This window comes from Astatotilapia calliptera, chromosome 13 (assembly GCF_900246225.1).
Source record: "Astatotilapia calliptera chromosome 13, fAstCal1.2, whole genome shotgun sequence".
Taxonomy (NCBI): domain Eukaryota; kingdom Metazoa; phylum Chordata; class Actinopteri; order Cichliformes; family Cichlidae; genus Astatotilapia; species Astatotilapia calliptera.
Window position 1 is genome coordinate 20,002,871 of NC_039314.1, and position 118,959 is coordinate 20,121,829.

The 118,959-nt window shown below is 39.7% G+C and overlaps 4 protein-coding genes across 24 annotated transcripts in view; 1 reads left to right on the plus strand and 3 right to left on the minus strand.

Annotated features, from left to right (window-relative positions):
• Positions 1-10,100, minus strand: part of wapla (WAPL cohesin release factor a) — a 25,769-nt gene extending 15,669 nt beyond the window's left edge. For 8 of the 9 annotated variants that reach the window (XM_026189887.1, XM_026189886.1, XM_026189885.1 and 5 more), the window contains exons 1-10: positions 9,698-10,100; positions 8,667-9,080; positions 7,796-8,504; positions 6,415-6,713; positions 6,079-6,212; positions 4,829-4,924; positions 3,436-3,597; positions 2,746-2,882; positions 1,237-1,348; positions 267-497 (exon numbers count right to left, since the gene is read on the minus strand). In XM_026189887.1, coding sequence (XP_026045672.1) covers positions 267-497; positions 1,237-1,348; positions 2,746-2,882; positions 3,436-3,597; positions 4,829-4,924; positions 6,079-6,212; positions 6,415-6,713; positions 7,796-8,504; positions 8,667-9,054 — 2,268 coding nt within the window. In that variant the 5' untranslated portion in view covers positions 9,055-9,080; positions 9,698-10,100. The remainder of the gene's footprint in view (positions 1-266; positions 498-1,236; positions 1,349-2,745; positions 2,883-3,435; positions 3,598-4,828; positions 4,925-6,078; positions 6,213-6,414; positions 6,714-7,795; positions 8,505-8,666; positions 9,081-9,697) is intronic. The other variant, XM_026189880.1, reaches the window with a different exon arrangement.
• A 3,126-nt stretch (positions 10,101-13,226) lies between these two features.
• On the minus strand, positions 13,227-41,757 carry LOC113034943 (serine protease HTRA1A-like). The gene is made up of 9 exons (XM_026190126.1): positions 40,519-41,757; positions 31,147-31,246; positions 30,373-30,577; positions 17,832-18,026; positions 17,711-17,743; positions 17,516-17,630; positions 15,767-15,830; positions 15,532-15,627; positions 13,227-13,900 (listed from the first exon to the last, which is right to left on the minus strand). Exons 1-9 carry the CDS (start codon positions 40,976-40,978, stop codon positions 13,732-13,734), a joined length of 1,437 nt encoding a protein of 478 aa, XP_026045911.1. The 5' UTR covers positions 40,979-41,757; the 3' UTR covers positions 13,227-13,731.
• A 3,089-nt stretch (positions 41,758-44,846) lies between these two features.
• LOC113034854 (pleckstrin homology domain-containing family A member 1-like) lies at positions 44,847-64,872 on the minus strand. 9 transcript variants are annotated; one of them, XR_003274245.1, is made up of 15 exons: positions 64,726-64,872; positions 57,612-57,843; positions 56,478-56,534; positions 56,325-56,370; positions 53,251-53,348; positions 52,754-52,885; positions 51,019-51,159; positions 50,644-50,712; positions 50,003-50,067; positions 49,808-49,871; positions 49,515-49,604; positions 48,326-48,399; positions 47,469-47,543; positions 46,102-46,344; positions 45,907-45,973 (listed from the first exon to the last, which is right to left on the minus strand). XR_003274245.1 is itself a non-coding variant. In XM_026189966.1 (14 exons), the coding sequence occupies exons 2-14, from the start codon at positions 57,750-57,752 to the stop codon at positions 45,742-45,744; spliced, it is 1,284 nt and encodes a 427-aa protein (XP_026045751.1). In that variant the 5' UTR covers positions 57,753-57,843; positions 64,726-64,872; the 3' UTR covers positions 45,677-45,741. The 9 variants fall into 9 exon arrangements, 6 of the variants coding, with proteins under 6 accessions (XP_026045747.1, XP_026045746.1, XP_026045748.1 ...); XM_026189966.1 differs by lacking the exon at positions 46,102-46,344 and having other exon boundaries at positions 45,677-45,973; XR_003274246.1 differs by lacking the exon at positions 47,469-47,543 and having other exon boundaries at positions 64,726-64,871.
• Positions 64,873-66,258: 1,386 nt separating this feature from the next.
• phactr2 (phosphatase and actin regulator 2) lies at positions 66,259-108,089 on the plus strand. Of its 5 annotated transcripts, none has more exons than XM_026190329.1 (13): positions 66,259-66,647; positions 94,404-94,589; positions 95,429-95,503; positions 95,746-95,886; positions 96,845-97,093; positions 98,427-98,964; positions 99,182-99,360; positions 100,098-100,254; positions 100,620-100,675; positions 102,111-102,172; positions 102,479-102,616; positions 104,067-104,143; positions 106,858-108,089. In XM_026190329.1, the coding sequence occupies exons 1-13, from the start codon at positions 66,506-66,508 to the stop codon at positions 106,871-106,873; spliced, it is 2,016 nt and encodes a 671-aa protein (XP_026046114.1). In that variant the 5' UTR covers positions 66,259-66,505; the 3' UTR covers positions 106,874-108,089. The 5 variants fall into 5 exon arrangements, with proteins under 5 accessions (XP_026046114.1, XP_026046117.1, XP_026046116.1 ...); XM_026190331.1 differs by lacking the exon at positions 66,259-66,647 and adding an exon at positions 74,985-75,047; XM_026190330.1 differs by lacking the exon at positions 66,259-66,647 and adding an exon at positions 84,708-84,932.
• Positions 108,090-118,959: the final 10,870 nt, after the last annotated feature.

Below are 118,959 nucleotides of genomic sequence, written 5' to 3' on the forward strand. Positions count from 1 at the left end.
TATTGTCGATCAGTTGTGACAGGTCAAAACTGACAGCTGAGCTGCAGTAAGATTAGTGTATTTGCATGCAGAAGGGGGTGCATACAAAGAGGTCAGACTGACAGATTATATTTTTATGAAAAACCTTTCCATTAAAGTAGTTTAAAAATGTACATAGTGTTGCTTATTCAATAAATATATGAACAAGAGACTGTGGTTACTGATTAAATCCAAGATTCACCAGTTATGTGATGATGTTATGATCTCTTTATTGATGGACAACCTACCGTGATGTTTTCTAAGTCAAGGTGCTTGTTGTGCACAGTCTCGCACAGTTTCCTGATCTTCTCTTTGACCTTTGCCATCTCCTTTGCTGTGAGCTGATCCTGGTGACCCGAGTAGTCCTGGTCTAGTTCCAGCAGCTTGATCATTAGCTCCAGACATGCCCTGTCCAGATCCATGTTAAGACGATCCCGGCTCAAAATGTACATCAGTGCAGCCGTGCACAGAGCGAGGTTCTGATAAAATGACAGATCAGGTTTTACAAAGGGGTGCAGGCAGTGTAGATCATATGGAGAAAGCTCTGGATCAGTAAGAAAAAGCTTATTGTGTGTCACTTTCACTACATAGTTCTCAAAATTACAAAATTTATACTTAGATATATATAAAAACAACATGAGTTGATTCAAAGTGCTATTCAGTCAAGGATTACAACCAGAATACAAAGAATATGTTAAAAACAGCACCAAGAGAAAAACAGAAAATACACACAAAAGAAATAAATAAAATAAAGATTAAGACAAACTGACATCAAAAAAGGTCCATCCGGTCACAAATACTGCCATATCATAAAAACATAATACCCACCACAAGCTCTTCGCTTATTTAAAGGAAAGACTAATATATTTTAAGACACTACATTAACAACAGAAAACCTACTTGTTGAGCAAAAAATAAAATCACAAACCTATTTATACGTGTGCATATCTAACCCTGGGATGTCATTTGAATAACTACTGAGGTCTCCTTGCACTCTTCTTGCATTTTGATAATTTAATACCGAAGAAACAGGGCTCGTGATTCAACACTTCATCTTAGATGGAAAAGTAATGGTTCATGTCACAAAATAAATTGTGAAAGCACAAGTTATTCAAACATTGTATTACCATCTGTCAAAACTTCAAGGGAGATGATAGAAAGAGATTGTGGCAGGAGGTGACAAAAAAATAATTAATTAAAAACAAAACTTTGACTGACCGGGTGTTGTGGAGCATCGTTGAGCATTTTGAAGACCTGTGCGACTTTCCCTCTTGCCCTCAGGTGCATCCTGAAACTGGGCATGGCACACCGTGTGGCCAGGCTGATTATACTGGAGAAATGAGGGAGGAAAGTGGAGAATAGAGGGAATGTTAAAGATAGATTTATGACAATGAAATCAGCCTACTTTTAAATTAAAATGTCACAAATGGCAAACTAAAGAAATATAGGGAAAGATTTAAAGACTAAAGCTTCAATGTTGCCCATGCTATGCATCAATCCAATGTTCTAATGGTATAAAACAACAACAGCCTGACTTTGGCTTTCTGCTGATGCACAGCATGGATCCAATGCAAGCATTAAATTATTAAGCTGTTTTTCTCAGTGTGAGAAAGAGACTGGGAATGATTCTTTTATGTGTAAGGAAATGTCAGTGTTGACTTAAACATCACCTTTCCAATTCTGTAACTTCATATATCACAAATAAAAAAAAATGTCCAATTTATTCAATAGGTAGCAATAAGTAAAAACAAATAAATACAAAAAAAAGACTATAGGACGAAAAAAAAAAATACAATGTAAAACTAATTTAGTTTATTATTATAGTTAATTATAATTTTATTATCATCATCATCATCTCAACTCATTATGACAGTTATTTGAAGCTCTTCAGTCATTACTTGACCAGTTTGATGTACAACATTGTAAACATACAGTGAAAACTTGTTGGTGTCCCAGGTGTGAGACACCTTCAGAAGTGCTAATGTTTTACATATATTAGCCCAGACATAATGTAAATATCGGATTGGGTGTGGTGTATGGCCACACATTAACTACCTGTACTGCATTTCTAGTTTAAATTATGAATAAAATCACTTAAATCCTATGAAAACATTGGATAAGAAGTGTGATTTACATCATAGTTTCAATGTTTTAACTAAATGTGATTTTGTTATCACATTTAGTTAATCAGTGACACATGATCAATAATTATTTTTTCATGGTTTCAATGAGAGAGCAATGCTGTGAAAATGAACGCAGAACAATATTAGTTTAATCTTGGATATTTTTTTTTTATTATTCATAAACGCTGCAAGTGAAAAATCACAATTGGAAGTAAAATGTGATTAACAGGCTGAGGCACAACGGTGGAAGGGAGGCGAGCATATGCAAAGGGACATAAATGATTGAGAACTTTAGCTACACATGAAGTCTCTGGGCTGGAGTGCAATTCAATTAAAATTGATCATCTGTGCTTGTTTTTAAAGTATTAACTCTGCGTTTTCTACCTCCTACTACTTTGTTGCAAGAATAATAACTTACTTTATGAATTTTGGTTTTAGGTACTTTTATGAAATATTAACTGGCATATGCTTGTACCAGTCACTGAACTTTGTAAACTAAGTAACATTTAGCAAGTCACAACAAAGAAATTAAAATCAGACCAAATATAGAAATGTTCCTCTACAACACAACAAAGAAAAATTCCCAGCTGGTTATTAAACTTACCTAAGGCATCTTGTGTTGAGCGGCTGACTACTCTTGAGCCCCGTCTCCAGGTACTCAAAATCATCTGTGAACTCTTGATTCTCTCCAAACTCCACCACATCGTTGAAGTGTTTCACATGCTGCACCACAGTATACAGCTGGTAGTAAGGGAAATGGGGTTAATTGTAGCTAATTGAGAAGCACTGCATCTGTCCAGACCCTCAAATTGCTCACACACACACACAGCAAATTGCTCACATTTCTAAATTCCTCTATTGGTTTCACAGCCAGCAAAAGCTTCAGGTCAGTATGATCAGCAGTTGACACTGTATGTATATCTATATCAGCAGTCACACTGTGAGGGGGCTCAGCACGACACAGGATGGAGGACCTGGGTTTATAACAGAATCAGTGTGTGGTGACAGCTTAGTGTAGCTGAAGCCATTTAACCTCAGGGGATCTGTGGCTAACAGCCTGATCTGGGGCCAGAAGGCCCATCTGTAAATGACACAAGCTGTATGGGAGTAGCACTGGCACACATCAAATGAATGCCAACCCTTCACTGGCTGAGTGTTTAAAAAGGAAGGGGGGGAAAGGGGGGGCTAGGGGTAATTCATACTGGCAAGCAAACAAAATGTGAAGTAAAAACTGATCAGAAAGATTTATCTAACAACTGCTGTTACTCAGCAAATCTGTGTAACCTGGACTCACCTCCTTGTCTTCTTTTCTGCATTTGAGTGCTGTGACAATATCCTGGTTGAGTCGTGTGGGGATGGTCTCTGACTTAATGACTTTGGGTGGCGGTGGAGGAGCTTTGAACAAGCCGTCATCTTTATGGGAGTTGCTGTCCTTGCTGCTGCTCGATAAAATAGCCTAAGGACAAAAAAGAAGCTGAGAAACGGGGCTCATACCAAAGCAACAAAATCTGTTTAATGACATGTCCACAAGATTTACCACAGCTGAACAGTCTGTTAACCACACAAGTCTTTAATAAGTGCTGTTAACAGATGTCAGACGAGGTAGTGCAAAGTTAACAATAACTTTTAAATCCCAGTCGCCAGAGTCTGATTAGCTAGTCTCTAAACAAACATTATTTCCATTGGGGTAATTCAATACAAAACATACAAGCAAACTTCACTTGCCTGGAAAAGTAATTTCACTTGAACAGCAATACTAATTAGAGCAATTAATACAGAAATTGTTGACTACTAAGAGACCAGTAAACAGTATCCTAATATGTGGACATTAAGAACACAAACACAAATAAATGGCGCTAGTTAATAGCATTTTCTTTACATAATAACCCAGTAATAGTGTTTACCCTCTCTGTGCAAAATGAATGTATACACCCTAATGAGAACTTTAAACATACAAATACACTCTTTACTCACAATGACAGATTTACATTTTTGTTCCAGTTCCTGACAAGTAAACCAAGCAGTAACCTTGCTGAAAAATTAAGACGAGGGAAAAAAAACTGTGGCTTCTCTTATAGCAATTTGAGTTTGGCTCCAAAATTAATCAATGTGTGATTGACTTGTGGTATTTTAAAATGCCTAGCTTCAGCCATGAAAAGAACACCTGGCACAAAGAACAGATTTAGTCTACATAGCCAACTTCCTCCCCCATAATATCTGATTTTTTAATAGCTCACATTGACATTTTATTATAGCTTAAAACTGAAAGGCGTGCTAACATTAGCTACAGTGGATTTTGTGCAATACTTTACCTTCAGTACTCAACTGGACTAGACTGAACTTTTGAAGCATTTTTAATGTACTTATCTGATGAGTAATATGGCTTGCCAGGTGGCACAGCCCATCCGAAAAGTTTGATATTCAGTTTCAGTGACTGAAATTCAAGTATTATAATTCTGTTAATAAGCAGATACCCGTGTTTGTGCTTTGCTAGGATCAGCTGATGATTTAGCACCCCACCAACTGGCCTAAATATGGTCTCTACATCAACAAAGTCAACATACCAGCAGCTAAAACACAAATATTATGGCTTCAAAATGCAGGTTTAAGAAGCTAATAGATGATGCCACATTCTGTCCATCTTTTACTAACAGTCTACAGTCTACAGGCAAAATACAGTATCTTACCGGAGCAGTCTGAGATCGAGAGACTGGAGGCACAGGCATTTCTTCAGGTTCGGGCTGGTTCCAGTGGCGAGCATTGTACACAGCTTTAGCAGGAGACTGAAACACAGCAAGAACTTAAAAATTTGTCAGTTAACTAAACGGATACACATATTTAGTGATTACTAACAGCTGGCATAAGAAAATACTGATGGTGCTTTCAGATTGGTGCATTTCAGTGATGACAGTTTAAAAAAAATTAATTAAAAAAATTACAACAACAACCTATATGCCAATATTTTATTCTCTAAAGAATACCACGTTCCAGCTGTAAATGAGCAGAACTGAACCCATAAACACTGCATGCTGAATTCATGTTGATAGACTAAGACAACAGCAGCCTCAGTGTAGAACACAACAGTCCCCAAGCAGCACAAAACATTTCCTGAAAATGACAGATTGTGAAACTCAATTATATCGTACAAAGACAATGTAGGAAGTTTTGCTGAGGAAGTAGAAAGAATAACTACACAGAATTAGTAAGACAGACTACAAATAACCCAAAGCCACTTCAAAACATGATCTAGATAAAGAGAGAAAATGTGGGCATTACACAAAACAGCACAGCATTACAAATCAAAGCAGAGTTATGAGAAAATATGTGCCTGATGAAGAGGTAATATCCAAATCCCCTTCAAAGTGGAAACCCATGCATGCTACTGAACGCACATTTATGGGATTCAAATGAGACTGCTGTCAAAAGTTATTCCCTGGGCATCACAGTTCAATGCCTTAAGTCTCTGACTGTAGTTCTAACCTGCATCACTGCTGAATCACAGAATTGGATTACATAAAATGACAACCATATAAATTTAGTTTTCAGTCGAGCCTCTTACCCGCCCACTTGCTCTATTTTTCTCTGATGCTCTCCTCACTCTCGTTATCTCAGGCTATTTTCAGACAAGCTGGGCATTCTGTTATGTAAATCTCATCTAAACATCAATAAGCCAAGACGTGTCAGACCTGCTTTAAACCCTGGTCAGGAGTAAGGTCATCAAAAGTGCTAGATGACTTGTACTGAGACACTTAGATTGATCAGACTGCAGTTAAAAGGTTTGTGCCTATCCCTTGTCTATGCAGTTGTTAAAAAAAAAAAAAAAAAAAAGTCTCATGGGCAAATATTCAAAGACACTGGATGGCACAGGACAAAGAAAACATTTGGTTGAAAAGCGAGCCAAGAAACACACGGCCAATTTTAAAACATGCTTAAATACCTTTTTGGGTCCACTGAAAATCTTTTTCAGTCCACTGCCGACGTCCTTGGATTTGTCACTTGGCTTCCCTGAGCGTGCTTTCTGGCCCTCGGTACCACCAGGACTTGAGTCATCGGAAAAGTCAAAGGCATCTGCTGGATAAACCAGATTGTTGATGATTAAAGGGAAAAAAAAAAAAAAAGCATGAGTTTGTAAATGGATGGAATATTAACCAAAGTGGGTCATCCAAGCACTTCTAATTTAAAGAGAGGTTTGAAGTTTATGTCGTTACATTGGATCATGCAATAAAATGACAATTACACCAACACCAGATCTGTTTTTAAGGACTGCTTTTACCTGTATTACTGCTAGCATGACTGTCTTGAGAGTCACTGGTATGAGGGCTATCCACGCTGGAGCTCAAAGCAGCTAAGGCTGCGGCTGCCTTCCTGGCCTTCTTTTCTTTGGCTTGGGAGCTCTCATCATCACTGTCACTCTCACTCAGGTCATCAAAGCCAAAGTACTTGATCTTGTAGCTACTCTTGCCAGCTTCTGAACCCTCCTCCCCCTCCTGGTCCTCTTTGTCCTCAAAGCCAAAGAACTCTAGCTTGGTCTCGGTCTTGGTCTTCTTGGTCTTTGTCTGTGTGGGTCTGAACCTACAAACAAGAAGAATATTTTTTTTTTTAGATTATTTTGTTTTGAAGTATTGTGCCTTATGGGATTTTTCAAAGGAGATAGAAACTGAAGCAGGACAAAGAAAAAACTCTTTTGTAGAAACAAAGAAAAGAAAATGGGATTTCAAAGTGGGTGCCTAAAATTACTTAGCTGAGTGAATAGAAAGCTTTTTTGTCAATAAATGTTACTGTTTAGAGACATCTAATAAACTGTAGACTTTAGAATATAGAACAAACACTGATGCACGTTTCTCCAAATAGTTGATGTCAATAGTTTAGTTTAAAAATAATTCTTATCAAGTTAATTCCGTATAAATGGCTGACATGAGATGAGATCACACACACAATGACACAGACAGAGCACACATTTTTGCCACCATCTGCCATTTTGACTTGTTAGAGGGGATTTAACATTAATCTAACAAACTAAAGGTTCACTCCCTGCTGCCTCTCTTGCCACTGGTGATTCAATCTGACCTGCCTCTCAAAAGCAATGAAATGAAAGCGCAAGAACATATCAAACTTCAAAGTATGACCCGAAACTTTGAATTTTAAAGCCAGGGACACATCAAGGTAAAGCACATTCTTTCAGAGCAAAAGTCTGGCCAATACTGTATAACAATACGATACATGAAAGCATAATCTAAGTGCCAATGAAATCTTTATTAAACCTGAACTTCAGTAGCGTCTGCACTTTGTTCCTCAGAATATGAATGAATGACATTTTTATAAGACCCAGTACTAGTGAGAGATAAAGCAAAGTGTGTATGAGCACACAATGAAGTAAGATATAAGGTAGTATGTATTATTATATTTAAATTACTAACCTACCACATGATGGCTGCCTTATGGTATCGTGTATACACGGTAATAAATATTTAACCTGAAAATATTTACTACAAAAACAAAATCTTGAATGACACAAGAAAATATACTCAAGTCACCCATCCATGTAATTAGCAATGGTGGATAGGCTACAATTGTTTAAATAAGAATTCAGAACATAGTATTTTGAGAATTCTCCCTGCAATGTGGCTTTTAAGACACAGAACTATCAGCCTTACCTAGTAGGTTTGGGTGGTGGTGTATCTGATTTCTTCTTCATCTGCCCTGCTTCTCCAAGGTCAGCTGGGGGAGCGAGGCTGACTAGTTCGTCAATGCTCCGCTCCATTGAGTCCTGGATGGTGACATTGCACACTGACAGGCAGGAAGGGTGGAGAACCGTGTAGTCCCGTACCCTCCCACCACCCCTTCCCACAGGCTTGGCTGCTGTTTTAGCACTGGCAGCAGTACTACTTGCACCAGCAGAAAGGGCACTGTTGGGCTTATCTTGGGCACTTGCACCATCAGTGGACTTGTTGCTGTTACTTTCTGCAAGTTCAGATGATGATTTGTCAGGACGGCCTGGCCGCTGGTATTTTTTGCAATTTGAGGCCCTCAGGGTAAATGGGGAAGCGGGAATATTGTCCACTGGCTCTGGTGGGGCCTCCGCTGAAGGCTCCACCTCTGCACCTTTCATTTCATCTGACAGCAAGCCATCACAAGAAGATGAGGATTGGAAGTCCCTGCTACCACCTGGCACATCAGTGAACAGTTTAACAGATGTGTCTATATTAGGAGAGGAGGAGGTGGACCTCTGGGAGAAGTTCTGATCATCAGAGAGGACTGTGCTTGACAAAGAGGTCCCCCATGCAGGTTTCTGGCTGCTCTGTGATTCACTTTTGTACCACGGCTGGTTATTTTTACCTACTTTCTCCTCTGTTTTTTGTTTGCCTTTGAACAAAAGAGAAGATAAATGCAGGTTTGTTTAAACAAAAGACAGGAACTACTATGCTTCTATAATAGTTAGAAATCACTGTAAAACTTAAATAAGCAGGTTAAAAGAAATTTGGATAAGGAGTTTAAAAAAGTGCATGGAAAAAAATGAAAACTTACTCGTGAATGTGGCTGTTGAACATGCAGAGGACTGTGCATAAGTCACAACAGCGGCTGTCCCAGTGCTTTGCACTGTGGTGGTCTTCATCACCTCCCCTTCAGCAACTTTTGCCTGCGACACGTTGTGGGAGGTTACAGTCTTGGACTCTTCATCACTGTCAAAGCCAAACGGGTCTTCCTCACTATCACTGTCCTCAAGCCTGGGCCTTTTGGGGACCTCAGAAACGTCAGGTTTTAACAAAGGCCGTTTGGCTCCGAGCTGAGCCTTGTAGGTGGTCTCCCCCCATTTGGTGGTCAGAGTGGGCTTTTTATTGGAAAAGACCTCCTCAAATTTCGAGTTAGCCTCCCCACCTTTGCGGTTGTACGTTTTGCCGAATCTGGATGTCATGTTGGCTGCTCTATGTTACATATTCCCTGTGAACAGCAGCAGAGACAATAAAACATTTACTATACCAATAGATCATCAAGAACATTATAATCTGCGCACTTAAATTGATACGAACGACTTAGCAAAGGAGTGTTTAAAAAAAACATAAAACAAAAACAGGCTGTAATCGTCATGAGTGGTTTGGGGAATGTTATTTATATTAATCCGGCTAAGTTATGTTTCAGCTGTTGGCTGGTAGCGCACAAAGTTAGCATAGCTAGCTCAAGCGGTATAGCTTTCCAAACCATCATCGGTAAATGTGAGCAACACGACAGAAAGCGTGAACGATTTAGAGCAACTTTAATACAATTTGAAACTCTTTACCTATCAGCACATACTTACAGGACAGCTAAGTACTGTGTTAACTCTAGCTCAGTCAGCCCTTGTTTGTAAAGTTAACTACTATAAAGTTAGCCACTAGCCATTAGCTTAACATGGCTAACTATGCTAACGTAAGTCTGTTTACATTTCTCACCTGGCTGCCTCAAATGTCAGAAACCTTGCGTTTGAAACAAGTTTTAGTCTTTTGACGTAATGGTCTGAATGGAAATACTATGGTGCAGAAATCGTCCGTAATTACAAATGAGTAATAATGCAGTGTTACCTTTTAACTCCAGCGAAAGGCTAACCGTCCGCTTGTTTTTTAGCCAGCCGGCTAGGCCTGATTTCCCACTCGCACACAAATCAAGCGGGTAAAGTCCGCTCAGCAGAGTACAAACACCATTACAAAGACATCTCTATTCCGAATATGTCCACGCAGCGATGCTTATCAACACAGAAATGCGTACTTAACGCATCGGTGCCTGTAACAGTCTATATATGGTAGATAATCCGGACTTTTTGCATTTTGTAGTGCTACGGACGGCCATTAAAATATCCCCTCCCTCCTCGATGCTTGGCAAGACCCTCATGTAAAGGGCTGGTCGAAGGCAATAGACCAACCAGCAACAGGAAAGGTTTCCTGTGCGTTGAGACTTTGTGAGCAAACGCGACTTCGATTGGTTTAAAAATTAAACCAAAACAAACAATAGGGGGCGCAAGAGGACCACATTACTTGGGTTGAACTTGAAGACGTGCCAAAGAGAAGCTAAATGAACGGCCGTGATCGGCATTAGTTCTATCCATAGACCTTCTATGGGAAAGAACAGATGCAATATTAGAAAAGGTCCACTCAGTATTTGCATCAGTCCACTCAATTCATACAACATTTTGTGAACAGCTTCATAGGTCTAATTTCCGAATCTAATCTTCTAATGAAACCCTTTACACATGCAATACTGTGTAAATTCCACCTCTCATTTATATTTGTGTGTTTTTCCATGCAAGTATGTTTTACTACATTAGCAGTGAGTTTGGATTGTTTTTATGCTGCAAAATTAAACAGTTATTTTTCATTAAACAGATGCTTTTCAGTATTGCAAGGCAGGTCTGCATTCATATTGTGATACATTTTGACAAGATCATTAACACCGCCGGGTTGCTGTGTCTGGTCTTTGCTTAAATATTGTTTCCTATTTCTTAAGGACATGACTTTCAGTTACTGTTCATTTAATGTAGGCAGTTTTTAGGCCAGCTATTTCTTTTGTCCTCCACTTATCCAGCTTTATCAATTTTTTAGGACACCCTTGACACCATGTTGAGGTATGCAAAGTTTTCAGCAAATAGCTCTTTGAAAATGAACGTTATGGTTCAAAAATACAGTTTTATGTCTGTTGAACTGTGTTATCTTTCACAATTTTTAAAGGTTCTATAAAAAAAGGGAAACAAAAGATGTTTTTGTGACCCATTGCTCGTAACAAAATGCCCAAAGTTACAGTTTAAAATTATGTCTTGGCAAAATTGTCTAATATATGAAGATAAACACTGGCTGTTCCCTGCCCTTTTATGTTTGAAAGACCTTCAAATAGCCTGAAGAACTCATGAAGAAAAGAGTAGTGGCTCGAGACTTTTGCACAGCACTGCTGAGCCTTTTTAATTTTATTTTTTGGACCCAAATGTAAAAGTTCGTTGTGTTGAGGATGTGTTTTAATGGGGCCACTTGCAATTATGTCTCAAACAAAAAGGCACATGATGGCTACACACACTTAGATTTAAGTGAGAAAATTAAAAAATATATATTTGAAAGAGCCAATGCTTTAATCCAGGAAAAACAATCTTCTGTAATTACTTCAAATTAGGATACTTAAGGTAATACATCCAAACAGGAAGAATTCCAATTTTCACAGTATTTTTATCTTGATTTTCATATCAGACACATGGAAGAGTGTTATGTTACTTAAATTCTTCTAGTTGTTTTCTTAGCATAACATAATATCTTACACGATCAATATAAATGTTGTTGTATGCTGCCAAATCTGATTGTTCTATACCCAGTGGAGTGAATTTTTAAACACATCCAACATACTGTAAACAGAAATCATGTATATATCACCCACGCTGGCACTAGCCTGGGGCACAGATGGTGTCAAATGAATACATAGTTCGTTCCAACAGCCTGGGTCTTCAGGGCCAAGTGGTCCCAACTGTATCAACACTGAACTGAGCATTACTCATCCAGAACAAACCTCACAACATCTCCTTAAAAGCATGAAAATCTTTTGTGGAAATGGCTGGCCTCAGTTCAGAAACAGCAAGACACTAATTTCCCACAGGATCCGCCTGAAATGTTTGAATTTCAGATGGATCCCACCCATTTCACTTAATGAAAAAAGTAAATAACACAAATAGTGTTAATATAATATTGTGATTGGGAAACAGCTGTCACACTAATTAATCTCCTGATATAAACTACAAACTGTCAACATAATACACTGACATATTTTTTAGTTTATCGGAGGATTCATAGACCACAATTAGCCAAATGTTTAGTCACTTTGTTTCCCGTGATTATTTTTGTAACATTTGGACAAACATAACATGGTTGATCATTAAGAGGCTGATAGATGAAACCTAATTACAGTTAAACATACAAACATTTGTATGTATTTGGGCCAGAAAAGAGACAGTCAGTCCACATCAAAAGCCCAGAGGTGGTGAGGTAATACGACCATGTTTGACTGATGGTTCTGAGCTCAGGTCTTGGCAATCTGGCAGTCATGACTTCATTAACGAGCAAACTTTACAGCTCATTCAAATGCACCGTATGTATTCTGTAACCTCTGGATGTTTTGCAGTCTTGGAGCAAGTGAGTCACAAACCTGTGGCATCGCCAAGTGAAATGCAAACATTGAATTTCAATGCTGAGTGTAACATCTGTCCAAAATGTTCACAGCAAAGTTGGATTTTTAAACTAGAACGACAGACTGCAACACTGAGACAAATCCATGAGATGGCAGCAACACTGCTTAGTGCTTATAAATGTAGTATATGTCATTATCAAATGTATTAAAATGTCCATTATGTCATTTAAATAATGTTTAATTACGTTATACACCTTTGGGCTACTTGACATTTGAAAGGATGACTTTGTAATATAGCTTCCATGTGCTTTGTGTAAATGGAAAATTGGGCAGTTGGCGAGATAAAGCTCCACAAGCTATTGGACACATGGTCTGCAATTTAAAAGTAAAAACTAGGAAGCCGACCACTGCATGACAAAATATGTTCTACTGTCATTTAGACTTACTCGTAAAGCTGTTGAAGTGCAATTTTATCTTCTAATACATGCAGCATAATAGACGGTGCGTTTGACTTTGTATTGTATAGCTTGAAGCTGCAGTTGCAGGTCTCATGAGGTTTACTTCACTATATGTGGTAAACAAAAAATCTCCACCAAAACATTAAATGTATTTATGCGAGCCCCACATCTGTGACCACTGCATCATGGGTCGGATCTCAGTTTGGCTCGCACTCCTGTCTCTGAGGTCAGTCTGTGGAGACCCTGTCCCAACAATCACACCAGACCACTATCAAGCCCATATGAAGGCAATAAAAGCAAATTTAAACCAGATCCCAACACGCTCCATGTCCCTCTTTCTGTGTGCATATGCACGAGAGAAATTAGTTACTGATTACTTTTTTCAAGTAACTTGGCCAACACTGTTTATGTGTGTATTAAACTGAATGAAAGAGAGCTGGAAAGAGCATTTTTTAAAAGGCAGTAAGCAGAGTGTCAAAGCAAATGGAGGTAAAAAACCTTTATTTTCTTCTCCAGTATACATCACATAAACAACAAAGTATTTCTACAGTACTTTAAAAAAAAGGGGGGGGAGTTTAGAAAACAACAATTTTACAAATATGATTTGCTCAGCAAGTCGCTTAAAATTGCTTCAAATTTCAGTCAGCCTGACTGAGCAACAGTACATTAAAAAAACAACAACAACAACAAAACAAGTAAGCAGGTGAAAACACTATGCCAATGACTATTTTTTTAAGGTTTAAGAACACACAGTAGTAGCTTTGATCAAAGCATTAAAGTCTAAACATGAGAACACACAGGGAAAACATAGTACAGCGCTGCTTTTAAAGCATCCGTACAGTCATTCCTTTCAAGGCAATGCCAGAAATTTCCTGGATGTGAGGCACCACCGGCCTTTGGCCACAGGGAGAGGGTGCGTCAGTAAAAAACCCCTCCGATATAAGGTCCACTGGTGATAAGTAAAAGCTAGCTCCAGCAACTGTGGTGTGATTTCTGGAGGGTCAAGGGTCAATTTCAATGGGAACAACAGTGAGGATGGCATCTTCATTGCCACGGCGCACAACCACTTTTAAGGTGTCATCTCTCTTGATGGCGGCGCTGACATCGGTTGCTGTTGAAATCCTATGGCCGTTGATCGAGATGATGACATCATGCTCTTTGAGTCCAGCGCTGGAGGACAGAAGAAGAAAGAATGATTGAGGGGTTCATAAATGGAAAAACATGTGCGAATAGGATGATCTTTGTTTTCGGAGCCCGACTATTCTAGTTGAGTTTTATGACATCAAGGCACAGTTTTAGCCTCTGAGGAGGTGTACAGATGTTTATCAAGTCCAGCTGTTCCATGTCACCTTCTATCACTGTATACACTATTTTTTTGTATGTTGACTAACAGAGCACAAAATACTGTAAAATCATAGGAACGTAGGAAATAAAAATGTCAGTCCACTGGTTTTATCCTATTGTTAATAAATCCCATACCAATCACTGAACTGATTGTTATTCTTTATTTCCACGTATATGAACTGAAGCTTATATTTGGTCATCCTCCATTGTGTTACATTTTAAGAAAATCTGTGATGTTTTTAAATGAATTAAGCTATTAAAGTAATCTGAATGATCAAATGAAATAAATGTTCATGGGTGTAGATGCCTTAACACATTAGTGGTTTAGTTTTATGACAATTTATACATCTTCTTATGTAATTTAACTATAGTTCCCTCTTTAGATTTCAGTGGAAAGAAAATATAGAGGTGAAATACTCTTCATTTTACATAGCCATAATCAGCTATTGGTAGGATTGTTTCCAGGTCTGTGAGCCTCTAAATCAACAAAAAATAAAAACACATTGACTAAAAGCACACTTTCAATGTAAAAAACAAAGTAGTAAAATGGGGATCACGCACAGACTGAGGCAGTAACCAGCAGTGATATCAAAAGCAGACTCTTAAAACAACTGCTTAATCATAGCCACATGTAAACATAGACCACCACACCTTCACTTGCAACAGCATCAATTAACGGAGCTGAAACTGGGATTTCAGTGCACTCGGTCGCCACAGAAACAATCCCTTCCCTACAGAAGAATCAAGATTCCAAAGTCCATAAACCAACATAACACAGAGTGAGATCAAAAGTGAAAAAAGCAGAGCCTAGAAAAAACAAAACAGAGAATATAAAAGGAACCACAGAAATGTTATAATGCAAAAGGGTGGGTTATTTAAGCAATGAGTAAACACTGATGAAACCTTGTAGGACAGACCACTATATAGTGGGATGGGTGAGCAGGCGCAGGAAAACCACAGTTCAGCTACTAACCTCCCTGCATGAGGTTTGAAGGAAATAGCTGACCTCAGCGTCTCCCGCGCCCTACTCTGCTGGAGTTGTGGTGGTGGCTGATTGGAGTGGGCCGCAATTGTGGGAGGAGGGGGATATTTTAGAGGGCCAAGCACTCTAGACATGCTAGAGTGAGCCATTAATTCACATGCTAGTAGGACAGCTATGTAGGAAGCTCTGGGCATGTGTGCAACCTCTTGATGGTTAAACTAGGAAAAGAAAATTAAGAAAGGAAATGAAATATACTATCTATTTGCATTTCGAGAGGCGAGCAGGGGCTGCGTGGAGAGTGATGAGAGTCTTGTGTGAATTTAGTGTAGATGTATTGTATTACGAGCCAAAGACAATATCCCATAGCTAGAGTCAGATAGAACCTCAATTTGCACTTCACTGAGATCCATAAAGTTACAATCAAGTTAGCTTCTACAGAGCCACTGTCTTTGGAAACTTATAATATATTGCTTACATTGCAGCTGGTGTCTTTGCAATGACCTCCATAACATAAGCTCCCGAGGTGATGTCAGGGAAGTCGCGGAGTCGAGTCTTCAGCTCTTTGGCTAGCCTAATGGTAGGGGGAAAAAAGGAGAGAGTTAAACACAAAATTCTGCAATTCCCTGTGACCTGGGTATAATACAATGTTTCATTTATTGCATTCTGGGGATTGAACACAATGGCTATGTACATAAAAGTGTGCAACTTACCCTGGAGTGAGAGTCATCATCCTCACACCAATATACTTCTTCTTTGCTTCTGTTCTCCCTAAGGCTGGACATAGAATATTCAGTTATCTTCTAACCTGGGTCTCTAGCTACAAACCAGAGACCAAACAGCACTTTTCTGTGTTGGAGTCTGCAGTTTCATTGCCCAAAGGCAGTGCTTTAGTAAAGGAATATGACCAGGGGAATCATCATCATTTTTTCAAGCATTCAATGGGATGTGCACTGTGAATTCAGCTCGACCTCGAGGCTAAGACTGTCAAGTTGGAGTTATACTGCAACATCCTGGGGCCTCAGAGGGGAAACAAAGTGGCAGGGACTTTCCCAAAACTGTAGCATATGCACTTTATTGAAAAGACAGCACGTTTTCAGAAGGACTGAGACAATCTTCACCTTTCACCAGCCCTACTTGAGCCATATTTAGCTCCCAGTGTCTTTGTCCCTTTCATCCAACTAGAAGGTTCACTGTTTTTGACAAAGTGAGGGACAGCCAGCATACATTACAAGTGAGTGTCACAACAGGACTTCTAGAGAGCGATTCAAACGTAGCCGAATCTGTGAACAATCTCAAAGGGTATAAAGAAAATAAGAAATGCAGGTTTTGCGCTGTGAAATATGTTTCGAATCTTTGTTTGAGATCCTTTTCTCAGTACATCATTTAGAAAACCCGTGAGTAGCTTTCTGTTCTGGTTCACTGGTTTTACTTAGCGGAGGCATTAGTCATTTGTGTAACAAACAATTACATGAACTCACTTGTCCACCTCAGAATTGGTTCAGGGTATTGCATTCTCAAGGCAGTGGCCTCAGAACAGCATATGCTCAATACTGTCATCAGTGCCACCATGCTGCACCTGTGACCAAGGCAGGGATGCTGGCATGGTGGATGCTGGCATGCATGTCTGAGTTATTGCTGCAGCCTTGCATCTCCATATGAGCATCACCTCTGATCTGATTGGTCTTTCTGGAAATCTGGACAGAGATGCTGAGATAAGCTGTCCACCCTGCTAGTAGAACAATAGTAGAACAATGTCTGACACTGACACAGTAGTGCAGGACTTTCTGGATCAGGAGGATATTCATGCACTTTCTTGGCAAGCATTTAGTCCTGATATGTTTCCTACTAAACATGTCTGAGACAGGCTGGGTCTTCATGTCCACTGCACAGCTGCAGGCTGCACACATCTGGGAAAGGTGAACAATTTCTCAACAGCTTATCAGGACACTTTTGCAGACAGGCAACTGCTGTCAGAGGAATAGCTGTATTATCAAATGTACTTACTATATATGTATTATAGTGCTGGTCTATAAAAGCTTTTGAAAACACCAACTTGCATTTTCCTTTTTGATTTGCATGGATCAGGTGAAGTCTGCTTTATATAGGTAAGTTTCTGAATTTCATTTCTTATGAAACACTACTCAATGAAAAGGGCAAAAAGCATAAAATAAAAACAAACAAACCAATATGCACTGGCACAGATTTTTCTTTTTAGTTTATTGTAATGTCAAAATTCTATTAGGTAATGCTGGGCATGGATTCCCATAGCTCTAAATACAGTGAACATATCGCAAGAGATCACACAAAGATGAAAACGAAAAAAACTCCTGAACTAGTGAGCTGAATTATAGCTCATTTAACTGAGATCACGGTCCAGCTCTCTTGGCTTCTATACTAAAAGTGATTGAAGAGAGCCAGTAAAATGAGAACATTAATAATGTGTCAGTGAGAGCTCATACCTCTGGACTGCCTGTCGTATGACTCGGCCAGGAACTGTCGAATCTTGTCCGAGGGTATGGCAAAGGAGATGCCCGCTGTCACCTTCAGCGTGTTAATCCCAATCACTTCACCATCCTATGCCAGTAAACCTCAACTCAGTGACTGTAAATGGTGAATTGTAGAAGCATAAAAACATATATATAATTCTGGCTTACCAGATTGACCAGAGGCCCTCCAGAGTTGCCGTACTGTGAACCAAAAAAGTAAATAACTTATCTGTAGTAATCCGAGAAAAGAAATTCAGTGAGAAATGACAATTCAGCTTTATTTATTTACGTTGATGATGGCGTCAGTTTGAATGTAGTCCATGTCAGAGTTGCGAAGGCCTAGCTCTCTGCCCCCTCGCTGAGTAGTGCTAACAATTCCTGTAGTAACCGTATTCTGGAGGGAAAATGGGCTGCCAATAGCAACCACAAACTCTCCTGGCCTCAAATCTGACGAACGGCCCAGCAGAAGTACAGGAAGCTTGGTCTGCAAGTGGGACACAGAGGGTCAGTATGTTTATATTTGGAATCCAAGGCTTGCAGGTAAAGAAAGCATTTCTTTAGCATTGATAGGATAGGGTTTAGAGGCGCAACGTCAGCTCAACAGTATGGTCTGCAAACTAGTCCACTCATGTCTCAGAATAATTTGCATTCCTTTTAGTGATTACCTGACTTTATGGCCAAATATGCTGCAAAATCTAATAACACTTCCAGCACCTTTTGTGTTTTGTGCTAATATGCGTATTAGCATTTTAGCAGCAAACGTAAACATGCTAACGTTTCTGTCCAGTCTCTCTGCGCAATAAGCTTACTGTAGAGTTATAGTCTTGAACCCCCCTCCCCCCAACACACACACACAGACACACACACACACAGATATTTTTCTAGCCATTTGACAGACTCCATAAAAGGAATAGGGAATCATTTGTGAAACTAGCATCTACATTTAGCCTACGCTACTCTGTCATCTGCTATTTTTAACTTTTATCTTTGCATCTTTTCAGTTACAAGTTATGCACAGAATAACAGAAAACAAAACAAGTGATGCAGTTAAACTTATTCAGCTATTCTTATACTAACTTAATGCATTCACTTTAAAACTAAACTATATTTCTTTGCTCCCTCGACATCCTCCATGTAAAGTTAATTAATATGTAAAAAAGTAACTCTGAAAGAAAATCACAAGTTCAGTGTTGCTTCATTTGCAGTCGCTCTGCTGAGCATTTCTCGTGATCAGGTGTTTTATAAGTGGACAGCAGAAAAAGAATTACAGCTAAACTGCAAGTCTTCTAAACATAACCCACTCAATGCAGCATGGTCCTGCTCCCACACAAAAACAATTACCACTTTAAAACCACAGGGGAAGGGAAATTTATGCCAAACAATCTAAAATACTGATAATCACGATGAAAGGCTTATTTGAAAGTGCAGCTCGGCTGAGAAATGATTCCTAATGGCAAATGTGTGCCAACAGACCACAGATGCTAGAAAATGGATAGATATTACAGTCAATAATGAGTACCTTAAGCTATGGTTGGGCCTGTTACACTGGGTGGTAGAAACCAGGCTGCTGAGTGCTTGCCTCAGACACCGAAAGAATATATTTATCCATCCACAGTGACAATTTCCTTCTTTATATGAAATCATCTCTGCTGGATAGTCCATAGTCAAAGCATGTGTAATGCCACATCCACATGGGTCTGTATACAGTTGTACCCAATAACCTGCAGGGAGGCAACTTTCTTAGAGGGGAAAAAAGTACCTATCCCAAGAGTTCCTCTTGTGAATCCATTTTGTTTACTCAGGGTTATAAATAGGTGGCGTAGGAGGGTGAATGTTCACAGGGACAGTAGCACATGTTAGTGTACACAGACAAAGGGATCATATAGGAAGCAATTTGCAAAATTATATCATTCCCAGCATTATATCGGGGATACCTAACTGCCAACGCATGCAAACACTTTCTCTGCATCGATGCATGTTTGCAGATGTAGATTAAATAAAGACATGCGACTCATAAGCGAATTGAAATGCATTTAGAAAACTGAGCTGCAGGAAAATGTCAGAGACAAATCTTTTCAGTGATACCGTGTTAAAGCTTTCTGTAAATGATCTCAGTGCTCATGGTGAAGTTATTATTAGAACATGACAAAGATAGTGAGGATGAGAACCTTTCAATCTTACCTCACATGCTGACAGAGACACAGATATAGAAATACAAACACAACTACTATAAATGTCGCAGGATTAGTTCCCAATTAGTGTGAGTTTGTTTCAACATTGTAGGGTTTGTTACAAAAAAATATGGCAACACGCACAAGCTACATAACTGTACGCACAATCCAACAAACAAGCATTTGGCATGCACATTCACATACAGAAAGACACCTGACACAGGAGTAGCAGTCTGTTTAATCACTCCAGCTCCCCCCTCCCGTCACACTCCATGTGAGATAAGAGTATAACCAGATGGAGACAGGAAGAAAAAGAAACACACACGCTGCGGAGAGAGAGAGAGGACATTAGGTGGATTCAAGTCCCTGCTAAGGCATTTACCCACTGCCTGTCACCATGATTCTGATAACAGTTAGTGATACTGGTTGTGTCATGGTGACTGTTGCTACCTTACCACCTGATCTGACTTTATTAAATGCAAGCAGTTTGCGGCTTAAAAGTTTCTACCTAACCCTGGGTCTCACACACACTCATGCAAAAATCACACTGCATTCACAAAAAGCATGCACATGCAGGGCAAAATGCAGAAGTTGGCTGACATGCAAACAGCACCTAGGTGAGAGGGCAGAGCAAACACAGAGCGAGTGGACTCCCCAAAGTTTCGAGAGACCCCTAGCTTACATATCACTTACTAATTGTTACTAGTCAGCAATCTGGAATCACTTGTGGAAAATCATCTCGCCATGTGAGTCCGCCTCGTCTGACCACCCAAGTGACTCACCGTGCTATTTCAGATGCACTGGTACTTTACCCAAAGACACTATAGCCGCACTTAAAGGAAAGAGGCAAGGTGAAAGAAGGGAACAACAAACACCACAAACCACAGGAAGAGAGTCTGAGAATGTGAGACGAAAGAGTGAATCAAAGTTACGTCAGGAGCCAGCTTATTACCCCTAAAAATATTTTTGGCTTAAGATGTAGAAAAAATAAAAACGACAGCCACGGTAACATTTATAGAACAACAAAAAAAAAAAAGTCTGATCTGATGAGGTCTATGAGGATAGATTTTTTTTTCTTCTTAAATAAAGGGCTCTTGTTTTGTTAGGTTTGAGACCGTTTCATTACCTCATATTATGGCAATGATGCCATAGATTATCCTCTCTTTTCTTGCCCAAAAGAATCTGTGTTTTCCACATTCTTGAGTGTTTAGATAATAGAGAGAAGTGGGCCATCAGATTGAGGAAAGGAGATTTAAACAGCTTTGTTTATGTTACCCAAAGAGGCAGCTGTAAGCGACACATTACTGAGAAAAATTCAAAGCTTTCGTAAAATCTGCTGTCGCCTAGCAGAGTATTTGTTCAACCGCCTGCACACAGAGAGGTTTGGCGAAAGGACAGTGAGAAGAATATGCTGGTTGACAACCCCACAGAAAGACTTGAAAATAGCTGTAGAGTTGCTATAAAGGGATTTATCAATGTTTGATGTTAAAGCTTGGGTCGTTTGGAGCCTCATTTAAAAGCCATTACACTAACTACCTTTTTATGACTAGACCAGGTGCAAACTTTAACTCCAGGCAAACTAAGATGGACTGAGGCTTAATAGTGTCTAAGGCACATGTGGACACACATATAATCACTCAGAGAAAGGGAGGAGGTCGCCTAAGCGTGAACCCTCACAAACTGAAGTCTGTAAATTAAATCCCACACACCTGGCACTGCTTAGATATACAGCTAGACCACGTCAAAATACACATATTCAGAAACAGAAGCTCGGGTTGGGTCAGTGCATGACCTGAACTGTATTAAAGCTCATATGCAGTCACATGGCCTCTAATGTTTCCTTCATGCAGGTGTCTTCAAAGCAAGGTGGGCATATTTTACAAAGCTCTACTTTACAAAATTCATAAGTACACTAAGGTATAGGGTTTTACTTGCTGAACTTGCCCTCGAGGTTGTGCTGATGCAGTTAAAAATGTGGCAGGATTCAGCATGCTCATGCAGTACATAACATCAAATAAGGGAATAAGAAGATCACGCTCAGGAGACTGAAAGAGGCTATGCTGACTGTGTTTGTGTGCTTGTGAGCCTGAGTGGTTGCACGGTGTACAATGGACTCGTTTACATGAATGATAGCACAAGTACAAAATAAGTAAATAGGTAATTACTTCACTATTTATAGTTTGAGAAAATTTTGTAGAAGTATGTAAAGTCACAATCAGCACATAAAATAGGCATTTCCCACTTCGTAGGTGTCCACGTCACACTGGGTGAAACCATATCCTTGCTGACTCCAGTGCGGAAACCACTCCACTATAGGTTCCATATGTTCTTGAGAATAAGAGCAAACATATGTCTGCGAGATTTGGACACATTTCACTCTGTAGCATGAACGCTTACGAGCACTAAAGGACATCTCAGTTCTGGCTAGACACCGCAAAACTTCGAACTGTGCAAATCACAGTGATGAGAGCAGAGGAGAGGAGGTCTAGTGGGTTCGTTTGCTCCAGGGGAGAGATCTGACAGCATAATATGGTTCATTTCGCTTTTACTTGAAGTATTTACATGGCGCTCAAGATGTTTCTGTTCTTTTAAGGCTGGTAGCTACTTTGGGGTTGAGCCAACCTCTTGGCCAGTATGTGCTGGAATATGCCATACTTGTGCTGACCCTGAGTATAACAGGAGATATAAAAAATGGATCAAGTCCTCAAGCTTCATTTTTTTAACCATCTATCTGCCCCTAACATTCTCCCTGACCCTTTCCACATTTTCCGACACCGTGTCCGTGTTGTTACTGTTACGGCTCGGGTGCCAGTTTTGCCTTTTGTCTTTGGAGAAGCAATCTACATTTTGATTAGATCGACAAGCAACATTATATAGCATTATGTATCAAAAGCTGGGGTAAAAAAGACAGGAAAAAAATCATGGCAAAAAGAATCTGCAGGTCATTGGCAAATTAACCACGATGACACCTCCCAGAGCCACTGACATCAGTGTTTCCAACTTTGGGCTCACCCGTTTGATGGTAACGTGCAGGTGCTAGCAGTGCATGGAAATGGTTCCAATGAAAAAGAGGCCACTTTACTTCCTGTTTGCCTTTCATGCCAATTATTAGACCTATTAAAAGCCAATAAATAAAAGCCAGGAAAAACTAGCTAAAGGTAATGTGTCATCTATCCAGATTAAGAACCAAACAGTTATACCTAGATATATGATGCCTTAGCCTAATTTTGTACTGGATTTGAGATATCTGTCCCCGATAATGCAATAAATATGAGTGGTGTTTACATTTTGGAGCCTATAACAGTGCACTTTTAAAACCTTTTTTTTCTGGTTCAGAGAGGGCCTTTGTAAGGTGACAACACAAATCAGCACAATCAGTCTGTTACATGTTACATCTCTGTGTTAGTGGAGAGAACCGAAAGCTATGCATTTTCCTACAATTTCGGGCTTCTTATTAATTGCCTGATATATCTGAGGAAATGAAACAAACAAGCTAACAAAACTTGTAAAAAAGATTCAAAATGCAATCTGTAGATTCATTTGTTTCCCGGAAGATGTGTCACTGCTGATTTATGAATGTAAAAACTCTAATTACACTTAAACATAAGTAGCGAGTGTGCTTGGTTTCAGAGCAGGGTTTTAAACAGGGACAAAAGCCTGTGTCCTTGTTTATATGCCACTGGAGCAAATGTGACTTTTTAAAAAAAAAATCTGAGTGGACTAACCTTAAAACACGGGTTCACTCAGCTGCCTTTAAAATAGCTTGCAGTTGTCTCATAATTACATAGCTGAAGATGCATCATACCTTGTGTCATTAGGGAAACAATAAAGGTTATTGATAATCAGCACTGAGTCAAATATGCCGGTAATCCCGTGGGCAAGGCTGTTGCCAAGAAAACAATTACACATCAAAACAGTAGGCCAAGACAATGAGTGTCAACACCCAGTCGGGTAAAACTATGTGTGTCTATGTGTCCATTTTCCTTGGCTCTTTTCCCATACTACTGCATCTTTAGGCCTGGGAACCTTTTTGGTTACAGAGGAGAGAGATGAAGGAGAATAGATGGCTCAGGAAGGGAGGAGGAAGTGATTCATTTCCTTTTTGCCTGTCTCCAAAGGCGACACACAGTGTCTTTCCACTGGCAGAGGAGCGTGACCTCCACGTCCCCGCAGTGAGCTGTCTTACACCCATGTGGACAAATGCGGACTCATACACTTTCATAATGGTTTGAATAACTGCTTTTGTCTATCACCTCTGTTAATTGAGGGATTTCAAATGAAATGTGGGCATCTTCTGCAGAAATATTTACCCAGTGTTACTAATATAAACAGACAAAATAAACAGATCAGTGCAGGCTGCTTTATAGACATTCACATAACACAGACGCACACAAAATCCAGCCCTGTCCAAACCAACACCAGGCAAATTTCCCAGAGAGGCTGGTTAAAAATGTTGATCGCCAGTAAAAACAGTTCTATTGTTGCATGAGAACACATGGAGAATAAAAGACTTGTTTTACCACAATACAGCACTTGTAAAGCTGAGAAAAAGTTAATGACTCATTAACTTTGAATCTTTTTGAGTCACCTTATCTTCAAAAAGCTTTTTTTCACCCATTCTAGGATTGACACTTACAGTGATATTGATGGCACATTTATAGCTCATCATTTAGCCTCTCGGTGATTTCAGATGTAAGTGGGCAAAAGCAGATTTTAATTTAGTATGCAGGGGTCAGTTTGCACTATCTAAAATCATGACTGCTTGCTCTGTTGCCTACAAATAATACAAAATGTGATGGCCAGATTCAGTTACTTTGTTCACTTCTCTGGAGGCAGTGGCCTATTTTTCAAGGCCTAGGATATCCAGATAGGGGATAATGAATATCCCGCCAAGACTTTCTATTTCATGCCCTCGCCATTGTTAACAATTGCAGTTTAAATTTTAATATACCTGAATAAAAAGCTCAATCACTTTCACAACATCTTTAGAAGATGACTATCATTGAAAGTAAGGTAGAGTTCGGTAATTTTAACATTTTGTCCTCACTATTCCACCCCCTATGCAAAGCACTACCTTATCGTGGTGGAGGGGTTCGTGTGCCCCAGGGATCCCAGGAATTATGTTGTCCAGGGGCTTCTGCCCCCTGGTAGAGTCTCCCATGGCAAATTGATCCTGGGTGAGGGACCAGACAAAGAGCAATTCAGAACACCCCCATGAGTAGAACACCAAGGGAACAGTTCACTCTGCTCGGGATAGGGTTACCAGGGCCCCGGCGTGGAGCCAGGGCTAGGGAGCGTCTGTTGGCCAGGCCTTAGTCCATGGGGCCCGGTCGGGCACAGCCCAAAAAAGGGCCCCACTTTGACTGAGAAAATTGTTGGGCGGTGGAAGGAATACTTCAAGGACCTCCTTAAACCCACTGGCACATCTTCTGTGGAGGAAGCAGAGTCTGGGGACGAGGGGGATGATCGGCCAATCTCCGGGGGCGAGGTCACTGAGGCAGTTAAACAATGCCTTGGTGGCAGAGCCCCTGGGGGGGGATGAGGTCTGCCCTGAGTTCCTGAAGGCTCTGGATGTTGCTGGGCTGTCCTGGTTGACACGCCTCTCCAATGTTGAGTGGAGATCAGGGGCGGTACCTCTGGGAATGAGAATCAGCACCTACAAATCTGAGGCCATGGCCTCAGCTGGAAAAGGTTGCCCACTCTGGGTCAGGGACGAGTTCCTGCCCCAATGGATGGATGGATGTATGGATGTTCCTAACACACACATCACACACCACAGCCTTCCTGTGGTCAAGTAGAGCTCTCGCACTGGATTACTATACAGAGCTGTAGTCTTAAGGGACTTTGAAGTAAAGAGGTAAGAGGCTTTTTAGCTGCAGAGTCAAAGATAATGCATGGCAGTACATTTGCATTTCATTAAAGCAACCAAATCACTTTCTAATAACTGCACAGATTAAGCCATAAACTGAAACATTAAAAAATATGACATACTGCACGGGACATTTGGAACATTTTGAAGTTCTAACGAGGCAGTCTGTGTTGCTCTCTATCAGCCTAAGTAAACAAATGTCCAACAGGCTTTGGAATCACTTACAGGTATAAGTGAACAGGGGTCTGAAAGACTTAAAAACCTAAAGCTTGATGGGCTCCATCACGCGCATCACACAGTGCAATCATTAACCTATTAGCTCACAAAGTCCTTCAGACATGTGGATCCATTTTCCAGGCCTTGGCCACATCACCCTCTCATTCTCTGTCCCTCTTGCTTTCTCTTTCCCCCCATACTCTCTACACAGGAACAAGTGAGCACAGCACTTTTTCCCCCTCTTTCCGTCCCCCTCTGAAGTTCCAGCTGCTGTAGACAGACTAATGTGTTCCCCAGAGCTGAGGGGCAGACCACAGCCCCAGGAACAGACTGGGCCCTGCTACCAATAAACTCTAGTTTCACATAGAAAAAGAGAGAGAAAGAAAAGAGAAGAGATTCATTATACAGTCAGGGAAAACTTAACTTTAAACTTTCTCACTCATAAACAATTGTACCATTGTGGAGTTTTATTGATTATTTTTGGCTGCTTCTATACTGCTGACATTGTAAACAATTAGCTTTTATTTAACTGGAAGAACACTATTGGGGCTGGTAAGCAAAGGCAAATGATGACTGATGGGGGGGACGATGGAAGACTTTCAGCAACAAAATAGCTGAAAACTGACCTCTGTAGCTTTAAAAAATTAAAATCCCTCAAATCTTTCTGAACACAAAAAATAGAAAGCTTAAACAAGAGAATATTTGCTTTTTCTTACTTACTCTGAAAATGAATATGATATAGATATAGCCAACATCACTTTTTATTGATTTATTCATAGACAGTGAATAGGCATTGAATGAATTATTCTCTGCCAAATTCAGCTATTAACATCTTCAAAACTAAAAGATCGTGTCATTTTAATGATATGGATTACAGACTATATATAAAAGATGGATGTCGCTTTTGGATCTGAAAGTCAAACCATTCCTAACGTCCCTTTAAATCTTATTTTTAATAGCCAGCAGTGGATGATCCTCTAGTTACAAAAATGTGTGCTTTCAGAGGAGTCTAGGGGAAAACGATCCTTTGGCTACTTAGTCTGTGACCACAGACTCACCTTTACAGTAAAATGTAGTACAAAGTAGGATGTTCAACAGTATGAGTGGGAAGTCTTTGGTTTCACGGTCAGAACTGCCCCTTTACTCATAACATCCAGTTTGAAAACACTAAGATGCTGATGGTTAAGTTGCTGTGCTGGAGGCTTCACTAACCTTTGGCTACTATCACAATGGCTTATTTGAAGTCTTCCTATTCATACCTCAGATTTTATGTTGACATTACTCTGTCGTCTAAAACTGTGGTAATAAAAGAAGACTATTATGAAGTTGAAATATGTGGTTATTACACTTTAGGTGCTATAATTAAACAACCCGAGGTAATTATTCTGCATGGTTTCAATGTCCCTTTTAATGCAAACCAACTTTGCTTGCCCTCCCGCCCTCACATTATAACAGACTCATCGTCTAATTTTCCATCTAATAACTCTCACTAGTTCCACACGCTAAGTTCTGCACATTAACAGAAATCCGAGTTCCAAATAAAAATCTAAATAATGGTGCCTTTGCAAAGTGACCACAGGTCTTCTGGGGCTTCATCGCTGACACATGGTCTGGATAACTCATTCTGGCTTCATATAAAACAAACACTTCATACTCATAGTGTTGAATGTCTTGAATTACAGCAAACCTACTCAAATTACCTGCTTCTTATTTTGCAGGCAATTTTTAGTAAAGCAGTTTGGTGTTTATCAAGAAAAAGTCTGATGCATCGAAATGTTTCAAATGCATGTGCAGTGAAAGGTTTCTATGATGATGAAGATTCTTAAACGGCCTATATCTTTATGTTACTACATGTTATAAGTACCAGTCATTCCTGAATCTGCACAGCCACTGACCATGTGCTGCAAACAAACAGGGGAAATCCCCCTCAATAAAGACCAGACTGACTGTCATCAACAGACTGAACAGGTTTTATCATAGAATGAACAAATACAAAGCACATGTCATTGCTCTTTTCTGCACTCCTTGCTCAATTTGTGCACCGAACAAAACCTGAATGCTTCAACCTCTTCAGACTTAAGGGTGGTTGGGGGGGGTCTTTGTAACACACCTCACTCTGCAATCGTGACCAACTTTTCAGCTGTGTCACAGAGCCATGAGAGTGAGCTCCCTAATGCAGCTCTGCTATGATTCGCAGTCAATAGGCCGTGGCTCTCTGCCACACATTCCTTCACATGACTGGCTGTGATTAACATGCAACGTGGATCCCTCTGGTCCAGTAGACAGACAAAAACGCAGACAGATAGGGACATTGAGAGAACTGGAGAGAAAATGCAACAAACATATGTGCTACAAAGCAATGCGTTTTCCTTTAAATATCAACACCATCCATAGATTTTTACCTGCCAGGAATAAGTGAGTGTCTCTGCAAATTGGTTGTGAAACGAGCATTGTAGTATCTGTTAGTTGTTTTTGCAGCTTGTTGTGTATGAACACTAACAAGATCTGGACTGACTGCAAGCCAGCTGTGTTTTAAAGACCCATCTGGTTGCACCTGCATGCTCACTTTGCTTCACTTGCACTCTGAGTACTAGGCTAAATTTGGAACACTGTCATTCCAGACTTGAATCGCCAAACCAACAAAATAGTTTTTTAACAGCAGTTTAATGGGAGAATTACAAAACCGTGAGTTAATATTTTTATTCTGTTGTGCTGGCTGTGACTTCAGAAAGCTTGGTCAAAAATACCTTTGCAGACTTTTTCACTTCAACTAACTCAGGACTCATTGGATAAATGCTTATTTGTCAAGCCTTAATTTGGCCAAATGAACTCAGTACAGTACTCAGTGAAACCAATTCAGAGACTTGTACATATATGGCAATAGACACACAAAGGTATGTCTGTAATTTTGTAAAAGCTGTTTCCCTTTACAGTCACTGCAGTATGGGACTAGATAAACAGATATGGTGGGACATTTATGTACAGTCATCAAGGGCATGGAAAACATGCTAATATAATGGTGGAATAATTGTACAGCATTTTAAAAAACAAGAATTGGTTCAGATTTTATCACTACAGTCAAAAGTCAAATATATACATAAATACATTTACTTAAATCATTTAATAAGTGACTGAAGGTTCTGAAGGATCTATTAACTTGAAAAGTTAAAGAAAAGGCCAAGGTCTACTAACTTCTCAGTGATCATGATTCATTGCAGCTGGTAGTTTGTCTTTGTCAGGATAAAAAGGATTTGTTTGACTCAATGATCAATGCTGACCAATACTCAGAACAAAAAAAAAAGAAAAAAGAACAATGGGAGAGTCCAACGAATTCAGCAAAGATGTAAGAAGACGAATTGCAGCTTTACACAAGTTATGAAGGTGTCTTGGAGCCATTTCTAAAATACTGGATATTCAAAGATCATCAGTTCAAACAAATGTATAAGTTAATCAGAATTGTGACAACTTTGCCAAAGTCTGCAAGAAGAGCCAAAGTGTCACCCTCAGATGAGAGAAAATTGGTTAAAATGCTTAAAAACAACCCAGGAAATACCAAGAAAACAAGCCTGCCATGAACTGGAAACTACTGCAACACCAGCTTTACTGTACATAGAAAAGAAAGTTTTACACCACCATGGACCAATAGGGGGCTGACCAGGAAAGAAGGCCCTGCAACAACAGTAAGCATGACTAAAATTTGCAGCTGCCAACATGCACTAACCACATGTCTTCTAGAGAAACGTTTTACAGTCAGACGAGACAAAGACTGATATTTGGCCACAGCAGCAAGAGAACAAAAGGTGAAACTTGCTAAGGGAAATTAACCACATATTAATAGGGGTGTTTGTATATAGTTGAGCCTGTATAATTCTGACCCTGTGTGGATGACATAAAATCCCAAATAAATTCAAACTTGTGCACCAAATTTAAAGTCATTAAACATGTACATGTACAGTCATTGCACCCTGCAAAACAGATAGTTCAAAGAAATCATTAAAAACTTACCATGAAATTTTAGAAAATACTTCTATAGCTGAAAATTAGATATTGTTAGAAGTTCAATAACACCCTCATGTCTGCATGCTAGCTAAGAATAAAAGCCAAAAGGCAATTAGCTTAGATGCGCATAAAGACTGTCAGAGAAATACTGAAAGCATACATTTGTCTCGTTTGTTTAATCAGTACATAAATAGAAATGTCAAATAACTATGAACAAGTAGTTAAATGCTCATATTATTTCTTGGCGAACAGAAGCCAAGTGTATGACTGCTTTGAGTCTCTACTGCCAAGTCTTTACACTGAAAACAAAGCTAATCAGCACATCTGGCTCTTGCTTAATGTTTAATGTAGACAGATGTATGGTCTTTTTGATCTTCTTATCTCACTCTTGGCAGGAAAGTGAATGAGGACTATTTCCAGTATTTAAAACTATTCCTTTTATGGTGTGCTTGCTTAGATACGAAGCAAGAAAAACAAAAGCGAACAAAAAATTAATGGTGTTCACTGAGAACACCTCTAACTACCACATCTTCTAAATTTTGCAAGGTTTCTAGAAGTCTGACACTTTAACTAACCGGTGCATCGATCTCAATGAGGGCGATGTCTGATTTCTCATCCACGTCTTTGATTTTGGCATCATAGGAGGCGCCGCTCTTTAGCTCCACTTTCACTCTGTGTTTATTGGCCACCACGTGGGCATTGGTCACAATTTGGCCATCTTCAGACACAACAAAACCAGAACCACTGGCCACTGCCACTTCACGCTTGGAATAAGTCATCCTGTGGAGGGAAGAAAGGGAGACATTAGGAAAGAGTAGGAAAAGGTTAGACTACTGGTATTCTTTCCTCTCCCCTTTAACAGTTTTTCCAGAATAGTAAAATAAAGCAGTACATGGTGTAATAGAAGTGTTAAATGCAAACCAAAAGTATGTATACTATATATATATATATAAACAGTAAGAAGGTGAGTATATAAAGCTAAGCTGGAGAGATGAATAAAACAAGAGACAGATCTAAGTGAAACAACGACAGATGAAGGAGAGACAGAAATCTGAAAATCAGAGGGTTTTGACCTTCAAAAAAACCACTTCACAAGTGATGGTGACAGACAGAAGAGAGATGAGACAGATGAAGAATCAAAGTGTCAAAGAACAAGAAGCAGAGATTAAAAAGCACAAAAATCTGGTCGGATGATTTTTAAAAAGAAGATGAAAGACTAAACTTGAGAATAAGGTGCTCTACCAACTGGTGCAGTGTGTTTAAGTACACAGGTAGGTTGTAAATTCTAGGGTTTTTCAGTCTGCCCCTCCCCAGCACCGAGCACAGACACACAGGTACGCAGCTCATACTTGCGGTAGAGTTCAATGTGAACCACAGACGGAGCAATTTTCTCCACCACGTCGGCAATGAAGTTGTATTTGTGCCTCGGGCTGTCTGGATTGTCTTGAGCTGGAAATACATCATGCACACACAAATACACAAATAGGATGTCAGCCTGGTAAAAACAAACAAAAGATGCATGGAAATACTGCATGATGTAAGAGCTGTGTGAGGATAGAGAACCAACACATTAAACTACCCTTCATCATAACACATCTGGGAAAAGAACAGATGACAGTTCATCTGCGGTTGAGACTGTCTAGGTCTAGGTCTGACACACATGTACTCACTCATTTACAGAGTCTGGTAATAAACCTTACAAATAAACACTTCACACTGACATTTACCCTTATCTTACCCCATGGTTAAGGGTGAAAACAGAGCAGTTCTAAAACCATCCGCAGCTCATTTGTCAAGTATAACACACAGACAGTGTGACACTGTATGTTAAGGGACTGCCAAATTCACTGAATCACCCATCCAGCTTTGGTAAGTCAGGAAATGCTGACTGACTTACCTGCTCATTAAATCCTACTCAAATGACAGTTTAAGCAAGGCTATGAATCAAGACGTCCCCAACCTTTCCCTCTTTGCTTTTCATCCTTCCATCCATAAGCTGTTATTTTGCCACGTACTTTGAACTATTTTGTCTCACAAGAACAATTTTCAGTCATTACTTTCTCCTAGATGACAGAAATTGCAAAAGTATAATCCCCTGGATATCAGTGATTGCACTGAAGGGTAAAGAAACAACAAAGAGACACTTGAGTTGCAGTTAAGCTAACACCAGCATTTAATGAGCATCATGCTGCTGTATGGAACACCATTAAAAAGTACAGTCCACAAACATTTGACAAACTGCAGGAAGTAAATTCTTCTGCATGTGGTTGAAGTCTTGGTGGTCGCAGTGAAGCACCAAAATTTGTTTAGCGGGAGTTTGTTAGCTGTGAAAGTGTTCTGTTAGCTAGCAACCGTATTTATAAACTGAAGATAAAAGATGGATACAGATCAGTTCTGTATCTGAAAAGCAACGCCAATTCAGAAGTGACTTAAACCAGATCTCTTTCTAGTGGACTGTTGCAGTGGGCCACACTGAAAAGTTAATGAAGACATAAAATTAACAATGAGCAGAACTGAGTTTAACTTATCGGAGAGGCCCTTCACTACAGCTCACAACAGTTTCTCATGAGGCCCCTTGGAAAAACGAATTACCAACCCCTGCTGGAAGAAGTCATAAGGAAAATTACTTGGATTAACACTTTCCTGATGAGTATGTGGTTTCCATGTTGGACCCACCCCTTCCAGCACTTCCAGTTCTAAAAGCTAAAATGCTCAGACACTTCACAATGGTAGCTCAGGAAAAAGTGGGCCTTGGTTATAAACTGTTATGTTTTTAACTGAATCATAAACACAGAAAGATGCATGCATGCACACCTGCGACAAGAAGCTCACAGTAGTAGTGATTCTGGTAATATTGTCCTCCCACTTTCCCTCAGCTGAGCTGTAATGTAATTCAAATTCCTTTACACTGGATGTGGACAGAAAACAGTTCTACATGAATTTACTTGCAGTAAGGTTTATGGATTTTTTGCTCATGTTATTAAATATTAACAACGGCAGTAAGGTCATGCTCTTTGGAAAGAGACACTGTTGTTGAGTTAAGCACAAGGAATATCATTTATTTCTAATAAATTAAAGTGAAGTGCCAATATGTCCGAAACTGGACACCAAAACAGTCTAGATGAATGAACAGTGCTACAGTCCGGAGGAAAACATATAAAGTACATTTTGAGGTGAAAATTCCTTCAAGATAAACCCTTTGAGCATCATGAATCAATAATCCAAATCAATAATTTTACTAGAAATTTTTTGAGTTGTGGAGTTTTTCACCTCACGGATGTATGTACTGAAATCCATTTCAGTCCTGCTAATAATTGTCAAGCTATTTCTCTAAAAAAATTCAGATGCCCACCTCATATTGTAATGAAAGGACAAACGAGGGGCTCACCAAAGTTAGCAGGTTTCTGGGCATCTGGCGATTAAGATTGCCTGTGCAGAATTTTACTATAATCCATCAAATGCTTGATGATTATTTCTGGGTATACGGTGTACCAAATGCTATTCTTAGAGCTAAAAGCCACTGAAAGAAAAAAGAAAACCAAGTTGCTCATAAATAAATGTAACCCCTTTTTTTCCCCCAACCCCGACATATATTTTCCTGAACTTTAAATCAAGTATTAAACATTATAAAGGCCAAACAACCTTCTTGCAATAGTATGAAGAAAAGATGGAAATGTTGGAGTAATTTCCTCCCTGCTAGCTTCAAACCCGGGGGGTTTCGTGGTCAGCTCTGATAGGATTACTGTGAGAGAAAGCAGGGCCCGGGGTCCAGAATCTGTGTTGTTTCTGGAGTGCACAAACAGGCTCCCAGTCTCTTCCACTTCACCATGTTATAATGAGTGAGGCCTCCTTGCACACATGCGGAAACCAGGAACACTCTGCTGCCACTACAATGCCAGTGTGATGATAGCAAACTTATAGGCCTAGTGGTGGTGATTTGGTAGAGACAGGATGTCATGAATCAGCCATTTTCTCCTGAGTTATATAGTGAGATAGATCATTTCATTGCTCAACTGAGCTTACAGCTGAAGCTTAGAAAGACTTTACTGTTGGAAAATTAAGTTGACTTATGAGCGAAACTGAAAAGAAGCGTCTAGATGCCAAAACGTGACTGATTCATCTTGATATGTGGAGAGAAAGTGGGATTTAAAGGCTTCTGATCACTGTCTCATCTAAGTATTGCTCACGAAAAACCTCTCCATCTGCTGAACTGCTGCTATAGTAAGATGGGATCTGTGATTGCAAGGTAATTTTCTAAACAGCTTATGTGTGTGTGACATTTATACATTTAATTAGAGTCATTATAAGGAAAGAAAAGAGGACATGCTTTTGATGGTGTGAAAAGTGGTGCGTTCAACTTCTTTTGAAAATGGGCTTGTTTAGGGTGTCACAGAGTACATTATAATAGACTCAGAAACTGCATGCAGTTTCAAAATAACTGCATGCAAATTTAATGGGCATAATTTGCCCGCAGGAGCTATTTGGAGATTACCTAAAGGCAATCATTTAGAAGCTAATGTAAAAGTAAGCTGTAGGTCACTAATAAACAAGGCAAATGGCTTTTTAGTTCAAAAAGCAGATTGAACTAGAAATCCAAGTAACATAGCGTTTTTCCTCATAGGCGACAAAACCAACATAAACACATATAATAGGCATATAATAACAGAATGACCAATGATAGACTGAAAAGCATTTTTCATGCAGATTGATCATATAGAGATATATACTCACTTGCCACTTTATTAGGTATACCTGTTTAAGTACTTGTTAATGCAAATATCTAACCAGTCGGTCACATATCACGTGCACATGGTGACACCAGCTGAAAGTAATTCAACTTGAATATAAAAATGGGGGGGGATTTAAGAGACTTTGTATGTGGCATAGTCATTGTCATCAAATGGAGTGGTCTGTTTATTTCAGAAACTGCAGAATCTGCTGGGAAAAAAGAAAAAGAAAAAATCCAGTTCTCTGGATGAAAACATCTTGTTGATGGCAAAGCACAGAGAATGGCCGGACTACTTTGAGCTGATAGGTAAGTCAACAATAACTCAAATAGCCACTTACTACAAACAGAGTATGCAGAAGAGCATCTCTGAATGCACAGCACATTGAACCTTGATGTAGCAGATGGACTAGGGGTGCCCAATCCCGGTCCTCGAGAGCTACCGTCCTGCAGCTTTTAGATGCATCCTTGTTCCCACACACCTGAATCAAATGAATGGCTTGTTATCAGGCCTTTGCCAAACATGATGGCATGCTGAAGAGATCAAACCATTTGATTCAGCTGTGTTGGAGTAGGGATGCATCTAAAAGCTGCAGGATAGTAGCTCTCGAGGACCGGGATTGGGCACCCCTGGACTAGAGCAACAGAAGACCACACCGGGTGCCACTCCTGTCAGCTAAGAACAGGAAACTTGAGTCTACGGTTCAAATCGGGTCTTCAAAATTGGACACTGAAAATTGGAAAAATGTTTCCTTATCCGATGACATGTGATTTCAACATGTGGATGGTAGGGTCAGAATTTGGTGTAAATACCATGAAATCATGGATCTACCCTGCTTTCTATCAGTAGTTCAGGCTGATGATGTAATGGTGTGGGGGATATTTTCTAGACACACTTTGGCCCCCTTCATACCAAGGGGGCATTGTTTAATTGCCACACACTATTTGAGCATTACTGCTGACTATGTCCAGCCCTTTATGCCCACAGTGTACCCATTTTTGTTCCGGGCGCTTCCGGCGGGATAATATGCCATGTCACAAAGCTCAAATCACTTCAAAGTGACTTCTTGAACATGACAATGAGTTCACTGTACTCAAATGGCCTCCACAGTCACTAGATCTCAGTCCAATAGAGCACCTTCGCAATGTGATGCAACATTATTGATGTGCAGCCTACAAATATGCAGCAACTATGTGATGCCATAAACCGAGGAATGTTTACAGCACCTTGTTGAGTCTGTGCCACAAAGAGTTTAGGCAGTTCTGAAAGAAAAATGAGGCCCAAACTTGTACTAACAAGTGTAATAAAGTGGCTGGTGACTATATCTGTGTGCACCAAAGACGCATAAACAACTTTATAGAAAGTAAACTGGAAGTGGAGTATTTCACACTTGGTAAATTAAGAAGCGATATATTTGGTGTAACAGCAAGTACACACTCTTGTTACTCCGACTCACCCTGTCAGACACTTAGTCTAATTGCTTCGGTTTATAGGAAAGCATTAGCAGAAATAACTACTGACTATAAAAGTAGTATGATAATATGATAAACAGTAATACTGTAAATGTTAATGATTAGCAGCACACCACAAAATATCACTTGAGTTTCAGGGCAATGGCAGACTGAGACTTATGAACAGTCTTGTCAATATCACAGACATTACGCTGCTATTCAGCAGATATTTTGGAGATGGCACTTAAGGTAAAAGTGGGGATGGGTCAAGTGAGTTGCATGTAATATAGAGTGGATGTGGTGTTTAGATTTTTAAGCAGTCCAAAAACAAAATTGTTCTTATGTGGGAGGGTGGCATTCCTACTAAGCAGTAACTTATCCTGACAGAGAAGCGTATACACACTCTCACCACACAATTTAAATGATATACTGACATAAAAACAGTAATAAACCTGCTTTAAGTTTCTGTGACCTGATGAAGTTAAGATTTCACCCATATGCAAGACATATTGAGAAGTGTGGTAACTGCTAATGAAAGCCTCATAATATTTAAGTATCTATTAACAATAATCAGATGTCGGAAAGAGTTTTTTGGAGTCAGTTCAAGCATTATGTGGGGAAAACCATTCAAAAACAACATTTATTAAAAGGAACCTAATTTAAAAGTACTCTCCCCTCCCAACATACACACTCAAAGCCCCCCCTAACCTCACAATCCCATACATCCATTACCCCTCCCCACTCAACACACGAGCTACAGGTCAGGGTGTCTTTTCTTCTTCAGCTTTCCCATGCATAGGACCCTTCGTTTTATTGGTTCCTGCAGACTAAAAGACGATTTGTGTTCTCCCAAGAAAAAACCTTAAGAAATGAAAAAACATAGATGTGAACAAAGTGGATTCAGTCCAGCTGGAATTAAGCTAATGCACTAGCAAATCTTTCAGATATGTTAAGAAGGAGGGGCAAAGGAAAGGATCGTTATCAGCATGGACATCCGGTCGGAATGCAAAGAACACAGCCATCAGTTATTCTCCGGAATTTTAGGTTTGTTTTCCTTTAGATCAAAGGTAATTTAACTAACCAAAGGGGAAACTCATATAAGCTCTGAAAGAGCCAAAATAAGTTTAGAGTAAATCATTAACTTAAAGATAGAAATGTTTAATAAATTAACTCTTTTCACTCCACATTAGCATGAGAATAGTGAGGGGAAGGGTGTATAGCCCGCATACAAGGTGTGCCAGGTGGAATAGAGGATTAAAGGAACCAGTCAGTGAAAAGAAAGTAAGGTCAGCAAGTAAAGCTACGTCAAATGGGTTGTTGTCAAAGGACAGTACTGATTGTTTAAAAAAAAGCCAATAAAATGTAAATAGTATGGCCCCTCTTTGGCCTTAAAAAGTATGGCAAGTATGCGCCTTAGTGCATATGTTATTATAAAATTACTTCCAGTAGGTCATTGATTTTGGCTCGCTGTACTTCTTCAATGATTCAGAACATATGAGCTTGCTACAGTGTTAAGACCATGAATCATTTTGTTTCGATGGGGCTTTTTTCCCCAGTTATGAAAGCATACAGTTGAGCTTTGCCGCTGTTTATAATACTACAATGACACACTGGCAGCTGTTTCAAATGACTCACTGAGTGATTATAATTAACCCAATTTTTCCATTCCCAATATTGATTCAATTTACCCTATTTTAATCCAGTGAACTTAATTTTTTCCATTGTGAACTCCATCTAAGGTTGAAAGCACATAATACAACCAGAAACACTCACACTGAGTTAGTAACAGGGCAGTTAGAGCAGCATGGAGAACCCATTCAAAACCATGTCCCATTTTATTGTTAGAAAATGATGTATGTCGATCAGTACAGCAGCTGCAAGAGCAGGTTTTAACCCTTTAAAAGATATTAAACCAATGCAATATTCAGTACAGTGTTTAATAACACTTATCGTGGCCCATAGACAAGAATGGAGGTACAGCAATTTGGTGTGGTGCAAAAGCATTACATTTCTCTAATTAGTGCAATTTAGGAAATTCGGACATACACAAATGTGCTTATGTTGCGGTCAGTATTAGATGACATTAAAAAGAGGCTGAGCACGGAAGAGGCTGCAGCAAATATAGTTTAGCAGAGACAGGAATGAAGGAAGCAGGAGAATTACAGACATCAAACAGGAAAAAGAACAGATGAGAAAAGCAGACAGGCAGACATTCAGAACCAAAAGCAGACACTGACAAGTAGAACAACAAAAACAAGTCACGTGCATGTGCCCAAAAATGATGTTTTAACATCATGAGTGGCTGAAACAAGTTGCTGAAGAATGTGCGTATTCAGCAGATGTCACTCGCTGGAGTCACAGAGTACATTCTGTCTGCAACATCAGCTCTGAATTATGAGCAGCACAAACGGTGTCGGGTTTTCAACTGGATTAAAGTCTAAACAGATTATAAGAAAGTCAGCCTCACCTTCACGTTCACACCTTCATGCAACCCCTCCATAGTTCTGGTTCACAGTTTGAGAGGCACCAAGTGATTCAGTTCTGATCTCCAATACTCTTCAGCGCTTTTCCTGTCAGTCTGTGTCACATTAGTGCTTTTAAACTGCCAAAAAGTTTTTTTTCTGCACTTTAAAAAAAAAAAAAAAAAAGATAATTTTTAACAACTATGACACCAAGGTCACAGTCAAATTTTGGCCTAGTTTTTTCTTTCTTTTTTCCCCCAAAATGAGCTACGCCTTTACTGTCCAGACACGAAATGACATCATGCAACTGCGCTCACATGTTTTCTTAACATGAGGCCAGGTTGCGGTGTATTTCAAGGCACTCAGAGGGGTTTAAGTTTCTTTTCAGTGTCAGCTCTTGACATTCTGAGTCAACAGACCTGTTCACAATTTATGTTAAAGTTGACATTTCTTTTTAAAATATGTGCTTCTGCTACAGTCTTAGTCAGCACCAGCCTGGACAGGGACAAATCTAATGCACGAAATAAAATGCAACTTCCAGCTATGGAAATTCTCACAGGGTGTCTTGGAAAATCAATAGCACTCACCACAGTCTTGCTCAGTTTCAGACATGGTTAGCTGCTCGGGAATGACTTAACCATTTAAGCTGCTTACATGACTGACAAACAAATGTGGCGATGCAGTCTGCCCTTCCACTGTGCCCACATGGTTTTTGATGTACATGTACAACTTTCCCGAAAATATGGGTTGCTAATTTTGTGTTTTCCTCAATGTCTCCTGCCTGTTTTAAACAGTCTTCAACAGAGGTGGAATTAGTGCCAGGAATTCCTTCATGTGACTGTTAAGTGTGATTTATGAGTGACAACACAGACCAGGAGTGAAAGACACTTCCACAGTCAAAAAGAGAAGAGAGGAAGAAGCTGGGGTGGTGGTGGGGGGCTGTGGCAGGGTGGATTCAGTAAGTTTCCAAGCCTTGAGGTAAGTTATAGATCTTTGATGCAACAGGTGTTGAATGTTGTCCTTTGTGTGTTTTTAAGTGCACATATGTTGCCAAATCTGAGGGGGAAAAAAGTACGTACACAGTAACAGTAAAAACCGTAAAGGACACAATGTTTTTACCACCTGCAGCATCACTAGTGATCGTTTTTTCATTCCTGGATGTTTTATGTCATGCATAAATTGTAAACAATTACACTACTAATGATGATATATGACTCATTGATTCATTTTGTACAGAATGTGCATTCTCATTTGGACTGTGCTGTTTCACAGAGCACCAGATGCAAAGAGTGAAGTCTCATTATAAGTGAGCTTCACTGATTAGCACAAAATACCTGTCACATGACACTATGACAAAATGCAGGTCCATACTGAAACACTTCCATTTATCATTATAAATATATCTCCAGTTATATTTAATAACAGTTTATATCATACATATCAGGTTTTGACATTCCATTCTATTCAGCTAATGCACATATTTCAGGCAAAGACCACACGGCATAAAGGAATCAACCAGATTATAGTCATGTGATTGCTGGTCATGCATGCCAGAGTAATCCTAAGGTTCACATCAAGCTTTACAACAGGGCATAACTCGTGGCTTCATTCAGCCATGGGGGGAAAAAAGAAAACAAAACAAAAGAAAAGCCCTCTCTGATCAAGTTTAATTGTAATGCAGGATCAAGGGCTGCACTTGAATGGCTGCTCTTGTGGTTCCAGACACATGGGGATTGTGTGCCACTGAATGCAGCGCTGAGCTACAACATCTGTGCGACCTTGAGACAATAAATGCCCAGTGAGGAATGATGGGATCACGTTCAACAACAAGTTGTAAATAATTAAGGTAAAACGGCCAAAAAATGACACCATGTTACAGAAAATGTGCAACGATTGATTTCAGCTGCAAAACTAATGTTTTTGGCTCACAACGCTCAAAAGAGAGTAGCCTATTCATGATTCTTGACACTATACTGTAATCAATTAACTTTAAACGTCGAATCTACTCCCTCCTATTTATTATCAATATCTCAGTGTGTTTTGGGTTAAGGGTGTCTTGATCAAAACAGTGTGAGTTCTACCTTTCCCGCAGGCTCCCCGCTGAATGAAAAGAACAGGTGGCTGTTGCAATTTCTGCGCCCGTCGACTGACCCTCTTCAGCTCGCAGATATTCCGGTAGGACACCCCATCGCTTCCACAAACCGCTTCGGTGGTTTTGCACACGCAAATCCCACTCTTGCTTCTCCTCCTCACCGTCACAGTGTATGCAATCCCGCCGGAGACCGAGCACTCCAGCTCCTCTCCGCACACTGGGTCGCCGAGCTTCCCACTGCCGCCGCAGGCTTCGCCTTCACCGGAGGCGCACACCGGGCAGCAGTGGCAGGCGTCGAGGGTTTGTCCTGTCGGACAGTCCGCTGGTAGCCGAGGACACATCGACTTATCACACCGGGAAGGACATCCGACAACATAACGGCTGGAGATTTGCGCATCCGCCGGCACGGCTGCAAAGGCTACGATTGCGCATAACAGCAACCAAAACATGTTTCAGACTGAAAAAGAAGCTCCCCTAAAAATTCACCAGAAACTTTTAAAGAGTTCCAAAAGGTCGCTCTGTGCTAGCAGTGTTATGGGATGACAGAGCTCAGTGCTGAGGGGGGAGTCATCCCAGCTGGAGAGGCATTTAACAGAAACTCCACTGCGTAACCAATTACGCGATTTTACGTTTTTGCTGGCACGGCATCAAACATGCAACTCACTTTCTAGATAATAACAACAAGCAGGGTGATTGGTGGCTTTACGTGACGTACTGAATCGGAAGAGTTAAATTACTGACATGTCTCCAAAAGCGTGAAGATAAATAATCAGAGGAAAGAGCAGAAAATTGCCATGACTGGTGGGAGGAAGTGATTTTAAATATATTAGTTTTATTTCAGCCTATTACAAAACTTTAAATATCAAGGTCAACTTGAAAACAAGCAAGAATATTGAGAATATCGAGACTATTTTAGTCCACCAGTGTTTCCTGTCGATGACTGATGAAATGAATAATAGCAGAATAAGGATGCATGTAGCCCAGATGTTTTACGCTATACAGCCTTCCACACATCCAGCGTCACTATTTCCTTATGCTGTAGTTATTTATTTTCCTGTTCTAATGCTTCCTTGTGAGTCACTCCTGGCACCCGCACAAGCCTCATGGCTAATTAAAAAAATCAGTGGTGGAACAATAATTGCGTGGATTGTGGGTTTTATGCGTTCATGTACACTTAATAAACAGCCAACTTTGCTCCAGTTGGAAGACTGCATGAAGACATAACTTATCTAGGCCTGTTTATCATGATGCAGGGTTAAGCACCCAGCAAGTAGGGGCATAACAAGTCTAGTACAGGTATCCAAATAAAGAATGCACTCAATTCAAGAGCAATCAACATCGTTTTGTACAACTAATCACTCAAAATATTTGTAAACATCAACTCTTGACACATTTCCAGCATCAGAGTAGCACATTTTAATTTTGGCAAACAGCAAACCGTTGTTAGATTAAGATGTCTGTGGTGAGCTGTAAGAGTCCAGTAAACTCTATAAATCAGCCTCATAAAATACCCAACACAGTTTGATAGACTGTGTTAAGACAGGCTTGTTTTTTCTCTTTTTTATGTGCCTCTTGGTTTAAATGTGGTCGACAAATACAGCAGAATATTTGTCCATGCCCCTGCTTGGGACCCTGTGGTGTGCTGGGGCTCAGGAAACCCAAATCTCTTGTATCTTTGGGGCAATTAGAAGGGGGGCATAACGGAAACAGACTGGACTCTTGTATAGCACAGGAAACAGAGTCTACAATGTAGACTGTAACCCAGAGCTGATGTTAAGAGTTAAATGACAGGGTTCATTCATTTTTTTCGCAGAAAAAACAAAAAAAAAACAGAGCTGAAGCTGAACGCTCTTTAATTTCAGTCCAAGACAACACACATTGTTGGCTGATGCAAAAACGGCCAAAACCCACGCAACATCATCAGCTCCGTTATGTGGCACTACGTAGGCGAGAAACGGTGGGAAAACTTGCAGATGAAAGCAACCTCATTTATAAGGAACACCCATCCTCCAGCCGAGGACAGTGAACGTAGCCAATGATGGACGCCACTGAGGTCTGTGTGATCTCGCCTCCCAAGTTTGTCCAGGCTGTGAGTGAGGCCATTGAAGGACCAAAATGGAGCTGTACTTCCACATCTGAAGCCACACCAAAGTCTGGCATCCTCCAATGAGCATAGGAGCTATGGTATATATGGAATATCAAAGAGCTGTACATCCAAGCTCATACTTAAACACACCAGCTAATTATAAATGATTTTGCTTCTTCCAATGACACCATCCACATGTACTTTAAAATGTCCACACATGCAGCATTCACAATTAACTGCACACATAGAGACGAAGCCCCTGAATATGCCATAACTCATTATCCAGCTGATTAAAGAGGCTTTAAATATTCAGTCCACACGTACCATATCAAGCTCAAGGCTGAATATGTAAGGAGCACCTCACTAAGAGATGACAAACGATGCTCATACATACGCTTTATCATCGATGTTGGAGTGGAAATACTTGCTCCATGTACAACACCAACTGTTCTACATTGCCAAGTTGGCTTACTTGTACAGTTTCCATTCATACTTTTGGTCCTCGATGAAGATGATTGTCTCTTTTTACTCAGCTGTAGTGTAGATTAGGTTTTATCATCAAGCTGTGAGGAAGAATTTAAATATCACGCACAATTTCAAATTCAATTTTAACTAGCAAATAGGAAAGGCCCACCTTAGTCAGATATAACGGCAAACACATTTTATAGGATTATAACAAAAAAAAAGTTGAATTATGTTTGCAAAAGTTCTGATACTTTGTGTATTTATATTTTATTATATAAATTGTTAATGCAGGGCTTTTATATGGAGTGTGGAGTTGATGGCTTTTATTCAAGGATCCAAAAATGGTCAGTTTCTTATTTATTGTAATTATTTTGATGGCTTGTTCTGGTTGAGGCTAATATTTCTGTAAACATGGAATTAGGGGAAGCTCACAGACACACCCTCTTTTGTTAATGTGGCTTTTTGCATGCTTCTTACATGATTCTTGTTATGATTCTTGGCTGGGTCTGTGCTGAAACATCTGTTTCATGCTTCTCGTGTGTGGTGCTTTGCACTCCATCAACTGAAACCTTTGCAGTCATCCGTGATGAAAACATAACTGGTGGTTTATAGAGCACAGGAATGTTTTCAATGACAAAGTGAAGATTTTTCTCTTGCCGCAAGAGGGCAGAGGAAACTCTCTACAATCACATCAAACACTCAAATCAAACTGTGGATGCTGCCAAAAGTTTCTCTCTTTGCAGACTTTGTAAACCTCTTATATTCCACCAGACTCATGCTCTCCTGGATAAAGATAAGCACAATACTGAAACATGAGCACATTTTCAGTGTTTATTTCTTTCAAGTCATCCACATAATAAATAGAGACAATTCAAACCAATTACACTAGACTGAAAAGAGGGTGAAATAGCTTGGCTTTGCTAGGCTCTAATGCGGCAGGCACTTAAAAAAGATTAGTGTGTATTATTTAGAAGGATTACAGTGGGACTTTTTTTTTTTTTTTAAATAACACCATGAGGCAGCTTCCTGCTACTAGGCTGTCAACACAAAAGTGAACAGGAACAGGACATGCCTAAAAGCATATAAAAAATAAATCTGTTTCTAGTCTGCAAACACGCAACAACCAAAACATCTGTAGATTAGAAAAAAATAATACAATTTTAGGTATTATTAAAACCTTAGCATGCAACATAAGTGGCTGAGCTTGAATACTTTTTCTGTTAAACTATGAATTAAAACGTATGCACTTGATCAATTCAGTATTATCTTCAAACTAGTAAACACAGGTTTAAGCAAATATGTCTTTCAGGACCGAGCTAAATCTCACTCTGCCATATTGTTGTTGCTTTTCTTTTTAAATCAATATTAATTACAAAATGCATAGAAGCATAGTCCTCATCGTCTTCTTGTTCACTTGCTACTTTAAGCCGTCATCAAGACTCCAGTAATACAGAGAAATATGATTCACCAGAAAGAGTGACTTGGGTTGTGACATGGTGCACACGCTGTGAAAGCTTTCAGTTTTTCTTTTTTCATCTGCACGGCACTTTGCCTTTACTACCACAAGTGGATTATTGGTTAAAACTATTTACTGTCGTAGTAGTAGTAGTAGTACACAGAAGACTACTTTATTTTGTCAGTAACATCAACTCAATCAACCAAAACGTTGTTGAGGAAACAGTTGCAAAAAGAACAGACCTTAACCCTCCCCGTATATTTAAAAACAGATTCAAGTCAGTGGCTTGGCCACTGTAAAAAAAAAAAAAAAAAAAAAAAAAAAAAAAGACTCAATACATTTCACCTTGCATGATTACACACATCGGATTGTACATAACTATTTCCATTTTTTATATATATATATTTTTTAAGTCTAGCCCAGTCCAGAATTGTCAACTTTTAATTTGCATTAAAGTGAGGATTTGATCTCTGACTTGGCCTGCTCCAAAAAATAAACACTGGCGATAGTACACAAATCCAGTGTTACAATAATGAGTATGAATGGATCACACAGTTTAGTACAAGTAGATCTGAGAGGTGACAAAATGCCAGTGCTCACTTTGAACACTCTTTTCAGATGTGAGGAATTAGCTAGCACCCTTAAAAGCTCCCTTATTTTCTTGGCACAAAGTGGTTTGCAAAATTCCTCAACACTTAAATGCTTTTAACACCTCTTTATGCCTGTACAGATTAAAATAAAGCTGTTATTGAGTGCTAATTGACACAAGTTAAGTAGAAGGTGTAAATTAACTCTTGGTAAATAATAACATCATTTGAACTATGACAGCAGGCGGGAAGGGGGGGGGGGGGGGGGGGGGAGCGGGGTGGGTAGAGCCTGGGTTGACTTTGGCACAAGAGTGCAGTTCAGAGGTGAGCCAACTTGTTTCTCCTGTACACCGATGGAGTAGTTCCAAAGAGTTTGTGACAGAGCTTTGACTGGGAAAAAAAATTATTGTTGCTCACAGGATTTCTTCTTTATCTGAGGATCTCAGTCAACTTCCGCTTGACTTTTAATGTCCAGTTAAACGGGTTAGACCTCACTCACTGGCAGAACAGCATCCTCTAGGTTCAGGGGTGTTTCAGGCATGTGGGGCTCAAAGCTGCTCCGCCGGCGCCACGGTGACTCCTCAGAGCTGGCGACGTTGGTCACGGGAGCGTCGCAGGTCACTTTGCCAGGCGTGTTTCCTGCAGGGACAGGCGTGCTGGCGTGTGGCTGTGACTGGGGCGTGGCAGCAGGCTCATGAAGTGCTCGCTGTCCCATGCCAGACTGTGAGCGTGTGCCGCACGTGACAGCACTCCCCCACTCTGGGTAGCATGGTGGCACTGCAGATATGGGCGAGCGAGGGACGGGGGGACCCGTGGGGGTGCGGTAGAAAGTGGAACGGCTGCCGTGTTCCTGCAGCAGAAAAAGCACGAGGAAAGAAAGAGCAAGAATGAAGGAGACAAGAGGAGTTGTTGTTAGTGAGATGAGTCAAATCCTGACGTGTGTACTTCATGTGAGAAGAGCCAAAGTTAGTTACAGACTTGGAATTAGCGCCCGCATTTGAGGCCTGATGCAGCTTGAAGTTGTAGGTGCTCAAGAATGAAGCATTGCTAGAATATGGAGATGACGGCAGTAGGAGTGGTAGCAGTAGAAGTAGAGGTAGCAGGAAAAGTAGTGTCAGGAGGTTTTAGTTTTGGTAGTCTCAATAGGTTGCAGTAGAAGTTCAAACAGAGTGCAGTGGTTGGTTGTTGCTCATTATTTCACAGCTTTTCAGATTTCAATCTCTGAGAAAAAAAAGATGTATCAGAAGAAAGAAAAAAACTCAGTACAGGTAGGAAAAAAAAGGGTCAGCAGGAGGTGAAATGTAGGTTAGACAAACACTCTGCAATGCTCTGTAATGCACCAAAATGTGCACATGAAAGCACCACCTTTATGGCTGTATATTTTTAAACATAGCCTCTTCACCAAGATGCTTATTCACGGTAACACCATATGACATTGCAGGCCTGTGCAACTTCCTAACTATCACTTACGCGTCATAAAATTTAAGAGTAAAATTGTAGCACAAACATGACAGAAAACCACAGTAAGCATCACAAGTGTATTAAAAGTTCTTGTTTTGTTCTCGTCGTTGAATCCAAATGTCCAAAATCAAGCTCATGTCGAAATTTAGCGGACAGTGGGAGGGGAAAGATTAGACAATCTCACAGTATGAAGGGTTGGGAAAACCCAAACCTTTACTGCAGTGCCAGTTGTCATCCATTGTAGGCATTTAAAGCTAACCTGCTCTAAATTTGACTTTTTTTTTTTGTTAAGAGTCAAGCCCAACCGAAACAGGATATTAAAGCCTGATGTTTTGTGATTTAAAAATTCCATATAGCCGCCGATATTTTCTTTTCATTCAGACACACAAAACAAACACTATTTATTCTTTTATGTGTCATTATTTATGATTACATACCAACATAATAAAACAAGATTATTTTTAAACGGCATCATTGCAACAAGTGTTGATTGACCTGTGTTTGTGTGAATCCGCTTTGCCTACTGGGAAGTTGCAGAGTGCCTTCTGGTGGACAAACTATGTAACAACATGCCACAGTTGAAGGGTGTTTCCTTCTGTCCCTTTATTACTTCCCTTGTTTTCATCAACAGTCACAAATGCCAATACTGATATATCAACAAATAGCTAATATAGGCCAATATATCAGCCCAACCGATAGCTGTTTAAGAAAAAAGCCCCAACATGTCACTATGAAAACTGAGTTTGTGACTCTGGACCTGTGGATTCAGCTTTGGTGAGTTGTTGTTACACATTCACAACATTCAGAGATGTGCTTTCGGAAGTCAAGATGAAAACAAGGATTTTGTTGTATGGGAACATATGAGAAAGATAAAATAAACATACAGGCAGCGAACAGGAGGGAGGAGAAGAGACAAGCAGGATGTCACACATCTAAGACAGGTACACAGCTGCAGCAGACTGCAGAGATAACAGAGCACGGAGGGAAGAGAAACAGAAGGTGTGAAAGATGCAGTAATAAAGACACAGATACAGTTAGGCTTAAACTATTCATAGCTAAGCTGGTCAGACAGTTCATGCAGTCAGAGCATATTTGTGCATGAATACTTCCAACTTTGCACTGAAATGTCATCAGCAACAAAGAAAACATAAGAAAGCTGTGGATGAAGATGAAGGCTGCAGGGCCTTGTGATGGTCAGTTTAGAGTCATTTTGTACTGTGGCAGAAAAAAACCCTTCATTTTTAGCATTTGAAAGACTTGAAGTATGCTTGATTTGCACTGCCATGCCTGTGACAACAGCCATCACATGCAAGAGAAGCAAGCACACCTCGACTCTTAAAACACCTGACGCACAAATTGCATCCCTTTAGCTGCAAATATTCTAAATGCAAAACCCCTAAACTTTATGCTAAGCTTGATATCAGAGAGCTGCAAAACAAAACAAACAATAAAAAAAAAAAGCAAAGGAGATTGAGGGGTGAAGATAAGCAGCGAGAATGAGGATGTGAAGGGAGGAGGAGCAGTTGTTGGGTAATCACAGCCATACGTAGGGTGTGGTTGGTTCAAAGCAACAAAAAAGAAAAAAGAAAAGCGCATCAGATGTGCAGTCGGATCTGATCTGTTCCCCTTCGTCCACAAACAAAAGGACCAGCCAATAAGTGAAAAAAAAAAAAAGTATTAAAAAGCTGAACCCAGAGCTTAAAAAAGGGGGAGGGAGTGGGATTTAGACGAGCTGACATACGTGCTGCTGCACTCCCCGATTCGGGACGTATACCTCTGTATACAAGGGTTCGACAGCCGTCTGGCCTGCCGCATCTGCAACAACACAGTGCAAAGCAGGATTAGAGCAGATGGGCCATCTGCCCACTGGGAAAGGAGAAGAAGAGGTGGAAAGAATGTGAAAGGAAGAAAGGGAGAAACGGATCGAGAAAAGAGGCACAGGGAAGGAAAGACAAGCTAGAGAGAAAGACACAGAAGGCAAGAAAGGAAACCACAGAGAAACAGACGCTTGCGGATAATGACTTCAGTCTAACCAAAAGGGCCCAAATGTGGCAGAGGCTGGTTTTCATCTGCAGTGAGGACAATGGAAGTGGTTTATTTCACTGCTCACCTACCGGGTCAAGCTGCTCGGCTCCCTGCACGTAGACTTCTGAAAAGTAACTAATGCTCAACAAGTGGTGACAGCTGGTTATCCATTACCCACTTTAGCTAAATCAGTTCAGGGGCAACCCAATGGGACTGGAATTAAGTGGTAGCCATGAACTTCAGTGTCCACAGTTTGTTTCCAACTGAAGACTTTTTGCATGCCATCAGTCTCTCTATCGCTCTCACTTTGATGCAAATACATTTAAAGAAAATAATTTCAAAAAAGTAGTATTAAAAATAAAAATCAATCCCGTTTGTAGGTGGTAATGAAGAGGCTTGAGGAACATTCAGAACCGTTTTGAGCAAAGTTCAAGCTATAATTTGCCCCCCGATTATAAACATCACAATCCCCTTTACAGGTCCATAGCTCAGGAGTTAGAAATTACAAGTCTATGCCATTCTGTACTATGCAACTACAACACAATATTGTTAAAATACTATTATAGGATGAACCAATGTCATGCGGAAAAAACGGCACAGCCAATTCTCCTATTATGCATTTGTTTACAAAGAAGTAAAAGAAAAAAAAGAAAAAGATTGCCACTGAAATTGCGTGAGGACGTGTAAGAATAAGAAAAAACAAGCGGCACAAGTGAAACAACACACAAATCAACCATATCATCTTGACTACTACAAACCACGTCACTCAGTAAGTCTCCCACTCTACTCATGCAAGTAAAATTCAGGGCTGACGTTACTTTCGATGTTAAACTTTAACCTAATTGCAGTGACTTATGTTCCCTCCCATGGTGGATTTGTGTTGTACCGTAGTAGAAGATACTTACCGTGGCAGCTGACCTCCCAGGGCCCCGCTGGGCCACAATGGCCCCTGACACAGCCTTGATCCAGCTGTGCATCTCCTCTGGACTGTCCGCCTAGTGGAGACAGACATGAAAAGAGGCAGAACGAAATGAAGGAAAGAATGAGAACATAAGGAGTGGAAATCAGGATCAGAAGTGGCGGGAAGGGTAACATGTAGTTGGTAAAGATGCAGACAGACAAGACTGAATACCAGATTCATCAACATTAGTAAGCACTCACGTCTGAGCCATTCTTTTCATCACAGAGAGTCGCATACCTGTATGTAAAACGTCCTTGATGTGGTGACAACTTCAAATAGATTATCTCTCATCATAATGTCACTACAATGAAGCAGAAAAAAAACAGGATCAAATTGATCTCATCTCTATCTTTATCAGAAAAGGTAAGCACAAACCACCGAGACAAAGACATTTTTCTGTACAATGGAAAAATGTTGGGACTTGTTAGATACCTCTGCTTGCACTCCTGGACTTTGTGAACTTCTTTTAGTGGGATCATTCTGAGAGGCTCTTTCTCCTAAAAACAAAGAATTAACTTTTCATAACACAGGACAAATATTATTTATAATGCATTCACATTTAAAATGCTGTATCTAATGGGATAGCTAGAAAAGGTGCAGAGTTTCTGGTTCACAGGGGAAGAAGGAGGTTAACTTTCCAAGAAGTAGCAAACTGCAAACACTAATGGTTGCAACTTTCTTGACACAGCACTTTGATACAGCAGACAGAGAGTCTGTGTCCTTGAGGCCTGTTGATAGCCAAATAGACAGATAAAGTTGTCAAATAAGGGCAGACCTAGACAAGGACAGGGTAAGGGACGTACAGTATTATCCAGAGGAGTCTGTGTGTGTGTGTGTGTGTGTGTGCGTGTGAGTGTGTGTGTGCAAGTAAGAAAACCCGGAGGGAAGAAGGCATGATCGGACATGTACAGTGAAGGCATTGAATTCCACAGGCTATGAATAAAGCATGTTGGAACTCGGGGTTGTGTTTGCAGATACTTCCCCCTCGGATTCTGGAGGAAAATCAAATGTGTGTGTACTACAAATCTAAACATTCCATAAAAGCTTCATGTAACTTAATCACAGTTAATTACCAAATCTGACTTAAAGTAACTCATTGAATTCTCTTCGAGAAGAAAATATCGCCGTTTCCAGTTCCTCATCTGGGGAGAAAAAAAAAGAAAAAAAGAAGCACATCTTTTTATACTTCTTACACATTTTACTTTACTTTTGGGTCTTTCTAAAAGTATAGAATTGTACACATAGGAGGAACTGAATTTTCTTAGATTATCATTATATTAATTGTAATGGAGCTTACCTACTTTATTTTTTAATTGGGTCCCTGAGCAGAACTACTGCACAGGGGAACCCATCTGAACACCAACACAAGGACAAATTAAATTAACTGATTTTAAGCAAAAAATAAATAAATAACCAAAAACAGTGTCAGTGGTTGTGTCAGTGCTCACCACAGCTCCTTGCTTGACGCAGTAGCCTGACTTGATGACATTGTGGTCCTGAGCTGGCCTCCCCAGGAAGTAAGGCAGCTGGCTGTGGGAACGCTGCATGGCCTCACGCTCAGCTCTATCTGCGCCATCACCTCCTTCATGCTGGAGGGTGAAGGACATAAAATAATGTCAATTTGAAGTTCATTGTGAAAAGCAAACACCACAAATTGCCACTTTGGATTCTGTGATGACAAACGATCAGACAATGATCCTAGTTAACTGAATTTTGAGAAAAAGACATTGGTCAAGAAATAAAAATATTCACCAGTCACTTTGTTAGGTACACCTGTTCAACTGTTAACACTCATATCTAATCAGCCAGTAACATGGCAGCATGCATTTAGTCCTGAAGACACAGTCAAATCGAGCATCACATTTAAGTAACTTTGAACGTGGCTTTGACAGGCTGGTCTGAGTGTTTTAGAAAGTGCTTATCTACTGAGATTTTCCCACACAACCACTTCTATAGGGTTTACATAGAATGATCAGAAAAGAGAAAATATCCAGTGAGTGACATTTCTCAGAGGACAATGGCCAGAGTACCTGGAGCTGATAGGAAGGCAACAGTAAATTAAATAACCACTTGTTACAACCAAGGCCTGCTGTGAATACTTAGCTCAACTAACCATAAAGCAGGTGTGCTAAAGCAGCAAAAGTAGTCATGGATTCATCCCATTTTACATCAATGATCCAGGATGCTTCTGGCGGTGTAATGGTGTGGGTGATATTTTATTGCCCCATTTTGGGTTCCAGCATTTTCATATCACAGCCTACCTGAGTATTTTGGCTGACCATGTCCATCCCTTTATCTTTTAATGGTTACTCCTAAGATAACATCTTTTGAATATGCCAACGAGTTCACTGTACTCAAATCAACTCCAAAGTCCCCAAATCACAATCCAACAGAGCACCCTTGGGATGTGGTGGAATGGGAGATTCGTATCACGGATGTGTAGCAGACAAATCTGCATCTTTGATCCTATCACGTCAATGAAAACCTCTGAGGAATGTTTCCAGCACCATGTTAAATCTCTAACACAAAGAATTAAAGCAGTTTTGAAGGTAAAAGGGCATCTAAAGTTGTACTAGCATGGTGTATTTGGTGACCTGACTGGTGAATGCATAATCACTGTTAAAAAAACAACAACCTGTGATTAACATTACGACGACTGTTGCACAGATATTAAGATAATGCAGTAGTTTCAACATCAGAAATTAAGGATCATTTCCTTTATCAATAAATTATGGATTAAAGTAGTTATCAAATGTTATTAATCATTTATTGGTTCAACAATAGTTTTGCACTTTAGAACATAGAGATATCAGTTTCTCCAAGATCAAAGTGAGGTCTTTAAATTGGTCGATTTATCTGACAGGTTAAAACTGTAGAAAAACTGTTCTGTGTTTGAAGCAGAAAATTTCACACGTTTGAGAGCCTGAACGCAGCTCTCTTTGGGCACTTTTGCTAGGTGAAAACTAATGATCTAACAGTTGGAAATAGCTTGACTAAATCTTTCTAACAGATACAATATAAAAGCAGCATTTTGGGAATAGTCTAGTTTAAAAACAAATTTACACATTTTCTTTTGAAGGATTTCCCAAAGGTGGGATAAATAAAGTACATGTTATCATATGTATACATGCAAATGTAATCAAATACAATATGTGGTTCACTGCATTCACGGGTAAAGTTTACCTGTGTTTGGGTGACTATGGGCACTCCTCCAATTATCTCAGTCTTATAGGAGACTTGTTTTTTGGGCCCTGCAACATCTGGCAAAGCCTTTTGGTTCTCTGAGTTCTGCTGGCCATCAGACAACTTTGGAACCTTAAAAACAAACAAACAAACAAACAAACACATACACACACACACACACACACAAAAGCTTTAGGTATAAATAGCCTCTTTTTTACAAACTTCAAGCCAAGCTTCATGAAACTTTATGCATGCAAACTCTGACAAGCCTTTTATCCCCATTTCCCCTCCACATGCCCAAAACTTCATTGTCCTTTATCCCAGAACTCTGTACAAAGCAGCATCCTGTTAGTCATGCTCTGACTAACTTCCATCTAGTTCCTTGAAAGAGGAAGAAATAAAAGTTTTTCCAAGTGATAAAACATAAACCAGAAAGAGCAGATTAGAAAAACTGAATCTGAGATGTGTGTGTGTGTGTCTTTTGTTTATCATCTCACAGTGATCTTGGTGGCTTTATTGAGAGCGTTGACCCAGTCGACAAGGTCCTGCTGATCATTGGCCTGCAGGAAGAACTTCCTCATCCCAGCATTGATGACTTACAGGTGACAAAAAAAAAAAAAAAAAAAAAAAAGAGCATTGGGAACAAAAGAAAAAGTGAAAGTACATTCTTCTGTCACAATCAGGCTACAATACACCCTCTGAATTACAAACAAATACACATACAAAGACATATTGAAGAGTGTATTCAGCCCTTTCTTGTATCAGTGTCAGGACACATCCACCGCCACAGATTTCTCTGGAAGTGAAAAACAACTGAGCCAAGGGACTCTCCCACACACACCCAGCAGCATTTTCTCTGCATGGCGATGATGACCCAGCTAGACTCAGCTGTCTCCGTCTGCCACCACCTACCCACGTCTAACCATGACGGGGGGGGGGGGGTGTACCAACAACCAAATATTCTCACACGGTTTTACAGCCATGAACATGAGAAAACTGCATTTCAATCATGAAGAAATTTTTGGGTCAAATGCTGATTAGCTATGGATCAGGATTTAGATGCTGAAAGAAATAAAGTCTCTTTTCTCTCTGGCTTTGCCATAAATCCTTCAGTTCTGCAGCTCAAACCGTCCCTGTGTCTCCTCTATTTCCTTCTGACACCATAGCAATAAATTACATTAAAGCTGGCCTGGTAAATCAGGCGGGGGAGAGCTGTGAAAAGGCAAAAGGCAAACTGTGTCACAATGAAGATCATTCTTCCCCGTTCTGTGTATTTATTCCAGATCTTGGACACCTCAATACACTATTCCACTACTTTCCTGCAAAATAATTCTGTCTATCTGGCCTCAAGCAGATGACCAGGAGGAAATTGTCCAACAGTCTTGAGCTAAAATCTGTCCACTTTTTGTGGGAGTGATAAACTATTCGGCAGTAGTGGAATTGCAGTGGTATCTTTGGCGCTGGAATGAAATCTGGGAGAAGGGGTATCAGATCTGACTCATAGTTACACATAACAAAACAATGCATGCTGCTGGGAAATGCAGACAAAAGCCAAAGTTCACACAGTTGCTCTTAATCTTTCTCCATCGCATATGAGCTGCAAACAAAAGTCTGTTTGAGTTTTTTTAAACTATAAATTAAATGTCAACATTGCTTCACCCTATATCATGCCTTGGCTTGCTGGACACAGGAAAAGGGGAGGAGCACGATTCATGGATATCAGACAAAATTTAAAAATAGCTTCTCACGTCTGCGAATCAGGTTCTGATTAGGATGTCGGCATCCTGTCATAACTTCAACAAGGCAACTGCTGTGTACACAGCCAGATATACACATGCAGTGTGAACATATTGTCACACACTAGTATTTCCTGCTATTGAACTGGACAGATGAAGACTTAGGCTAGTAAACAAACACTGCGATGAAGATTTACTCTTAAAAAATAAATACATCTGACAGTAGTTAATAGTTTTTATTAAATATTTTTTCCCATCTTGGCCACATGAGGTAAGAAGACAAGTACAAATAGGGCTTTATGTATTTCTTTGTTGAAGGACATTGCAAAGAGGACATCAAACAATATTAAAAAGCTATCAACACCCCATAAATTATACCCAGTCCAGGTAAAATACAAAGATTATATAATTCACTCATACAAAATGAGTGTCTTTATTACCCTTTTATTTTAACATATAAAATTAATTACCGTATACCATTACCAGAAGTGTTCATATTACACAAAGTTTCAATTAATAAGATCAACGTATGGAGAAGTAAAAGCTCAGGCTACAGACTGCTCTATACACTCATTTTCAGTTTCTTTTGTGAAGTTATTCCAAACAGGGTCATCTCAGTCACTAAACTGAGCACTGAAGCCCCACACATTCACTGTTAAAACCTTCTGCCTGCAAGAGGCAGCCAATCAGCTTGCTTAAAGGAAGGATGGCTTTAAAGCAAAAGGATAGAAATGGAATAACTCTGGAGTTGTACGGAGGCCCAGAATTAGACAAATAAAGAATATTTTGTACTATAAATCATGCAAAACAACTCTAGTCTTCTTCTTTCCGCTGCTGCATATTCACAAGGGGTCGTCACAGCGGATGGATCCACATTTTTGATTTGGCACAGATGTTTACGCTGGATGCCCTTCCTAACACAACCCTCCCAGGGATTTCTAGACAAACGTGTTACCCACTACACTAGCTGCTAAAGCTACTCTTGTCAAGTCAAAAAATAAAACTATGGAGTTGGAAAAGAGCACAGTAGGTCCATTTTAAAGATAGTAAGTAAGAAAGTTCTTGCATAAGAGTCAGTTTTCTAATCACAGGGACCCACAAGCACAGAGTAATGCGACTCATTTCTAAAGACTGCAGAATCAATGTGCATCAAGATTAGCTAACAACGCACCAGAAGAAGACACCAGCAACTTATGCCTTTATAAAATGTTTTACTTATTGTAGTCAGCAATAGGTAATGCCCCGGGATATCCTTATTAACTAGTAGGTGAGAAGAATGAGGCAAAACCTTAGCAATACACAAAAGACTGTTTTAAAATAGGACAGATAATAAATTCTACTTATAGAATAGTTCAACGTGGTCAAAAAAAACCCCAGGCCATTAACTGCTGGAGCATCGTGCATTTTTCTACATTAACAAACCACGCAACGCTGAACAATGCTGCTTGATCAGTGGTGGAAAAAACCTGAGAAAAGCTGTGCTTGACCATGTTGAGAGAGCAGACAAGGACAAAAAAATAGTCCTCCCTTAGGTTATATTAAGGGTATCCAGCTTAGTCAACATGTGGTTAAACTCACCATCATTGCTCATGTTTTCAAAGCAGTTCAGACATTTGTCAAGTTGTATTTTTATAAAGACGCAAGATGTTTTCCTGTTTAGTATGAATAATACTATGAATCATATTATCCAAGGCTCATTAGTGACATCATTGGAAAATGTGTTCAAAATAATATTTGAAATGCAAGATGTTAAAAACAAGAGTGAAGTCTTCTGTGCTTTTATTATGCTAATATCCTGACTGGAAGAACAGATTTGATGACGTGCATTTTCTTACCGAAGCAGAATTCTGCTTTAGGCCTCAGCTTGGTGGCATCGCTGACCTAAATAAGAACAAATCCCACAGACGTTAGTGTTCAAGCTCAACTAAAAAAATGTGAAGTCTTCCAGTTGTATATAACCTTGTAGCTCATTTGATGATCTAGCTTACCTTAGAGATGTATGTGAGCTTGAGGGAACCAACACAGACCGTACCAACAGGCAAGTTCTGTGAGAAAAGGTGGAAAAGAAAAATACTTGCAATAAAAAGGAAGCTCAAGCTAATGATGCAATTACGCAATACAATACACAATACAAGTGCCAGTAAGGCAGGCCTTTAGCCGTAGAAGATCAAATGTGATCTGGTCTGGGGGTGAGGTTCTGCAAAGCCAGTCGATATTATAGAGTAAGTACAGCATGTGTTGGCTGCACTCCATCCAGTTAATGTCAGTGCCTTCCTGTGTTTCTGAAACTGGGAGATCCAGATTTAACGTCATTAAAATTTAACTTTTTTCAATCTATAAAAAGAAAGAGACTTATTCAATTATTTACAATTTTTTTCCTGCTCTACATCATTTATGAATACTTGATGTAACAGGGCACTTAACAAATACAGCAAATCTAAATCAGATTATGTGCCAACAGAGGACATATTACACTATATAAAAAGTGACACTATGGGGCACAGAGTAGACACTGATGGCCAACCACTACGGTCAGTGCAAATATTACTGTAGTCTCTTTGGGCCCCTCTCAACAACATGAGTACATTCTATTCCCTATTTAAATGGATGAATACCTGCAGCCTGCACGACTGCTGCAAAACACACCAACCTCAAAACATGCTGATACTGATGCTGCACATGCGTGCTGGTTAACATCAGTTAGGCTTACGCTGGGCATGTGTGAGCCACACAGCTTCTGCTGCAGGTAAGAAAAGCACCAAACACACCTCCAGCTACAAGTTACTCCCCTGTGTTGCAGTCCACAGACAGCCCTTTCTGACATGATTTACAGGAGTGTCTGCCAATAGTTACAACACAGACACCGCATTAGATCTGAGATCCTCCTTTGTCTGTAAAATGTGCTTTCCAAGCATGTTAGAATATAATTTTTAAAAAACATAATTTATAGAGGAGGCTCTGCTATCAGTGGCTCACAGTCAAGATACACCTGCATGAAAGCCAATCATCTATATGATAACTAAAATTTGCAGCATGTAGTTTCCCAGTTTGCCTGTACGGTTGCCCTGAGGCCACCCTCCAGTAAAGCTAAGAGCTAAGCTAACACATCTCTGTGTCTTTACCTGTGGGTTGTCCATGTACCACACCAAGCTTCCCTGTTGTGTGTCCAGTATGAAGTAACGGCGCAGGAACTTGCCGCTGTTCTCATTCTCTTCGATGTCCAGAAAGCCACAGATGCGGTTCTGTCGGTCCACGTAAGGCATCGCGCCACCGGGACATTCCCTAGCCCGCTTAGGCCGGGAAGGGAGAGAGAGGAGCGGGAGAAGAGAAGGGAAAAGCGGGACGGAGGAATTCCTTAAGGACACATTGAAAAGAGAGGAAAGAAAAATGAGTGAAGAGGGTGCGTGGTGAATGGGGAATTTTAAGTTTTCTTTGTGCAGAGTCTTGCTCTCCCTTTCTTTTGCTGTCTTCATCTACTGCATCTATGGTGTCTCTGCCACCTGGATCTCACTAGGTTACAACCAGTGAGGGGATCATGTGACACAAACCACAACCCCGCCTTTATCCTTTTATATCAGCCTCACCCGCTCTCTCTTCCTCTTTTTTCCCCCTGTAAAACATACTCGACACTGTCACTCTCTCTTCCACCCAGCCTAGCTTGCCCCCCACCCCTTATCCCTCTTCCCTTGGTGTCTCTCTTTTCTCACTTTCTCAGTCATCTCCTCCCAAATTCTCTCTCATCCGATTTGGCAAGCCTCTGGCCAACCCCTTCTATCCCCTCCCTTCAACCCGCCTCCCTGCCTCCGCAGCTAAGCACCGCTTGAGTATTGCCAAAAAATACCAGTGAGCTCAGTCATGTTCGACACAAAGGAGAGACGAGAGGGGAGAAAAAAAAAAAAAACAAACACCTAAAGGACCCACACAGGAGAGAGTGTGCAATATTTAACCTGCTGAGTGCTGGCACATCCCTGCTGCTCTCCTTTAATGAACTGAAAAGTAAATGTTTAGACCAACACGTCTGAATGTGCGCATCTCAATGTCAGCACTCGCGTGGGTGGGTGCAGTGTTACTGTGGGGATATAGTCACATTAGCCTGTTTAAGCTGCTGTCTTTCTGAACCAATCCTACAATATGTGAGATGAGTCTGTGGAAGGCCGAGATAAAGCGCTCTTTTTCCAGAACATTATGAGCACTGTGTGGGTGGATGAGGGCAAGGAGGGGACAAAAGGCCCGCTTGTTGTGCAGGGAGTCTAGGCTGTTAGCATCTCAGTTAGTTTCTGGATCTACCCGTAAAATATGCATCTACCCATAAAAGTCAGCTTCTGAGTCATCCTATTTCACACACAGGCTACAGAAAGGAGCAGCAGTGTCAGAGACAACCATCTTAATGCTACGTACACACCGAAGGTCAAGTGAGAGACGTTTCTGTGGAGACTGGCGACACTGTAAATAAAGTACTTTGCAAAAGTTCAGCTGAAAGCATGCTCATCCATTTTCGTGATGCAGAGAAGAATTTGACAAAAGATGAAATTAAATACACTTAAAGATAGGGAAGAGAAAAGGAGGATTATATCAAAAGTCTTAATGCAAACTAGATATAATAATAATAATAATAATAATAATAATAATAATAATAAAAATTAAATATGGATAACAGCTTTGTTAGCCAAGATATGTACTAAGTAGGGAATAAGGGAAATTTTTAAAAATGTATGTTTTTTTTCCTCCATACTATAACAATATAACATTAAAAAAATGATCACTCCCCTAGACTTTGTTTGACCCAAAGTGCCTTTCAATGGGGGGTTTTAACATATTTAAATACATCATGTGGATTTATTTTGTCATCACAGCATCAGGTAGAAAAATGCTTTTCATTATTCTTAGTTCCTAGCTTCTGCTGAACAGGGTTGTTTTTTTTGTTTTTTTACACTAGTAATTAGGGCTGCACGATTTTGCATAAAATGAGAATCACGATTTTTTGGCTTAGAATTGAGATCACGATTCTCTCACGATTTTCTTTTCCAGTATAAATATTTATTGCACTTATTAACTGCACATCAACTTCGTAACAGTTGAGACTGAACATAAAAACAATAAATAAACATAAAAACAACAAATGTCTCACGTTTTGTTGTTGCTGCAAAATGTTGTACTGCTTGAAATTCCGTCTCCACCGTTGCTCGACACTGCGTGTATAGAGCAGGTAGTGCCACAATAGAAAAAATAGTTGCGGGACAGCACAGTGTAGCATTTGTCTAGGGTGTTGATCATTTTCCTAAGTCCCTCGTTTTGCACAGTGTTGATGGGAGCCATATCTTTGGTCAGGTGATAAGTAATAGCCTCCGTAATTTCTTTGTGCCTGCGGGAGTTCGACGTGTATAGGGAAGCGCTGTATAAGGTTCCCATTATTGATGTTTGGGTGGTTGACCGGGACCGATTTTCTCCTGTCACTTCTCGTCATCCCTGACGTGCTCTCCGTTGTTTTTTCCTGCTAATTTTAGCATCACACGGCACAGCTTCTGTATCAGTGGTATAAGGCTCCGCCCTTGTCATTTGTTGAGCAGGAAGAGTGAGCGCTTGTTTTCATGCAGATTACGTCCCGGATCAAAATGCGGTACAATCGTCATCTTTTTTTTTTTCTTAAATCGTTGTCATTTGGAAATGAGATCGCACATAAGTATGAATCGAGATCGCGATTTTCTAACGATTAATCGTGCAGCTCTACTAGTAATACTTTTTTTTAAAACCCATTTTTGGCATCTTCCTTTAGCTCCTACTTGAACATAGATATCCTCTGCAAAAAGATGTAAGAAAACACTGACTGATGAACCCATGGCAAGTACCATTAAAAACATGTAATCAGCAGCCAAAAGATTATAGATATAAAAACAAAAAGTGCAGTAAAGTCCAAAATAATTTATCAGCCACATATGACCAACAAAAAGCAAACCAATTTTGACTCGTCTAACAAAAGCTTTGCTAGCACTTCATTTCCTCACAATTACTTAGGGAACCCAAACAGCCGAAGTGAATCTGCATCAGTATGGCTGATGCTGGTATAGATGTGGGAACATGAAACATACAAAGAAAATACAGACTGGGTATGCAGCTTAAGCTCACAGCATTGTTTTGTTTAGTTTTTGGAAGAATCAGGTAGATATTTGAGAGAATCTAATTTCCATGCTTTCTCAAATATCATCACAGGATTAACTTTCAATCAATCAGGTGAGTCCAAGGTTAATACATTTATTTAACCCCTAATGAAATGTAAAAACTCACAAGGGACTAGATAAATAATTGTTTATGTTTTATATTATAAATAACTCTGTGAAATACAGCATTTCCTTCCGTTCTAAAAATTGCTGTAGGAACTCCTTTATACAAGGCAGGTGACAGACAGGAAGAAAACAATTCGACCTGTGCGCTTGCTTCTGTTTGCAAAGTTGCTGAAAAGTTTGCAAATGACCAGTTGGTAGAACACCTGAAAAGCACAGCCTACTCTACCCTATTTGAATTCTAACAACCATAGTTGTTAGGGCAAATTTAGAAAAAGGTGGGGTAGTGAGATGATTGCTTCTGGATCTACATAAAATCTATGACACAGATAATATTATTTTAATTCCAACACACACAAGAACTTGTAACACGGGGGTCGTGCAAGGATCAATATTAGGGCACTGTTATTCAGCTTGGGCATCAATGATATTCCATCTGTGTGTGATGATGTAAATGGTAAATGGACTGGTTCTTCTATGGTGCTCATTTACTCTACTTGAGCACTCGAAGTGCTTTATACAACATGTCTCATTCACACACATTTATAACAGTACTTTTTTTCGACAGTGCACGTGTATTCACAGCATAGTTTTTTTTAATTTTTTAATACATCTGCAAGAATCTCAAGCAAACCCTTTTCACTTTGTAATTATAGGTAATGTGTGTAGAATTTTAAAGTGAAAAATGAATTTAGTCCATTTTGCAATAACATTGCAATATGACAAAATGTGGAACAAGTGAAGTGCAGAGAATACTTTCCAGACACACATGTCCAAGTGCTTTCTGACATTCACACTCCGGTGAACACATGAGGAGGAACTTAGGGTTTTATATCTTGCCCAAGGATACGTTGGCCAACCACCTATCTTCCAATTAGCAGGTGACCTGATCTATGTCCTGAGCCATTGCCATCCCATAAAAAAGGCCTGAGCAAGACTGCAGAGCTTGTAGTCAAGCCTTTAAATATAATGCAAAAACATTTCATATTGGTTTAAATCATGCCTTACACTCAGTATTGAGAAATCTACATTTCATTTACAGTTCGCATTTCACTAAGAAGTGTAAATAAACAGCAATATTGTTGATTAAATAAACAGTGTAGAGGAAGCATATATCTAGGTGTCACTTGAGTTCACATCAAGAAGGTGAGTAATACCAAGGCCTATTAAAACTTACTCACTGAAAGCAGGAGGGACCTGAATGCACCCACTCTTCCTGTTATCTATTGGTTTATCTCTTGTTGGATCAGGTGAGACAACCTTGAAACCAATGAGATCATATCCTCAGTAAACACAGCAAATATCCAGTTCTCATGATCAATTAACAACTTTGAACTTTATGGTAGTTTACAAAATTGCACTTTCATCGATAAAAAGATTTGTACAACTTTGCTCAGGACAGAGAAGCGGCGCCTCAAGGTCAACTGTTTAAGTGTTTATAGTTCTTTTTTATAAAAAAAAAAGTTTTTCACTACCACTGTTTTTAAAGTCAACATACATACTCTTAACATCAAACATTGAAGCAACAGTGGACATTTTATCAGTTCAACTAATCACATCGTATATGAAATAAAAACTGTATTTTGGTGTATAGCAGTAAGCATGACCCCCCCAAAAAAGACTGTTTTGTAAAATGGCTGATTAAAAACATGTATATGTCACAGGTCACCTGTCAATCTAGTGGGTCAACATTTAAAAACAAAACAAACAAACAACAAAAAAAACAAAAAACGCACACACAATAACAACACAGACTAAATTCCAATGCTGTTAACCCAAGTTCTCATGGGGTCTGTAGACAAGTAATAGAGGTGGTGTAGCAAAGGTAGCACTATCAGACAGGGCTCGGACTGAAGATAGCTACATCCCTAACATCTCCTGCAGAGGAAAAATGTGCATGATTATTTATTAAAATGAGCCTTCTCCTTAAATACAGATGAAATTATTTACACCAACACATTTATGGGACTGAATCTGAACTATGTGGGCCCCCAGAAGAAATTTGTTAATGTAGACAATAATTTTTCTTTTTTTTACTTCAGTTTCATTTGACTTCTTGACTTCTTTTCATTAATAGTTATCACATCTTGAATTTGATTGACAATGTTTCTTAAAGGAGAATGCAGAGAGCTAGATCTAGGTCTGAGACTGCGGTTTGGGGAAGGCCTCGGTGAGGACTGGTGGCAGCTCCCGAGCCAAGTGTTTCCCAAAGAAGGCATTCCCCAGAAGCAGTGATGACTGACCGTTACAAAGATCTTGATGAATCTGTGATGAAGAGCTGGATTTAATATGGTCAAATATATTGCACTCCTTTCTACTTTCAGCTGCTCCCTTGTCAAAAGGGCTCATCACAGTGAGTATGTCTGCATATGGGGGGATATATAATCCCCCGCTGGGGATTATACAGGACATATATAGAACATAACAACACATCAGTAATTCAACTGTCAAAATAACAAATATAAGTTCATATGAACTCACCGGAGGTGGCTGTAAGCTACTATATGTTACAGTGCAAGCTACCTCTTGTGCTTAGGTAAGAGCAAATACAGAATGGACAGAGTGCAGTTTTTGCACAGTAGGTATTTTTGTGTCCAGGGTCAATGGTCATAATATCCTTACGATAATTCAGCTCCCTCGCAAGTAAATCTTTGAAAATTTTCCTTACAGGACACGCATAATTGTGCCAAGGAAAGCAATCCACACATGGCAAGCAGTGATCAGTAACCCAGCCTCTATTTGAGTAGCATATCTGGGTTTCTCTAGTAAGGATTCAAAACAGATCACTACCAGGATACTTAGAAACGCAAAAATTCTGTATGGGATCACACAGCACGGTTTTCACTGTAAATTAAATTTAGGAAAGATACAAGGAAACATTACAATAAATTGTTGAAAGTGCTAACCAGACTACAGTGAAGATTTACAAGTTTAAAGGTCAACCTCTTAAGATAAGATGGTGATAACAGCCCACTTCTTTCTAGGTCAAACATTTCCCAGGTAGACTGACTCTTTACATTTGCTGGAAGGCCTCACTAACCCAAGTCATAAGTCAACATTTAGGACTGGACAGTCAGTATTTTGTTTTCATGGTCCTAAACTGCTGCTGTAACATCTAAAGTACCACAGCAACTGGAAATAGTAACTGCAGAGTAAAGGTTTATGCTGCTTGTGTCAGGATGTGGATTGAAAAAACGCAACAAATGAAATAAATAAAAGGGAGAGAAAACAATGGTAAGGGATTAAAGGTAATTAACTAAAGGGGCAGGGGACTTCACTTGCTCTTTGTGGGTCAGGCCATTCTAGTTCAAATAAAACAAATAATTTCTCACCAGAAACCTTTAAATAGAGCCCGGTTTCAGCCTTAACAGTTACTTGGTCACCCAGGTTTCTCGCACCACAGCAATGCCTAGTCTAGATTTTTCTATTTCCAAAGTAAGGCAAAACGAAGATGCTCAGTGGGTTTAGTCTACTAGCTGAGTCCTGCGCGTCTAAACCAAAGGATTTAGGAAACAAGAGTCCATAATCCCATCGTAAATATAACATCACAACCAAAAACTGTTAGCTAACGTTGGGTATTCCAGCTTACCACAACACGCTGAAAACGGCTGTGTTAGCAGCATCAGCAGCTGTGGCTGTGGCTCCCTGGCCTCAACTTAACTGAGAACGATATGGTTCATGTTAGCTTGTACTTAGCGTGCCGCAAACTTGTAAAACGATTCGCAAGACACGGATAATTACAATATATCTCCCCTAATACTGCTTTTTCTTTACTGCTCGACCGTTTATAACTAGCTGGGAGAAAGAAGTTTTGTCACAAACGTTAACCTAACCCCGAGCTAACACTGGCGGCTCCTGCTAGCCCGCTTCGTTAAATATTAAACGGACAACTTCAAGTGTATGAAACAACAAAGTTATTAGCTTAATTCATTTAGTTTAACGACCCATGTCAGCTTACCCAAGTCGTCCCTCCTGTAAGTGGTGCGCTGAACCGCCGTGGATCTCGGTTGCTGTTGGGTCTGTGCTCTATACCTCAGCCCATCTCCTCCGATTCAGGACAGGGATCCAACACTGCTACTGCTGAGCGACGACCGCAGATCGTCTATTATGCAGATGATCACTCTGACGCTTAACAAAAACATCGATAGAGCTATGTCGTTTAGATTTGTATTTGTGTTTTTTTTTTTACTATAATTTTTATATGAATCCATGTGTAATAGGAGTATAATACAGTACAATTCGTCATATATTATTATTTCGATTAAATAATAAATAAAAACTAACACTAAATACTTAGTTTGCATCAGACGTTTGAGCAAGTATTTTTTCAATAACATGTAAATATATGTGTATGTTTATAGGTTTGATTTAATTGCAATCTGCTCAGTATAAATGTCAGGGTGACCAGATGTCCCTCTTTATGTGGGACTGGACAGTATTTTTAAGCCTTGTCCACTCGTCAGAAATCTTGGCACAATGTCCCATATTTTGACCACTTTGCGGGACTAGCGTTGGCACTTACCCCAGTCAGGGAAGGCTTTTTATTACAGCCTCAGCCTGTCTAATGCTATGCACAACAGGGAAAGTGACAAGGTACCAAAAAAGTCAAGTTTGACAGATTTTAGTAAAAATGATGAAAAATATGATAAATAATATGAAGAGGCAGTACTGAAACTCAGAGACTGTAAGCTGGCAGTACAGCAGCTGAAATAACAGTGTAAATGGGAACATAAAAAGATTATCACATGTAACCACAATAAAAAAAAAACATCTTTCTTTTCAATTATTGTTGGAGGAGCTGGGAGAGTTAGATTCAAATATAATATATCTGACTATAGCATTGTGCTAGCATTGTGTACCACTTTCTGCCACACAAACACTGTCAAACCAGTCATATTTAAAGATTATCAAAATATTTGGTGCTTGAAAAATGAGTGCAGAGTAAGAGATCTCACATAATAATGTGAAAATGAAGCACTGGGTGTAAACCTGGACGGAAATCAGCAGAGTAGTGATTTAGCGACATCTTACGTTTAAAGCCTGCATCGACCGAGTCCTGCGATAATCCCGTGGTGATAAATAGAAATTTGTTATTGCGTAAGATGTGTAACAAATGTGTAGAGGAAGCATATATACTATGTGTAACAAAGAAACCTTTTTTTTATGCAAAAGCGCCTCATATTTTCTGTTTTTAGTTTATCTTTAATAAATATAACTGTCTGCTGCTATCTGTCCATACGGTTCACTCATGCAGGAGAAAATGCATGCAACTCGCAGGTCCTGCATCCAGATGCAGTTTCGGTAAATGTCTTATGTATGATTGTAATGGAGTTTCTGTGCACTAAAGATATTTATTTTCCATGCATGCCGCCTTAAGTTACAGCTAAGAGCTGTGTGACGCAAATGCATGCAATAATGTGCATTGCTTAAACTCCGTCTTCTTCTTTTAAGTCATGCAAAATGGAAACAGCTTCAGCAGTGAGTGGGATAATGGGTAGGCAGCTGCCACTGCCTTTCACAATTGCTCTTAGTCATAACAGCAAGCCAACCTGTTTGCAGCGACAGATGATGGGCGTGAACAAACACAGGAACACGTACTGTCTGCGGGCTAAGAAAACTTTGAAGAGGAGGAGCAGGCGGTGTGCTGATGTTCAGCAGGTTCCTGTGAGGTTTCTCGCTTTCTCTTCACTGTGAACTTGTTACTCCCCTCGCCTGGCGGGTTGACAGACGAGGCGACAATGGCCGACGAAGAGGAGGGGGATACCTACCGGGAGATGAAGCTTTTTCCACAGCTGTGGCCCCGCCACAGGTGCCGCTCTCAGAGTGATACCTCCGGATTTCGAGCTAGAGTTTTGTTCAAGCTCCGGGGAGCCCGCTCAGGTAGGAGAGACCTCTCACGAGTGGGCCAAGAAAAAAAAAAGAATAAGGAAGTTTGAGACAAAGGTGCTTAATAAGCACAAAACAGGCTTCAGCTAGCTTTCTTTAATCAACAGTTAAGGTTATGCAAGTTATAGCAGTTACGTCTTGCTAGACAACATCTCCAAATTGCTTCCTCTGATTTCCTGTTCTCCAACCCAAAATAGTCGTCGTATCTCTTCCTCTCACATTTTGGGCTGAATTAAAAAAAAAAAAAGCAAATAAAGAAGCCAGTTTTTGTTTGTTTGTTTTGTTTTATACTTAATTCTGCTTTCTTGTTCATACAATTCATACAGTTCATACATAGAACACAATAATTACCGTAGTAATTCATTGCTTTGTTGTGACACACTTGTAATTCATAACCATATAGTGGATACACCTATTTTTTTTTCTCAAAGTTACACAATAAATTGCATGGAGATCGTCTTTGTCACGTCAGGGTGTGACACATAATTAAATTCACCAGTAACTGAAGTTAGCAAGTGTGCAGTTTCAGTATAATAACAATATCGGTTATTTCTTTGGGTATTAGATATCGAAAGGTCTCAGAGGTAAAATGTAAAACCAATACTCGGGGACAGGGTGTTAAAATGATGCAGTGTGAGACCTCTTTCACTGTGTTAACCATGTGTCCGCGGTGACTTTCTTAAATGTCACTGTCAGGGTTTTGCTGCCTGAAGCCCGTGGCTTGCAGGCCTATATACTGCTTTAGTGGTTTGAACCACTTCCTATCAGTCATCTACACTGTTTTAACTCGGGCCGTGCTGTTTGACCAATTCACACGCCTCCCTCTGCTCTGACACAGTTTGCAGACATAACATTTATTAATTCACTGTCTTTTGGTGAGGACTTTTTTTCTTCTTAAATGGGATCAATTCATTATAGCATACAAATAACATTTGCGTTAATAGTTAATAGTTATATTGCTTGTCTACAGTTGCCACAGTAAGTGTCCTGTGTTTACCGTTAGGCTGTAATTACAGGAAATGATTGTGGAGTGGAGCCGTTAGGAAAATAGATGCCCAAAGTTATTTATGTCTCCTGCCAGTTTGCATTTTGAACTTCACCAGTTGCAAGATTATTAAATATTTCTTATAAGTGCCCGTACATATGTAATCTTCACTCAAATCTGTTAAACATATGTAAGGTTCCAAACAACCGGTTTAGACTATACAATGACTGTAATGTGTACAAAACACACTATATTGTAAACTGAACGATTTGTAGCAACAGGGGGCGCTATTTCACCTTTCCTAACAATTAAAAACAGCACACATCAACTCAAACGTATTACGTCACCCAGGTGTGGACTGATGGTGGGAGGCTGGGTTTATTTTGACTGAGATGATGTGAGATTAGAAATAGTGTAGTACACATCGCAAATGACACAGACCATATCTGTCATTTTACAGAATCATATTTTTTTCTTTTCTTTTTTTTTTGACTAGAAGGGATGAAGTTGATCGAGCTTCTGAGAAATGTCCCTTCCCAATATAAAATTGCTCCGGTGGGGAATATTAGCATGATTAATGGCAGAAGGGAGGGATGTTCTTTTCATGCTAAGTATGGTTTGTTTATAAAATATATGAGAATAAAAAGGAAATGCCGCCCACATACTTGAGAACATGCAAGGCAACAGGAAGCATAATTAAATGATAAAACAAAATAGGCTCTTTTAAGTAAAAGTGAATTATCTAAGCATTCCCTTTAAAAATGAATAAGAAACCACAGTCTTGTGAGATATTATGTGGCTAAATTGTAACCGGAGCAAAATCAAGGCAGAACGTTTTTGAGTAAAGTGGGTCTGAATAAAGACTGACAAAAGATTCAGTTTAATTTTTGGTGTAATTTTCTATCACTTCCTGAATGTGCATAAGAATAACAAAGCATGTACACCAATGCACTTCACGGCTCTTAGGTTATATGTGGATAATGCGCATGCTAAGATGGCCTTTGATGTACTTTGTAAATAATATGTTGTCCTCCAGATGGGTACTGTTTCGCTGTCCTAATTGGAGAGGGATAAAGTAGAGGAGGAGATAAAATGGTACAAGAGGCCAGAAAATAGAGGAGAAAGATAGAAGGAAAGGCCAAGAACAAAAAGTACGAATTAAGACAAAGAAGAGCAACAGTGAACAAACAGACCAAAGAGTGGAAAGCAAGTGAGGCATTTGAATGCAGACAAGGGAACATTATGAAATCAGCGAAGAGCAGAGAGGAGGCAGAAAGGGATGCGAGGACTGGATGATTAAGGAGGAGGAGAGGACCAAAGCAAAGAAGACAACAGAGGAGTGTCAGCTTTCTGGTAGCTTGGCTTCTTGCGGGTACTTGCCTCGAAATTACATTGATTACAGACCCTTTTAGCCTGCGATAACTGCTTGTTAAAATGTACTGAAATGCAGTGAGCTGCCCTTCCCCCTTCACTGCCCACACATCTTTAGCTACCGATGTGGCTTCTGCAGCAGCCACTGACATACCCCAAAAAAGTTATGGTTTTTGTTTTTGGAGCGAATAAAAACACCATCTATGTTGCAGTGTTCACTTATTATAACCACATTCGACTTTTTCTTTTCAAAAGTCTCATATGGAATTGGAAATCACTAAATCATTAATTTTTAATAGATTTTGTTGAGAGCTCAATTTCTAAATCCTGGAGATAGACGATTCAGAGAAAGGATTTTTGGTTTAATATTTGCTGTGTCAATTGAAAGCTTCTAAAAAGAAAATATTTAATGTGAAATGTATTTTTTTTTTATTCCAATTACAACGGATAGATGTAGCGATGTCATGAAATGTGTGCCAAGTGATGGGGCAGCAGAGGAATCCGTCTGTAACCAAATGTAGACCACAGTTTAGGATCTATTAACTTATTTGACTATGGCTAGTATGTAGCAAAATACAACCACCTTGTTTCAGCTACATTTATGATGATATATGTTTTTTACATAATACCATCACATTTGAATTTATCAATGACCCTGCTGTGAGGCAGTAATTCCACCCCTAAAAATAACACGTCAGCGAGCTCTCAAAGGGTCATTGTGATTATACCTGTTTTGAGCAAAGCAAGACATTAGGTAATGGTTAACTCTGGTTTCTGGCGTCAAAGTTTAAAAATATTGAAAACCTAGCCTACAGCTCTGGAACCAGGCTTTATTTTAACATATGATATCAGTGGCAGATTTTTAAGAACAAATTTATATCTTTTATAACTTAAGATGCCTTTTGACCCATTTTCAACAAGCCCCCCAGGTGTGACATCCAGTTCAAGCGGTGAAACAGTTTAAATTTGTTCAGAAAAGTCACATAGGCAATACTCCCATACCAAGGATTGCAATGAATGTTAATCTTGGAATATTAAAAATAAAAATAAAAGATTACATTAGCTAACATGCTAGCAGAAGAGAAGCTAGTTGTAATGCCTATATACAAGCTCTCCATAGAAGCCAATACAGAGAATGGATCTACAGAACATACTATTTTAACTAACAGTCAGTGTTTGCTTTTAACAGTATCAATCACTGACATTTGGCCCACCCTTTTACTAATAATTTATTACCAAATCACCAAGCTTGCCTAATCCCTGATCAACTTGAGTTTGTGTTTAAATCTAACCAAAACTTGACTGCAGCGATGTCAGATGCACAACCTATTTCATTTTCAGTAGTGAAGTGTGAGTAAGCCATACGTTCAGTAAACTCTCCTATGTGTTGCTCTACAGGGACATTCCGAACGCAATTCATCAGAACCTGTCGGCCTGCTGTTGCTGCATTTTAAATGACCTCATGATTATGCCAGCAGACAAACAAAAGGCAACTCCAAATCCAATAATTATTCTGGATCAGCTCTGTTGTCTTGGTTTTTTAATACACTCCCTGAAATCTTCATGAACACTCTTTGAATGCTAATTCTAAGAAACTGATTTTCTTTCCTTTTTAATAATCACACTCAGCCTTGGTAAGGTTTTGGATGGACTTTATGTGTTGCTCTCACATTAAACTGTGAAAAAGAGAATAAGACTGCATCTCTTTTTGATTATCTTGTTAGATACTGGCACTTTAATGCTTTTTTAATCTATTCGCTTCTTTTCCGTGTGATCATGCGTGTGCCTGTGTGGGTGGGTGTTACTGGAGTTGATGAGCCAGTTTCTGTTCTTCTCGCTTATTGGGAGCCCTTTCATTGGACTGAATCAAAAGTCAAAGTCTCACTTTCTCTGTTTCTTACTCCCCCTCCATCTGTCTAACAGTAACTTTGTGCAGTTACTTAATAAGCCTTTAACTTTATTAATATATGTTGAAACGCCTCGGCTGAAAACGAGCAGGATGATTACTCTGCACAGCCTCTAATAATGATGTTTACATACAGCAAGTGTATGTTTAAGCGTGAAGTGGGAATTACATAATCACTCTGTATGTTAATTAAAAAATCCAGCAGAAGAGAGACACTAGTGATTAAAAAATACAGATATAAGATAGATAAATTATATGTATGTATAAAAAAAAATCATTTGAGAACAGAATTAAATAATAATAAGAGAGTCAAATACAATAATACAGGAAAATACTGACACTTGACACGTAGCACTAATGTTTGTGTGTGGACACCATATTTGTTCTCAGTCCACTTAACTTACATTGTTTACACTGGCTTACACACACACATGCACACACACACACATGCACACATGCACACACGCATATCTGTTATTCTCAGTCCATCAGCACATTTTATCGTGCTCTGACCCATTTTTTCTTTCCACAGATTGGACTTTAATGTGAAATAGATATGCTTTATAATAAACAGAAAATTAAAAATCACCTGTGCTTAGTAGACGTGCACAGCCAACATAAATATGCAGCAGATATCTAAAGGAGACACGCAATAATCCTAACTTTTGTTGATATAAAACTTATTTAATTATTTAGTGCGCGCGCCTGTGTGTGTGTGTGTAAATGGGAGAAACGAAGAGAGAGGAAATAACCATCTATCTGGCTCTTAGTACCACAGAAAGCGATGAGGAAAGGACCCAAGCAGGCTTGGCAACAAAAGGCTGATAAGAAACTTGAACATTAACAAAGTCCCAAAAGGCACAAATAGAACCAAAGATGAGCACAGAGACAGAGCACACCGAGGAGCATAACAGATGAACTAGCAGACAAAGGAGGAACACAGGGCTATATATAAACACAGAGCACTAATTGGGGGAGCAGGCAGAACACTAGAGGAAACCATTAACAGCAGGTACAAACAGTCAGGGAAAGAGAGAACTAACCTTCAAAGTAAAACAGGAAATAGCCAAACACAAAATTTAATAGAAACATTTAATAAGAAGGGCAGCACGGTGGCACAGTGGTTAGCACTGTTGCCTCACAGCAAGAAGGTCAATTCCAACATCAGGCCGGGGTCTTTCTGTGTGGAGTTTGCATGTTCTCCCCGTGTTTGCGTGGGTTCTCTCCGGGTACTCCGGCTTCCTCCCACCGTCCAAAGACATGCAGCTTGTGGGGATAGGTTAATTGGATAATCCAAATTGCCACTAGGTGTGAATGTGCGAGTGAATGTGAGTGTGAATGGTTGTCTGTCCCTGTGTGTTAGCCCTGCGACAGACTGGCAACCTGTCCAGGGTGTACCCCGCCTTTCGCCCTATGACAGCTGGGATAGGCTCCAGCGCCCCCCGCGACCCTGAAAAGGATAAGCGGAAGCGAATGGATGGATGGAATTTAATAAGAAGTCAGGAACAAAGGCACACAGAGGGAGGCATAAACATAGACACTAGGGAGACTACTACTAATAATAATAATGATAATAATCTAGATGAAATAAAACTTAGACTCCTCAGTGGAATACAGCAAATACACAAAACAAAGATAAAGAAATGTTGAATTTAGATAAAAATCAAAGCAAGAATCAAGAGCACACAATGAAAAATGTAAAGCGCTAGAACAAGAGTGAAAACAACAAAACCACCCAAAAACCTTGTAACCAGACCAGAGGCCATGGCACTTCATCTTTCTTGCATTTTTTATTCTACCTGCCCTCACCTGACTCTCTCTCATTGTGTGAGAGTATGTTTGTTGATTTTTATAGAGATATGATTCTCACAAATGTTATGTTTATATTCTTGTCGTTGGGCCACAGTCTTCAGCTGTCTTCTTAACTGTAATATTCAATAAGCCATAAATGGGGTTAAAACGAGGAGGGGGAAAAGGCCACTAGACAGCTGCAGTTTACGTCCGTGTCTTTTCAGACTCAGTGTGTGTACTTAATACTTAGTAATTAATTAAATTAAGAGGTGGACAGTAAAAATTCAGTATCTGAAAACCTTGTGAAATATGACCACATCTGTCTTTCCATTCCTCCGTTATAGTGTGGAATTTTTTTTTCCATTTTTAAGGGGATTATAACAGTGTGTCATGGTCACGGTCCCTGTTCATTTAACTGAAATCCATTCTTGGGTTTCTGGTTTTCATATTTTCCTAATGTGTCCTGGTGTGTTTCCTGATTTTTGTCTAACTGTTTATGTGTCTGTTTGTTTTCTTGTTTTTAATCATTCTCAGTTCCTGTTTTATTTTGGTAAAGAGTTTTTTGTGCATCGCTGATATTTTTGCTTCCTTTTTGATTTCTCATTAGTTTCACCTATGCCCTAAGACTTGTGTGTTTGGACTCCTCTTTCCCCTTTCAGGTTTCATATGTGAGTTCAGTTGTGACTTTCGTGTATTAATGTTTTGCTTTAGGCTTTACTGTATGATTTCTTGAGTTATGGCCATGGTGGTTAAGCTGGTATGAGGAAGTGTTTTTTTCTTATTGTTTTTTGTTTTTATGGGTAGCACATGACGTGTGCTTGAGCTATGCAATTTGTGGCTTTTATGATGCTTTATATCACTGCATTTGAGACATATTTATATACACAATACATTACCTTTTGTTTATTTTTCTCTTATTTTCCTTTCAATTCAACCATTTATTATATTAACTACTCGTTCAACTCAGAGTCACAAGCATTGGAGCCTCTCCAAGCTGATATTGGGGCACACACTGGTTCATCATCATGAAGCTAAAACGGAGAGACTGACAACCACACACTTACAACTTACAATCACCAGGAAATTCATTTTCCCAAGGGGCCACGTAAAAAAAAAAAACTGGGAGGAGTGCACCCATTTGGTCAATCCAATTTTGCGTAATATCAATTAAGCAGAACTGAGTTACCTTATTCTGCTTAATACTAATTTTATCTCTTATAAACATATAGGCGCCCTCCAAAACAACCCCAGTTTCTTATGTGACCCCTTGAGAAAATTAATTGCCCACCCCTGAGTTCAGCTCTTGCAGTTCATGTCTTTGACCTGCAGGAGGAACCTAGAGAAAACCCATGCAGGTATTCAGTTCATATTTTATTTTTTATTTTTTATTTATTTTTTATTCCTATTCATTCTATTTATCCCCTTCGTATATTTTATTTATATTGTGTGTGTGTGTGTGTGTGTGTGTGTGTGTGTGTGTGTGTGTGTGTGTGTGTGTGTGTGTGTGTGTGTGTGTGTGTGTGTATATAATATTCTGTAACTCTGTAACTTCTGTCGGTGCTGTGCTTTTTTGGAAATCGAATTTCCCAGAGGAACCCACCCGAGGGATTAATAAAGTTCTATCTAATCTAATCTAATCTAATCATATTGGTTTGATTTACTAGCATGGAAGTTTAGGTATGCAACTGCCAAAGCATTAGCAATTTCAACAAACAGCATACAACAGTAAAAATGCATTCGATTATTAGGACTGGCGTGTATGAATTCTATGTAGTTTTTCTACTATGCGAGTGTGTGTTTGAATGATTGCATCTGCTGTGCCATATTTTTCTTCTGCTTCTTCTTTTTCTTTCTTCCTCTTTACGTCACTGTGGGATTTTAACCCATGGGGATGGGGTAGAGTTAAAAAAAAAATAGATGAGCATGGAGCCAGACTGGGTAGCCGTAAGAAGAAGGAAAAACTTGACTGACAGTTTGATGGAGATAAACGCAGGATGGGACTGGGAGAGAGAACGAGGACCTGAGATGGAAACAAACATTAACTTTTAATGGTCTTTTCTGGAGCGAAGGGATGCAGATGGGAGGGAGGAAGGGAGGAGGAGCAAGTGAGTAGCAGACAGTGTAGAGAGACTGAGAGAGAGAGGCAGAGAGGGTAATACAGGAACAGAGAGAGAGAGAGAGAAAGAGAGAAAGAATAGGAAAAGCAGGCAGACGGTGAGAAAGAGGGAGGGGGAACTGGCAAGGGGGAGGGCTGGAGGCAGAGAGGCTGTGTGTCTGGAAGAGGCAAGGATCAACTCAAACTGCTGATAATATTCCCTGGGTCAAGTCATGGAACATGACGGTAAGTTTCCTCCTTATATAATAAGCTGTACTTCCTTGTATATCTTTCTATTTTTTAAATGATCCAGTGTCTCTCTGACTTTGTGTGTCTGTGCAGCAGTAGCAGAAGCTACTGGGTCTTCACCTAACATGCTGTCCTTTGCTTTGGTTGTCACCTGTTAGCCTAGGATTGCTTTACATGTTAAGTGTAGGCATAGGCTGTAAATCCTGGGTCTGTATCACCTGAGTTATGAAACACTCTGGTTAAAATGCTCGTGTTTAGCCGGAAGAAAGAAATGAGCACACAGTGGGGGAAATAAATGTGTGCTTTAATGTCCCCATTATTAAAGCCTTTAATTATTTTGCAACTTTTGTATGAGAGTCTGACTTTCTTCAGGCTCGAGCAGTTTTTCTGGTAACGCTTTGCATTGTTTCATTATTTAAAATAAATATGCAGCGCATACCAGTGACAACACCCAGTCATGCAGTATATGCTTGAAAACTTGAGACTCAAGCATCTGTTTGGAATATTAATAAGATCCTATTGTTATTGAGTGTTGTAGAGGACTAAATGACATTAAGGGTTTCCATATCTTCACTTAACTATACCTCTAGTGTCCTGGTAGGTTCAGATTTGTTGATGACAGAAAGAGTTTTTGGCAGTGTTCATGAAGCACCGATCGTTGTGTACTTAATGTAAAAAGAAATGATTGCTTTTGAAGTCTGTTCACAGTTGCATTATAGCATTAGGGTTTCTCATATGACTGAGTGAAGACTGCATCTAATGGCTGTAACTTTGTTATAAATATTTCTATAGAGAATAGAAAACTTATTAAGGATAATAATTCCTAATGTGCTTGGCTGGAAGCCATCTTGGGTGTGCTAGCCAACATGACAATGGTAAGTCTGTACATTGGTTGGTGTCACACACAACACGAGGGGGCAGGCAGGCTATATCAGTCCCATGTTATCTAATGTAGTTTAATTACTGTTTGCTGAGGTTGTCATAACATATCACAGTGTTTAATAGCCAAAGCCTCTGCTGTCATGCGTCAATAAATCAAGACAAAAATTTTGAACAAAGATGATTGTTGCTGTCCTAGGTAAGCTTTACAATAAACTGCTTTAACCATCCTTTAATTGTGTGATTTTGCCTTCACTGGCAGACTTGTGCTGAGACCCAAATGAGTACACAAAATATTATTGCTGCGGTGAATTTGTAAAACAGTGTTTTGCAATGCAAAGCAGCATCTGCGTGTGTGCGTGCATTCATATGCATATGTTTGCACAGACCATAGTTGGTCATAGTGCTACTGTGTGGATATATTTCCTCTGCCCACTCTTGAATGCATGTGTTTTAGAGAAAACACAAGGTCAGTCTGCAGATTTGCACACGCTTGTATAACATGAGTCATTTACTACTGCGTCTGCAGTCTGCACTATATCGATGCAGGTTAGACTCCTACAGACTGTTGATAACACAACAACCTCTGCACTCAGCTGCTAAAGTTGTGATGACCTTTCTGAGGGGGGAAACCACACACACCTAACTTCAGTTATGCCACAAATGCCACTGTGCTTGTTTGTGTTTCTCTCTCAAACATGAATATTTAAATGACAGAGGAGACTTGACCTGGTAAAACAGCATAGTTTCAGACTGACAGATTGACGTACTTGTTTGACAGGTACACCAGATAAATCAGTACAACTCTCTTAAGTTTTTAAAGAGAATGATCCTCATGTCACTCTTTGAGCCACTAAGATATCATCATAGGGGAGAAGATGTTTTATTATTTATTCTGTATTTTAAACCTAAACTGTTTTATGGTATCTAACCTTTTTAAGTAACCCTTTTCAAAACAGCTCTTACTGTCAGTAAGAGCTAGCATGACAATGGCCAAAGGATCATCATCAAGCGGCGAGTCTACTCTAAAACAAATCATGTTTAGCCTTCAAAAGAGAAGCAATGTCCTGACTAACAGCCACACAACACAACTGAGCAAACATGACTGACGTGCTTAGGACAGCTGTTTTTGTAATTAACAGCAGCTCTTGGGTAAATCTAGCCTTATATAGTTAGACTATTGTGTCCTCTTAAGCCTTCACATCACACACTTTTAAAACAGTCGTGCCATTGCCATTTTCTCTTATGTGCAGTTGCTCTTACATTTTCCTGCCACGGTGGCCATTATTTTATGGCTATTATTAAAGACCCCACAGGACATTAATGGTCTTTCCTTCAGCTCTTTTGGTCCTCATCTGTGCCTCTTTCTCAGCCTTTCTCGCTCTCTTTCACCTCTCTCAAGCTCACGTTCTTTTAAGCTCTCCGGCTGCCTGTCTGGCAGGATGTCAACTATTGATTTATACAGGCAACATTTTAACAGTGATGGCGGCTTATGGGTTGTGCCAAACAGAATACAACAAACAAGAGATCAGATTTCAGACAAGCCTGCTGGCAGATGGAAAGAGGGATGACAGTAGCCTTTACTGTATTGTTGCATTATAATATTATACAGTTAATATTACCAGTTAAAAATGCTTTTATTAGGTACATAAGAGGGTTGAGAGTGGAGAGAATAGGCAAACTTGTGTTTATAACACTGGATATTAGTTAGATTCAGATACTGTATTGAGACTTACATCCCTTGTGTAGAGATGAGATGATCATGAGCAGAACTACATTTGTCCAATATTAAACTATGATTTTTTTATTATCAGCAGGAAAAAACTATAAAACTGGAAATTCTTTCTCAGTACTTAGTGGCTATGTACTGTAAAAACCTAATGAAAGAAGAAGTAAGTTTGAAGTGAAAGTTCACTAAAGGCCTCCCTCTACCGACACTAAAACTGTATCCACACTTGGTGCTGACCAAAAAGTTGGCATATTGATGGAATCAAAATGTGTTACAGTGCAATGGAAATAGTCTTAATGGGTAAATGCTGACATACACGAAACACGTGACTCAAAAGTCCAGCTTCCGCTGCACCAAACTGATGAGGCAAAGGCTTTCTCAAGTTATTACATGAAACAAACGCAATTACCAAGTTTCTTCTTAACCACTTCTACTTTGTTTTCAACATTGATGTATTAGAGAGAACTGTTTTCCATCATTTGAGGTTTGACTGGCACTTATTCAATCAACAATGAGATCTTATCACACTGTCAGTTTCTGTAATGTTTTAACGATCCATTTGGAAAATAAGTGTGCCCAACCCTTAATATTATTATACAGCAGAGCTGCACAGTATTTGTTCAATAATTGAGACTATCTTTCATGTTTTTTCTGGAAATTTTATTTAAAAAAATTCTAATTATGCATGAAAATCTGGCTATAGTAATATGCTGAATGAGAAAATGATTTAAGGTGGTTTAATACTGCAATATCTCCTAGTCTATGCAAAAAAAAAAATGCTGATTTACTGAATTCTACTGAACATTATCAAACCTGGCAAAGATGAATAAGATACTGTAAGTGTTGCTGATCATATATTTTACAGACACTATTTTAAATGAATGAAACATCACAGAACTACAGAGAATGACTAGTTTTATACTGAGACCATTTAAAATAAGTTCCTCTCTTCTCAGCTTAGTTTGCTTGTATAACAGGGCCTGTTCCTTGCTGAGTCACACCTGACTGTTATGACAGTTTGCAGTCTGAATCATGATCCTGGTTCAGACAAGTCCCGTCACTGACTCTTAAAAAGGTTAGTTAGTTCATAACACAGAAAATCCATTAGGTGAACTTCACATAGACCTCCTTAAACTGGTTGTGCTGTGCATATAAAGGACAGCCACACATACAGAGTTATGAAAGCGCAAAATAATATTAGGTTAGGACAATTTTCTTAGACTGTGCTCTGGGGGAAAAAAAACTTTGTTTAATAAATAAATCAAGGGGAGGGGAGAAAGGCTCTGAAAAGAAGCACTTAAACAATTATTATCTCTTGTTCTGCTGAGGCTACTACTTAATATTTGATGACTCTCTTCCTTTCCTCTGGCCCCTTGCCCCCTTCACCTCTCTTGTCTCTCCTTTTGCTGTTCCGGTTAGAGAATTGGTCAATCTCCCTCTGTTAGTCTCAGTTATTTAGTGTCAGGACAAGCAGAGTCCATTTCCTGAGGCGTTACCTTGAGAGATTCATTCTCATACTCAAAGCTGAGTACTCTTGATTTCAAATAAATCCCTAAAAATCTTGCACAGATTTACAGCACAAGTATTAATTTCATCTAATCAAAATCTTGCGTCTGATCAGTAATCGGTTTTTCAGGTAGTTTACATGTGAAATGTGGTGATGCTGCTTTCATGGCATGTTTTGGTCGTTTCACTGCTCAGTTCAGTTCATTTTATGTTCACAGCAAGGCCCTTTATATTGTAAAATAAAGGCCTTACAATAACAGAGAGAAAACACCAACAATTAGACAAATCCCCAATGACTAAGCGATTGGCAACAGTGGGAAGGAAAAACTCCCTTCTAAGAGGAAGAAACCACCAGGAGAACCAGAGGGACAGACATCTGACGTAAGCAGTTGGGGTGAGGAGAGGGAAACAGGACAAAAGACATGCTGTGGAGGAGAGCAAGAGATTGATAATAACTAATGATTAAATGCAAAGTGGTGTATGAATAGAGAGTGGAAAGAGTTCGATGAGGAAGAAGCGCTGTGTCATGGGAAGCCCCCAGGAGACGAGGCTGATGGCAGAATAACTACGGGTGAAAAAAGGAACAGTATGCATGCGGGCGTTTATGGGATGCTCAGATTAAGCCAGCAGTTTGGAAACAAGTTACAGGAACGCAGTCTGATTGAGATCTGGTTACTGACACTTTGACTTGATAGTGATACTTGCATAAAACCAAACATTAAAGCAAAGAAACCCCACACTTAAAGCTGAAGAACTGAAAGTGGCAGCACTGAAGGCCTAGCATTAACAGAAAAAGTACAAATATAGCCACCAGGCCAGAGAAGTGAAGCCCCTGCAGAGGTGCCTCGCAATCCCTTGAAATAGAGTCACTAAAAAAATCAGTTTTCATGAAACACTAAATCAATATAATGTAAAAAAAAAAAAATCTATATAATCTCATTGTCTGAACTCACTCCTTCAGTGAACTTGTGATCCTTTTGAAATGAATCCCATCAGTAAGTGTGTATTAAACTGCAAAGAAAGGTATATACTTCGAATCAGGTTTCCAGGGTCACCAGCTCCACCTTATCCAAATACGGTCACTTCTGACTCCAGAATTCAAGTGCACATGGTAGTCAATAAACCAGCTGGTGTGACATCAGGATGAGGGCATCTCTATTGGAAACATACATAATGTCTGCTATTGTCAGCTGATATTTGTCTGTCTGGTTCTAGAGGCAACACAAGCTCTACTCTTTGTCATCATGGTGTCTTAATTGTACTTGATGGTTTCAGGCAGGGTCAAGGCTCTGTGCATCAATATAAATGATACCCAAGTAGTGTGTGAGCGCACGTATGTGCGTGTGTGTGTTTTAAGGCAGATGGGCAGTGAATGATAAAGCTCATGAAATTCAAAAATGAAAATTGTCCTGCACTGAGAACAGAGACACCCATTTGAAAATATAGCATTAAAAATAACTATACATAAAAATGCATAAAGGTGTACATTAAAATATAATATCCCACCATACATGCTAACATTAATCTATGTAACCTTGTGTGTAACCATAAAACCACGCACATACAATAAACTCAGTAGTCAATGTTTAAAATGACATCATCTTTATCCTTTTAGACCTCTCATGTCTTTTTGTTGGGATGAGCTGAAATCAAGCTTGTTTCGGGTAAGGATTCATTATCTTCAAATCTTTTTTGGCTCAGTTTTCATTCTTTCTTTTTTTAGCTAATTAGCTAATGCATGTCTGACTCTGATCCATTTTGGACAGAGTCCATATATGTGCATCTCTGTGCATTATTTCAGTTATTCTGAATCTATGTGGATGGCTCCACTGGTGGAGCATAGAGCCTCTGTGGGTGGATGACCAAAGGGAAAATACTAAGTTCAATGAATATCATTTATCTATGGAAAAAAGTTACCTCATGCTATTGTGCTGACATTTAACTGAAATGCAACACGGATCTTTTTCACTGTTAATAATTAATTTAAAAAATGTGGTGTAGGCAAAAACATAAGAATCTTTGGATTATGGTAACCAAAGGAACCGGTGAAAATACCCTCTGAGACTGAATGTTGTGCTGTCTTGTCTGGAAATCAGTGTGTGTGTTCTCAGTGGTATTATCTCTGTCCTTTAACACGTGTAAATGTGCTCCAAATTCAGTATGTGTTGTGGGTACATTGTGTAAATGACATTACCTCCCAGTAAGTGCTAACATAGTCATATTCTGCTGTTAACCTCTCTAAGTACTTCCATTCTCATTCTCAGTTTTTATCCTCCCACCTCTTTACCGGCTTCCTTCCTGTTCAATTATCCATTTCCATCTGATTCGCTAATGACAGCCCCATAACTGTGTGGTTGACTTGGCAGCTCCAAAGCTAAATGTATATTGAATGGTAACACTGCATGTTACCAGCACAAAAGCAATTGAAAGGGGTCATTTGTTAATATGATGGATCAAGAAAATGTCACATATTCTTTGGACTTGATGGCATCCGTGTCACCTTAAGAATTGAGTTAGAGTTAGGTTGAAATAAGCCACAATCAAGGGGCAGGTAATTGGGTTTTATCAAATCAGAGCAGACAAGAAGTGGTGAGTGAGTCTGCACACACACACAAAATCCATACACTGCTTCATTTTTGTAACAAAACTTCCAAAATTAGTTTTGTTTAAAGGTCAGTGTTGGCTTTATTTCTCATTCTGCCACAATCCTTAAGAACAATGTTCTCTGTGCTGTGGCTGCTTAAATGCCAGGACTGCATGTGGCTTCCTGATGTTTAATGACTTATGGGGAAATAGAAACAGAATTATGAATGGAACAAGAACAACTTTGTGACAAATCATCTCCCAGTTAACCTGAAGTCAGTTTGCTTATGCTTACTTTGCTTAACACTAGATGGCAGTCTTGGCCCAAATGGTAAGTCGTTTCGTGTGCAGATCAGGCAAGTTTAATTTGCTCATGCTTGCTGCTGTGTGTGTCTGTGTGTGTTTGTGTGTGTAGAGAGTGGGAGGGAGCGTGTGTACTAATGGCTTATTTCTGTCAAGCCCTGTTCTGCAAGGTCTCAACTGACACTGTGTTGACAGTAATGATAGCCAAAGCTCTCTTTCTCTTGCGCTTTCTCTTCTATAAACACACACACACACACAAAGACAGACACACACAGTCACACATGCATGCACACACACACACACACACACACGTTAGTTGACTCTCGTGTTGAGAGTCAGTGGCAGCGTTTGACTCAGTTTGCCACAGTTTGCCACAGTTGTCACTGAGCAGTGATGTGTGCTCTTGTGTCTAATATTAAACAGATATTACTTGTGCGTGCTGCAAGTAGAGCACCTAATGACAACACTAGACTGACTTTGCGCTCTTTTGAATGACTCACTGCTGGGTTGGTTCAAGATTCACTACTGTCATCTTCCTTTTTAATAATAAATTGCCTGCAGGGTAAAGCCTACTGCTTTTCCTCTGGAGCTGGACTGTAAACTCATTTATGTATTAATTATAGGCTGTAAGCTAAATATATTGTCATTTCCCAAGCCTGGTTTCTGAGATAGGCTCTCAGATGTTTAATTATTGGGCTAGATGGTACTATTGGGCTGCTGGAATGTCAATAAAATAATATTTAGTGTGACTATAAATTCACTGAGTGGATTTGTTGCTAAGGAGGACCTTAAATTTGGTCTAAAAACAACTGATATGCACTGCCACACAGGTTTTAAATGACACTGTATGACGTATTGTGCAGTAAGTACACTACATATCATATTAGCAATGCAGCAACTTATTAATGCCATTATTATCATCTTTTTGTTTCTTGTTATATATTTTTAATATTGGGTAATATTGTAAAAGACCCATCACAAGTTCCAGAAACACTGTACTTGCTTAAAATTCACAGGCACATCCAGTAGAAAGAAAATCTGTCATAACTCTTTGGAATTACCTGGTTTTCTAGATTCATTGGTTCATGAAATGTGATCCTTGAGTTACTAACACACACAATTTATACATATTTATAGAGCACACTCATTTGAGGTCAAAAGATAATTTAACCCTTGGATTTAATACCTGCTTCAGCCCCCTTTGTAACCTCAAACCTCAGGCTTTAGAGGAACCTGCAGGTCAGAGATGGCTGATGATCACAGGGGGAATTTTGGACCATTTTGTACTTACAGGACTCCTTCAGCGGAGTCAAATTTCAGGATGTGAAAGGCTCTAATGAGGTCATGCCACCACATCACCCATTTATGGGAAGTACTCTAGGTTGAAATAAATTGGATTTAATATTTAAGGTAAATGTCCTGCTGCAACACACAACTTATTGTGCACGCCCAGACATAATTTTGCATGATACCAGCTTTTCCCACCCCTGACTCTAATTGCTTTCTGTTGCTGTCATTAGCTTAGCATTAGCTGGAGACGTTTTCCAGCCTGCTCTGTGAAGAATTCACAGATGGAGAAACAAGTTAAAATATTTATATTCAAATACACAACATACACAAACGTACTGGGCCTCCTACACATTACACCTTACACCTATTCAGCTCAGCTTATTGGACTAAGAAAGTGTAATGGGTTTCCGTGATTGTTTGTCCACGGAAACCTATGCCATGAAGCTCCTGGTGCACAGTTATTGTGCTCATGTTAATGCCAAGGGAGGTTTGTAACACTACAGTTATTGAGGAAGCAGTGTTTGCAACTTTTACGCATAGCTCTCGGTAATCCCACTCTGTAACTTTACGTGGTATGCCAATCTGTGGCTGAATTGCTATGGTTCCGAAAGACTTTCACTTTGATAAAGTAACACTTACAAGTGATTGCGGAATAGCTAGGATGGAAGAAATCTCACAAACGGACTTGTTGTGACAGTAGAATGATAACTCAAAGTCAGGGAGCTCTTTAAAACTATGTCTTCTTCCACAAATGTCTGAAAAACAGACCAAGGGCTGAACATACAGAAATTGTGAAATTGCATCCAGGAACTTGTTATGCAACAGTGCTAACCACCATGACACCCTGCTGCCCAATGATAATTATAATACTCTATAAAATTGCAATTAAAAAACTTAATTTTGTATTTACTGGCGTTATTTTTTTTCTCTAATATTAAAATTTGTTTGATGATATGAAACATAAGTGTGACAAGGATACATGTGTGATAATACTGCAAATGACTGCATAATGTGTTTTTTAAAAAAAGAGAAGACAATACACAAAAGTTAGATAGATACAATAGTTACAATATGAATTTTAACAAAAGCTGTGTAATGCACTAAGGCTACAATATTGGTTTGTGAAAATAGTTATGTAATTGAGTCACATTCACCTCAAGTTTCACTGGAGCGCAGTTCTAGGTTAGTGCCATCATTTCGTGATCTGGGCCGATGTAAACCAGCGGCTGAGAGTGTCGGACCCCTTCGCCCTTTGACCCCAGCAGCGTCCCTAATCTGCATAGAGGAATGAGAGGCATTTTCAGCCGCTCACAGGAGGAGGAGGAGGCGGGGAGGAGGAGGAGGTGGTGGAGGAGGGGAGGGGAAGTTACGACGTAGTAGAGAGTGAGTGAGAGAGTGAACCAAGTTTCCAGTGACTGAGCCATCACGGCGTAAAAACTTCTTTTTTTGAAATGAACTCGCTTGGCGGTGGAGGACGGGGTTTATGCGGAGATAGAGAGCCGTGATAGCGGGTTAGGGGGCCCGGTCCGGCCCGGTGCTCAAGCCGAATATGGGTCAGACCGCCGTGTCTGCCGTGTCTCAGACTGCAAGCGGTGAGTGTGTGTGTGTGTGTGTGTGTGTGTGTGTGTGTGTGTGTGTGTGTGTGTGTGTGTGTGTGTGTGTGTGTGCAGTCTCCCTTCCTCTTGTCTCTCTCACACACAATCCGCTATCTTTATTCAGGAAGTCTTCTCGTTTTTTGTTTTCGTTCTTTCACATTTCTGTCGCATAACTTCGACACAGTTCAAACAAAGCGCAGCGCTAAATACCGTTAACGTCAGTGGAAGTTTGCTAAATAGATGTGTGTTCATTTTATTCTTGCATCATTTTACGCCGTGTGTGTGTGTGTGTGTGTGTGTGTGTAGGGGGTTTCTAAATTTATCGCTGGCTCTGCCAACCAACTGTTGTATAGCAGAAAGAAAAACTAGTGAAACAGCCTGTCTTAAAACAGGATGCAGTGTTGTATAACCCAAGAGCTGTTTAAAAGGCTGGCTTGTTGTAACTAGGTAATGAAGACTTTATGTATTTAGCAGCCAACTTGACATTGGTCGAGATGATCGGAAGGAGCGCAGATTAAACTTGTAACCATTTGCCCCTACAGTAGACCCCAGATCGAGCTGTCTATCTGAGCACAGTAAATACAGTCACGAAGCTGTTGAGCAGCACTCAGTGAGTCAACAAGTAGGCCTGGTCATTTTTATGAAGAGCAGCAGGAAATGCAATATTACAGAAGATATTAATTTTGGATAAATGAGAAGTGCTGGAGTTCTGAGCTACGTTTAAACCTGTTATTATTTAAATTATGGATTAATGTAACTCCTTAGTGAGTTAATTATCTCCTTAATGAAGACTTCTTCAGATTTCTTTCTAGTTTTTTAGGTGCACCATGCTAGTACTGGATTTGACCGCCTTTTGCATTTATAGCTACCTTAAGTCTTCGTAGCATAAATTCAGCGAGGTGCTGGAAACATATCTTTGGTGCATAATGACATGACAGCATCATGCAGTCATCATGAAGATTTGCCAGTGATGTGGATCTCCTGCTTCACTGTGTCCCAAGACCTCAGTTGGGTTGAGATATGGTGACTGTGGAGGCCATTTGACAGTGTCATTGCCATGTTCAAGAAATCATCTTGAGATGATCTGAACTTTGCAGCGGGGCATGCTTACACTTTGGTTATAAAGGGATGTACATGGTCAGCAACTATATTCAGGTAGGCTGTGGCATCTAGATAGCGCTATATAAATACAGGCCATTTACCATTTAAATGGCGCTCAGAGACCCAAAGTATGGACTGACATTATACCACACACTATTAGACCTCTGTCACTAGCCTGAACTATTAATACAAGACAGGCTGTATCCACGCTTTCAAAGTTTTTAAGTTCTAACCCTGCAATCAGAATCAAAACGTCTTCAGACCAGTTAATGTGTGTCCGATCTTCTCTTGGTGAGCTTGTGCAAACTGGAGCCTAATTTTTCTGTTCTTAGCTGGTAAGAGTGGCACCCCGTGTGGTTTTGTGCTGCTGTAGCCCATCTGCTGCAAGGTTGCATATGTTGTACTTTTAGAGATGCTCTTTTAGATACTTGAAGTTAAAACAAGTGGTCATTTGGGTTATTCTTGCCTTCCTGTCAGCTCAAAGCAGTCTGAGGGGCAACACCAAAGTGTTATCATTTCAAACTAGGAATCATGCAGATTTTGAAGATTATGAAGCTGAAGCTAATAGAAAGAAAAGGAAAAAATACTCTTAAATGAAACAGTCTAACCATCAAGTGTTTATCAGCTTTATAATGACATTGAAGCTTATTATGAGCTACAGATTGAACAAAAAGAGTAGTTTGTGTTCTTTCATCTGCATACTAAACTGCAGCACTGATTGTTCATTGGTTAATCTGTTGGAGTTCTTTGTGTATCTAATTCCCAGAGTCATTTTAATCAGCTTTTTTCATATGCAACACTGGCAAATACTGAACCCGAATGCTTTGTTTTTACAATCAAAGCCTTTTTTTCCCCATCTGTAGTCCTTGGTCGGTTCGTTGAGCCATAAAGGTAGGCACTTCACGTTCAATCACACTTTTTATGGGAAGGCTTAAAGGCAGTGAGGTAGAGGATGAGACACATGACTCTGGATGAAAACAAAACTAAATCTGTTTTATGGCTCTGTCAGCATTTAAACTAAAACTCAGACTCAACTGTAATGCACTTTAGTCAACATGCAAAGGAACCTGGTGGCTATAATAATGATCTATACGTCCTGCATGGTTACATTACGACTTCATAATGATGCGGTGGGCTTTAAATGCTGAATCTACAGCACTAAGAGCAGAAGTGGAATTCTTTCTCTCAGGGTCTTATTGAAAGATCATTAACATAAAATTGAGATCTCTGAGCTTCTCTACCGAAGTTAAAACATGGTCGGTTTCCTGTTTGACTGCTTTTTGCTCTGTTACTCCAGACTTAGCCAGAGCTTTGAAGTCGTGCAAGTATCATGAGTTGAGCTCTATAATGCTTGTCCAGCCTTTGCTGGAGAAAGATTTGGAAGAAATGACCCAAGTGTTAAAACTGCAGAGCCCAGCGCCGCCCCTCCCTCCACTCTTGTCCAGCACCTCTTGTAGCCTTGTCTTCTTCTCTTCCTTTCCCTGTTCCTTCTTTCTTTAATCCCACATTTTCTCATGCCCCACCTCAGTGTCCCTTTTCCCCTGTGTTTCCCCTCTTTCATCTTTTCTTCTTCCCTTTGTTTCTTTTTGCCTCTTTCTCCCCCTCCATCCCTCTTCCTCTGTTTGTGACGCTTGCTTCTTCCCTCCCCGGTGACTTGGAGTGAAGGAAGGAAGCCTCTCCCTTTTCCCTCCTCCTTAACACATGTTCAGGCAATAATGTCTGAAAAGAGTTTGCTGGCTCTGTCACAATACATCTCTTTTACCCTTAAATATTATATCAGGCGATACATATAAGACTTTGCAGTTTGTCAAGGCAACTGGCAACTGAAGTCTCTTTTATTTGGTCGTCTGCTGTCTCTGAAGTTGTTTCTAATTATCCCACCCAGCTGCAAAATATCCAAGTCCTGACTCACCCATTTTGCATGACATTGCATTTCAGCTGTTTCAGTGTAAAATTCATTGTGGCACAATGGAGTCGAGTCAGCATCTGTAATGTGTAACAACGTCCCAGAATTAAACTGAGATTTAGAGGTACACAGTTTAATTTCAAGAGATCAAATACAGCACTATTTTAAAGCAACTGTCAGTTACAACAAATACTGACAGCATAACATATGTTGCTGTTAAACAGCAGATTGATGAACTGAAGATCTTAATTCCTCTGATTTGGTTTCCTAAAACCTGATTTTGTTGATTTATGATGGTGTATATTTTTCTTAATAGATACAATAGATTAAGGCCTGGCAAGATCGACTTTAAAAAAAACAAACAAAAAAATTTTTTTAGTTGAAAAGAAGTCAACATGTTTAAAGCTGTTATCTGTTAGTACTTACCTTGTTGACAGTGTTCGATCTATTGGCAAATAAGATTGGCAGTGGTGTTTATCTGTTTGTGTAATGTAATGAACAGCTGAAACGTTTGCTGTGTTTGATGTAGCAGTCGTTGAGCATTATTTCTGCACATACAGTAAACTAACATTGTCTGCCTCAAGGTATTATATTTGTCACCGTTATATTTGACTATGTAGACGTGTCAGTGGGCTTGAACAGGAATGGGACAACTGTGGTGTTCACCACAAAGAGGAACAAGCGCGAAATAAACAATCAAACATTTAAAAAGTAGCAAAAGAAGCACATACAGTGGGTGCAGTGGAGAGTTTTCATATTGTTTCATATATTGTTTTCATTTTACCCAGTGTCACTTCACAATAAAGAAGTTTTTTATATATATATATTGTGTCTTCTGGGGCATAGGCTAAGCTAAAAAAAGCAGCACTAACACAAGCGATAGAGTCCCAAAGACTGGTTATTCCAACTATTTTTAATCCTGCCTCCCCAGTTTACAGTATACAGTATAGTACAGCGGTCCCCAACCCCCGGGCCTCGGACCGGTACCGGTCCGTGAGTCGTTTGGTACCGGGCCGCGAGAGTTGAGGCTCAGGCGTGAAATGTATGGTTTTCAGGGTTTTTATCGGTTTTCAGTGTTATTTTGTTATTGTTTTTATCGTTAACTCTGTTTCCTGGGTCTTTTCACGTGTGTTATGAATAAATCTTCTTTTTTTGGTACCGGTACTAGTTTTATTTTGTTGTATTTATCCGCGACACCTTAAAGGCCGGTCCGTGAAAATATTGTCGGGCATAAACTGGTCCGTGGCGCAAAAAAGGTTGGGGACCGCTGGTATAGTATACATCGCTAGTCCCATAAGGTACCGTCACAGTGTTCACAAACCTAGAAATTTTCAAACTGTGCTGAAATGAGACAAGTACAGATAAATGAGATCGTCCTCTTTTTTTTTTAGTTGTTTTATTTAGAAGTTGCCAAATCAGCTCACTGACAGATTATCAGATCCATCTCGCACACAAGCGAGCAACTTCTTCTGTCACACTAACACTGTATGTCCTCCTTCACTACACCCATGACTCTTCTGAGGTTTTCCTCTTTTCTGTCTGCATGGCAGCTCCATATTCAACAGGCTTTGTCCAGTGTCCCTTCCCTGCACGTGTCAGGTCCATCTTGTCCACAAACAGCTCAAGCTGGATTGTCCCTCTGATATACTACTTTCTAATCATTTCCCTCTTAGCCACTCCCAGTAAAAATCTTAGCATTTTCAACACCGCCAAGTCCAGCTCCACCTCTAGCGCCACCTCTGTCTTTTTGTTAGTGACATCTAACCGGAACAGTGCACCCTTAGGACTGGTTCCTATACATTTTGAATCCCAGTGAAAACATAAACTAATCAACCATCATGCAATCTCTCACTAAAGAACAAACAACAACCCTGCAGCTGCAGGTTCAATTACTGTGGAGAAATTGTTAAAGTAGCTAATATCGACCGTATATTCACTATTTTCTGTTCCACTACAATGTAGCTACAGTAAATCGGCAAGTTTTTTTTTTTCTTTAAATGTCGATAATAGTCGTATACATAAAGATGGAAATCAAGAGTTAATTAACGGTTGCCCGCCTCCAAGCATCAGCCTCTGGTCAGTTGTTTGGGGGACGGAATGATTGGAATTTCTGCAGAGTGAGGTGAGAACAATAAATTAACTGTAGGTGTAATTTTCTCGGAAAAGATGACTTATTGTTGTACTTGTGAGATCTCTGCCGTTGAACACATTCGGTGTAAGTGTAAGCACCTCATGCATGTGTCACAGCAATGCAGGCTTTAGATTTCCTGCATTGCTACACGACACAGCATGAATCTCAAATCTTCCCCTTTCCCTATGATAATTACATAACTGTGAAACCAGGAATTTGAAAAGACTGTATTACAATCGGTTCCGAAAAATGGGAAGCAGATGAATCTCTTTTGATGATTTGCTTTGTTTCTTCTCTAAACTAAGCAGTGAGTTTTCTTTTGCCTCTTCGTTTCATTTTCTTTTCTCAGCAAGTAGTCAGTCAATCCATTGTCCCTGTTTGGTTCCCACTGGAAGTTTGATAGTTGGCCTAATGGTGATGATAATCGCTGTTACCGATTTTCCCATCGTTAGCGGTACAGAGTAGCTGCTGAAATGCACCTATTGTTGTGATTTGATATCAACACAGGAACAGGAAATGAGTGTGTGTATGCAAAGTATGTGTGTGTGTGTGCAAAAAGAGGGTGCTACATTGGTCTGAGGGGAGTTGTAGGGGGCTCTGTGCTGCACTTCTCCATGTCTTCACTCTTTACTGCCATTGTTTTTATGTACATGTTTGTCCTTGAGCACTCGATGTGATAAAGGTGATCACAATACTGTTGGGAGCAATAATGAAACTATGATTTTACGAGCATTCTTTAACAAAGCAGAGTGCTTTGTTATGGTTATATTGCTCTAGTTATATTACTTCTTACTATCTGACCCTCATTTTACACTTTAGGCTAATGACACATCAGTTTTTTGTTATAATAATCCTACTTTATTTAGTTTAGATCTGCTAAAGACCACCAAATGTTTTAAAACCTGCAAAACTGTCTTTAAATTTATAGACAGAATAAGAAGATTCGATATTATTTGTTAGATATTAAGAGTTTGTTAGTTGTAAACCTGTGTGAATTTGGTTTAATCATATTTAATTGACAGTGTTCCAACAAATATTTTGATCGATGCACATTTACTTTAGCTTCAGTAATGCAGGGGAAAAAGAGAGACTTTCTCATCACCGTGGAAAATAAACAACACTAGTAGAAAAAAAATGTACACTTATGTAGACTTTAATTACTCACAGCGTGTGAATAAACAATGCATTGATCCTTCATCAGCAGTAAGCAGCAGTCAGAGATAGTTTACACTCATCAGTTTTAGCCCATGTCCATCTGTGCAGAGTGCGAATCAGCTATCTGCCAATGCTGGTGAGAGCCAACCAATCATCAGGCTATTGATAGTTTTCAATTGAGCTGAAGGTTATGAAATGGATTTGACCCACTAGATCTGCTTAGCCAGGAAATGCTTGACTGAGTGACTTTAGTTGCTGTTAGGCAAATGGTTACTTAACTTCTTTACTGCCAAAATGAACATCTGGATCATCTGGTCAGCTAAGCTGAGTGTTTTTTAAGCTTTGGTCTGGTGGAAATCTGGCAGATTTCTTTTTTTTTTTTTGCTGACAATGGGGCTGCATAAGCATCTTAAACAGTACTGACACTGCACTGTTCTGTTTTCAACCAACTTTTATTGTTTTCTTGTCGGCAAGTATTTAGAGTGACATGAGCTGAGTGGGAATGCATTATTATTTTTATTGAGCAGGCATAGTGATTCCCTCCATGTGTAGCTAGCATTTGCAAATTTAGGAGTTCTCTAAGAATGCACTTGAAAGAATGAATTAATGAATTCCCTTAAATCGTCTCCCTTGAATAATTGCGTTTATCTCAGTTTGCAGATGACATGAGAGTCCCTGGCCTTCGGCTATTGAGGTTTTGCGATGATTGTTAATTTTTTTTTTAGTTTTTTAAACCAGGCTGCTACCATGTCAACAAATGTAGGTTGCGCTCATGAGTATATTTCCTCTTGCCAATCAGAATACAAATTGTTATGGATTAGTGTAACCAGGATCCTGGATCGTGCACTTGATCTTGCATCTTTTAAAGTTTTGTTTTCAGAATTAATTGAAGCTGTCCACATAATTGGAGAAAACAACCACCATGACTTCATGTGAAAAACATCCAAGTATTGTGTTGAAGACATATCAGCTGAAGTTGAACTTGAGCCAGGCTTTTTATGTAATGCAAATTGTAGGTGTGATGTTTTGTAATTACTTTTAATTTCTGCACATGGCTGATTAATGTTCCAAACATCTATTATTACTTAGTCTGACTGCATTTAAATATATTAATATAATAAAAATAAAGTGTTCAGCACAGTGTCTGTGAAGGCTCTCAGTCATCCAGGTCATCTTAGTCTGAGGAGCTTGGAAAGAAAAGCGTCTGGACCTCTTTAAATTGCTTGAAGAAGTTTCACCTCTCATCCGAGAAGCTTCTTCAGTTCTAAGAGTCAAATGATGGAGAGTCCCAGATTTAAGCTCTGTGGGAGTGTCCCTGAGAGGGTCATGGACCCCCTATTGATCCTCGACCTAATCACACGAGCCAAGGTGTGAAAACGAGTGTAGGTCACAATCAGCCGAGGTTTCGGGTGAGCTCATCGTGAAACTTAACCCCACCCTATCACGTGATTTCCTGAGGTCAAATGGCACAGGATGTGAATGGTCGTCAAGGCGTCTGGGAAGGGATCTCAGAACTGGATTGAGATGGCAGTCAGTTGGTGTCATAAACCACCACCTCTATTCAAAGATGGTCGTTCACAGTGGACATAGATGGCTTCTTTCACTCCTCATTTAAACTGTCCAAAATGTGAACATTGGTATCTTCAAAAAAGTGACCATTTCCCTTTAGATGCAGAAGGACGGCCGAGTTAGTCCCGTGGAGCCGGCTCTTCTATGTTGCGCCATGCGTTCATAAAGGCATGGTTTTGGGGCTGTTCTGTCATTTAAGAGCACTTCTGTGCTAAAAGCACACAGCTCCTTCAATATTTCCACATCGCTGAACTTCATTTCCTACAAGCAGCAATAACTTGACCTTTTCTTCGGGAGTGCAAATATGAAAAAAGACATAAATTACTCAAAAGTTTTTTGCGGAAAAAATGATACACATTTGCCGCTAGCTGGGCTCCACAGAGTCAGCGGTGATTCAGCAGTGTTACGTAGCTGCAAAAACAAAAGCCTTCCTCTGCTTAAATCTGAGGAATCACACACACCACCTCTCTTTCCTCTGTAAGCTTCCTGCACACACACACACACACGCACTTGCACACACTGTCGACATTATCCCAGAAGTTTCACAGCTCTTCTAATCTTTCAGCAGGAAGAGGAGGAGCTGTGGGAGGACAAGGATCTCGCCAAGACACACACACAAGCGCACGCACTGCAAATACTGTTAAAAACAAATATTCGCCCCTGACTGACCTGTAGAGCGCGACAAATATGACTATTTCTCAGCTTTTTTTTAACACTTGCTGACTCCATCTTAAAAACGTGTGTGGATCTGTCTTCATTTAAAGCTTTTAGTTGATAATATAGGCGGGCGTTATCGGGAAACTAACAGGAACAAGCCTTCGGCAGTAAACACCAGTAATCACTTGTTAAAGAGATGTGTATAATACTAAATAACACTACACTATTAAAATATAAACACAATTCCAGTAAATACAGACTGAAAATATAAACACCGCTATAATCCTGCACATAAAAAATGCAAACTATAGAGCCAGATAAAGTGCACTGTGGTTTGTGGAAGCTTCCATTATGTTAAGAGAGCCATTTTTCCTGTCGTCCTTTAAATGGCTACAGGAATAAAAATGAATCTTAAGTGCTATGACTCTATTTTGAGCATCATGTTGCTGTGACCTGAAGGAAGGGGGTCAGATGATTGCATATGTTTGAGAGCACTTTAAGTAAAGAGGGTCCTTCACCTTCTCGGATCATTTCAGTTGAGTAATTTGAAGGGTGGGATTCAGGCTGTTCAGTATATCACAGAAGAAGAAGAAGTATTAGAAAGGCAGAAAAATCTGTTTTATAACATATAACACATGTGTACATCGTAGATGGCCTATACTTGTAGTATTGTGCAGTATGAAGGAGTTAAAATAAACTAGTTTGACTGAAATTAAGGTCCAGTATTATTATTTTTATTTAAATTGGAAGTGTTGGTCTTGAGAATAAGAATCTCCTGTGCTCAGATGGCAGGATTATCTTTGCATATCCGTTGTAGGAGAGACCAGCTCTCCTAGAGAAAGGCTGCAAAGGCTTATGGATAATATGCAAATATAAGGGCCCTGCCTGGGTTGCACGCTGATATTGCTTTTCTCTTATTTATATGCATTTCTGCTTTCGTGTCTTCTAGTTGAGGGACTGGAGAAATCAACATCTCTGGCCAGCTGCGACGTGGCGGTGGACAGCTCTGCCAATGCCCAGAATGCCCATGCATCACGGCAGCAGCGAGGCAAGCTGTCAACCCTGGGCAAACTTTTCAAACCCTGGAAGTGGAGGAAGAAGAAGACCAGCGACAAGTTCCAGGATCTTTCAAAAGGTAGGACGTCTTGTGTGTCCGTGTGTGGATGTGTATGTTAATGACACTGTATCAACAAGCTGATGAGTCGCTTCTGATTTGTTCTCCTCAATCAAGTGTCTGGTCAATATCTCAGATTGCATTTTTGGATTTGTGTGGAACATTACGCGTGAAATGGAGCACTGTTGCTCCCAGAAGAGCTTTAAAAGGAAAAGAGTGAATGGTTTGTTTGTAGTTCTTGCTGATTGATTCCTCAGGGGTTTGGCTGGGAAATAAAGAGAGACAGAGGTAAATACAAAAACCAGAGACTCTTTTTCCTGAAAGCTGCTAGGTTTTATCTTTTGCTTTTCCTGTGTTTATATGAAAGTTGTGTTCCTCTATGTCCCTTTAATGCTAGCGCTCAGGCAGTTTAGATATATAGGATATATAAGGTGCTAACTGGGAAGTAGAACGTCTTTCTTTATAATTAGATTATTTATTGGTGTCAAAGTTTTCAGGGGGGAGGGGTCTGAGATCAGTACACAACCACATTTCCATGTCAGTAAAAGCAGATTGTGGTGATTTACAAGTAATTTAAACACCACATTTATTAGAAAACAGTATAAAATATATTCACACAGTTGTTTATATATAGGATTTCGTTTACTTAACATTATGTGGTCTCCTTTGTCACATTTTTCTTTTCTTAATGTGCAAAATGTTTACATGGGGTGACAGGTCTGGATTGTAGGCAGGCCCGTTCGTCACCCCGTCTCTTATTTCAACGTCATGCAGTTGCAAACTGTGTAAAATGTGGTTTGGCATTGTGTTGTTGATGTGTTCGAATAAATATATTGAACTTGAGCTTGTTGGTCTTTCAGTTCTAGAGAGAAAAATCTCCACTAGACAAACGAGGGAGGAGCTCATCAAGAAAGGAGTTCTCATCCCAGACCAAGGTTTGTCCTATGTCTCAGTCAAATCCATGCTCAAGAACACATTGAATGCCACACCTCTTCTTCCCCAAATTATGACATTTACTTATTACAAAGCAAAGCAATTCACCTTGTAAGACACATCTTAACATGTTTTTTATTGTTCTTTACACTTCAAAGCCTTTTTACTTTGTCACATGTTGTTTGTGTCATATCAGGAGATGGAGAAAATGACTAAAAAGCAGCTTTTATTTCTTCTCCCCTAGATGAACCAGTCATCAGTGAAAATCTGAACGGCCATGCCACATCCAGTTTGACGCCAGAGGAAGTCAAAGTCGACATTGAGTCTCAAGAAACACTGCGGGAGGAACAGGCAACTGGCCCGGTCAGAACTGAGGAGAAACCAGGTAACCTTTGGACCAGTCACAATATAACCTTTGTCATACTTTGGCCTGTAATCCAGGGCTGGTTGGAGTCTCTAACCATCAGATTCCTGTACTAGTTGAAGTTACAAGCCCAGGGTAACAGTCTTCCACCTGCATATATTGAAGAATTATATATAGATGCATTGTCGTTATTTGTTTGAAAATTAAAGCAAGAAACGGTTGTCGCTAGAGACGTGCTAAATGCTGAGAAAACTTTACTCTTCTACAGAGAACTCACATTTTGTGGAATGTGGGGCTTTTTCGGCCCTTGAACTGTTCCATTTTTATATACTGGATCTAAATATTGTAGCTTTTTTTAGGTGCTTTGATGTCTTTTCCTCTGGGCTGTGGAATGCATTAGTATCTGCAGCAGCTTTCTGGTTGACATTGAACTCACTGTGGGATCAATGAGCGGGTCTAATGTGTTCAGATAGATATTCCCATTATATCAGCCTGCAATAGGCATTCACAGTTTGAACAGAGCTGTATCTTCTCCTCCTAATGCCTCTCTCTCCCTGAGGAGACAGGCCACTGTTCTTGTGTCTGATGCTGCTTAAGTGTTGTGCTGTTTTCAACTCAACCCTGTTAGCATTGAACTTGTAGCCATTTGTTTGTTCATTTGTCAATAATCAGAAAGGCAAAGGCAACAAACTCTGTAAGTACAGCAACTGAACACACATACTATCGCCTACCCTGGAGCCTGGGAAGGTTAATGGGTACATATTATCTATCAGTTCTCTGGAAAAGCTGTACAAGAGCCCTTCATCATCAGCTCTGTCATACACTTTCTGTATCATTCATTTTCTCCTCTGTCTCTGCTTGTCCACCTCTCTATTTGTGCATCAGTTTGCACAGATCAGCAACTTTTATCTTCCTTCCAGCCTTTATATTAACCTGTAACTGCTGCACTTTTCCTTCCTACTCCCTCTCATCTATTTAGAAAGGTCTGATACTAAACCTAACACCCGGGCAAATCAGGCGCGACCTCGAGAGACTCAAGCTAAAAAACAGCCAAGCGCCACTCCGCCCGCATCATCCAAACCTGCCGGTGGCACCGCAGCCACGGCAAAGCACAAGGATGGTGCCTCTGGGGCTAAAAAGACAACTAAAACCACTGTCAAGACTGGGTCGTCCACACAGGCTAAAGCTAACCCCCCACGGAACACTAACACAACTGGTCGCGGGACTGGTAAGTTCAGATAGTTAGAACCGAAACCAGCTGGCCTGTCAGTGTTCATCCCTTCCCTCATTCCCGCATGGAGAATGCCCTTCTCTCACTGTTGGAAGGAAAATAGGAGTCACTATTAAGCAGTTTGTTCCTTCTAAGCATGGCTGTATGTGCACACTCGTGCAAATGTTATTGAAGTTTCTGTCAAGTGGTTAGTATTTCCCCTTTTCTCCCTCTTCACGATGTGCTTTCCTTATAAAAAGCATGTCATTTACAATATCTGCCTGTTTTCCAAGAAAGCAGAAGTAAAGATTTATCTGTGAACCTCTAGAAATGTCTGCAGTGTTTGTGTGTGTGTCAGAGGGGCTGAGCAAGAAAAGTGAGTGAGGTCAGTGTAGCATCGCCACTTTAACAAGAAAGAGAGAGAGCAATCTGACGAGCTTGTGTGGTTTCACTAGCATGACACCAGGGCATGATCATCCCCCTGCTTCCTGTGTATATGTGTGTGTGTCTGTGCTGCAATATATAGCATGGTTAAACAAAACTTAGAACACTGCATGTGATGTTCATGCAGTCCTTTCAGAGGATATTTGTGTCTTTTGTGGTGTGTTCAGGAAAGTGGCACAAACGTTGCTTCATTAATGTTTGAATAACTTCGAAATCCTAAGTTCACCCCCTCTCCTAAGGGTGTTTTTACCAGCACACAAAGACACTTCACATAGACTTGAAAACATACTTTAGTAGTCAGTATATCCTTAGGTATTCTGTGTTTGTCACAGTTTTAATGGAGAAGATATGTTTAGATAGTTACTCTATTATGTTTAAGTTTAAGAGTTGGTAAATATTGGAATCCATATGTGCTGCATACACTTGGATTATGTATTAATCAAAAATGGTTACGTTTTCTGGCATTGCACAGCCTAGACAAAAAACGTGATGCATTTGAAAAATAAAATTCAAGGCCGATCATACTTTAGGTGAAACTACTTTGATTGAAATAGAGAGCAAAAGTGAGACATCGCGTTTTATACGCTTCAGTTTTATCCATGCAGCCAATCAAAATGTTTCACTTGAACAGAAGGTGTAAGACTACTAGCAATAGTTCCCTGGGTTAAGTAGCCAACAGCCATTAAACAGAATATAAACATTGCTTATATTTTGGGATGATTCTCACATTATCATACGCGTGTTATTAACTACATATATTACTGATGACATTTTTACTTTAAAACACATAAATATTTGTCTTTTACAACATAGAATTTGTATAAGCATATTAGGAGGTTTTTGTGCATGTCTTCAGAAAATGGAGCATCTAGAAAAACAAAAACGTCTGATTTTCTGTCCTCCTCAGCCAAGTCCTCTCATCCAAAGAAGACGGGATGCACAACAAAAAGCACCACCACCTCCACCTCCACACCTCGTTCTCGTGCGTCAAAGGACACTGGCTCTGCAGCACAGAATGAAAGGACAGATGCAAAGGCCAACCGGAAATCAGACACTCCGACTTCATCGTCTGTACTTCAAAAAGCCTCTGCAGAGACTCTTAACCCACCTGGAGACTTAAAAGCTTCTCGCCTTTCCTCAGACACCAAATCTATTTCATCTAAAGTCTCAAGCAATGACACAGGGGGAGCTCAGGGGGACTCTGTCCAAGATCCCAAATCTTCACCTGACGCATCGCGTGCAGGTGAAGATACCCATAAAGGTGCAGTTCCTGGAACCACAAGTCAGTCTTCTCATGTCAACACTGCTACAGAAAACACATCATTCGCAGATGGAGAGGCGCGCGGCAGCTCACAGAGCGATAAACAGGAGAGGACAAAAGAGGAGGGAGGAGGAGGTGGAACGAAGAAAGGAGAAACAGAGAATGTTGTTGAAAATAGCCGGAGGTACTGTAAAAATCTAGTTGGTACATGCAAGTTGCTGATTGCTTGAATTCCTTATGTTCACTTTGACTTTATCTAAGTTTGATAGCATGCATTACAGTAACCTTAACAAAGTCACAAATTAATCTTTATATGATTTGCTGTTATATGAAATTAGATAACTGACAATAAATCTATTAAAATTTGTTTAGTCACACTGTTGTGTTATTGATTCCTGCAGGTCAGCAGAGGATGAAGCAGAAAAGCCGCAGCGACCCAGGGTAAAAACAGAGCAGGCCGAGGTGACCGTGATACCCGATAGGCCGAGAGACAGCCAAACTAGTGACTCTGATTCTGACGGACCAATCCTGTACCGGGATGAGGAGGAAGAAGAGGAGGAGGAAGACGAGGACTCAAACAGTATGTTTGACAACAGTCACGTCAGCTGCAGAACTTAAAGAGAAGCTCACCTAAACAACTCAACTTCGACATGTCAGTTAGCAGGCGGGGTGTGATGTGTTTAAGAGGATGTAGTGCAGTGGGTCAATGGTTAGAACTGTTGCCTCACAACTAAAGAGCCCTGCTAGTCCTGCTACTATGGTTAAAACATATTTATTTTGCAAATAAATATGTTTTATATATATTTTACCTAATGACACATGACCTTTGGTTTTAATATAAGACAGCGTATCCTGATTCAGAGTTGTGGAACTGACCAGTAGGCCAGCAGCTCATGGCTACTGAATAGACACTTCCAGTAAAAGAATATGTCATGTCACCAGATGTGTATAAACCCTTGAATGGTTGCAGAAACACATCCATAGCTTTAACATCCTGCTCAGCTCAAGGGCTCATTGCTCCCAAGATGAAGTGAAAGAACCGTTTGCAGTCAGACTGTGAAGCCGCCCAACTTGCTGTGACGGTGCAATGTTTGCTTCGTGCAGTCATGCTGTTAAAATTGTCAAAGATGCAACTTTTGCTTGCAAAACTAACCAGCACTGGTGAACAGCATTTAATCTGTTTATCATTACAATGGACTTTCTGTTGATGTTTCAGGTTTTTAAACGTCTCATTTTCTTCATTGTTTGTTCATTATGATCCACAGCTGACCCCCCGGAAGACTGTTACTAGCCCTGCCTGTTCTCTCTCTGTTCTAGCCTCTCTTGCCAGCAAGATCCGCCGACGAGACACCTTGAACATTAAACTGGGGAACCGACCCAGCAAGAAAGAGCTGGAAGAGAAAAACATTCTGCCACAGAGTTCAGAGACGGAGAGGCACGAGCTACGCCAGCAGATTGGCAGCAAATTAGTCAGGTACACTCAAACACACGCATACAAAGTGGACTGTGAAAATGTGGCTAGGTGTTACTTTTTTCTCAAGCTTGGCATTGCTTTAGGATAACAACAGAGATTGTTGTTTATTTTTTTGGTGTAGCTGTGGGTGGTATACTGTTACAAATGATGCACATTAAAAATGTGTCCTGAAGTTTGGCCTTTTCTAACAGATGAGCCAAATTGGCTGGTGTTAAAACAGCCTTCAGATTCTCAGCAACAAAAGGTGTAAACAAAAAACAACATCTTAAGTGTTGATAATTTTGGATTTTTCTCTGCACGAGCCTGCAGAATTATTAAATCCATACCTGCTCGTAAAAAGAGTGTAAACAGTTTTCTCTTTTTAGACGCCTGAGCCAAAGACCAACCACAGAGGAGCTGGAGCAGAGAAACATTCTGAAGCGTAAGTACACTCTTCAACAGAGGTGTGACGTGATACACCTTTTTTTTTATGATCGTCATAATGCTTTAAAGCCCGAATGTCATTTATCTACCTGCAACCATATCACAAGAGCTATCATGAGGATGGTCACATTAAAGCCGGTATTGTGCTGTTTCAGCTGCCCAGCCACAATCTGTTACTGCCACTTTCAGATCTTCAGATACGACCTTGCGTGTCTTATTAATCAGATGGATGAGACAGATATGTCTGTCTAAATTATGAATTACTGCCTTTTAGCAGCTTTGTGTCTCCCACGGTGGAGTGATGTGTTCAATCACACTGTGAGGGGATTTTCTTTGGTGATCATATACCGAAGTGATAGAAGCTGGTCTGAGTCATTCGTTTTCCAACGCACACTAACGAGCATGCTTGTCATGCTACTGAACATGAATAAAATAACTCTGCTAGCGGCTATGATCTCACCTGTTTAGTTCAAATTTGTCATTCGTGCAGGCTTTTATGGTTTTAAGAATTGCCCATTACTTCAATCAGTATATTTGTTCTTGGTCTAACTGCACAAATGCATGATACCTCTTTCCCTAATATACAATGATAATACTGCTTTATTGTAGGTGAAAAGAATGCCTGTATTCCCAGTCAATAGAACAGATATACACATAGTCCATACGTGTAGTGGTTATATCCACATACATAACAGCGGTAAGGAAGTTCCGATATATTGTTTCTGGTGTTCATCCCTTTGTGGGCAAGAATTTATCTACAAATAGATTTGGTAAAATTATATAATACTGTGTGTATAATGTAATGTAATGTAATGTAAAAGTGTCAAGAGCAAGAGCAACAGCTTTACTGGGTATCTGTGTAACTTTATCCTCTGATTTAATTATTTTATTTATTTTTTGAAAGGTTGATTTGCAGACTTTAAAACGTTTCGGTCTGCAGCACACAGCCTCAGTGTCATCATAGCACATGAGAAATAATGCAAGGCTCTCATGTGTTCCTTTAAACACAGGAAGAGAAGTAACACTGTGTATGTGTTGTGCTAGGAAAGGATTAGGTGTCGTAAATCCTGCATGACTTCTGTTTCAACCTGGATGAGACCACTAGATGTCACTGACTTCTCCAGTGCCCCCTCACCAAGCTGTTTATATATATATATATATATATATGCGTGTGTGTGTGTGTGTATGTGTGTGTGTGTGTGTATATATGGTGCAATTCAATGAATATTTCACAAGAATATTTGCCGTTCAGATTGAATCTAATTTCCCTTTTTTCGCCTTTTTGCTTTTGTTTACGTAATGGCAGCCACACTGCTGCATAGCCATGCACTTGGCTTAATATTGCAAATTATAGCTTGTGTATATAATTAGATGCAGTAACTTGTTGCAGACATAGTAGGTGTGAAATCAATCTGCTGGTTCTCTACATGCAGAAAAGAATGAAGCAGAGGAACAAGAAGCTAAGCAAGAGATTAAAAGGAGGCTCACGAGAAAGGTACTGTAAATTTCACACACACACACACACACACACACACACACACACACACACACACACACACACACACACACACATAAGAGAACAGAAAGTACACAGCACGTCTATATTTAGCTACTAATATGTTTTGCCCCACCTTATGAGTCATGGTAGTAGAAAGAAACTGTTTTATATAGAGAGATCAGGCCATCTAGTGGACTCAGCTGGAACTGAGACATTAACCAAAATACTGGGAAGATCATTTTGAAGTTTAATATTTGATTCGACTGACTGTCTACTTTCTCCTCCTTTCTCATCTGTGTGTAGCTGAGCGTGAGGCCGACGGTGGCAGAGCTCGTTGCTAGGAGGATTCTTCGTTTTAATGAATATGTGGAGGTAACGGACGCCAAGGATTATGACAGACGAGCTGACAAACCCTGGACACGGCTTACTCCTGCTGACAAGGTACTGCTCTTGTAGACTGCTTTGTAATGCCTGATATAATTTAATTTATTAGGGCTTTATGAAACCTTTACAGTTTCTATTCAGGGTGAAAATTTTGTGAATTTGTGATGTTGATTACTTTGGTGATTAGAGACTTAAAATATATGTGGACATGCAATCACACATATATGGCGAACAACCATCTGCTTTTGTAGCGGCCTCGACTTCTTGGGAAGACTTTAGAAAAGATTTCAGATCTTGGCTGCAGGAATTTGAACCCACTGGGCTGTAAGAGCATTATTAAAATCAGGCACTAAATGTTTCCTGGCTTGCAGTCGCTGTTCCAGTTCATCCCAAAGGTGGTGGATTGGGGTCAGAGCTTGTGCAGGCCAAAATCAAAAACCCATTTATGTATGGGTCTTAGTTTGTTGCAGGTTTTTTTCTAGTTTCAACAGGACGGCCTTCTGCGTACACAGTTGTGTTTCATATTATGGTCTTAAACGTCTCTGTGTGTTTATGCTTGATGATATACATGAAATTCACCTAGCTCACACTAAGTCAGTATGTAACTGCATATATGTGCCATCTGCACTGTATGAATATTTAGCATGGCTTAACAAAATATCCTCACAGACAATAAAGACCCTCAAAGTGTGCAGTTTGTCAAGGTTTCCCTCTGCTGTTGATGTTCAGAACTGCACAGCACATAAATACAGACCTTGAGACTTCCAGCCCACATCCAGTATATTCAATTTTAGGATATCTTCTCACATTCAGAGGGCAACAGGGAAAACGATGCATGGACAAACCAAAGTAAACTGTCTGCTTGCACATTTGTACAGTGAAATCTCCGTCACCAGTCACACCGCAGACAGCCTTGGAGACATATAAATTATTTCTGATCGCACAAATCTAAACTCATTACTGTCAAATAAAAGAATGGACAGGCAAATAAAGCAAGCGACGTCTAACTAAATCCTTAACAGCTTTAAAAATAAACCTCCGACTTCACAGCATCACCTGCACAACCAGGTCAAAAAATGGATGTACTTGATGTTACTGACGACAGACAAAACAAACTTTTCATGTAAGGCTTGAGGGAAGAGTCGGTTACAAACATTACAATAAATCCCTTTAAAATCATTATTTTATAAGTTAAAATGAATGAGAATAATCATTTGTGCTGCTGTGTAATTTGCTCGATTTTTTTAACTCATATACTATTAGTTCCGACTACTTCCCCGAAGCAAAGACTGTAGCTCTGCAGATTTATGGAAATTATCTGTAAACATCTTAAAAGCTCCAAATGAGAGCGCTTAAGCATCTGAACATTTCACATTGAAACAGCTCAAAGGCATCATGAGCTTACTTGGAAAAGGTGATTGGGGTGGGGGGGGGCACAGTTGGCCTTGGTCTTCTAATGATGTTATTTTCTGTGTGTGTCTTTGTATGTGTGTGTTCTGCCCCCCAGGCTGCTATCCGTAAGGAGCTGAATGAGTTTAAAAGCCGAGAGATGGAGGTTCATGAAGACAGCAAACAGTTCACCAGGTACTTAAGCGGTCAATGGCATTGACCATTTAAGCAGACTCTGAAGCTTTATTATCGCTTTATCACAGTAAATGCTGCTGTTTATTAGTCACATTGATCAATATTTATATTGTTCTAGTCCCACATTAAAGTCACGATATACTCCTGGGTCGACTCCAGTTTATTTACCTCAGGCAATAATTGACAATAAAGGTTAGGTTCCCTCTCTCATTTGTTATTTTATCGGTGTGCCGAGCCCACCAAAAAGAACTTATAAACCTTTCAATAAAAACACAACTAGCGCAAAATGTTTCAATATTTGTTTACATCCTCTTTCTGAACTTGTGAAATTACATAGTTGTTGATGTTTTTGAAAGAGAAGAGATGTTACTGCAACTCATGCAGAACAGAGACATTGAGTCACCGTTATTTCCTCATATCTTATTATACTTTGTTTTATGAATTTAGAGAAAATAAGAAAAAAACCCAGCAGTGGCAGCATTATGTCTGGCAATGTTTTTGCCTCAAGACTTTATTAAATTGTTAAGGGCTGAGGGGCAGGTCATGCAACGGAGAAGAGTATAAAAGAGAAAGAAAAGTGCTTCCAGGGTGCAATTTTCCCTGTCTGACTTTAAAAATGCTATTAAAGGTGAGCCACAGAAGTCAAGATAACATTTAGGAACAAGAAAACTTTGATATAAAATGTACACGGGCTGGAAATGGAGGAAAAGCAACTTGTGCACAAACATAGTCCACATGCAAAAGTCCTCAGAGGGGATGCCTTACCTGCAAATTCATTACAAAAGTCAATATAATGAGATGAGAATGAGAACACGTGCTTTAAGAAGACAAAGTTAAAACTGAAATCTTTCCAAAAGTATGTTTTGTAAAGAAATTAAAAAAAAAAAAGATGAGCAGAACGCTTCCTTTCTTTTGAGTCTGACAATGGAAACATTTGAAGGAAGGTCCACGATTTTCATTTTCCTTTGAGAAATCAATGAAATGCGTCATTTGTTCTACGATGCCCAGAAATGTTTTTCCTTTGTGCCATATTTTTGAAGAGGGAAAAAAAACCCTGTAGACTTGTGCTTTTCTGCAAGATTTAAATCTATTGTTAAAACACTTCAATTAACAGCACGATTAAAATGCACCACCACCATTTTCGTTCTAAAGCCAGCAGCCGCAGCTCAAAGATAGAGGAAACTCGTGTTTGACTGTTTTTGCCTGATAACACGCTGAAACGTAGCAACGGTACATGATAAAACAATGTTCATATTATAATCTGTCTCACTCACAGTGATGTGAATAAGTTTCTTTCTAGAGTCCGATGAAAAACTATCTACACGATTACTGCTTCCTTAGGAATTTAGAGGGTAAGGAGCAGCCAGGCTGAAAATCAAATGCACTTGATGAATTGATCATCAACAAAGCAGAAGTTTGCTGGTGTGGAGCATTCAGATGTGTGTTAATAACACAATCTTTCATAGAAATTCACCTGAAGATTCACATGAAAAGACCCAAGAGCTACACCTCAGACTCTACAGGTCTCACCATGTTAAATGTTGAAGTTCATGACAGTACCTTTAGATAAAAGCTGAAAAAGTATGGCTTGTTTGGAATAGTTTCCAAGAGGAAGCCTCTAAAAGAACATGGCTTAGGTTTCCAAAGTTGCATCTGAACAAACCAAAGGACACACTGTCTTTTGCAAGGGAGCAGAGTGGCATAGATGTTTGGATACATACGCAGCACATGTTTGTAAAAGGAATCTGAACCAGCTGTCCGTCTCAGCGATGGAGGAGTGAGAATTTGGTCTTGAGTTAGCATTATAGGGTCAAATGTGAAACCATCTGTCTGGCAGTGTAATTGGGTCAATGCAGCAAGACAATGATCCCATAACATTCCTCCACAATGATGTGACAGATTGATAAAGTCATACAGAAAAACAAGTGTTCATGTTATTGCTTCTAGGTAAGCATCAAGATAAGTTCAATGACTTTTAAAGATGATTTAAGATGGTGAAATGCTTATTTAATGGTTAGTTTTTCTATAGGACTGCACATAATCCTTTTTCTCACATGACTATTTTTTGCTTTGTGGTCCTCGGGATTCCCATATGCTTGTCTGTCATTCACCTAGGGACCATTTTTGATCCGACGACACCACAAGGATTACGCAGATCAATGCGGCCCTGACAGCTTAATGCTTAGCCATGTCTTCATTTCATTCTCATTCTGTTATTTGATGCCTCGACTATGTAAAAAGATATTACTATTAAGTGTCTACAGTCAGCAAATAACTCACCACAAACTGCTGTTACCGACTGTCTTTGATCACACAAACTACTCACAATGTAGCCTGACAAAGCATTTTGTAAACACCCACCTCCTGGAGTTAAAGATGCGGTCTGTTATGTGTGTTGGTTGCTTTGAATTCAGATGAGTAATTTATGTTTCTGTTAAAAAAAGAAAAATACAAGTTTGAAATTCAAATGAAAATTGGCAGCCCTAGTGTTCACTGAGCTTTGGTTTATATCGACAGCAGTTGGTTTAGTGTTTGAGGATTTTTCAAGATCTGAAAAGTGATTTCAGATGCAAGTTTATTCCCAGGTACTGTGCAGGTTACTACTCGGAGTGTTAGTAGGAATTGCTAATAAATGACAATACATTCATGTATTTCTATTATACTGTCTGTGTGTTTCTTCTGTTGTAAATAAACCTTTGTGTCTGTGTTTTCAGATTTCATCGGCCCTAAGTCTCCTCAATGCCCCGTCGACGTCAGCGCCACAAGCTCTCTGGTCCACATCTCCCAGCAGGCTCAGCTCAGTCCACTTCACTCTGGAACTCAGTCGACCTTTTTCACAGCGGACTTTTTGTCTTGTCACAGCAGGAGAAGCACAGGTGTACTTTACAACATTTAAACGTGGCTGTGTGTCGTTCAGGTTAACCAGTTCCAAAACCTTGGATGTGCGCTCATACTTTAGAAGAGCGATTGATAGGAAGGTGACACTCGCTTCACCTGCATTTTTCCTACTGAAGCACATCGGAATATCTTATGTAAAAAAGCTCTGTTGCCCCCGATGAAACTTTTAAGTCTATCATAACATCTGTGTGTGTTTCTTGGCACCCATAAAACATTTGCACATATCCAATGTCAGGATAGTGGCGTGTATTGTGCTCAGAGTAGATTTATTTATTGTAGAGTATCAGAACCAGCTGGTACACAAAATATTTTGTGTATTTCTTTTTTTTTTTTTTGTATGTATGTTTTTGGTCAGCCCTGTTGTAGTGAATGTGAGTGTACTGTAGAGTTTGTGTCCTTACCAGGGTATGCCTTGTCAGTAACTGACAAATGGCCAAATATGGGCAACTTCCTAGTACAGGAAGTGGGGTTGATTGGATAGTTTCATGCTGATGTCAGTGCCTATGTCACAGATCACAGGAGAGGAGAGGCAGTTTCCTCTGCTCAGATGTTCCCCTCAGAGATGAATCAGAAATACTGCAGTTCATTTTTTTTTAAAAACATGCTTTAAGTTCTGCCACTAGAGGTCGCTGTATCCTAAGAGTTACAGAAGACGACGGTGCACATAGCTGAAGAATAACCACAAGTGTTATATTTAAAACTGCTAAAGCTGAGGGAGCCACCTGAGGCTTTAATATTGAAGTGCAAATCCCATTCTGGCCACTTCTAATCCCTCAGCACACTTTCCTGATGATACATGATGATAACATATCATCATGTATTCTCTGCTGGGTTATGAACCTCTAATCACAAAGTGCTGGGCTAGCTGTTTAGGAGATGTACTCATTGTTTTCTTACTAGTTCTATTACAGGCTTTTGGCTGGGGTGCTTTACTTGGCTCTTTATTTGGTGCCAAAGATAAAGCAGGAACCTGATCGTATGTAGGTGTTGGAACGCTTACAGCATAGGTGTCAAACTCTGGCCCGTGGGCCAAATTTGGCCCGCAGCCTACTTGCATTTGGCCCGTGAAGCCATACCAAATTACTATCAGAGCTGGCCTACTGGTATTATACAGCTAATATATATATTGTTTAGTATTAAGCTTTGCTTGTTCCATATTCAGTTTTTCAGCAAAACGTGTTTGAGTCCATAAGAAAAGATTCATTCTTATATCTGGAGGAATAAATATATTTCAATAAATATTAACGTTAGCCCGCGACTTTGTTACAGTTTTGAATTTTGGCCCACTGTGTATTTGAGTTTGACACCCCTGGCTTACAGGTTTCATTTTGTTGGGTGGACTACGTAGAGAACAGGCACTGAGAGGTTCAGCACTAGTAACGAACGGCCCTCTTCTTTCAGAGAGTGAAAGAGTGCTTTAATTTTCATTTCCTTGAACATGCTTTTGCAATTTAGTCAAGTGACTTTATTTTTAGAACACATTTAAAAAGAAGAAATGTTGACATGAGTGCTTTGTGACTTTTGTGATTATATCTTTACATCTAGCTTTAACATGCATCTTGAATCCAGCAAAATTACCTAGTGTCATTACATGTTTTTTTTAACCATGAATCAGGTTTATTTGATGGATTTGTTCCACTTTTTGGAAAGTTAATTTCCAGCCATGGTAATTATTTCAATAAGAATCATTTTAGATCATTTTACAGTTTTGGTCAATCATTGGGAAAATGTTTCAACTTTCATGTGGTTGAATAGATGCCATATTTAACAGAGTCAAGAGGATTTCCTTTGTTTAAATGTGGAGCTATGAAGCATCTAGTGTGTGGCTTTGTGATTTTTTTTTTTTTAGCAATCTGGCTCGGGTGGTTTGGTAACTATTGGATTTTGGGGGATTTGTGGATTTGCTGACTTTACGTGCACTGCCAGATACTTGAGATGCATGTTTCGGAAAAATGTAGAGGATCCATTAAAAGTGTTTTCTTTCTCCGAGAATGCCAGAATCTTTGTCTGAGCTTTAGTAATATCTTTGTCCCATGCCTACTCGAGAAGAGCGGAGATGTTGGCTGTCGAGTGATTGACAGATAGAGCTTGCTGACCTCCAAAAGACGGTGTTCTTATAATAGAGCCCCAACCTCCACAAACACTCGTCATTCTTCCAAATAGTAACTGAAAAGGGCAGATTGATTGTTTCCACTTCTGAATGTGCGGGGGTTGTAAAGTGAAAAGATGTATAGCAATGAAAAAGAAGCAACAGTATTCATGTTGATGTCTAAGTTGTTGTTCATATATATATATGAATATACATATATGTGTGTGTACTGTACAGAATGTATATCAAGCATGTGCATACATTGGTATGACTTTTACTACCAATATAATATGATACAACTTTTATGTGAATGTTTTAAAATCAAATTGTGTTGGGTTTTTTTTTTTTTTTATATTTTTTGATACCATCTCCAGACACTGATAAAGAAGTGATTACAGCTGACCTGAAAGTGGTGCTTTTTAATCAATTTATCAAGCACAGTCTTTAATAATAACCTACCTATTTCATACGTAGACAAAGATAATGATCTCTGGGAATATCCGGTTTTGGATTTATTTCTACAAATATCCACAGTTCTAATCTGCACAAACTAGAAATCCTTTACATAGGAATAATAATCATACTTGGTTTTAGATATTTATATATAAAGAGACAGAGAGTGTATTATATATGTAAAGTTTACATATGCTAATTAGTTTGGAAATAAAAACTAGCAGCTGAAGAAAGGAAGTAAATATGAGTTTGATCCCTTACAGTCTGCCTGGGTGTGGCTCCAGCACAGGTGAACACGGTATACACCGTCAGCCAAAGCTGCAGTCAAATACCCAGGAAGTTTGAGCTTTTATTACAAATTAAAAGTCATACATCCAGTTGAGTTAGAGGCAAATTGATGTTTTGGTTTTTTCTAGGTTCATAAACATATATTATCTCTCGCATGAGAGGCGTCTTTGGAGGTGGTCCTGAGAGTCTTTACTGCTTTCCATTTATCTCAGAAGTTGGATTTGCATCACTCCCGAGTTGAGCGTGTTCCAGTAGTAAAGTCGGAAAAATAGGATTTGTGATCAACGCATTCATTCTGAGTTGGAAATCCGACTTTAGGAGAAATTCCATTTTCCAACTTTAGCTTGAACATACTATCTAACCTACCCTGCCAACGGAGGTGTTGGTAGGGTAACATGAGCCAAGATGTGAATCAAGATGTGGTTCATTGGGGTCACAAGTGTGTCAAGGTGTGAGTGGCCCAGGTGAACTTAATAAATTGCGTAATGGGAGGGTGGGTCAACAACTCTCACAACTATCTCCAAGGTGATGACCTCGGTAGGGGCACACTGAGTAGCCTAACCCACGTTATTAATCATTTACAGCCTGTATACAGTCAAATAAAATTACAATTAAACTGGTTATTCAGGGTTATCACTCATTATGTACCAATTAGGAAAAGCTTTAACTGTTATCAAAATAAATTAAAAACTTGGAATTTCTTAGCATTTACTCAAAGCTACATTATAGTGTGTTGTACGTAATTTTAGCAATTTATACACTCATCAATCACATTACAGCCTCCTGTCTAATCATGTGTAGGACCTCCTTCTGCTGCCAAAACAGGTCTGACTCATCAGGGTATTGACACGGGACCTTTTGTGTTGTCTGGCATCAGAACATTGGCTGCAAATCCTTTAGATCCTGTCGGTTGCAGGTTGGAGGTGCCTCGTTACAACACACCCCACAAAGGTCCTGTCGGGGTCTTGAGCTCTTCGTTGTGTTCCTGTAATTAGTTTTTGTTGAGTTGCAGGGTGCATTGTTCAGCTGGGAGAGGTTCCTGGCAATAGTGGGTTGTGAAGGCCAGAGTCCAATATTTCCCAGCAGTACATTGAATTATAACAAGATGATCAGTATTATTCGCTTCACCTGTTAGCAGCTTTTAATGTTGTGGCTGATAGGTGTACATATCAGTGCTAAATATAGAGGTTAAAATGAAGCATTACCAAATGAGAATATTTAGAAACCTTCTCCAGGCAAAAGCTTAGTGTTATCGCTTTTAGAACGGCTTTTTAATATTGAAACCGCTTCCACCGAAATACTTGCGTGGAATATCAACAGCATTTATATCGTGCAAAAATCCATATTTCTATCCGAAATTAGGAATGTGGGTGTTAAGCTATAACCACTTAATTCATCAGGATTCAGAACGAATCATCTAAAAACGTTGATGGGTGCCATCTGTTTCATCTCATCTGTACGGCAGCTGTAAAATAAACAGTCACGTTACCCAAAGAAGCTGCAAGCCTACCCCACATTTCCCAGTGTTAATAGTGATCGTGGAAAACGTAATAATAGTTAGACTGCATTTCAGAAGGTATTTCTCTATTTCTCTTGACAGCCATAGTGGCACTTGTTTTTCCTGGGCTGCTACTGTTTATTTGTAATGCTGTCTACTTCCCCCAGTTCATAAAAATGTTTACATTGAGAATGTCTCCTGCTGGTGGTGCTTGAAGCTTCCTTTATTGCTTCCCGAATGTAAATCTATACTTCAGACTGGAGCCACAATCAGACTGCAGTCAAAACCACCCCTTTTTTCTTGAACATGTAATCTTTTCTTGACCATGTGAAAATAAATTGTAATTTGCTGCAGTTTAGCAAATATCATGCTATAAATCTGATATACAGTAATGTATAAACTGTCAGAGTAATGAATTTACTTTGTGCTCAGAGCAGCAAAGGCTGAGGAGAGGATATTTCACATGAGCTCCAACCACCTTTACTCTGTTTGACATTAATAATTCATCTTTGAAGTTGTACTACAATGTTATATATCCCAAAACAGCTACTGTTGTGTCCAAACTGTGTATAGTGTTTTTGTATATAAAGACTTAAACAAAAAGGTTTTTTTTTTGTCATTGTCTTTTTTTGTCGTGAATAATTTTATCACTGAAGTAAGATCACAACTGTTTTTTGTCTGAGAACAGGGACACCCAATACTTTAGTTGGTATACCTATTATTTATTTGGCACTGCCTTAATTCTTTGTGGCATAGATGTAACAAGGTGCTGGAAACAGTCTTCAACTGTTGCCTCAGTTTTCTGTTCTGGTCTGACAGGAAGGGCCCTCAGTGAGGTCTGCTGCTGCTGTAGCCCTTCTGCTTCAACACTCTTCTGCACATCTTGGTTGTAACCAGTGGTTATTTCAGTAACTACTTGAAGCAGTCTGGCCGTTCTCCTCTGACCTCTGGCATCAGTAAGTAATTTCAACCCAGAGAACTGACGCTCACTGGATATTTTCTCTTTTTTCGACCATTCGCTACATCCTAGAAATACTTGTGTGGGAAAAAAGCTAATCTGAGAGAAATATGAAATTTCTTTGCCGGAAAGAAAATAAATGTCACAGGTTTGGAATTTAAGCATGTATGTGTTCATACATGCAAACGTTTCAGAGTTTTTAATGAAGGTATAATTCATCCACCGGATATAAGTCTAAATGAGAGACAGCAAAGTGGTGCCAGCTGAGAGAATTACACCCTGTTGGTCAGTAACCGCCTCCTGCTCTCTGACCATGAGCTTTCTCGCCAGCATTAAGTGATGTCTGGACCCAGACAGCCTGCCCTGCAGGGAAGGCTTTTAGATGTTGTATATTACAGGGAAATGTATGAATAAAGAAGCGTTATGCAAACTGTGCATACAAAGTGGAACAGAGGAGCTCGGAGATGCATCAGCAATAGGCATCCGAAAGCAATGCATTTGCACATACCTCACAAATATATTAGGATAATATGTAATTTCATTGAAGCCCCATAATTTTGCATTGCTGTCCTCTTGCCAGCTGTAGTCCCTGCAGGCAGCATATTTTCAGAGCCCACGAAGGTTGCGTCTCCTAATTAACTATTCAGAGACGCAAAACGCAAAGAGCACAACACTCAGTGGGGTTTTATTTTTGAATATGTTACATAATTTGTGGCAGATTTCATAAAGTTATTGAAACGCTGACTGCCCCCCCCCCCCGTTTCCATTAAGGCTACAAAGAGCAGCACTGAGAGAAATTTACCATCTATGATGCACCTAAAAGTGTGGCAATTAGTGCCAATTAAGCTTTTTTTGGATATAAGAAAAAAAATATAGAAAGCTCAGCTCACCTCATTTCATCATCTTTTATATGGCTTTGTTTGGATAAACTGCCAAAGATGACAGCATAATTACACTGACTTAAGCTACTGGGTTACAAAAAGGTCCCATCCAGCTCAACGACAGTATGTGCTTTCAAGAGTTTAAATATGAAGTGGGTGTAATGAAGTTGGATGTGCAGAAGAGGACAAGAAAATGCGAACTGGTGATGGAAGGAAACTGGGGTCAAAGAGACCTGGATGACAGAAGTGATAATCATTTTTATAGAGCACAGGAGGGCAGCAGGAAAACTGTATTACCTGGTGCCTGTGTTTGAAAGATACTCCTGGTACACAGTGATCATAAACCTCCTCTCGTTTTATCTTAGACACACACACACACACACACACACACACACACACACACACACACACACACACACACACACACACACACACACACACACACACGTCTTACTCATGAGAACTGATGCTTGTCTCTAAAATCCCTGCTTTTATCTTAGACTTCTTTATTGGCCACAGCTGCATTTTTTCAACCTGAACTTTAAACCTAAACCATAAATCTAAACTCAGCCCTGCTTTCTGAGAGTAAAAAGTTTCCACAGGAAGGCACTTTTATCCCTGGAGGTCCTGACTGTAATGCAGTCTGCTCAATTGGAAGTTGGTGGATTAGTCATCGGTCTAACACTCGCTGACGTTTCAAAACATATGATTTTGTTTTTGTTTTTGCTCTGTTATACTGTTCATATTACAGTCATTCTATTTCTCAAAGTATTTCCATTCCTTTCAAAAATGAGGGAAATGTTATAAAAGAAACATCACTACAGACTTGAAAGTAATATGAGCAATCCTTTTTGAAAGGGTAATTGGTTGGTAAGAAGTGTGGGTGACAGGTGAATTGTAATTTGCTTCAAATTGCATTTAACTAAAGGATGCTTTAAGGAGAACTTTCACGGCACAAAAGTGCCTCCAGAACTGTGCAGACCAGAGATCTTTAATTATTTTCTTCATACAGAAACCCCTTTTTTCTTAGTAGTGCCATTTTTCTGGGTGAATTCTGTTCTGCATTTATTTTTTGAATATGATTTTGCACCACATTTGTGCCTTCTTCACACAAAATATTCATGTGTTTTTCCACTGCTGGAGAGTCATTAGTTGCTGTGTTTCCACTCCACTGGTAAGCCTATCTGAGAGGGCAAAGATGAAGAAAGAAAAAAATGGAGTGTAGTAGAGGAGAAGGGGAGGATGCGATGTAGTTTGCAGGAAGTGGTTCGAGCAGTAAAGAAGAATCGGTGAAGAGTTTAGTGAAGGAGAACAGGATAGCACAAGGGTTAGGTGGTGGGTGGCCATGTGGACAAAGATAATTGAATTTGTGGAGAATTTATATTTGACGAGGGTAATTGTGCTTCCTGAACCTTTGCACCAGTGTGTAATCAGAGGAGAGAGCAGATATGGACGAGTGGCCAAACGAAGAGCTCGCATCAGCATGAACACAGAAAGGCCAAGTGGTTTATTAACAAATGCTATTCAATGTGTCAAGCTCCATTTGTAAATGCAAACACACGGTGCTGCCAGTTTCCAGTTTCCACTCTGACTGTGATTTGCAAAGAGTCATAGGGAGTAGAATTAATTGCCTCAACTAGACCCTGCAGGATCTTGAAAGGTTACCTAGCTGAGGCGAAAACGAGCGGCCGCACGAGATTCGATCAATTGATTAGCTGTTTAGCTGCGAAATGTTCAAGTGGGCCTGCATTTATTGATCAGTGGCATGGAAGCTCACCATAAAGAAGAGTTATTGCAGTGCAACTGCATTAAATGAAGCAATTATTTGATAATCTACACCAATCAGTAGCCCATTGTAGTAAAATCAACATAACAATGGGTTTAGACACCGGTGGTGGTGACGCTGTATGATGGAAGTCTGCATGCATATGATGTGGAACAGGACTTCTGATGAGCTGGCTCTGAGGAAAACTGGGGGTGAATGAGGTGGAGGAGGACTGCATCCATTGACACTGAAGTGACAGCTGACAGCTCGACAGAAAGAAGCCGTTTTAAGATTTGACAGCAGTGCAGTGACTTGCTCGTTGACAAAATCGAATGTGACGAGTTAGATGTGGGAAGAGAGAAAAGGACAATAAATAGCTTTCTTTGTGTATTTTCACCAGTTACTTGATAAACAGAAATAGTTTTGCATTTCCAGCATGATGAGCTTAAATAAAATAAATCAGTCCAGTTGAAATATTATTTGAGAAATACTTTCAAAGGATTTGAATCTTTTAACTGAAGCTTGAATAAAGTGAATATAAAGCAACACAGGGGTTCTGGTTCTTCCTTAAGAACTGTTTCCAACAGTATGACTGCCCCATCTGCCCAATATACATGCAGATTAGTCTGGAGAAAAATCAGTGCTTCTAGTCTGGTAAGACATACAGTATAATAGCATGAAATAAAAGAACCCTTAACTATTTAGGCAGAATGGGTTTAGCTATCACACCCAGTTATGTGTTTGGGTGATTACACTAAAAGCATTAGCGTCTCAGTTTATGGTGTGTTCTGCCAGTTTCTTTTTCTCTTTCACATTTGGACTTTTGGGATCAACAGAGTAATTTTCTGACAGGTGTAAAATATACTGCTAAAAATAAATAAATTAAAAAAATATCTGGACTGGGTAATGTGTTAGGAATAAAAGGGATGCCACTTTCTTTGTTGGAAATGAAAATTGTCAGCCTACAAAGGGTTGACAATGTCAGGTCATACTCCTAATGAGACAACAGACGGCATCCTGGGGGATCTCTTCCGAGTTGTGGACCAGGGCATGGCTGATCTTCTGTGGGTGCAACCTGGTGGCGTCGGATGGACTGAAACAAAATGTATTATTGGATGCAGGTCAGACGAGGAAGGGGGCCAGTCAATGGTATCAATTTTTTCATGCTCCAGGAACCGCCTACTCTCGCGGCGTGAGGCAGACTGTTGTCATGCACCAGGAGGAACCCACAACCCACTGCACTAGCACATGGTCTGACGATGGGTCCAAGGATTTCAAGAATACCTAACCAAAGTCATAGTGCTGTTACCTAGACTAAGGTTAGTGCAACCTTCCATAGATATTCCTCCACAGACCATTACTGACACACCACCAAACAATCATGCTGAATGGTTTTAAAGACAACAAATTAATGAATCCAAATCGGCCATCCTCTTCTTTAATCATTCTGAAAGAACTTTCTACCACTCTTTTCAGCTCTCCCAAAGTAACTACCCATCTCCTGGAATCTCCCATGTGCTTTTGAGATTGTGCTCAGGGACACAGCAAACCTTCTGGAAATTGCACATATTGACGTGTTGGATGCTGGAGGAGTTGGACTACCAGTAGAGACACTAGCCCTAGTGCACCTGTTGTTAATTTAATGAACACAAAGGCAGCTGAAACTGATTAACAACACTCTGCTACTCAACTGACCAGATCAATATGCGAGAGGTTTGATTGAATTGATGCTACACTCTGATTAAAAAGTGTTCCTTTTATTTTTTTTCGAGCAGTATATGAAATATTTCTGATTTAGGTCAGCTGGGGCATTTTTGTGTGGAGTCTGCATGTCCTGTCTGTGCCTGTGGCCATGGTGTCTGGGCACTCCAGCTTCCTCACAAAGTCCAAAAACAAGCATGTTAGCTTAACTGGTGATTCCAAATTGGCCATAGGTCTGAATTTGAGAATAAATGTTCATCTGTCTCTATGCTTTAGCTCTGTGATGGGCTCAGTGTCTAGGATGTACCCTGCCTCTCTCACTCCCTGTGACGCTAGTTGGCTAAGAAGTGCTGGATGGAAGTCTGAATATTTTATTTGTCCAATAAATCATCCAAGTATTTTATTTTTTAATATTATGCTCCATTCATTAACTAGAGGATTTATATGAGATCATGAGAGACAGTTTTTGCTCCTTGTTCATAATGAGTAGAAGATGAGTGTTCATTATGACCTTGTAGCTGTCATGGTGAGGATTTAAGACTGTTGGCAGGCAGGCTTGAGTATTTATGGTCACTGTGACAGACTTGGAAAAGAAAAACAGTACACAACAGCTGTATGCTGCTTTCACATTTTCTTACTGTGTGAACAGTTTTCATCTGTGCTTCAAAGCAATTTCTTACACAAAACTGTAGTGACGTAATGGTACAAGAAAGGCTTTCTGTTAAATAACATGTTTTTCTCAGCACTGACAAAAAACCTTGTGATGGTGCTCAGTGCTTTAGAAGATGCTCTGATAATTTCTCATAGCTGCTGGTGATTTAAAAAAAAAAAAAAAAATGAATGTGTCATTTTTATAATTGAAAACAGGGCCTTCTTTCAGGGTGCCTCACATACATATTCGATATCGGCTGTTCTTGAGATCACACAATCATATGATACAACTAAACAGAAAATTGAGAAGCAGACAATTATTTATGGGCTCACGTCTTGCATAGTCAAGCATTTTATGTGTTTCGCATGCGTGTGTGTGCGAGACCGCACACCAACAAAACCTCACGCAGCTTTCTCGCCTGACTTGGCAGCGCTGTCTCCCCGAGTCTGACAGTGAGGACAGATGGCAAGGACTTACCCCACCAAGAAAGCCTCCAACACACAATCTCAGCCATAATACACGACACAAAAACTTCCCTGGCACCTCCTGACTACTATCACAGTCCAACAATGAGTCATGTTTAGCGTCCTCTCCCACCAACTGACTGTGTGCGCAAATTTGGATGACAGCATACTTTCATGAACCACCTTAAGTCAGCAAGTGAAACCTCAGCCCCTGCTGTGCCTTTCTGATTGCTCCCCAAGCAAAGTCCTTGTATCGACCGCAGCATCACACATAGACTCGACTTTAACAAGCCTGAGGCAATTAGTTTTATAAAAAACCTGATCCCATGGTTGGTGGCATAATAAACCCACACTCCTTATCAAAGATCCAAATTCATTCTCTGGAAAAAATTTTCTTAATGTCTACCCTGACCACCGCTGTTGAGCTGTGCTACAGAGGTTTTTGCTGCACCTGCTTGAAAAGTTCATTTGAAATCTGATCACTGTTACATGCTTTTCAGAATTGTAAATAAAAGGTAGCAGACAGAATTTTAAAGCTCAATTAACTATGAATATCACATATGTTCATTGACAAAATGTTTATATATAAAAAAAAATATAGCATGCCAAGTCTCAGTCACGGACAGCTGATCTTTGTCGGCTCAAGTGTGTGTGCGTTGAACACGAATTAGAAAACTGGTCAGTTCTGTTTTTGTAAGCTATTTATCACCAAGAATATTCAATCAAGTCATTTTGAGCTCTCTGATTAGGCTTTGGTTGTGTAATACTTTGGAAAACAGCTACATTGAGTGATTAAACATCAGGAAAGGATGTTTGGAGAAACTTGGCTGAATCTGAGCACACACAATGCTCTTGTACACTTCTCCATTCAACCTGGTGATTACAATACTATTGTTCCAATTCTACTGGCAACCATGTATGCTCATCCCATAACGCGGTTTACAGATAAGGAGGGTGCTTTGCACAATGAGCTGTTTGTTTTTCGCTTCACTTTGTTTTTACAATTTTATTCCATTATAATCAAAGCTGACTTTTCCTTCTTCACAGTGCAAATGCTCCCCCACAAGATCTGCTAGCTTGTTCTCTATCCCTTAGTTCTCTTTGTAAACCGGCTTACCTTTTCATATCTAAAAGTTTTTTCCATGACTAGGTTTAGTCAAATATCTCCT

Excerpts from the sequence above, each read along its gene's own strand:
- LOC113034943 (XM_026190126.1), bottom strand. The coding sequence starts at position 40,978 with ATGTTTTGGTTGCTGTTATGCGCAATCGTAGCCTTTGCAGCCGTGCCG. Across the intron at positions 17,631-17,710 it reads GAGGGCCTCTGGTCAATCTG|GATGGTGAAGTGATTGGGAT; the intron begins GTAAGCCAGAAT and ends TTACTGGCATAG. Across the intron at positions 13,901-15,531 it reads GCAAAGACACCAGCTGCAAT|CGCTGGACTCAAAGAGCATG; the intron begins GTAAGCAATATA and ends TCTGTCCTCCAG.
- phactr2 (XM_026190329.1), top strand. The coding sequence starts at position 66,506 with ATGGCCGACGAAGAGGAGGGGGATACCTACCGGGAGATGAAGCTTTTT. Across the intron at positions 100,255-100,619 it reads ATTGGCAGCAAATTAGTCAG|ACGCCTGAGCCAAAGACCAA; the intron begins GTACACTCAAAC and ends TTCTCTTTTTAG. Across the intron at positions 102,173-102,478 it reads AAAGGAGGCTCACGAGAAAG|CTGAGCGTGAGGCCGACGGT; the intron begins GTACTGTAAATT and ends ATCTGTGTGTAG.
- LOC113034854 (XM_026189966.1), bottom strand. The coding sequence starts at position 57,752 with ATGCCTTACGTGGACCGACAGAACCGCATCTGTGGCTTTCTGGACATC. Across the intron at positions 56,371-56,477 it reads AGCTCACATACATCTCTAAG|GTCAGCGATGCCACCAAGCT; the intron begins GTAAGCTAGATC and ends GTTCTTATTTAG. Across the intron at positions 53,349-56,324 it reads TAAAGCAGAATTCTGCTTCG|TCATCAATGCTGGGATGAGG; the intron begins GTAAGAAAATGC and ends GTCACCTGTAAG.